The 141150-nt window shown below is 31.9% G+C and overlaps 7 protein-coding genes across 8 annotated transcripts; 5 read left to right on the top strand and 2 right to left on the bottom strand.

The window, feature by feature from the left end:
- The first annotated feature begins 4345 nt into the window (after positions 1-4345).
- LOC106719454 (O-acyltransferase like protein) lies at positions 4346-10149 on the top strand. The gene is made up of 13 exons (XM_014513796.2): positions 4346-4535; positions 4922-5222; positions 5591-5770; positions 5933-6012; positions 6447-6640; positions 7065-7179; positions 7389-7603; positions 7963-8156; positions 8506-8641; positions 8846-9032; positions 9332-9474; positions 9841-9949; positions 10067-10149. Exons 1-13 carry the CDS (start codon positions 4346-4348, stop codon positions 10147-10149), a joined length of 2127 nt encoding a protein of 708 aa, XP_014369282.2.
- Positions 10150-11700: 1551 nt separating this feature from the next.
- On the top strand, positions 11701-14487 carry LOC123721136 (nose resistant to fluoxetine protein 6-like). The gene is made up of 6 exons (XM_045678661.1): positions 11701-11734; positions 12038-12338; positions 12698-12877; positions 13180-13259; positions 13344-13528; positions 14245-14487. The coding sequence occupies exons 1-6, from the start codon at positions 11701-11703 to the stop codon at positions 14485-14487; spliced, it is 1023 nt and encodes a 340-aa protein (XP_045534617.1).
- Positions 14488-15718: 1231 nt separating this feature from the next.
- On the top strand, positions 15719-18243 carry LOC106719395 (nose resistant to fluoxetine protein 6-like). The gene is made up of 6 exons (XM_045678660.1): positions 15719-15847; positions 16390-16610; positions 16817-17010; positions 17253-17388; positions 18006-18192; positions 18236-18243. Exons 1-6 carry the CDS (start codon positions 15796-15798, stop codon positions 18241-18243), a joined length of 798 nt encoding a protein of 265 aa, XP_045534616.1. The 5' UTR covers positions 15719-15795.
- A 5256-nt stretch (positions 18244-23499) lies between these two features.
- On the top strand, positions 23500-29301 carry LOC106719396 (O-acyltransferase like protein-like). Its single transcript, XM_045678659.1, has 13 exons — positions 23500-23680; positions 24099-24405; positions 24791-24979; positions 25159-25238; positions 25500-25693; positions 25985-26099; positions 26585-26799; positions 27190-27383; positions 27844-27979; positions 28265-28451; positions 28551-28693; positions 28971-29085; positions 29183-29301. The coding sequence occupies exons 1-13, from the start codon at positions 23500-23502 to the stop codon at positions 29299-29301; spliced, it is 2175 nt and encodes a 724-aa protein (XP_045534615.1).
- A 9319-nt stretch (positions 29302-38620) lies between these two features.
- Positions 38621-47318, bottom strand: LOC106719455 (O-acyltransferase like protein). Its single transcript, XM_014513798.2, has 13 exons — positions 47090-47318; positions 44964-45288; positions 44490-44681; positions 44279-44358; positions 43963-44156; positions 43481-43595; positions 41754-41968; positions 41314-41507; positions 40512-40647; positions 40048-40234; positions 39648-39790; positions 39071-39179; positions 38621-38831 (listed from the first exon to the last, which is right to left on the bottom strand). The coding sequence occupies exons 1-13, from the start codon at positions 47280-47282 to the stop codon at positions 38698-38700; spliced, it is 2217 nt and encodes a 738-aa protein (XP_014369284.2). The 5' UTR covers positions 47283-47318; the 3' UTR covers positions 38621-38697.
- Positions 47319-52081: 4763 nt separating this feature from the next.
- On the top strand, positions 52082-61586 carry LOC106719397 (nose resistant to fluoxetine protein 6-like; the record flags this gene model as incomplete). The annotated part of the gene is made up of 13 exons (XM_014513734.2): positions 52082-52226; positions 52655-52955; positions 53139-53327; positions 53775-53854; positions 54512-54705; positions 54818-54932; positions 55010-55224; positions 56013-56206; positions 56467-56599; positions 58231-58417; positions 59469-59611; positions 61125-61233; positions 61471-61586. Coding segments are annotated over 13 exons (2121 nt in total), but the record flags the coding sequence as incomplete, so codon positions are not given.
- A 40164-nt stretch (positions 61587-101750) lies between these two features.
- LOC106719456 (hemicentin-1) lies at positions 101751-114913 on the bottom strand. Of its 2 annotated transcripts, none has more exons than XM_045678575.1 (7): positions 114701-114913; positions 107252-107351; positions 105988-106187; positions 104935-105145; positions 104539-104666; positions 102579-102747; positions 101751-102177 (listed from the first exon to the last, which is right to left on the bottom strand). In XM_045678575.1, the coding sequence occupies exons 2-7, from the start codon at positions 107322-107324 to the stop codon at positions 102050-102052; spliced, it is 909 nt and encodes a 302-aa protein (XP_045534531.1). In that variant the 5' UTR covers positions 107325-107351; positions 114701-114913; the 3' UTR covers positions 101751-102049. The 2 variants fall into 2 exon arrangements, with proteins under 2 accessions (XP_045534531.1, XP_045534532.1); XM_045678576.1 differs by having other exon boundaries at positions 102130-102177; positions 102572-102747.
- Positions 114914-141150: the final 26237 nt, after the last annotated feature.

Below are 141150 nucleotides of genomic sequence, written 5' to 3'. Positions count from 1 at the left end.
ATTCAGTCTTGAGCTCCTGCGATTACGCTGCGTTTCGCGTGCGTCCCAGCTCCCATTTAATTCGGCCATTCTTTCCGGGCCTGCGGCGTCTGCGCAGACACATTCTCTCACGCTATATTCGATTTAAATCCACACCCTACAACCGTACATTATATTGAATAGACTGTCTCTTGTTTAGTGCTTACTAACAGACTAGAGGTCGCATGCGACTTTGTCAGCGCGAAAAAAAAGAAAAAAGTAGCTAAATTACGTTTTCTTTACGGTTACTTTACGCGTTACTTTTAGAATAGTCCCTATCGATATTGTGCAGTCACGTTGGTTTGTTTAAAAATATTTCACAACAAAGCAGACAAGATAAAATATAATGCAACCGCAACCATACACGATCACCGGCGAGCGGTCGGGGGCCGTTTAATGAATTTATAATTTGCACCGTCCGACAACAATTAGAGTGCTCCCATATCGCCTCGGGAGCGAATTTTAAATGTTAAATCGTTCGTATTTTACAGGAACAACCCACTGGTTTTTGTTCAACAAAACATATTGAAGAAGAAAAAAACTCAATTTAAATGTTCGAAACATTTTAAAAAGATAGACGTTGAAAGTTTGATAATACATATAACAGTAATGGTGGTAAACTGATTATGTTTAGGTAGTAATTTAGTCACATGAGTATCAAGTCTATTACGCAACTACCAAAAAGGTAGAATGCGACAAAAGATTTTAATTTTTTAACTATAGTTACTTATATTATCTGTCACTAAACAAACCTTTATCTGTTTTATTTATAAAGCTTGTAACGTTTACAATCGTCAATAAAATGGATGGTTCATTTACTTTCTTTTTATTGTACAAAAATGCCTTCATTTATAACATACAAATAATTACTGAGTGTAGGTACTTTTCGTCAAAACAGTAATCACAAGGTAGGTCGAAACAATTATTTAAACCATACTGTACACATCTGCCGTAGGCAAGTCGTTAGCCGAGAACAAAAACTGATGAATAATCAACTTAAAGAATGTAATAATACCTACATTTTCAATAATTAGAACAGTTTAATTAAAAGTTAAAGAATTTATTCTACTGAAAATCTTTTCAATGCGACAAAGACCTAATCTAACATTCAAAGCGACTACATTTTGTATTTTTATATAATTCAACTTCAATTTACCAACGATATGATCAGATCGCTAATGTCGTGGAAATCTAAATCATCACTTTTTAACAGAGCAAAGAGTGTAGAGAACAAGTGATTGTGGGAAAGAATAATTGTACTGTCATATTAATTGGTTATTTATAGTCGTTATACTATTGCACTAAAAAACTAACATGTTATAATTGCTTCAAATTTAGCAACTTTTTTTAAGAATTTAAATTAATGTGCAGTTAGAATACCAAAACAGTGGGATAGGTCTTTCGCGTGATGGCACGATTTGAAAACCTTAATTTTGGCAAGAGGCAATTTGAAAAGTATCGCCTAGGGAAACAGAGAATGGCAACCGGCGTTTAGCAATGCTGAGATGACTACTGTTGGGTGAAATATTCTAAATGCAATAGGGTTGCCAGGAAATTTGAATAAAAGAAAACATTAAGGTTAAAACACCTAGTGTGCCGACGAACTTTACGTAATAGATAGAGATTCACAATATCATCGTCGTCGATATCATCTGCTGTAGATGACTAATGTTAAAAAAAAACAATTATCAAACAATAATCAATTACATGGATGGATGGATAGAGTCATTGTTTTTTTTGTTGCTAAGTGACAATAACCAAAATCTTAATCTTATGAGAAGAATAACATCGTCAGAACAACATCGAATAACATTTAAATAAAGGCAGTTAAAGAAAATGTTGATGATAAAACAAAAGTTCGAAGCGAGCATCCCTGAACTGACAAACAAGATTTGAAAAGGAATCGAGAAATTTCGTATGCAAAGACTTTAAACGTTTCGAATGTTGAATTAGGTATCACAAATTGGTGGCCGAAAACGTTCATACGAGAATAGTGGCCTCTGTCTGCTCTGTAATTGCTTGATGGTTTTATAGCGTTTAATGTAATCAAACGGAGAAATAAAGCAATAAACTTTTTCAAACTAGTCGTTCAGAAATGATATGAAAAAAAGTTATTTAATAATAATATTGTGATTGCTTTGACTATTAGCATAAAAAGTAAGTAGCCTAGATAGTTTAACCGTGAACATTCTAAATTACTTATACTAAAAGCTTACGATGAAAAGTTGTAAAAATGTAAGCTTAGTAAAGCGTAATTATCCACATTGACATGCCACAATAGAATACCTATGTGGTTAAATATTCAGAAGACCTTTTTATCTTTAAGTTGTAATAGCGATATTCTTTAGTTATTTTCTTTCTCCGGTACCTCGTGCTAATTGCGTACAGAATAAATTTCTTAAAGCTTCCTTGCATTGAGCGTTTTAATTGAATTATTATTAGTAACTTTAAACATTTTAAAATTAACTATGATACGGGATTAACGTTTTTTTATTTTTAAAATTTAATACTGATTTTTTTATCTTTTACTAATATAAAGTATAAGTCTGACTTTCGAATTAAACTAGCTTGAACAGTGAGCAAACATATTTTTATAATAATTGTGTTTTTTTATAACAAAAAATTTTTTTCACAGAAAAAGTTTCTAAGCAGTTTTCTAAACCTATGAAGAACAAACCAAATTTTTATTGTAAATTAAAATACTAAGATATTGCGCTAATTGAAAAATTAAAAAGAAACGCACCGTGAACAGATACCTTATTATGTGCCCTCGGTCGGCGCAAGAGTTCTCGAAGATAAGGCGGACATCAGCAAAGAGATCCGCCCGCGATATCCCCGGACTAACAATTAACAATGAGACATTATACTCGCCGGTAATGCCGTCGATAATTACCCAAGAGTTCGCCGATTTGCTTCCACGGCTTAAATTATAGCATCTTGTAGATTCACGTGTTTTAATTGACTATCCATTGAGGTTTTGTAAAGTCGCGGCAGCCTTTACTTCCAAATTAGTCGACGCGACAATTATCTACAGAGAATAATATTTAAAAATTATATTTTTATTTAATGTCGTAATGTTTTCATATTGTAAAACATTTTAAAAAACTATTATGACAAATAAATAAAACATACATAATAAAAACAGTTTAAAGTTTCTTTAAAAAATCGAACTTAATGAATCAAGAGAAAGAGGAGATAGAGAAAGACAGTTCAGAAAGAGTGAAAAATGTTTTAATGTTTAGAGTAAAAAAAAACCGATTGGATATTGTTTTTGTTTTAATGCACTTAGCACATAATACATTTTTTTTTAGAATAGATTTTATAAATAATAGCAATCTGGTTTAATATTGCATATTGCACCTATCAATATTAGTCCAAGGTTCAAGTTTAAATTATTGGACAATTGGCAAAGATTTACCTACAGATACCTAATTTGCAGTGTTTCAAATCTATGTTGACAGTTGACATTGACAATTGAGTGACATTGACGATTTTACGAAACACTTCAAATTCAAACTTTACAAACTTCAAAAAAGTCTTCCTTTGTGTTCGTATTTTGGATTACAATTACTATTGTATGAATTCTAATTTGCTTCATTAGCATTTTTCCACTAACTTACATTAATAACCATGGATAAAATGAGAAATTACAAGCCTATAATTAAAACTATACCTTTTATCGAACCAATTTTATCTGCAGATATTTATAAAACTCGTCTGTAAACATTATCACTGGTAAGTTCTTTATTTGAAAGGCTATTTGTCAATTAAAAACAATTTCGATGAAAAACATAACTCATTTTTGATTACGTGAAAAATGTTCCAATTTATAGCCACTAAAATCAATTTTTATGTTATTAAATCTTTTGCTGTTATAAATATGATATAAAAAATAGCAATAACCAGTTATAAATTGATTCTAACTTTCAGATTATGTAGTTCTACATAATGAACATCTATTTACTTTATGTAAATAGAAGTTGATGATTATGTGTGTTCACTGGGTTTAGTGAATGGTGTTAAAATTTTAACACTTATGGTTGACAACTAGAAGAATACAATCCTGCTTATGAGGTATGATTAAAATTTATACAACTTTAATGATGTCAGCATATTCAAACTGTGTACAATCACTTCCAAAACACTTGTAAACCTATCATTCTCCTAGAAAATAATAAGACAACATTAGGTTTCTATACTTGTGTTTTGAATATAGACACTTAAACTAATAATGTTAATTCATTTGAAGAAATAATTTATTATTTCCAGTGGTATGATTTGAGAAGACCAATTTGTTTGACTCTAAAGAAGTTTTAATATTGGAAAGATGATAATGGCATATCTACAAGTTATTTGTTTGAGTGCTTTTTTCTTTGTGTCTGGAAATGCACAAGTTTCAATGGCTAATAAAAACAGTGCATTTGATTTAAATTTATATGAAAAGGTTTTAGATCCCAAATTATGTAGGAAGCAAATAAGATACATGGCAGCTAATAGTTCTGTTCTGTTAGCACAATGTGAGTTTTTTGCAATCATACAATTCAAAACAAAATAATTTTATAGATTTTAATATTGTGGTGATACAAAATAGTATGATTTATAGTAATCTTTAGAACCTTAGATATATTATTAAAATTGACTAGCTGTGAATATGTAATGTTTAGTTAAACCTACTTTTAAAACAGACATATATAAATATTGTTATCTCAAATTGTTCAACAAGAGTAAGACAGATTACAATATGTTTCCATAGAAACATTTCAAGCCATGTAAAAATGAGTGAATAGTTATGTATAGTTTTTATGTTTCTTTGTATATAACACATTTAACTTTTATGATTGCAATTAGTTTAATTCTATTCTCTTGTCATACTCTTATTTACAGTCTATATATTTCATTGCAGTTTTGGATGCAGGCCTGAGAGTACCTAAAGGATTTTTCGATGGCAATGCAGATGATCTTGGGAATTATTATCAATGTCTGGCTATAGATGCACCCTTTGGAGACTCTCGTATCTCTGGAAAGTATTGTGTAGTACAAGTGCCATTAAGTCAAGATCTAACCCTACCTGGCTTCTCGGGAAAGGCTGATGCACTAAATGTTAATAAATTAAAGCTGGGACCAGCCGCTCAACTTGTTTTAGAGAAGTATTATACAGGTATCAAGGGATACCGAGCATTATCCGGCACACATTTGGATGACAGGTTATTAAATAGACACTTTAAGTTCTTTTTCCACTGATGAGACACCCATACAAAAATGTTGTTAGTTTTTTTTTTCATTAGTTTATTATTATTTTTAGCTCTATATTGTACTTACCTACTTTAATTCCTATTCCACTAGAAGTATACCTTCCTTAAAGGTCGGCAACGCATCTGCGATTCCTCTGGCGTTGCGGATGTCCATGGCCGTCGGATCAAATAACTTTAGGCGGTCCGTCGTTGCCCTTTCTACTATACAAAAAAAAAAAAACAGTTATTTTTGAACACTTTCAGTGCCACTGACATGCGTTGTGACATCTTTTGTACTTGGAAAGGTATTGAATGTGTTAAATCATTCATATTGTTTACAGAGTTGCACATGTCACTGGTACTTTGTTTAAATTGGCGGTATGTATTCCTCGGCCATGTACCACAGAGGTAGCGGTAACTACCTTACTCTTCAACCTCTCTACTATTGGATTTGATTATCAAGAACTGTTTTGTCGACTACCCAATGACAAGCCGTGGGTGTCTGCTGATTCTGCGGCAGTGTTAGTATCTTTCTAAAATTTTAGATATTGTGCATTGCTTATTTGCTAATACTATCCATGTTTGATTCATAGAATTTTAATTTTAATAAAAACAACAAGATAGATTAAATTGGAAACTAGTTGATAATTGTTAAATATAGTAGAAATTATGTTTTATTTCAGATTAATTTTCTTTATGATTGGTCTTCTAACACTAATGAGCAGTGTGTATGAATTGACGCATATATTCCTTTTAAAGAAAGGTGATTTTTTTAGATCTGTTTTTTCATTATTTTTGCATATAGTATAACTAAATTGTCTTAACATTTAAAACAGTAGTAACTTTTATTTATTTGTGGAGTCCTAACTGAAGTAAAATAAGATATATTTTAGCCGACTTCAAAAAGAAGGAGGTTATCAATTCGACTGTATATTTTTTTTTATGTGTGTTACCGCAAAGCTCCGCCCCTGGTGATCCGATTTTGATAAAAATTATAATAATTGAAAGGTAGTGCTTACAGATGGGTCCCATTTTTTGATTATTTTTTAAATGAATAGTAAGTTAGTAGATTTTAAGTTTAGCTTAAAAATGCCTTGCGAAATTAGGGACATTTTTGCTTTCAGCGCTTACTTAGGCTAAACTATAGGACCTACAATAATGATGTATGGAAGAATTCTAGCTCTTTTTTATTTTCAGATCCAAAGTCTGTCAACATTTATTACCGTTCATTTTCTATATACAGCAACACACATAGTTTATTTAATATTCCAAAAGAACCTCATACTTTGATGTGTCTCAATGGTATTAGAACTATAGCTACCGTGTGGATTATCGTCGGCCATTCTTTCTCTTCATTGTCAGGTTTACTTAACCCTTTTAGAGCTTGGGAGGTGAGTATTATACTTTTTTTTTTTTTCATTTGTCAACCATATAACTGTTTTTTTTAAGAATATTTTTATAGTTTCTGGTCTTTTATTCTTTGCTAAAATACTTTTTATTTTCTAACTAATTATTTTTCATATTCTATGACCATTATGATTAACTAGCTGTCGCTCGCGAATCTGTCCGCGCGGAATTGAAAAAAAAAATACTTATTAGCTTATTTCTTCCAGACTATGTTCTATATTAATGCCAAATTCCATCAAGATCCGTTAAACCGTTCTGGAGATATCTTCTAACACACATACATTCATCCATCTATCGAAACATTCGCTTTTATAATATTTGTAAGAAGTATAGAAAAACTCCTTTCTTCTCGATTTTTTTTATTTTACTTTTAAATGTCAATAATTATTTTGGCCATCATGGTTTTAGTGGATGATATCTTTTGATGGATTATGGGTCTCATCAACACCAATTACGGTAGACACATTCATTACCATCACAGGCATACTTTTAGTTTTCACAACAGCTAAGAAAATGGACGCAGGTTAGCTATCAATTATAGTTTCTTATTTGTTCTTGTTTTTTTTTTGACAATCCTTAACATCGTTATAAATTGTCGTCGTTGAATAAATCTTTTCTTCAATTCGATATTGCATCGGAATTATGGTAAATGGCATTTATATTTCCTACAAGCATGTTTTTTTCTTTTAGACTCTGTTAGAAGGAGTTTTTTTTTGTCATGTGTTTTTTTAGGTTCATTGCTTCGTAATCTTCATATATTTTACTTAAATCGCTTGCTACGTATGTTTCCGTTGCTCGCTACGGCGATATTATTCGACGCGTCTGTGTTCCATAGAATAGGGGATGGGCCGTATTGGATGGCGGTTGCAACAAATGCACAGAAATGTAGAGAATATTGGTGGACTACTTTGTTGCATTTGCAAAACTATCTCAACCCGAAAGACATAGTAAGTTTTCTAATAGAATTTTGAAGGATAATTTCATACCTAGTATGATTCTATTTAAACATTCTCTTTACTAAGATTTAAATTTTCATAGGACTCATATATTAACGAAAGAAATATTCGGAGTTATATTAATTTCCACTGAGAATGTGTGCGTCATATACTTCGATCTATCACCTATTACTAGAATAGATTTTCGCAAAGATACCTGCCTAAACATTTTATGACCCCAGGTTCAGATAAAAAAAAAAAAACTGTTTTACTGACCGTACATGTTTCAGTAGTTATGACGTCATCATGTAGCATGAGTTCATGCATTCTTATTTGAACTCTTTTATTCATTTCTAGTTGTCAATTTTCAGTGTGTACCACATTCTTGGTACATCGCGGTAGACGTTCAGCTGCACATTCTATCACCTCTCGTGTTATATTGGATACTGAGAGGCAGAAAACAGACGGCGTGGTTTGCGCTACTCTTGTCACTGACTGTCACTTTGATTGTATCTGCCATTTATAATGGTTTTATGGATCTACCAGCACATACAATATCACCAGCGTAAGTAATATTTTAATATATTTACTAATATTATAAAGAGGAAAGATTTGATTGTATGTTTGTAAGTTTGCATTCAATAGGCTCCGAAACTACATTACAGATTTGAATTTTTTTTTCACTGTTTGGAAAATACAATATCCCAGGGTGACATAGGCTATATTTATTACTATTACAACTTCTTGTATTTAATGTAACTATTAATCAATTTGGTTGCCTTTTAAATCCAGCAAATCATATTTTTTTCCTACATCCTAATTTGCGAACATTTGAATTAGATAAAATTTTGTATCCAGAATATTGTTTCTAATACTTTGGGATCTTTGAATTTATTTTTATAACATTATTACAGACGTAATGATAGGATTATGGAATATATGACAAAGTATTACTTTCATTTAATATCTCGAATCGCTCCGTTCCTCGTGGGCATGATGTATGGATATATACTTCATCTATGGCGGGGGAAGAGAGTTTTGATCAATGCAGTGAGTTATTTTATTAAAATGTGTGTTTGAAACTGTTAACAGAAACTTTAAAACAATCCTAATTTATAGTTAGAAGGTTCTCAATTCGTTAAACTGTTTTTAAGTTCAGTTCTATCGTTTGTTTTTGCTTACGCTTTCGCATTATCCTTTGCTTTGGTTCGCTTTTGCAGCTTTGTGTCACAGGCTTTATTGTTACTTTGACAGTTTACAGTCCAAGGTATGTGGGTGGTATCACTGTGTATCATATCTGGCACACTGTACATGTTGTATCGCGTCAAGCAACTGGACTGGAATTACCGCGCGGCGGACGCGGCACTCAACACACTCATGCGCCCACTTTGGGCCGCCGCAGTCGGTTGGATGGTGCTCGCCTGCGCCCATGGATATGGAGGTAGGTTGGCTGTTAATGTAGGCTACTCCTGAACGAAGGTTCGTACAAAAACATACGTGTAAAACATACTGTCATGTGTAAAAATATGATGTCATGTGTGTATAAACACACTGTCATGTGTGTAAAAACATACTGTCATGTTGCTATTGCTCTGTATGGATGTAGCTGCAGAAAAATCCATAGTTTTTGTTTTTCTTATAGTTTTTATTATGTTTTAAAGATTTTTCAACAGTGCATAATATTTCTTTTGGTGTTTATATCTGATTGTAACGACTTTAGTGAATTTTGTTCGTCTTCAGGTCCTATCAATTGGTTTTTATCTCTACCGTTATGGCGGTTACCAGGCAGACTTACATATGGAATGTATTTATTTCACTATCCAATAATAGTGGTTGTTAATGGTACCATTGTGGGACTCCAGTACTTTTCTGTTGCTAATGTTGTAAGTACTGTCATATTTAATCTAATTTAGTTTTAAATGACAATGTACTACTTACTATTAGTGCCATCCATACTTGTATATGTATTTATTTATGTAATTATTGGCATAAAAAAGTACTGAGACAATTTCGTACAGCGCCATCTAACGCAAACTTAAAATAAGAATAAATTATCGTAGACGATACTGTAACATGATAGATTATTTACCACAAAAGATGGCGCGAATAAATTAAAAAAATATATCATTTTGTTTAAATGAAGCAATTTACCAGTGGTTTTTAAAACCGTCGAGGAAAGATGGTTCGTGGATAAATAGCTTAATTGTTAGCTTGTGATTGATATTTCATAGATTTTTTTATCCTTACAGATGTACCAGGCCTTGTCTTTTTTGGTGTTGTCTTTCATATTATCTTTCATTCTTACGGTAGTTATAGAAGAACCATTTACTATTATCTTCAAAAGTCTTCTTGATAAAGGTACCTTGTTATTAATGAAAAAAAAAAAAAACGTTATTTTTTTTTTCTTCTGAAACTGAGACAATCAGATGTTTTTGTATGTTCAGTAATGGAAATTGATTGTTATATGCGTTCCAGGACTTTCTAAATCAAACAATGAGGAAAAGAAGCTTGGAGAAATTGAGGCATTCGAAATAGAATCTAGAAAGGATGAAGATTAGAGTTTGACGTTTGCGACAGAGATTGAAATTTGCGCCTAGGTTTAGGTATTTAACCTAACCCTAATTAGGTTTTTGATAGTTTTATTTTTCTAGATATATTATGTTTTTGATACTATTCTTTATTTTTGTATAATTTTATTTAACGTATTGAGAAATTCTTAATTTAAATTTTATTTTATTTATGTTGAGAATTTCTACAGTACATGATTTATTTTTAATTATTTTTATGTTTTTGATACTATTTTATACATATATTTTGATACTTATTTTTACTGATTTTTTGAAAATTATATTTTTTTGAATTTTCTTTTTGTTTTTTTTTCATATTATCTTTTTTTATACCGGAACATAGAAAACGAGTAAGATTTAGGGCCTAGCACGAAAAACTAGAAAGTATTCGTAACGTCATCGACAAAATTTGAGATTTGTCGCACTTCACGCCAGATAGGGTTCTGATAGGATAGAGATAGGGATACTCTATAAATCTTATACAATTTTTTCGATGACTACGAAAACTTCCATAGCTAACGTTACCCAAACGTATCATTATAAGTTATATCAGAAGACTCATGGTTAACAGAGGAATGAAAAAAAAAAACAATATACAACTATCTTTGTTTTCCATTCCTACTACTTCTCCCTTTTCCATCCCCTGCAGTGCCTTATCAAAATGGGCTTGTAAATTATACTCTGTGGTTTAATTTGGATGTCAATTAAGAATTAACAAAGAGTAATTTCAACGTCTAATAGACAAATGTCAATAAGCTAGTGATATGTCAGTTTTTATGTTTATTTACATTTAAAGGATTTTTTATTTGTATAACAAAGCAACTCTAGTCTTACAAAATACTACTTTTATAGCGTTTTTTTAATCTTTGATTTGTTATGTTTGTATTTTACTCAACATTTTATAAATATGCCCTAAAATTATGAAATTACTATTTATTAGGTGAGGTACTAAAATATATTAAAATTATATCTATACTAGCTGTCTCCCGCGGCACCGTCCGCGTAGAATAAAAAATAATAAGTAGCCTATGTACACTTCCATACTATGTTCTATACGTGTGCCAAATTACATCAAGATCTGTTGAGGCGTTCCGGAGATACACCTTCAAACAAACATCTATCCATCCATCATCATTCGCATTTATAATATTAGTAAAAAGTAAGATAGAAGTTTTGGTAGACATTTAACACCATGAATACCATTACACTTGACTTGTCGCTATTCCTACAATTGTTTGGCGTTTAGCATTATGGTGTTTTGTTATATAGAGTCGAACCTGGATAAGCGAGAGTCCAAGGACCGCAATATTTCGCTCATGGAGGTCGTCCGTTAGGATCGGACGCTCGCTTATCCAGGTTTCACTGTATTAATTTATACAGATCTTATTTTTCTAACTAATATGCTTTCATTCAAGTGCTTTATTTTATGTGTCCACGAATGCGTGGCCTTTATCTGAAGGGGAAGCGATAAATACTTTATTTGATCTACTTTTATATCAGAAAGTCTTGGATCCAGAATTATGTAAGAGGCAAATAAGATATATGGCTTTAAATAATACTCGCCTTTTAGCTAAATGTAAGTAAAACTTTAAGAAAACATTTGTTTTTTATATTATAATAGTTTTATTTTAAATACTCCGCGCGGAATTAAAAAAAAAAACTTTATTAGTAGCCTATGTGTTCTTCCAGACTATGCTCTACATCTACGCCAAATTTTATCAAAATCCGTTGAGCCGTTCCAGAGATACCTTCAAAAAACATCCATCCATCCAAACATTCACATTTATAATATTAGTAAGATTAAAGACACGACTGCTGGAGAGTTCGGCGCAATTTTTATAATTTCATTTCTATTCGAAGATTAATTTATACTTTACAGTTTTAGATGCAGGGATTAGAATACCCAGAGGTTTATTTGATGATAATTCAGTTGACTTTGGAAATTATCATCAATGTTTGAGAATAAATTCACCATTCGAACAAACGAGAATTTTAGGAAAGTATTGCGTAATACAGGTTCCGTTAATACAGAATTTCACTGTACCTGGTTTCTCTGGAGAGAATTCAACACTTGAAAATGATTTAATTAAACTTGGTCCTAGTGGACGGATACTACTAGATAAATATCATTCGATGGTTAACATGTACCGACTAGTTTTTGGTACTAGTATTCATAATAGGTAATTAATTTTTAGTTTGAATTTGAAATTAAAAACAAACAAGTAAATCAAAACTTTAGTATCTGGACAAATAAAACGCCGTTGCTATATTGTAGTCAAAGGCTACGGTTTTGACTACAGAAGGAATAGATGAATACGCACACGGTCATCTTAACTTTTTTTGTTACCCTGAAGTGAAAATCAGTTTAGCGCCCCTAAAAGTAGTACGTTGATTGGTGGTTGGCAAAGGACCCCATCGTGCCGTGAACCCGGGCGCCCAGCACCACTTACACACTTCTTTGAATGCGCGGGAAAAAATATTAAAGATCAACTGTGGATATTTGAATAAATGAAATCTTAGTCTATATTGTGTATTTCAGAACTAGTTCAATTTACGGCGCAGTATTACAAATGGCGGCATGTGTACCACGAGCGTGTACCACAGACGACGCAATAACAGCTTTACTATTTAATACGAGTGCATATGGGTTTGAATATGGAGAGGAATATTGTCGTCTACCCAATGATAAACCCTGGGTTACAGTTGATTCTGTTGCACTGTGAGTAGAAGTCACTAGCTGACATCTGTAACTACGTCTATGCAAATTATAAAAACTAAGTAGCCTATGCTCTATGCCGGACTATATCTTTATTCCAAATTTAATTCATTTGTATTCAATTGTTCTGGAGTTATGAGGTAACAGACATCTACGAGTATGCATTATTTGGCCACACTTTCAGAATTATAATGTTAGTAAGATTATCTTCACCTTTTACTACTTGTAATTTGTATTTTTATTTTACTTTATAAAAATGTTTGTTATAAAATATTTTATCGTATCAACATATTTCTATATTTTAGGGTAGTTTTCTCCACTATCGGTGTTCTAACAGGAATAAGTACATTTTACGAAATTGTATATATATTTATGTTAAATCGAAGTAAGTAGAAGATTTTATGGTGTATTTTTTAGTGAATTACATTGAAAAAGAGATATTTGCAATATTTGACTGTTATATTTTTAGAAACTAATACTTGTCTCCGAATGTTCTCCATATATTCAAACACTAAAAGCTTGCTCCGCTCTCCGCAAAGTGAAGGCAACATAAAATGCCTTGAAGGTATAAAAACTGTTGCCATGATATTGAATGTCATTGGTCATTCCATAAATTCGGTATCGTATCTACAGAACCCGACATATTATTTTGTTGTAAGTATTATTTATATACAGACCGCCACAGGTGGGCACGGTTAATCGAAAAGTTAACTTTGTTAATTGTTGATTCGTTAATTAAAAAGTTAACTTCGTTAATTGTAAAAGCGTTAAATTCTCGAAAATTTTACGCAAGTTAAAATTAATCGTTAATGTTTACCATACCAAAATTATACTGCTTTTAAGGTTGAGAGAAATAGGTAAAACAAGTGAAAAGGCCATTTTTGATGACTTGATAATATGCACGAATTGCACACACCTTTTTTAATTGAATTTACAATTTCACACTTATTGTGGCGACACTTGTTTCACAATATTAATTTCACTATACATTATCTAACACATTAATTCGATCTTATCACACTTAATTTATTTTATTGCAATTGAACCTGGAGTCAGTTAGTGGTATTTGTATCTCAAATATTAAAGTGTAAAATTATGAATGAAGTAAAGTGTTTTCGAACCTTCTTTTGATTTCGTCCTGTTGGTCACGTCTTTCCCGGACGCGCTGATGCTTATCACTTGTACGCGAACTTTACATGTACGAGGGCCACACTGAAAGTTTTTAGAACTGGCTACTTTTTAAGAATATATTAAAAAAATGAGATTAAATTTTGAAAATAGAACTCTTTGCTAATATTATTGAGTACTAATTTAATTTGTTTGTCATTTGTTTTACGATTTGGCGGCAAATTGAAAGTTGTTGGTGTCAGGCCAGTATGAATTTAACGCGAGAAAACTTTCGTACCATGATTTTGTATGACTTTCGGTGTCATTTAAGTCAACAAGAATGTTATGACAGACTTCGATTGGCCTTTCACGATGAAGACCCTTCTCGGGCCACTGTTTATAACTGGTTTAATGAGTTTAAATGTGGTCGCACCAATCTCAACGATGCTCTGCGTCAAGGACAGCCTTCTGCGGCGACGACTGAAGTTAACATCAGTGTTGTGTGATGTATGAAAGAGACTGATCCAAGAGTAACCTATCAACAGATTCGGACAAGCTTAGGCATCGATATGACTCAAGTGCAAAAAATCCTCTACAAACATTTAGCCATTAGGAAGCTTTGTGCCCGGTGGATACCCCATTATTTGACCGAGGCCCAAAAACTCCGTCGTGTTGATTGGTGCCATGAAATGATATAAATATTTAACGGAGGTGACTCAAAAGCTGTGTTCGACATGCTTACGGGTGACGAAAGCTGGATTTATTGCTATGATCCGGAAACCAAGAGACAATCTGCTCAGTGGGTGTTTCCTTCCAAGGAGTTGCCAACTGAATTGAAGAAAGGTCGAAGTGTAGGAAAAAAGATGGTGGCCTCATTTTTCGGAAGGACCGGTTATTATACGACAATTGTTTTAGAAGATTAAAAGTTACTTACTGCAGAGTGGTATACTAACAAATGTTTGCCACTTGTCTTGGAAAAAGATCGAGAAAAACGACCTTGAAGAAGGATCCTCCTTCATCACGACAACGCCTGTTCGCACACCTGCGGGCGAGCGATCGACTATTTGGCGTTGTCAGACATGGAATTGCTTGGTCACCCGCCATTTAGCCCCGACCTCGCACCCTGCTATATTTATTTATTCCCGAAAATAAAATAAAAACTTCGAGGAAAAAATTTTATGGACGCGAAACAACCAGTGAGTGCGTTCCAGAAGGCCATCGAAGAGACCCCTAAGGACGATTGGGCAAAGTGGTTTTCTCGGTGGTTCTATCAAATGCAGCGATGTATTAATGTTAATAGTAATATTCTGAAAAGATATAATATAAATAACAACTTGCTAGTTTGCTCAGTTTTTGATTTTCTAAGAACTTTCAGTGTGACCCTCGTATCTATTATTATCAACTTGTTCGTTCACCATTCGCCCAACATAGCTGTACTTACGAGCGCGGCGTGCCGAGTAATTTAAACAAAATGACAGCATGTCTTCCAGTTTCTTATGTAACGATTAACGGAAGTTAACAAAAGCCTTAACACTTTTTGAAGTTAACTTAAAAGTTAATCGGCTAAGCAAAATGTTAACTTCGTAATTAACGATTATCGGATTAACGAGTTAATGCCCACCTTTGTAGACCGCATATATTCGACAGCAAGAAGTTGAAATGTCACCGTAAAATTACAAACCATAGTTAGTTTGATATACTGATGATAATCCAAAATAACGTACTCATTTATTGAAAACTAATTATTATAGTGGACTTTGTCAGCGGAATCGGCTTTGTTGTCTTCGGTGCCCATCAATGCTGATACGTTCTTTATGATGAGTGGTCTATTATTGGTGTATAATTGCGCTAATAAAATGGACAGAAGTGAGTTACAAGTATTCCTAATAATAATATATATTCATACTAAAGTAAATCCAACAAAATACTTTATCGGCATCTTTGATTTCCGATTTGATGTGATATGTATTTTTTTATCTAATCTTTAATGCGCAATAAAACAAAGACTCAAAACAAAATCAGTTTTAAATTATTACGCAACATCCTTTATCATAAAGTTTATGGCTAGGTATAATAAATTGTGTAACACTCTGACTAGTTATATTAACAATGTCAATTAATAATTTGAATTTCCTCATACTAAAGTGTCCACAGGTCTGTATCGGATGCATCGCACGTATCGCATCAAATCGATTTTAATATACTTAATATAGAACGTCATACAAGTACCACTGATACGTATCAGTGGATGCACTGTCCGATACCGACTTATGGACGCTTAGCTTTAACCGAAGTTTGCACTCATTCACATTCACGTTAAAAAATCTCTAATAAAACGTTGACCACATGTTTTTATGGATATTTTTCAGTTTGTATCACGGTAACAACTTTTAATGTTGATTTTCCAGTTGCATTGATGAAGAATTTACATCTCTTCTATTTAAGTAGACAGTTGCGTATGTTTCCATTGCTTGCTATTTCAATACTGCTCGATGCGTCGGTATTTCATAAACTGGCAGATAGTCCACTGTATATATCATCGGCGACTGCAGTCAATGCATTAAGATGCAGGGCTTACTGGTGGTCGACACTTATCAATTTGCAGAATTACATTAATCCCAAAGAAATGGTAAGGGTTGCACAGTTTACAGTCAATTCGTAAGTACGTTTTGATAACAGAAATCTGTTACAACTATAGCGTAATACACATGTAAACGTCAATTATATTACTAAAACAAGCTTTAATTTGTTACGCAAATAATAATAAGACTCTTATATAATAAAGAACTAGTGATATTACTTTAACTTTTTAATTTTTCTTTTTTTAATTTCCAGTGTGTCCCTCACTCTTGGTACGTTGCAATTGACATTCAGTTGCACATTCTTTCGCCTATCGTGTTATATTGGGTTCTCAGTGGTAACCGACAGACAGCGTGGTTAGCGCTGATGATAGCCTTAGCTGTTGGGTTAACAATATCTGCCTGCTATAATTTTATTATGCTGTTACCTGCTCACATGATTATACCTGCGTTTGTATTTTATACTAGTTTTTATTAATTGTTTGTTTTGATCCATCTATTTCATAAACTAATAAAGATGACTGCTATTAGTTTATGATACCTATTGAAGGACTGGGTTAATAGTTTAAAGTAGTTACGTAGGATCAAAGTAATAGACCACATTAGAAGACCATACCTCTCGTACATATGTGTATATTTTTTGTAGCTTCTCAATTTAGAAAGACGTATTACTAATATCAAATCTATTACAGACGTAATAACGAGTTGTGGGACTATTTCACTCTGTACTACTTTCACATAATATCACGAATAACTACGTTCCTTGTTGGCATGGTGTTCGGTTATATCTTGCACATTTGGCGTGGTAAAAAAGTTGTAATTTATCAAGTGAGTAAAGTTTAATAACATAAACAATTAAACACTCAATTTTTATGTAAAGTTTGATATTTGACACAAACAAAACGATGTGCAGGTTCTGTCTATACTGGACATAATTAAAGTTTTTTTTTATATCATATGGTGGCAAACAAGCAAGCCGTCACCTGAATTCGCTGAAATAGCGAAACGACCTCTAGCTATAGACATTCTCAATTGCATATGCGTTGCCTACCTTGCATTGACAAAGGAGGGGACACACAGAAAGGGTATATTTACCCTTCTTATACATACCCTCCTGCCCCAAATCCACTTCTTTTTCGCATCCTTTCCTTTCAGCTGAAAAGAGTGGGAATCCTTTCCCACTTTTATAGAAGGCTAAAATTACCCATACCGCACGCCATACTCATCAGATGAAAGGTGCAATTGTTTCATTTCACGTTTGTCTTCTGTATGCTCGTCGTATTTCAACGGTCTACCCGGCCCATACGTCTAACAGATGATTTTTGTTGTTGGCGTATACCACTTTTAAATGGTTTACCCTATATCTTTTATCATAAGAAGTCCTCAGCTTCTAGTAGAAACGAAGCTGATAAAGTCTACACTTTTTTATGTTTTCATTTCAATAGAAGACAGTGCTATCTCTATGGGCGACATGTGTCGGCATAATGCTAGGTACGGTATACATACTGTACTGTGTCAAGCAACCAACTTGGAATCACGTGTTTGTGGATGCGATAATAAACACAATAATGAGGCCTCTTTGGTCCGCTGCTGTAGGATGGCTTGTGTTAGCCTGCGCACACGGATACGGCGGTATACATTATGTTTATTATTATTTCAGCAATAAACATGTTAGAGCGTTAATAATTTGTAACATAAATTCAATACTTTCGAATTACCAAAAGTTTTTAATATAAATAAATTACGATTTACATGAGTCTTTCCTTCTTATAAACAGGTCCGATCGATTGGTTCTTATCTCTACCCATATGGCAACTACCTGGTCGTATGTGCTATGGGCTTTACTTATTCCATTATCCTCTATTATTTGTTGTCAATGACGCCTCCATGTTACCGCAGTATTTTACGTTTGGGAGAATTGTAAGTGTTATTTAAGCTCATTCATTTTAAGATAAAAAAAAATTGCTTGTAGGAATACAAAAAGGTTTTTTTTAATAAGATAAGGGACAAACGACCAGCGTACGTACGGCAAACGACGTCGCTACGTTAACATCGTGGTGTTTATCGATGTCCATGGACATTTATTTACAATACCAGAGGCATCGCAGATGAGTTGCCGGTCTTTATAAGCTAAGAAGCAATCTACGCCTATACATATAAACTATACTCAGATCTTATTTATTTCTGTTCTTATAAGTCTTATTTCCACTAGCTCTGCCAGAACCAGGACTGCTATTTAAAACCGATGCCGCTAAGTCAAAACGGGCACTAAAGAACACGCAATAAATAAATAATATTATGAATAACCTCCTTCTTTTTGAAGTCGGCTAATAACGTCTAACTTGTTTCAGTTATTCCAGTCAATTGCGTCTATGGTATTGACTTTTATATTGTCTTTTGTTTTCACTGTACTCATAGATGAACCGTTTAGGTTTCTGTTTAAGATAATTTTAGAAAAAGGTGAGATACCTACAATCATTTACCAATAAACTATTTATTAATATAGATGTCAAACAATTTTTGGACAAGTTATAACAACGATTTAAGGTTATAATATTTGCATGTGTTCATTTTCAGGTCAGAGAAAACGAAGAAAAAAGCACATAGAAGAATTAGAACTGTTAAAACACACAGAATAAATGATATTATTCATCAAATCTTTCTTATCCTTGTTACCTAATAATTAAGCCTATTACGAGTATTGTGGTAGTGTGACTTCTTTCAGGTGTAATTCAATCATCGTAATGACGTAGCATGCTTTAAAAATATACATGTATAATTTTAACTGTAGAAGTTCCAGTTATGAAAATATGAGTAAATAAAATAGATGTTTTTTTAATTGTTGATTTTTTCCCTAAGACAATATTCATTGATTCATAATTCTTGACTTGGTATTTGTTTATACATTCGCAGAGTGTATGTTTGGTGATATATTTAAAATAAAACTTACACATTAAAAGTTACATTACAACATTTGTTGAAGCCGAACGTGCCGTAGTATAGTTATGTAATTTCTTATAAACACAATTCTCGCAATCTAACACTAGATTCAAATTCAATCATTCAAAAACATAAACTTCGAATCCTTAAGGCCCTTCGTACGTTCGTTGAGTCGGCGATGCGAGTTGTCTATTTGGTGAGTACAAGTATAGCGACTACATGTCAACTAAACATCATGAAAATCGCAGCAACTCTTCTCACGACGATCTTAAAATACAGGTGACTGACGACTGGCTTTGGCGTATAGAAATATCGCCGACAGGCGCTGTGTCCGAAGCTCTTTGAGATGATACTCTATTGCATAAGTCTATAAGCGACAAAAATCGCCGGATTTTGAATATTTACGTTGCTATGTGTACAAAGGGCATAAGTCTACATGTTTCTCTGATGAAATTTCAAATCGAATAAGCGTATTTCGTGAATAAAATTCACTGAACTCACTGATCGTTTGAAAGGCAGTCACTCAATCCTACTGTACATAAGCAAAAAACAAAGAAGCTGGCTTACACAGGATTTAGATTTTATTATCTAAAGACTTATATCTTTAAGCGAGATGAGAAATAAAAAAGCTCCTCGCATACCTTTTCTTGAGAGGTAATAAAAGTTAATTGACAAATGAAGATTTGGAAGAAAATCAGCATATTTTAGTATTGTTACTTCCAACGAATAAATATTATTGTGCTAATAACTTGCATATTATTGTTTACTTTTGATGATGATCATATAAACAGAAAAGAAATAAGATTGAATGTGTATAAAGGTAGAGGAAGACCAAAGAAAGTATGGATGGATTGTGTGACAGAAGATAAGCGTAAGAAGGGGGTGAATTTAGATATTACGACTGATAGAGTTAAATGAAGGAGTAGTACATACTGTGCCGACCCTCTATAGGGATAAAGGCAGGTTGATGATGATATTAGCGTTTACTTTTTGCATTATTTTAATCGCTTGTCTGATTCTTTTGATAGGATGCTAATATAAATATGACTTCTTCTTCAAATAAGTTTAATAACAGGCTATTAATATTAGAGGTGCTATTACTTAGGCCTCGCAAAGACTTCGATGTCCAACCATTTATTACTTTAAGATCCAGTTTTACGAGCCGTCAGAGACGATATAAATTTAATGCTTTTAAATTGGCAGAAAATTTCAGAAATCTCAGTATAATTTATGATTTTAGTCACCATTATCTTTTATTACAAAACCGCCTAATTTTTTTCAAAAAGTAGCGATTAATAACTAAATTGTTCAACGAATTATGATGTATTGCTACTAGATACAGATTTCTACAGGTTCGCATGCTTTGTAATGAGCTTCAAAAGATCTACTTCAATCAAATTTTAAATCGATACGAACATTAATTAAGTTATTTAAGTAGTAGTGCCGTATATTTATGCATATAATATTTCTTATCAGGTGAACATCCTCCTTGGCAACAAGAAACGTAAAAGTATGACAGTTTAAGTTTGTTAAATTGCTGAAAATGTAGTGTTATCTTTTAAAATTAAAATGGCCCTCATATTTTAACGATTATCGAGGTAGCATTGCGCCTCGCTGCCCGATGACTGGCAGTTCGGGAATACAACATTGATGCCAGACCGTATCTCACTGGGAAGTTATGTGTACCAACTTTATAGAGAAAATCGACATGGATTACCAAACTGACGAAGACCGATCTAGGAATAATATTGTTAATAGTCTGGATCGATGAAGTGTAGATTGAAAAATACCATTCCATACTAGATGTAATTTTTATTGCTTCATTATTATAGAACACATAAGTTTTTTTTTAAATTACTTATAGATAACTTCTTAAAGGAGATCTAACGAATACGTACACGAAATCCAAAGCCCTTTTTAGGGATATAAGCTATCTTAACTTTTACTAATCTGTACCTAATAGGTTGCATTCTATTAGGATATTATTGAATTGAATCTTTATGTTATCTATATATATAAAAGAAAGTTGTGTTAGTTACACCATTTATAACTCAAGAACGGCTGAATCGATTTGACTGAAAATTGGTGGGCAGGTAGCTTAGGACCAGGAAAAGGACATAGGATAATTTTTACCCCGTTTTCTATTTTTTATTCCGCGCAGACGGAGTCGCAGGTAAAAGCTAGTTTATAATAAGAGTAGGTACTATTGCAATCTAAAACAGTTTTTACAATAAATTACATAGTGATTTCATGTCCCAAGCGCTTCTTGTCGATCAATGTCACATGTACATAATAGGTGGATAGTTACGATTTTTTTTTTGTAGTACCCTTTTAAGAGTTGAACTCTTGTCGTACTATAGTTGATACACCTAGTATTTTTACATTCATTTTATTAAGATTATAAATGCGTAAGTTTAGATGGATGGATGGATGGATGTTTGTTTCAATTTTTCTCCGAAACTGCTGCATGGATCTCGCTGAAATGTAGCATAGATGTATAGCATAGCCTGGAAAAATACATAGGCTACTAGTTACATTTTTTTCTTAATTCCATGCGGACTGAGTCGTGGGCGACAGATACTATAAAAATAACTTATCTAATATTACGTAAATGAATTTCAAATACCTACGCATTGCTACCACGTAACATTGCCAGATAATAATCAAATTGTGATAAAATTGTGTTATTACACAATTTATTAATTTAACAAAGCATATTAACAAATGCATAACCATACATTACACAGATAACATCTATCTTTGCAACAAAACATTGTAATCAAGTGATCTGGTTGTGTGATATTTTTATTTCAAGAAGTGGACAAACCTGCAAGTCACTTGTTTACGTGTTATTAAGTGACTTGCGATAAAAATCCGCAAAAATATATTGTTTGAGAATAACATATGTGTAAACGTTTATTAAAAAAACATATGACGGACAATAAAATGATTTTTTTCTCGCGAATTACTTCTCGATTACATCTCCTCAGGAATAGAATTGGCCTCCGGGACCACACTAATGACACCCAACATGGAATTACTTTAATTTCATACCCGTGTGATGTGTGGACGTGATATTACACCGACCTACCGTTCATTGCTACGGACTCTAGTACTGTAAATGTATGAAAAATGGTTGCATTACTGATCACCACTGGTACAGGTAAATCTAATGAGGATTTAAGCCATCTATATTTTATTAATTAAATATATTTATAGTATGTGAAAAATACAAGTTAATAAAATGTTAGATTGGTTATTTAAATGTACTACTGATATTAATCTATTCTTGCGTATATAATACTAAAATTAGACATTATGTAAATGTTTAATCGATTTCTTTCGATAATCCCCAAGTTATTGACGTATCCTGTGATAAGTGTTTCCCTTTTCACAATTGGAATTTCATTTGAATTTTGGCGAACATTTTTACTCTTTATTTTCCTCAAAATCTTTTTACAATTCGGATTATTTTAAGGGATTCAGACAATAATTTAACAAAAGACAATCATTTATTTTCACAGGCATAGGCCTTTTGGTAATGGGTATATTTTATTATTAGGGTTTATAAAATATACATAACTAGCTGTCGACCGCGACTCCGTCCGCGCGGGATAAAAAAAATAGTAGCCTATGTGTTCTTCCAGATTATGTTCTACACCTATGCCTAATTTCATCGTGATCCACTGTGCCGTTCTGGAGATACATTCAAACAGACATCCATCCATTTATCCATCTAAACATTTGCATTTATAATATTAGTATTAAAGTATTATTCTAAAACATCGTTGTTGTTTTTTTTTATATAACTAACTAGAAGCAAATGATACGGAACCCCACATTATATGCAATCAAATAACAAATCTTTAATGAAATATTAATATTTCATAGATAAGATTACCTATAATATTTTTACCATTTCTAATTATTACAGCACGGCTCTACAATCTTGTTTGCTTCCGAAGATTTCATTTCCTTTTATATTTCAAAAAAACGACAATGAATCTTACTACCGTTCTACTATTCTTAGCTTTTGTCCAAGTCAATGGATACCTTCATTTAGATTGGGAAGTACCAAATCAAGCGCTCAATCTAAGTTTATACGAAGACGTGCTAGATTCAGAAGAATGTCAGAAACAAATTGGTCTGTTGCAGAATAACACATTTCTTCTAAGTTTATGTGAGTTGACTTTTAAGATTTTTATTTTGTATATTTTAAATTATTTGTGACTCGTATTTAACTTGTGTGTTAAAGTTTGAAGAAGGCGGAAAACGAGCAAGCAGGCAAAATGGTGTGAAGTGACCCATAACTAGACATGTAACAAATGCGTTGCCAACCTTTGGTAAACGAAATAAGAGATTTTTTTTTCTTTGGATTTTTTAAAATTCTAGTAACTTCGAATGCAATTTATCACAATACAGTTTGAGACCGTACATGACGCACTTTATTAGTTTTTGCGTATCCCTCAGTGGAATGGTTCTAACAATCAGTAGCGATTTGACCTCACATTTATTTTAAAAATTACAAACTAAACATAAATAAAGGAAGTCATTTTCGACTTCTTTAAGACGGTGTTTTTATCAAGGCTATTTTTCAGTTCTTGACTCTGGTATAAGGCTTCCAAGAGGCTTGTTGACTGGCAATACAGTTGATTTAGGCAATTACCATCAATGTTTACAAATAAATGCAACACTACATAATACTGATATCGAAGGAAAGTATTGCATGATCAGAGTTCCTCTGAATCAAGAATTGCAACTTCAACCAATTTCAACATCGCAACCTTCACACTTCGATCCATTTTCTATACATTTGGATGAAGATACAATAACGAAGATAAAAGATTACAAATTAAAAAGAGCAGGCTTAAAAGCTTTATTCGGTGCAGAACTCAATGAAATCAGGTAAGTAAACACGTATTTAAATCATAGTTATACGCGCTTCCTTGGTGCTTTCTTACGTCGTAAATGAATAATGTAAGTCTATGGACTACAAGAATTAACGTAGTGATAACGGATATTCAGTTTTTTCCGTAAAAAACGTTACAATATGGCATTTTATTTTCATTACATATAATAGAAAAATAGCAATTAAAATGAATAAAAGTAACTTTGCTGTAATCAATCGTCTAGGCGCTTAAGTATTTAGTTGGGATATTTCGGCGCAAGCTTCTTCTTCGGTTATTTAGTACATCAGTACATCTTATAAACAGTAAAATAGAAATAAACTAAATGTTTATTGTTATCCATTTAAAAAAAAATTAACGTTTATATAAACACCATATTCCAGATCCGGTCCCGGTAAACCTCTTGAGTTTTCGGTTCTTCGTTTGGCTGTCTGTATACCAAAGCCTTGTACAACTAAAGAAGCTATATCTGGTCTTTTGTTTAACGTAACTTCGTTAGGTTTTCAATATGAAGATGATTTCTGTCGATTGCCTAATGACAAGCCCTGGGTTCCTGCGGACTTTACAGCTTTGTAAGTAAAACAACTTCCGTGAGTCTTTTATGTAAAGGGTTATATATTTTATTAGTGTTACTTTTGTAAATCAATTTTAATATTATGAAAATCAAATTCGAACATTTAAATGATTGTAAAACAATAGATAAACTGTCGTATTAGGTCTGCAAATCAATTAATTGTTATTCTTCTTTCAGTGGGATATTTTCTTTGATCGGTCTCCTGAGCTTTTTGAGTACCTACTATGAATTAAACCATATCTTCGGTCGAAACAGAGGTATGTATTAGCGTAAAAAATTATATGAACCACTATCATGCATATAATCGATTCTATTTGACAATAAGTTTTTCTTCAATACATTTATTTCTTTTAAAATTTACTCTTAAATTGCTTAATTTCATTTTAACTAGCCTTCTGGTATTCATTAAGTTTTAAAAAAGTAATTTTGAAGTTTTTTTTGGCTTCAAACAGAGACTAATCTTAAATATTATGTGAACTTATGAAATTGAATACTACATTTTCATATTTTTATTACAGATCCCAAATCTGCAAATCAAATATTCTGTATGTTCTCTGTATACAGTAACACAAAGCGACTTTTAACTTTCAAATCCTTACCCGGATCTTTGGAATGTTTAGACGGTGTGAGAGCTTTGGCTATGTTATGGGTACTTTTGGGACACAGTTTTTCATCACAGCTATTCACTTATAATGCTATTGAGTCATTTCAAGTAAGAAAAGTGTTATTCTAATATCCTTACAATTTGTTAAGATATTTATTTTTGTGCGAATTGTTTAAAGGTCATAATATTATAAATATATTGATTGTTGCTGTGAAAACTTACACTTACTTACATATATATACTTACATGTTAATTTCCAAGAATGAAAAATTGACCAATAGCTTTGAATATCCGGAGTATTTTGAATTTCTTTGACCTTTGCATACAGTTTATACTTTTAGATCTTTACGGCAAAAGAAATTGCAGGGATTTTCAGTGACGTATTGTGTATTTTTGTAGTGGGTACTTTCATACGAGGGTTTGTGGTTAACATCCGGTCACATCACAGTCGACACCTTTTTTATGTTGAGCGGTTTGCTAGTCGTATATACGAGTGCAGGGAAATTAACATCAGGTAACTAGTTTATAGGTATTTGTCAGATATTAAATAAACAATAAAAACCTAAAAAAAATGCTTAAACATACGTCAATCCTTTTATACCGTGACTCTAGCGCCCGGCGCGGATTTTTGACAAATCATGGTTGCGATTGCGAAATGCGATTTTTACCAATAAATAATGAAGTACTTATACCGAAAGCATTGTGGTGATACATATTTATGGTGAAACATATAACAATGTTGACGTCAATAATATCAATCAGCGACGATCAAAAGGTTAAAACATGTGTTGAACTAAACAGTGTATAACAGTATTTTTTGGAGTAATATTGCTAAATTTTGTTATTATTAAGAATCTAGCTGATTTTGTCAATGGTATCATTATTGGTTTGATTCATTATCAAAATAGTGATGGGAATCAGTAATTTTGAGTTAGGTTTTTCCAATTTTCTTCCATTTGTTTATAATTCTTAAATAACAACATCTCTTTAAATTTTCAGTTGGTCTACTGAAAAATATACACATCTTTTATTTAAATCGTCTTCTACGTATGTTTCCTATATTGGCTACGACTGCTTTGCTAGAAGCTTCAGTTTTCAACCGGATCTCGGATGGCCCTGTTTGGGATACTATTGTATCACAAACACACAGATGTAGAACTTTCTGGTGGTCGACCTTATTGCACGTGCAGAATTATCTTAACTCTGAGAATGTTGTAAGTATTTATTGATGTTTATAGTAACAATATGGTTTTAACAGATGAAAACTATACAATTAATAAAATCTAGCGAACTGGTCTATGGATGTAATTAATTGACTTCAATACAAGTATATAATACTCAGACTTAATTGGTGAATTAATTATAGAATTGATAACTATTGTACTGATTAATGTTCTTTTACTTTGAGCAAAAAGGCAGCAATTGGTCTAATGATTTGATGATACAAAGAACTATATGCGTTGATAGGAAATCCCTCTATATTTACTTCGTATTACTCTCGATTCTTTGAGAAATAAAACTTCGCGTACAGATAAAACAAAAGAATTTTTCAATTAATTAAAAAACTTAGAATTAAATAACGACCCAGTAAATTTGTCTTACAGTGTATTGGTGCGACTTGGTACCTTGCTATTGACGTTCAGCTTCACTTACTGTCACCACTCATATTGGTGTGGGTGCTGAGTGGTAACAAGAGGATTGCTTGGTCAGCGCTAACAGCCGGCGTTGTACTGTCACTCACAGCTGCCACTGTTTATAACTTTATAAATGAATTCCCAACAGGAATGATAACAGCTGAGTTAGTAATTATAATTGACTTGTCATCTATATATATAAAAGAAAGTTGTGTTAGTTACACCATTTATAACTCAAGAACGGCTGAATCAATTTGACTGAAAATTGGTGGGCAGGTAGCTTAGAACCAGGAAACGGACATAGGATAATTTTTACCCCGTTTTCTATTTTTTATTCCGCGCGGACGGAGTCGCGGGTAAAAGCTAGTTAAATATAAATAGAGGCTCAATATAAACAGCTACGTCGTCACAAACTTAAAAAACAATTTCTTTACTAGCTTTTCTAAAAATTCATTTCTGAAAAAGGAGAATACGAAAGGAAACAACAGGATTAGAGGCACAGGCCCATTCTTTAGTTAAAATTATGAATTTCTTCGTCATATTTCTTCGTTTTAAAAACATATAATAATTAGTAATTTAGGTATGTTAGAATTTAATTTTATAACTTCGTATTTATTCTCGTAGGAGAGGTGATGAAATGATGTACTACATGGTATATTACTATATGAACACACTGACCAGAGCGCCACCTTTTCTTGTTGGCATGGTGTTTGGTTACTTACTGCATACATATCGAGGAAAACCAGTTAATATTTCTACAGTAAGTTTTATCAATACATCACTTTAATGCTTACGGAAAATATTAACATTGTAGACTATAGATTTTGTTTATTAACATTACTTAGTAGATGAAAACATGTGAACGGCGTAACTGCAAGTTACTAAAACAAATTATACGCTGTGATAATCTAGAAATCATCTTGACTTAAAGTTAGGTGTATAGAGCGAATCAATTGATATCCAAGGCTTGTAAAAAAACTAAACATAATCGATCCTGTATTTCTTTTTTTGTAACTATTCTATATAAGAAAAAAAATTGTTTTAGATTTTGAATCTCACATTATGGGCGTTATCTTTATCGCTCCTCTTAGTAGTTTGCTATTGCACACACCCAACAATGCAGCCGGGCTGGGACAACCAGACTGTGGACAGTTTTATCAACTCTTTCATGAGGCCAGCATGGGCTTTAGGCTTAGGCTGGGTTATATTCGCTTGTGTTCATGGATATGGCGGTAAGAGAAGATGAATTATTAATTTTTGACTCACAGTATTGGTGATCATATAAGGATTTACATAAATGGTTGTGAAACATTATGTTATACTATCAACAGGTCCCATCAATTGGTTCCTAACTTTAAATGTATGGAAGTTGCCAGCTCGACTGTCATACGCTATGTACATATTGCATTTCTCACTGATGATGATCTTCAACTCTAGTAATACAGCGCCGATATACTTTAGTGTTCCGTATATTGTAAGTATTTTTATACATGTCCGTGGTTTCTTAAATTAACTATTAATTATTTTTTTAATACCGTCTTCGAAAATATATAGTATTTTTCAAATATCTTGGCACTGAGTTTAAGCTGCGCGCTTGCAGTGCCCTTCTCCAGCATCCAATCACGCCATAATGCGTCTAAAATTGACTTTTGCGTAGCGACTCGTGCGATGTTCCGAGCCGCCAAGATATTTGTTAAATTTAAATAAATTTCGTAATGAAAAGTTTTTTATAATGCTCTCTTTGATTTCAGATATTCCTCTTCTATGGTTATTTTGTATTAACATTTATAGTGGCTATTGTTCTCACGGTGTTAATTGACATGCCGTTTTCTATATTGTTTAAACTTTTATTGGATAAAATTAAAGGTATGAATAAAAAGATCATACATTCGTAAAAAAAACTTGAACACTTATTTTGATCATATTTATAACTATAAAAGTATATTTGTTATTGTTTTTGCAGGTAAAAAGTCAACTAAATCAGTGGATGACAGGAATTTATTCAAAAATGCTTCCGTAATGCAAAGGCATGTGAATTATCATGCCTCTAATAATAATAACGGTGTTCAGAAGTTTGATTAATAACTTATATTTAAATGAGAAATTATACATTTGTAGCTTGATGTATAGCTCACATATAGCTGGTATTTTCGTCATTTTAAAGAAAAAAGATAGTATAATTGTCTATGTCAGTAAGAGCTATTAAACTACTTAAGCTATTAAAGACAAGATTTTTTCTTTAGCAACATATTTTGCACGTACACAGCTTCAGGAATTTAACTGGATAAAAAAGCTGCAAATCAGACGACATAGAGAAGTCGAAAGTAAATCGAAGTAGAAGCGTTAAGAAGAAACTGTGTTGTCAGCTATTGTAAAGGCCGGATCACATTTTAGTCGGATTATAAAAATGTTATCACTCCTTATCATTCTGTTTGATCAATCAAAACAAAATTTCACTTTTTTAACCTGATTACATGTTTGGTATCATTAATTTTATCTGATATATACTACTTTGATTATACGAAATGCGTAATGATAATACACGATAATTCGATAAGAGTTTATTTGTTTTTCTTTATCTTGAATATCTTGATAATTAATCAAAGTTGATTTTTATCTGTTGTATAAACACACGCGAGGTCAAACAAAGACATCCCCAATTGCAGATGCGTTGTTTGCCTTTAATCGACAGAGGAGGAGACGCACAGAAAGTATCCTCTTGCTATGCGTCGCCTCCTCCATCAAATCCATTTCCAATTCCCATCCTTTCCTTATAAGAAAAGGGTAGGAAGGGAACGTGGAATTAAGCCTTCGGAAGAGAGAGACTAGTCTCTACATAGATAGAGAAACTATAATAGCATACAAGGATTGTGGTAAAGCAATTAAAAATACAGATTATGGAACAAACGTTTTGAAGCAGTAGTTGTATAACTGGAGAACAGTTTGAATTTTCAAGTCGACAAATACAAACTCGTGAGCAAAGCTTACTGCAAACATAAGTTTAGTTTCAAACAACGAATCTAACATTTCATTACACTAAACTGAATGTGTTGCACTTAGAATATTATAATTTATGTTGTACTTATTGGTATTAATGATATTAAAAATATGTTGATAGTTACATTGGTTTTGTTTTAAGAATGAATTCGAATTCGTTGGTAACGGTCTTTAAGTTGTGGACTATGGTAGATTCCAAATAGGAAAAAAGACGTTTTATATGGCAATACGCAAAGACTCAAGAAGAAAAGGGAAAAGGAAGACGTAATATTGGTTAACGTTGATAGACAGAATGACCAGGAAATGATTTGGTTTATTCTTGATAAAATTCATCGCCATTAAACGAGAATATAATGCTAAAAATACGTCCTGAAATTTTTTGTCAATACTCAGTACTTATAGTTAAGAAGGATGTTTGAAAAATCTAAATACTTTACTTAAACATCGAGCTTCAGTCGTTTGCTTCACTGAGCGTTTTTTCGCAGCTTGTTTAGCGCAAATTACTCTAGAGTCTAGAGTGAGATTTATTGTGAAATGTAAAGATTTTTACATTCATTTGCAGACGAATAAATGAATTACAGCATTATTTTCTATATTTGTGATTTTTTAAGCCGTTGTAAAATAAATGTTTACTTTTTCCTTATTTGTTTCTTTTAATTACATCTTTATTCTAGTGATGACACTAGAGAAAGAAAACAAGACATAAGATTAAATCGCAAAAAGTATTTACTATTTGAACTAAATTAGAGGTATTCGTATGTTGAAAGTTATTCAAAGTATAGGTGATTCGATTTTTGTTAAGCGTTAATATTTTTTAAACCACTTCATTGATTGTGTCGTTTTTTGCTGTATCGATTTCCTACATTTATCTAGGTAACCAGATTGATTGGGTCATCCAGACTGCGGACAGTTTAATCAACCAGTTCATGAGATACGTGGCCTCTAGGCTTACGTTCTGTTAGTCACACGTCTCTATGTCCATAATGGTAGTAATTGAAATTTAAATATTAATTTTCACACAGCTAAAAATAACTATTAAATTCAAAAACTAGTACAGGTTAAGATATTTTAATTAAATGATATAATGATGATGTAATTTGGATGATAAGACACATAGATAAGCTGCTAAAGATAGAAAGAAATTTATTTCAAATCAAAGACGAATTTAAAATTTGTATTCATTCCAACATCTGATATTGAATTGGGCAAGTTTTAAAATAAGAAATACATATACCGAGTAACTGTCCTAACACGATCATCACATTATAACATAATATAAAATAATAATAATCATCAGCTCACTATACGTCTCCACTGAGGGGCTCAGAGCCTCCCCAAGTTAGAGGTGACTAGGAAATAGTCAACCACGCTGGCCCAGTGCGGGTTGGTTGCCTTCACACATATATTTGAATTTCTTCTAAGGACATATAGATTATGACATAGATGCACAAAGATATAGACAAAGTAATTATCACATAGATTATGTTAATTGCGGAAAAATTATAATTGTTCCCCAAATTTGTCGTTGTCATTGTTTAAGAGGTCTTTTGTCTTCCTTAAAACTTTCTTAATGTCCTCCATTTTTCCTTTATAACATTAAGACAAATTTTTAGGGACGACAAACCCTCTACCATAAGCTTCGCTCTTGAAATATAAATGTAATATTTCGTGAGATAATACATTAGAAATTTTAATTTTTAACTAGCTTAATACATCAACTGCACGACTTATTAAAGTGATACATTAAAAAAAAAAATTAATGATCCACATAAATTTTACAATTTCTTAGAACTCTGCCTCCTGTGGTAGGTGTGGGGGGACCTGTGTTACAGGAGGTAGTGCCTTCTCTTAATCTAAGTCTTAAATAGGTACTTATTTATACAGTATGCTTGTATGTGTGCGAGCGAATATATTGAAAATATTACTTTATAATATTATAAATGCGAATGTTTAGATGGATGGTGGTTTGTAGGTATCTCCGGAACGGCTCAGCGGATCTTGATGAAATTTGGCACAGATGTAGAATGTTGTCTGGAAGAACACATATGCTGCTTATTAAGTTTCTTTTTAATTCCGCGCGGACGGAGTCGCGGGCGACAACTAGTAACTATATCTCTTGATCGTTAAATTAATTAATCCCATCTTCTTGATGGTTGTCGTATTTAATTACAATAACTATGACCGTGACAGCTTGTTAATTACAATGTCTATCTTAGACATCTGTGTCTGCTGTAACACCTCTAATTTAATACACAATTAATGCAGACACTCATGCGGTACACAGTTAACACGTAACTATATGTCACTAGCTGTACCTACGACTTCGTCCGCGTGAAATACTGTCGGATAGCATTTTTAATAACTAAGGATAATTACTTTACACAATATTAAAATTACGAAACATTCACATAAAACTTTGCAAAACTTCATTCCCTATTCCATATTATTAATTTATATCTTATTTTTTAGGCTGTAATTTATTTATATCAAAATTACAGCCTAAAAAATAAGTTTCAAGCTTCTAACTGTTAAAGTTACAATACTTACACACAAATTTCCAACTCCCACATTCAACCCTTTATAACGATTTTTTCGCGTTAAAAAGTAGCTCATGTCCTTTCTCAGGTTCTAGACTATCTGTGTACCAAATTTAATTTAAATCCATTCAGTAGCTTTAGCGTGAAAGCGAGACAGACAGACACAGAGCCAGTTACTTTCGCATTTGTAATATTATTTCTATATTCTGTATATTGTATTTCATTAAATAATATTGGATTGGTAGTGAGGTTATCAGATTATTGAACTCACTTCATAATTTTGTTTTTAATTACTACGAGCTTTTTTTATTGACCAATGAAGTTCCTTATGGTTGTTTCTTCTTTAATTATAAAAGCATATAGGAGGTGAAGTATTCGTTCGAGTGGTAGAATTTCTTACCAATTTACATGATGTAATTGGAAATAGTATTGAAGAGTGCGGTTGCAAAATTGAATTTTCCAATAGACTTGATTTAATGACCACTACACATGTTCAACTCTTCATCCAATAGTCAAGTAGTTGACATTGTGGCTCGTTACACAATTGCAATATTAAATGAATTTGTATATTTGTTTCTATCTAGCAAATAAAAAACCTATTCAATAACGAATAGAAATAGTAATCTATTAGAGACCTGACTATCATCGAGAATTTAGTATGAAACTTGTATTAAAAAATAAGTACCAATCATATAGTGTTCATAATTTTAGTATACAGATATCGCCTTACCAATAAGATATCGGATTAGAGGGTCATCATCAACCTGCCCTTATCCCTATGGAGGGTCGGCACAGTATGTACTACTCCTCCATACATCTTTATCAGTCGTCATATCTGAGTTCACCCCCTTTTTACGCATATCCTCTTTCACACAAACCATATATATCGGGTTAGTGCGTATTAGTAGTATAATATTGAGTCAATGTGGTTTAAAATCGTACTTAGTTCTATCATTAGATTAAAGTTTGGAGCTGCAATGTTGAAGTTTTATGGTTCGAAAGATAAACAAGTGCTCAACTTTGTTTCACGGGTCGTTTGTTGAAATGTCTTTTAAAGTTGAGTTAAGTCATAAGAGATTTAATATTTTGCTTTTAGTTCTTTTGAAATTTACGTTTTCTGTTAAGAGATTATTTATTGGCATATGTACTCATTTGCGGTTTTGTTATACACTAAGACAGTATTTTGTAAATATTTTCTATGGTACTGGTATATTTTTATTTACTTAGCTGTATTAAAGTTTCCCTGATGAACCTCGAGCCAAAATAATTGTAACAATGGGAGATATATTTTAAAGCTTAGAAAATGTGATAAGGTGGTAACCCGCTTTGAATTCCTAACTTGTCCGTCCGGTGAGGACTTCGAAGCTTTGTTTAATGCGCGAAATTAGTTTCACTCCCGCTTTTGAATCGCTTCCTCTTTGTTTACCGGCTGATGTTTTAAATAGCGTAATGAACAAAAACTTGCAGTTTTCCTTAAAGCTTTTCTACAGAAGGAAATTTTCCTATGATAAATTATTTGTAGTTAAGTTTAAAATCCACAAATTCTTACATTACATTAAACTCACAATGGTACTTAAAATTTAAATGATGTATCCAATTTAGAAATATCGAAGGAACGATTTTGTTTTCAATATTTTTAAAAGTGATTTTAGTACTTGAACAAAAATATATTTTATAAATTGATTTTGTACGTAAAAGTAAAACTCTAGCGAGGTAAAATGAAATATTGTATTTTTAAAATAAACTTTGCCAAATGGTTCCTTAAGAAATTTCTCTTAGCTTCAAAAGTTTATTACTTCTTTTAGTAAACAGTCTGATTTCTTTTCAATAAAGCCATTTGATTTCTTACATTAATTTAAAGAAATATTTCATAATTTTCACTATTTTTTAATTTTCACTATTTTATTTTTTGTGTACTAAATTAAACATCAAATCACAAGACTGGTGATGGAAGAAAAATGTAAGTTTACACTGCCGATACAAGAACAAAAACATAACATCACTGTCATTCTCTTAAAAAAAGAGATGCAAATTTTCTTTCACAGGTTTAGGCAGTAAAAATGCACGGTAATGATAAACGACATGATAATGGAAAAAATATGATGACAGTGGAAATGCCTATTAATTTTACAAGTTTATTATAGTGTACACTCACGACATTATTTTTTTATATGAATATGGACACACGAATTGGGATTCTTTATGAAAATAGGTCACCGACCTCCATGGATATCCGCTTTATGTATATTTAAGATAAGGTAATATCGTGCACATCTTTTTCATACATTATTGCCTTTGTACACGTTTAATGTTAACCGTGTTTTATTCCAACAAAGAGTATATAAAACCCCTTGCGGGCAGAATCCGAATACAAGTCACTTAAATCGACCCGTTTGATATCCATGTACTGGCTCTGGCGCCTTTCATTTTAAAAGCAGTTTGTTTACATGAGTTATATTCCTATGAACGAGGAAAACATCTGACCAAAGATCGTATTTCTTAACAAAATAGGAAATTCTGAAGTGTAAAATAAATGACATATGTGTTTTATGTACACAGGTATCCAATACAGTTAGTTTATTTGTTTTTAATGGATTTAATACAGCAATAAGTTGAACTCAGCTTATATAGCAGTTATAAAATTACTAGCTCCGTCTGCGCGGTGTTTAAAAACTTAGTAAGTAGCATTTGTTTTCTTCTAGACTATGTTCTACATCACTCGTAAGTTTCATCGTCATCCGTTGAACCGTTCTGGAGATACCTTCTAAAATCTATTCATCAATCCATCCATACATACAAAATTTCGCATTGATTCGGTATTTTTTTTTTTTTGGAATCCTCCTTTGTGTCTTTAGAACATCCTACCAAAGATTCATCAAAATATGTCCAATAATTTAGGACGTAAAAAAAGAAATATACAAACAATGAATAAGAAGAATTACATAGAAATAGTTAATTTCTAAAATTTGGCCATCCTTAGTTTCGATCGGAAGCAAAGGTATATACAGAAGATCGACAAATTCCATTCATTATGATATTTTACTTAAAATAAGAGTGATGCTAATGGTAATTAAATAGTTATATGAGAAAATGTGGAAGTCTTTTAGAATTTACGAGTTTTAAAGTAAATTTTACATTGCCTATGGTAAGAATCCGGTATTCACTGAATAATTTAAGATACATTTTTCTTATAAATATACAACTTGCATGATGGTATACTCTGTCTACCAATGTCAAACATTTTCTGTATAAAGTAAGTTTAAGTTAAAATTCATAGAAAAATAACTGAAAAGAAAATCGTGTTTCAGTTTTCCTAAATGTTTTATGAAAGGCTGTTATTCACAAAGTTTAAACATTAAACGGAGAATACTGAATACCGCCGATACAAACGAGAAAAATGGCAAAAAAAAAGTTTCGACCAAACCTTTGTTATTAATAACGCCTCAATTTTTTTTAGAACAAAATGGAAGCTTAGGCAAGAAAGCAAGAAGAGGATTTCTAATATATTTTTTAATTTCTATAAATTTCTCATCAAAAGATTTTTTATAAGCCCTAATCATATAATCATTTCAATTTTTATACTCGTATTATATCGTTAACACCTGTTTCCGTTTGCGTAGATAAAGTGTCAGAGTAGCTCTGATAAGTGGGATTAATAAATTTGCAATTGATTCGATAACTTAGTTATTTTTTAACCGATAAGGAAAATTTACCATAGTACTAAGTAAAAAAAAAAAAACCGGCCAAGTCGGAGTAGACCTCGCGCATCGAGTGTTCCGTACATAATATTATTTACGGTTTTCGCATTTTTTCTTTATCTGTGCTATAAGACGTTGCTTCGTACTAAATTTGAAGATTCTTAGTTCACGGCAAGTACCATGTAGATTTTGATTTCCTTGCAAATGTCGGAAATTTGCGACATAAACAGCTATCATAAAATCTTTTGATTACGTTGGTTTAGAAGTTTGATTTTTTACAGCTCCAAAGGAACAGTGAATATTCGGCGCAGCGGGAAACACCCGAAAAAAATTACCCTCTTGTCAGTCGTATAATAAAAAGAAGTCGATTTTTTTTTTGTGGAGTATCGTACATTTGAGTGGAGTACATGTTTCAAACTAAATAGCAATAAATAATTTTCCATACGATAAAATCACAAGGAACGTACTGTGTCATTGTTCAGAACTCGAGACGAATTATTTAGTGCTTACATTTTACTTGAGATTTTACGTTGAATTTTTTTCCTTTCTTCTTTCTTTCTTTCAAATTTTACTTCCCTGTGGACATATAAATACAAACTTTGTCCCTTTAGATGACATCAGAGATGTTTTGAAGTCTTATGTATCGCTACTTAACAATGTACCCACGTGATTTATGGACTAACTTATTTAAAAAATATATAATATTACGCATGTAACTATAACATAAACTTGTGTCTGTTAATTCTCCGAATAAATAAATAAATAAATTACTACCTAATAACATAAGTAACTAATGATGCCTGGTAAAATGAACTCCTGTGACTTACACCAGTTCATAGGTCCATGTTGTGGGTAAACTTACATGCGTGCATTGGAATTAAAACTAAAAGGCTGCCCGCAATTTTGCATAAGACGCAGCGGAAAACACAATTTTAAATTTCGCTTATACGTTAAGAAATATAGTAGTGCAACTCTCGTGCATTGTCTTCCAACTGCAGTGAGCCTAACAGGATCTAATGATCGCAGGCATGTACTCAAAAATAAACATGACCGTCAAAACAATTAATGGCTGTGATAATTCAGTCTACGAGCATTATTGCCAATTAAAAAATTCTAATCGGCTTATTACCAATTATTGATTAGATTTTCTTCTTTTTTATTATTGAAAAAAAACCACTTTTATTATTTAGCAAAATATAATATCCTACTAAGTTAAATTTTTACCACATTTAAAAGTAAAGTAGCAAGTCTGTTACACGTTAGTTTCGTAACCCTGAATTCATCTATATATATAAAAGGAAGTCGTGTTAGTTACACTATTTATAACTCAAGATCGGTCGAAGTGATTTAGCTGAAAATTTATGGGGAGGTAACTTAGAACTAGGAGACGGACATAGAAACTTTTTTTATGTTGTGTGCATTTTTTTATTCCGCGCGGACGGAGTCGCGGGTAAAAGCTAGTTTTTATATAAATCGTCACTACGTTTAATAAACGAGTGGAATATTTGAACTACATACAAATGAGGGCAAAGTTACAATACATCTATAAATATTTCAACATTATAATCATTTTGATACGAATAAACTGGTTGGATAAAAGATATAAGGATAATTAAGTGATAGCTGAACAATTAGGTACAAATAATTTAACACCTGGTAGATATTACAGCCTAGTTTTAAAATAATGTTATTGCTATCATATCAAAAGCTGTCAATAATGTACCTCTTTTAATCTTTTTTATTATTATTATAAGGTGGCAAAAGAGCATGCGGCTACCTGATGTGAGAATGAAACGCTATTTAAATTAAATTTTTATTCGTATTTATTTAACTGTTATAATAAATTTTACGTTTTTAAAGAAAACACATAAGTATAAAAATAAAAGAAAATAAAAAATACTATTATTATAAATACATAAGATCTTTTGTTTCATTACAATTTTATTTAACTTAACTTTAATATAAGTAAATATGCACAGTTACTTATTGCCTTTACTAATGCAATTAATAATCTCTTCGTTGTAATATTAACATTATTTTTAATTTAAAAAAGAAGCAATATCGACTCTTATTGAAAATATCATCTACTTCTGTTTATTGTTCCTATGTAAAAAAATCTGTATAGAATCTGACAGAGAGGCACACAGAAGGAATTTTTTATGACATTAGATAACATCAGTACCCTAATAAATCTCGTCTTTCTATCAAGATTGGTATTTCAAAAAAACTTCACTGTTACTATAGAATTATCTTGTTGATAAAGATTTTTCTCCATCAGGTACAAACGTATCGTTCGTAGGATCTGTCTTGATATCTGTTGGCGATGAAATGGTTTCTTTTTCTAGATCTTTTTCGTCCATAGTTTTCGCTGGCTTAGATCCTATAATCGTAATAATTTAAATCTATATTTTAATTTATAAAATTACCGGCAAATGAGTCATTTGTAGATTTGTCTATTATGCTTTAAAACAACTTTGTTCCCAAAGGAAAAAAAACCTTTCCTGGTTTAAAAATGACTTGGATTTTTATACTAGAAGGTGGCAAACGACGAAGGGGTTTCAATAACCATAAACATTTGGCTTATGTGTATAAATTATTATTTAAAAACTATTTAGTTACCTGAACCTAATATAGTTTTGACGAGGATTCCAAATGGTGCATCAATGACCACTGTAGCCAAAAACGCCAATATAAATGTTAGGCTAAAGAATCCGAAAAAGTTGAACATCTGAAAATTTGCAAATATTTATTGAAACATTTAAAAAAAAACGACGAAGTAAGTGAAATTTAAAATAATCCTTTGCAGGGGGACTGCAGTAATGCTGCGGAATCTATGTCCGTAGTCAAGTAATAGTTCGCGAACTTTACTGCGTTGCAACTTTTTCAAACGAACAAACTTGACATCGATACTACTGTACTACTACTGACTACTACTACTAATATGACTGCGGTTTATGATCAAAACATGTTAAGTACAACTTTAAAACTAGCCTTTTTAATTCCTATTACATTTTCGTCCAATGTCGGGAATATCTTACCTAGGTTACCAGAGCATGAAAAATGCTATTAAACAATTAATCAAAACAAAACAAAATCAATTGATCACTGCTAAATATTACTTAATTGTGAATACGCAATGGACAAAATATTGAGTGAAATGGAATGAAATAAAAAATATAGAACAAAAAAGGCTTACCACACTTGATACTGTGAAATACGCTGGAGCTAATCTAGAATTATAATACGACACCATGATTGAGAAGTGAATAATATACATGGCGTAAGATAGACGCGCCGGTAGCTTCCATACATGTAGGGATAAGAACCAGTTAATTGGACCTGTAATTAAATAATAAATGAATGAATTGTCATAGAAATTTCTTTACTAAGCATTAAAAACCAATAATAAAGATTAAGCACAGATTATGTGCTCACGAGCATATATATGTGTGAAGTAAACCAACACGCACTATAGCCATAGGCCTAATGAACCGTAATTTGGGTAGGCTCTGAGCCCCGTGATGGGAACATATAATAAGCTGACTACAAATGCTGTTGTGAAATTGGCTTAACTTAAAAAAGTTAGGAATAGTTACCTCCATATCCGTTAACACAAGCAAAAATTATCCAACCCAAGCCAACTCCCCATAAAGGCCTTACAAAGGAGTTGATGAAACTATCAGCGGTCTGATTGTCCCAATCCAACTGTATGTTGATATATAAGAAGTACAGTATCATACCGAAGATGGAGAGGCAGCAAAACCAAAACATCATTGCGATTACCTGTAAAGGATCATTTTATAAACAACATAAATTTTCAAACAAAGGAAACAGAATAATTATAAAATCATATGACGTAAGAAAAAACAAATGAAGTTCGCTCAAAGAACGGTTGACAAGATGAGTGATTGTGTGTTTTAACTGCATTATTTAAAAGGAAGTGGTTGATAATGATTTTGAGACTTTGGAATAGCGGACAAGTATTTACAGGAAAACAGCGAATGATAATGAACACGATAATATCAATGCTGATAACGGTAAAGGATTTTTTTTTAAATACCATTGTTGATGTCAGTTTCTTTCCTTTCCATGAATGTATGATGTAGCCGAAAATCATTCCAACAAAAAATGGTGGAGCTCTTGTTAGAAGATTAACATAGTAGTAAATAAAGTAGGCATCACTGTCTTCAGGACGGCTATAATGAAAAATATTGTTACGATTAGAAAATACAGTTAATAAATTTGGAGTGTCTGTATGTAATATAAAAATTTTCTCGGTTTTACATACACACTTCAATTATATGTATAGATGTACTAGCTGTTGCTCGAAACATCGTCCGCGCGGAATTAAAAAAAATCTTTATAAGTAGCTTATATTTTCTTTCAGATTATGTTCTACATCTGTGCACAATTTCATCAAGATCCTTTGAGTCCTTCCGAAGATACCTTCTAATAAACATCCATCCATCTAAACTTTCGCATTTATGATATTAGGTAAGATAGTAAAATAGATTTCCGACGCTAAGTCACTTATCACTATGCTTTATCGATGGGCAATTAGTTTTTGTTACTATTATATTTTAATTCGTTGTATACGTACGTACGTATTATATTGTGAGTTTGTAACATTTCGATAGTTATATAAATCGATTTAATAGTTGATAGGAAACGTTTATGTAAATTTACTCTACAGCTTTAACATGAAGTTAATTTTTAAAGGAGTTTCTTAGGTATATACAAAAGCAGATTATATTTAAGCACATGTAACTTTGTGAATTCTTTTATCGAAATTGTGATACGTAAATTTTTATTTTACTATTCTCTACAAAGTGTAAATGTGATGAAAAAATTAGATGCCTTACTTAGGAGATATTATTCCAGACTGGAATTCATTGATGAAAATATAAAGGGTCGCGGCAATGAGTGATGCCATCAGAGCAGAAGTCAATGCCGCCCACGCGACTGTCTTTCTTGTACTTAAGACAAAATAAAGAATGATCGGCGATATAATATGTAACTGGATGTCCAGAGATAGATACCAAGATACTCCTACACACTGAAAAAAAAAACAAAGATCTTCTTAAATAAATAAATAAAAGATGTTTTCTCTTTTCACACCTCTTTTCATACAATTATCAGTATGAGAAGGAACATAAGCAATCATCATCAACATTATATCTTTCACAGCTATTTAGAGGCAATTTAATTCTTATCCGAAACTGGTTTAAACTAGTTTCAAATGCAATGACTAAAAATGTAAAATTTATTGACAATAAAGATTAAGAATCTGAAAATATCTTACAAGATTGAGTGGATTCACAAAGTTCTGTATATGCAGTAGAGTCGACCACCAGTACTGTCTACATCTGAGCACATTATGCGCAGGCGCCGTCCACAGTGGACCGTCTGATACGTAGTTGAATAGCGATGCTTCGAACAGTACCATCGCTGCCAGTATAGGGAATAAGCGCAGAATTCTATGTAAGTAGAACATGTGTAGACTTCGGATGAGTTTTTCTAAAAATAATAGAGAGTATAATTATATTTAACTAGCTTTTACCCGCGACTCCATCCGCGCGGAACAAAAAAATAGAAAACGGGGTAAAAATTATCCTATGTCCGTTTCCTGGTTCTAACCTGCCCACCAATTTTCAGTCAAATCGATTCAGCCGATCTTGAGTTATAAATAGTGTAACTAACACGACTTTCTTTTATATATATATATATATATATATATATATATATAGATAAAAAAAACACATCAGATGCATTAGTACTAAGTATATATGATTTATTTAGACAATTAGTTTTTTTTTATTTTTTTTAAGATTGTAAATTCATAGCGTAACTACTGCAGTAAGCGTCTTTCTAGCATCTCAATGTAATTTTGATCACTAATGTAAAATACTAGCAACGCTACAATATTTTTTTTTACTGTCTATTGATTATTTAATAATAACATTTTAATTAGATACATGTAAGAGTTTGACGTATTACATATTAATCTTATCCAATTTGAATGGAATTTTACTATTTGATTAGTTCATATCTGAAGAAACAAGAATTTGGCCTATGACGTAAAATAGTAACAATTCCTTGTTATTTGTTCAGATTAGATTTATTTGATATTAAGGTAAACATTTGATTGATTGAAAAATAACAAGATAAAAAAGCTGATCTTTATATTCCCGGCTAGGAAATTGTTTACATAAAAAAATACAGTCGAATTAATAACCGCCTTCAAAAAGAAGGCCAGATATATAACTGTATCCTACAAAATTATTAAGTGATCTGAATTTAATTGATGATTTCTTTAATCTCAATGAGCTGTATCGCAATTGCTTCGAAAATTGTTTCCATGCGCTTTCAATAACTGGACATTTCGAAACATGGACAAATTCGTCGGTTAATTCAGACTGGGTCTAGGTACACTTCGTATGTAGTTGTACTGATTAACAGCAATAAGTATAATATAATATTACAACGTAGCTGCAATCACGGAACATATATTATTTGATTTTAATTACGATTATAATGATAAAAGTAATTCGTATTATTTTCATTACAGGTTCCGTGAGATAAGAATGCAAACAAATGTACATTTATTTTGCATACATATCAATTTATTAAAAATACCATTTTATGATTACATCAACAGCTCACTATACGTCCCCACTAAGGTGCTCGGAGCCCAAGTTAGGGGTGACTAGGCCATAGTCAACCACGCTGCCCAGTACGGATTGGTTGACTTCACACATATCATTGAATTTCTTTTCAGATATGTGTAGGTTACATCACGATGTTTTTCTTCACGGTAAGAACATCGGATAAATGTACATATGTAAATCGGGAATAGAAAAACACATTGGTACATATCGGTATTCGAACCCAGGATATGCAGTTTGAAAGTCAAGTGCTTAACCCCTGAGCCACCGACGCTACTGATATATCCATACTGTATTATTATGAAATAATTCAGTATTCTGTGAGCTCCTGAATGTAATGTTCATTGTAAAAGTTTCGACCTACCTCCAGTTAATTTTCCTGCTGAAGAATAAACAAGTAAGAGCCCGCTAAGAAGGAAGAATGTATCCACGGTCATGTGACCAGTTGTCATCCAAATAGCGTTTGGTGAAATTGTCCACTGAAATATGTAAAATGGTTCAATTATCATGAAATTTTATTTACAAAAAATTATTAATCAATATGCAAATGTAGACTTTAATAAAAAATGCGTACAAAATAAATAACATCGATCGATTCGATAAAAAATTATTATCCAAAAAAGGTGAAAATTATCATATCATTACTGATATATATAAAAATATTATGTAATATCTATTTTATAATGCGAATAAAAAACAATGCATTGTAGATCTTTGCATATTATAAGAATTTTAATGTTGAACATATTTGTTGTTACCGAGGCGTTACAATAGTGAAAACCCATCATTAATTAATTATTTACTTGATAGATCACGCACTAAATAAAAATAATATATATTTCTTACCTCAAACACTTCAAGAGGATTCTCGTGTATTGGTATTGCGTAAAAAGCGTGACCTAAGATCACCCATATCATTGCCAACGATCGTATTCCGTCAATACAATCCAGCGAGTTAGGAATGGGCTTGAACGTTAAAAGACGTCGGGTATTTGTGTACAATGAACAGCAAAAGTATAGAGAATTGACATTTCTTTTATCTACGAATAAAAATATATATTATTTGACAGTAAATAACTTTGAGGAAGGATATCATAAACGGTTAAGATAAAAATTATCCTTTTTTTCGAACAAAAAATTATCAAATTATTAGTTAGCGTACCTTTTACAAGCACTTTCGAATAATATATATCGTAGCACGTACTGAGAATAGTTAAAAAGCCGATTGCAGAAAATATAGCTCTGAAAACGAAAAAAATAAATAACACAGACTATCAAATAGTTAAACCAAAGATTAATTTTCATTACACTGAATTGCAATACTGCCTAGAACAATTTGGTATTAGCAAAAAATTAATTTGTTGAAAACTTACACAGCTACGTAATCAACCGGAGCCCATAGTTTATCATTCGGTAGTCGACAGAAGTCTTCCTTATAATTAATACCAATTTCAGTTATATTTCCCACAATAGTATTAATAACTTCTGGTGTGGTGCAAGGCGCTGGTATACAAATCGCTAGAGTTAATTCCATATCAGATAATGGATTGTCCGGTCCTTTACGGCTAAAAAGATTGATAAAATCAACAAAAATGATATTAGGTTGAGGTTATTTTTACACAATTACGCTTATTAACGAAGGTTATAACTACAATTTAATTATGATAGGTTTGTAATAATCCAAAATGTAAGGTATCTCCTAGAAGACATGCATGAACCAGAGGCATTACAAACATGCCTGTGCATCTTGACGATCTTGATACATCGGACCTTTAAGTTTTCCACAACGTTGAGGATGGTTACCGAAACAAATGAATTAAACATTTAGAAACTGAGAATTAAGCTACCTTTTAACTTCATAATCTGGACTATAAGGTAATTTAAAACTAGATTTGAGTGTTCGCATTCGTGTGTTATTTACAGTTTTCATTATTCTAGTTACTTCTTCAATAGTATCCAGGTTAATATGATACGATTCGCTGTAAAATTTTTCTCTATTTGCTTTTTGTAATGAATCAACTTCTCCGAGTGATACTTTCAATGTACAATATTTTCCTTGAATATTCATTTCGTTAACGTTTTCTGTTATCTTTAAGCATTGGTAGAAATTGCCCAAATGGATTTGGTTCCCTAGTAATATACCTTGTGGTATTCGTAGACCGGCATCAAGGACTGTAAAGTAAATTTATTGAAATGAAAGAAAGCTTCAATTAATTAATATACGTTGGAAAATTATTAAGAGAAGAATTAACCAGGTTAATTAATGAGGAAGATAAATTAAAAATAAATTTTCGTCGATTTTCGAACTTGTGAGAAAATCAGACATTAGTTATTAAATTATAATAAACATAAAAATAATGTTAAGAAGAATAATAAAATATTCAAGGTTCCACTGAAATTCAGCCTTTGATGCTGAATGTCGACCATTTTCCTGTATTTTTGTTATCTTCGTTTAATCTTGTATAATTTGTGAAAGTGAAATATATTTCTTATATACCAAAATAAACTTTACTTTCTAAATAAATAAATAAAATAAACATATGTTAATAATGGTAACATTTTTATTAATAATATTTTTATATCAAAGATAATATTAGGTCCTTACATATGAAATTGGAGTTTTGTATGGGAGGAACAAAAAGTCGAATATTTTTTAATATAATATATTTAATTAATCAAAGTATGAACCATTATTTTCTATGCACTTTTGCCATCTCATAGGTAGTTCATTGATCCCTTTACTAAAAAAAACCAGTCGGACGGGAATCAATAAAATCTTTGAAGGCGATTTGGACTGCCCCATCTGAGTTGAATTTTTTCCCTTGCAAGAAGTTATCCAAATTTAAAAAAAAATGGTAATCTGTTGGAGCAAGATCCGGGGAGTACGGAGGATGTCTTAGACTTTCCAATTGAAGCTCTTCTAATTTAGTAGCCGTCTGTTGCGCAGTGTGTGGTCTAGCGTTGTCGTGAAGCAGCAGTGGCGTGGAGCGATTGACCAGCCTAGGTTGTTTAGCCGCTAGCTTTTCCATCATGGTTTGCAATTGCTGACAATAGACATCAGCCGTAATAGTCTGGCCAGATTTGAGAAAACTGTAATGAACAATACCGGCACTAGTCCACCAAACGCTTACAAGTAACTTTTTGGGGTTAATTTTCGCTTGGGGCAGGATTTGGCTGGCTGGTCAGGATCCAACCATTGCGCTGAGCGCTTCCGATTATCGTAAAGAACCCATTTTTCATCACAGGTAATGATTCGGTTTAAAATACCTTCATTATTGTGCCGGTTTAGTAATGTAACGCAACAGTCGACGCGCGTTTGCCGGTTTGCTTCAGTCAATTCGTGAGGTACCCACCTTTCAAGCTTTTTAATCTTCCCAATTTGCTTCAAGTGAATTAAAATAGTTTTATCACTAACATCGCAGCCTGCAGCTAACTCGGACGTGGTTAGCGATGGATCCGCTTCCACAATAGCCTTCAACTCTTCATTATCAACTTGAGTCTCAGGCCGTCCACGGGGCTTGTTCTGAAGATCGAAATTTCCAGAACGAAAACGTTGGAACCAAAAACGAACTGTGTTTTCTTTTGCAACACGACCGCCATACACATCATTCACCCTTCGAGTCGTTTCCGCAGCACTAGTGCCACGGTGGAACTCGTACTCGTAAATAATGCGATATTTTAAGTTTTCCATTTTGTAAAATGAGTGACGCAAACAAAAAAAAACAGAAGAAAAAAAACAAACGAATGACGGTCATCGAACCACAAATACATGAGTCTATAGCTGTACAAATTTTAATTTGGAATTCCTTACCAAAGAGGAGAAATTCGTGATTAAAGTGGCCAGTACGAAAAACGCCAATTTCATATGTAAGGACCTAATATAAATAGTACCCTATAATCCATTGAGTTTAATCAATCAATGGGAAAGAGACAAAAAGGTATTAAAATTTACAGAATTAAAATGAGTACTTACACCGGGCTTGTAATAGTGTACTATTTCTTATGTACTGTATTTGTTGTTGACATAATTCTGGATTTAAAACTTCCCTGTACAAATTCTGATCAAAGGGATGGTATTTTACATCTTGATTTAAATGTTTTCTAGATTGTGTTAAAACAAAGGGTGCACTAGTAATTAATACGATTAAAAACAATTTAAATTCCATTATTTAAATAACTTTTAAGTACGCAGCAATGTTGTTAATTAATTAGTACATGATAATATAATACCGAAGGTATTGAGCAATGAGATTTTATTGAAAAGATAGATTTCTAATCTTATCATTACGTCAGTAAATAATTGTAGATTATTTTGTATTTTTAATTTAGTTTGATGCAGTGTTTGTACTACTGTATTACTTACGAAGGATTATGGCAAACTCCAATTAACTTATGTGCAATGATGTTATTTAGAATTCTTAAACAATTATTAAGTTAATTCTGTGATGTAAGATCGACTCGTTAATTACCCAATTTACTTAACAAGAGACAAGAGTCGAGAAAAGAGATATGTTTTCATAACTTTGAGATAAGTTTTTAAACACAGGTGATTAATTTGCCTTTTACTTATTACCATATTATCAAGATTGTAGGCTTCTGATAATTAATATATTACAATAAGTGCACTACTTTTGAAAATAGCAATTAATCAGCAATTGAAAACAACTTTGTTGCCGTACCTTTTTAACATAGAGAACACATTTTTTAATAGATTGATATATGTGAATATATTTTGTTTAACAAATATTTTATATAAGCTGTCGCCCGCGACTCCGTCCGCGTGGAATTAAAAAAAAACTAATTAGTAGCCTATGTGTTCTTCCAGACTATGTTCTATATCTATGCCAAATTTCAGCAAGATCTATGCAGTCGTTCTGGAGATACCTTCAAACAAACATCCAGTCATCCATTTAATCATTCGCATTTATAATATAAGTAAGATTATTTTAATATTGTAATTATATGAATTAATGGTTATTATTTACAGTTGTAATTTCATTTTATTCAGTAAAGATTTTACATTAAGATAAATTGAGATTTTAGATGTCATTTTAGAAAGTATGTAATAGAAATGATTGTTGTCTTAACTAAAAGCAAATTGTAACACAAATAACAAAATGTCTCCAGGTTGCTTACGAACGGAATCCTCGAGGTCGTCTGCACAGAAATGGACAAATATTTAACATTTTCTCTATCAAGAGCTACAATAGTATTTCGTCAACGTCTTTTTAGAATAAGAAATTACTTTGAATTGCTTTTTATGTTACGAGATTTCGATTACAATTTACTAGCATTATAAATGTTAAAGTTTATAATATTAGTATGGTTGAAATCGACTCTAGAAAGACTGCATAGGTCTTGCCGAAATTTTTCATAGATGTAGAACATAGTCTGGAAGAACATATAGGCTGATAATATAGTTTTTTTTTTATTCCACGCGGACTGATTCATGGGCTTGTTTTCTATAACTGCTATTTTAAAATGTTTTTATTTTGCGGTGCCTTACGTTTTACAAAAGCATATTAACGGATATGATTACAAAATAATAACATTTACCGTCAGTAATATTTGTTCTATGCTTAATTTTACTTAAGAGTAAAATATTTGAATATGACTAGCACCATATAACGTAATTTTATTACAAACTCGTGTATTCAAATCTTTCTTACTTAGCTAGTAATCTAACAAGACTAAGTAATTGAATAGATAAGGAATGCTGTACACGTTTCGCCCTGTTGTATTTACGTCAGGCATGAATAAACGAAAATGAGCAAGACCGACTTTCTCAATTGCATTTCAGTTCCCCTTACAAATCAATAAACATATTCACTTCTCACTAAACTATTCAGCGTACCATTATGTTCTTTATACTATATAATAATATACTCGTAAAAAAAATGGGACCCATCTGCAAGCACTTCCTTTCGATTAAAATATTTTTTATCAAAATCGGACCACCAGGGGCGGAGATTCGCAGTAACACATATAAAAAAATACAGTCGAATTGATAACCTCCTTCTTTTTGAAGTCAGCTATAAACATTATTACATTCATTGCCATAACTTCTTTTCTCATTACTGATTTCATTATACTTTCTTTAAATTTATTTTAATTTTAATTATCATACTTATCTAATTTTATTTTATATTAATTTAAATTTAAATTAAATTAATTTTAATTTTAATTATCATACTTACCTAATTTTATTTTATATCAATTTAAATTTAAATTAAATTTTTTTTTTGATCCCACAGACAATTTATGTTATATAATTTTGTGGGACATAGTTCTATTTTAGGTTTTTATTGTATTGTAAATAAATAATAAATAAATAAATAAATAAATAAATAAATAAATAAATAAATAATAAATAAACATAGCAGTAAAGTTTTTGAAGTGGTAAAAATATAGTATGCGAAAAAGAAAGAGAGGAAGAGACAATAAATTAAACGATGTTAGACAAATGGTTACACTCATGATTCTTTAATGTATACTTAAATGATTACAGCATTAGTATCGCCTTGGCTCCTTAACTTGGTTCAACTGTATTTAAGGAGCCAATGACTTCCCTTTCTATTGCATCATACAAAATAGATAATGATGAATTGAATATATCTTAATCAAGTTAAAGAAATTATTTTACTTATCTGTCAAATGTTGATAATTCTAAAATAGATGTAAGGTGATTGATTCACTACTAAGCAATTATCATTTTCTACATAAATACATACTTAATTAATACACTTGAATGCACTTCAGATGTGATTTACTAGTAATTATTAAACATACGTAATGATTCACAACCGATTTGCTAATTTCGTTCTTAAGAAGAACACGATTCGAACTCATTTTTTAAAATTTTTAAGCATTTTTTCAGGTTAATAGTTTACAGCAGTCAACTTTCCTTTATTACTAGCTGTAGTACTAGTAGTTTTTGTTTTTAACAGTTTTTATATTTATATATTTTAAAAACATATTTTCCGTCGTTTCTAATTTTAATATTAGGTCCTTACATATGAAATTGGCGTTTTTCGTACTGGCCACTTTAATCACGAATTTCTCCTCATTGGTAAGGAATTCCAAATTCAAATTTGTACAGCTATAGACTCATGTATTTGTGGTTCGATGACCGTCATTCATTTGTTTTTTTTCTTCTGTTTTTTTCTGTTTGCGTCACTCATTTTACAAAATGGAAAACTTAAAATATCGCATTATTTACGAGTACGAGTTCCGCCGTGGCACTAGTGCTGCGGAAACGACTCGAAGGGTGAATGATGTGTATGGCGGTCGTGTTGCAAAAGAAAACACAGTTCGTTTTTGGTTCCAACGTTTTCGTTCTGGAAATTTCGATCTGCAGAACAAGCTCCGTGGACGGCCTGAGACTCAAGTTGATAATGAAGAGTTGAAAGCTATTGTGGAAGCGGATCCATCGCAAACCACGTCCGAGTTAGCTGCAGGCTGCGATGTTAGTGATAAAACTGTTTTAATTCACTTGAAGCAAATTGGGAAGATTAAAAAGCTTGAAAGGTGGGTACCTCACGAATTGACTGAAGCAAACCGGCAAACGCGCGTCGACTGTTGCGTTACATTACTAAACCGGCACAATAATGAAGGTATTTTAAACCGAATCATTACCTGTGATGAAAAATGGGTTCTTTACGATAATCGGAAGCGCTCAGCGCAATGGTTGGATCCTGGCCAGCCAGCCAAATCCTGCCCCAAGCGAAAATTAACCCCAAAAAAGTTACTTGTAAGCGTTTGGTGGACTAGTGCCGGTATTGTTCATTACAGTTTTCTCAAATCTGGCCAGACTATTACGGCTGATGTCTATTGTCAGCAATTGCAAACCATGATGGAAAAGCTAGCGGCTAAACAACATAAGCTGGTCAATCGCTCCACGCCACTGCTGCTTCACGACAACGCTAGACCACACACTGCGCAACAGACGGCTACTAAATTAGAAGAGCTTCAATTGGAAAGTCTAAGACATCCTCCGTACTCCCCGGATCTTGCTCCAACAGATTACCATTTTTTTCGAAATTTGGATAACTTCTTGCAAGGGAAAAAATTCAACTCCGATGGGGCAGTCCAAATCGCCTTCAAAGATTTTATTGATTCCCGTCCGACTGTTTTTTTTAGTAAAGGGATCAATGAACTACCTATGAGATGGCAAAAGTGCATAGAAAATAATGGTTCATACTTTGATTAATTAAATATATTATATTAAAAAATATTCGACTTTTTGTTCCTCCCATACAAAACGCCAATTTCATATGTAAGGACCTAATATTTTATGAATATCGTGCATTTTGTAATTGATGCTTCTTCTAAGGGCGCGATCCCCCTTTGTCGTGATGGCAGAAGTGTTCATAATATAAGATGACACGATTACTTTTCGCCTACGACTTTTTTTGCGGTGACCACAGATTGTCATAACAGTGGGAAGAACTAGTACTAGTAGTAAAATGATAATAAATCGCCACAAACGAATGGTAACATCAAATCATAGACAAAATGACGTCGCGATCCAATCGAAATAGATACCATAGTAGAATTGATATAACAAACCATCGTTGTAAAAAGAACAGCTAGAGACCATAGTCGACGGTACATCAGATGTTACGACATATGTAAAGCTTAAGATCAAGTTGTATAGTAATTTACAATAAAATAGATATTAAATGTGTCAAAGAAAACATCACGCTCCTGTCATGTAAAACGTAAGAATTGATGATTCACAGTTCAATAATTAAATAACATAATTCTTGAGTAAGATAAGAAGAAACACTTGAGATCTTTACCGTGATATTAACAACTCTTTTATATAAGACATAGTGTTGACAGATATTTAACAAGTTAAACGACTATTGCAAAAATAAATTTATAATTTCACAAATAAAATAAAACTATGTTTAAGTGTAAAATAATTTTAACCATTTTATTAATTAACAAATTAAATGCATGTAATGGAATTGCCTTCAATAATGTGAATACTAACGTCTCTAATTATCCATTTGATAAAAAACTATACGAAGATGTATTGGATCCGGAATTGTGTCGGAGACAATTAGATTATTTAATGGGAAATAACACTGCTTTAATGTTTCGATGTAAGTATTATTAAAGACTAAGATCCCATTGGTGTTAAGAAAATTTATTACATAGCTTAAGCATCATGGAATACATTCGTTAAATGTTTTTTTTTTAATTTCAATATTAAATTATCAATGTTATAATGGAACATTTTTTTTTATTTAATGTAATTTAGATACAAATTAGTATTTTGCATTATAGATGTTAAGCAATTAGTATTCATATTTTGTGTAACAATTATTGTAAGTTCATTAACAAACATTTAAACATTATACGATTTCACTGGAAATAAAAAAAGAACTGATTGGTAAACATTTAGTATAGTATTTAAACTTGATTTGGTACACATGGTTATGCTTTTTTTCGATGTGCCAACTCAATAGTCGCGTACCATAATTGAGGCGACATACAGATAATCTTTGTTATCTTAATTATAATATTTCAGTTCAAGATGCAAGTGCAAGATTACCAAGAGGAATATTACAGGGAAACTTGGTTGACTTAGGCAATTACCATCAATGCTTAGATATAAACGAAGGTGCAGAAAATATGAATATTCAAGGAAAATATTGTATGACAAGAGTATCGGCGGTCAATAATACCCAAATGTTTGAATTTCTTTCGAAAATATCTCCTTTTGATATTAATAACATAGTAGATAAGATGATGAATGACAGAGTTAACGATTATGTAAAACTAGAACGAAGCTTTCAACCAATTTTTGTAATGCCTGAACGTAATATGAGGTAAGCGTTATTTGAAGTTATATTAATAGGCTTGGCTAAGTAAGGCACGGATTACGACGATTCTACCTTGTTTTTAATTCTGCCTAGATAATGGATCCTATACTATGTAAATATAGTAATCACTTATTTTTTGAGTAAGGTAACAGACATATCAAAAATTATTGTATGTATTTATATTTTTAGGGTTGGTGCAGATAATTCTTTGTCTTTTACTCAATCTGGATTTGGCATGTGTATACCTGCGTCTTGCACAGTACAGGAAGCTTTATCCGCCTTTTTCTTTAACTTGACTGAAACTGGAATTAATGTGAATGCAGATTTTTATCGCCTTCCTAATGATAAGCCATGGGTACCAGCGGATTATGTTGCAATGTAATTTTTAAATTGTTTAAGAAAGTTAACTGACCCGGTGGACGTAAGTCAAATTAAATTATGACAGCTCACTAGTGCCTCAAAAAATCAAGAATATCAAAAAGTGCCACGAAATCCTTTTCGTACTACAGTTCTAAGTTTGTTTCAAAACTAGCTGTCGCCCGCAACTCAGTCCGTGCTGGATAAAAAAAAAAATCATTAGTAGCCAATGTGTTTTTCCCGGCTCTGTTCTACATGTGTGCCAAATTTCATCGAGATCCGTTGAGCCGTTTTAAAGATACCTTCAAACAAACATCCATCCATCCATCTAATCTAAACATTCGCATTTATAATATTAGTATGATTCATGACATTTTATAATACTTCTTACACCGGGCCAGATAACTTCGCAACACTATACTTTTTGTTTCAGTAATGCCAATTATACTTCGATTATTTATTTTTCAGAGTGGTGTTTTCATCCATTGGACTACTAGTCATACTTAGCACGATCTACGATGTTTGGCTGAGATTACTTCTCAAAAAAGGTTTTAATTATTTTAGCCCCATGATTCTTTTTTTTCGATTTTATTTTTTTTACTTAAATTATTTTCACTAACGAGTGTTATTTGTTTTACTTGTTTTATTAATAAGAAAAATAAATAGAATTAGGTTGCTGCCAACATAAAAAAAAATTTTACTCAAGTATCAAAATGTATAAAACCGATAAAATGTGTAAATATGTTGTTTATTGAAGTAATCGCGTTTGCGTAAAATCAATATTTTCAAAGCTATCTTCAGATTAATGTTCACCTCACATGACTATTGATGAAGTTAACGAGGATCACAGTGTATCGATCTTCATTTTAACCCGATCGCGTTGGTGAATTCAATATTTATTATTACGAAAACATACGGTCGCTGGCGAAGAATATGGTTCTAAAACAATAACGTTATTATTAATACTGGTTCAGTAATTATCATGGGCCAATGGAAGTCTATTGTTCAACTAAGACCTCTGAAGTAGCCTATTATATGAAAGCTGTAAGGTATCTCTCACGAAATTGATCAGCAATATGGTTACGGTTGACTCCATTTAATAAGGTCGGCCAGAGGTCAATTTTCATATGTCATATCAAATATATTCGTAGAGACTTTAACCAACTCACAATTTTTTATAAAAGCAGGTGATATTTAATTTTCAGATCCAAAAGATATAAGCGTCCTTTACAGTTCGTTCTCCACATATACCAATTGCCGACGCTTACTTACATTCAAATCGAGTCCCAACTCGTTACATTGTATTGATGGTATCAGAGCTTTGGCTATGTTCTGGGTCATCGCTGGTCACACTATTTTTTATGTAGCTTTCTGCATCAATCGACTTGACGGTCTTCAAGTACGTATGTATGTCATTATAGCTGATTCTTTTGCAATTTGATCTTGAGTATCACAATTATTGATGTAAATGCAAAATAGGTTTAATGGGTGATAATTTTTATGCGTTCCAGTGGTTAATTTCCAGGAAGGCATTCTGGATTACATCTGCTCCTATCACTGTTGATACATTTTTCATGATAAGTGGTCTTCTTGTAGTCTATACTACTGCAGGAAAATTAAATAATAGTAAGCTATTTCGCGTTATACAAATCATAAGTTGTGGAGATGAAAATGTATCTAATATTTTACATTTCTATTTATAGTTCAACTAATAAGAAATCTGCCCATTTTCTACCTGAGTCGACTTCTCCGAATGTTTCCGATCCTTGCTGCCATGATATTATACTTAGTATCTTTCCACAACCGCATTGCGGATGGTCCTAACTGGAATATACCAGCTCAGAATGTACTCACTTGCAGGCAGTATTGGTGGTCCGCACTACTGCATATACAAAATTGGTATAATGCCAAGGCTATGGTAAGAACATAACGCATTTTAACAATTCATTAGCTTACAATAAAAATATCTAATATATAAAATTATCGTGTCACAGTTTTCGTTGCCATACTCCTCCGAAACGGCTTGACCGATTCTCATGAAATTTTGTGAGCATATTCAGTAGGTCTGAGAATCGGCCAACATCTATTTTTCATTTTTTTTAACTGCGCGCGGACGGAGTCGCGGGCGACAGCTAGTAAATTATATAATTTAATCTAATCCTTTCTCAACACTTATACTAAACACAATTGTCTGCTTAACTTCTGAGTATTGCTATTTTCACCTTCAATAATTGTTTATGATTAATTTGTTTTAACAACAAATATTAAACGATAAGGACTTTTAGTAATCAATTTATTGATATGTTTATTTGATCTCTATCTAATTAGATACTCATATCTCAAATTATCGATCAAAGTAATCTTGTCATGTTATTAATATCTTGGTCTGATATTACTTGTTAGTTTGTTGTTATAAAAACTGGTTTCTCCTTGATAGTATTATTATCTGTTTAGTAGAAAAATCAGTGGCAGACAGATATTAAAAGAAAAAGTAAATAATAACAAGAATAAGTAGTTCGAGTAAAAGAAGGTACGCCGGTAGATTTGGGGTCTTCATCCCTGGATTAGTTTTGGACCTAACGTTATCGCATCGAAACAAAGAAATTAAGACTGTTCCCTGGACAGCGACGACTCGAATCGTTACCCTATTTTTAACATAATATTAGGTTATTGTTTTAGTATGAGTGTAACAAAATAATATTTCAGTGTCTTGGTGAGAGCTGGTATCTATCTGTTGATGTTCAGTTGCACATATTGTCACCAATAGTATTGTTCTGGGTGCTAACTGGCAGAAAACTCTGGGCGTGGACTGCATTAACTCTTGGTTTATTAACATCTGTAGCTGCTGCCACTGCATATAACTTTGTTAATAACTTTCAATCGGGGATATTTTCACAAAAGTGAGTAAATTAAATTTTCTTTTATGCTTAAATGACAGTTGGTTAATGTTTTTCACTGGGGTATGCCTTTTTCTATGAAAATCTATTTCTTTGTTACCCTAACGGCTGAGTCGATTTTAATGATTACCATTTGATTCGTATTTGAGTTTAACTGACGCAGAGTCAGTCAAGCTAAATAGTTTTTAAACCAACAATTATAATTAATTGTACTTTTAAGATTTGATCATTTTTAATTTATTTCTATTGCATTATTATTTCAGCATCGACAAAATTCAAAAATACCAAATTTACTATTACACGAATACTTTAACTCGCGCTTCTCCTTTCTTTGTGGGTATGGTTTTTGGTTACATATTACATATATGGAAAGGAAGACTCTTAAAAATCAATAAGGTATTTATAAGACTAGTACGTTTGTAAATATTAGGTCCTTACATATGAAATTGGCGTTTTGTATGGGAGGAACATAAAGTCGAATATTTTTTAATATAATATATTTAATTAATCAAAGTATGAACCATTATTTTCTATGCACTTTTGCCATCTCATAGGTAGTTCATTGATCCCTTTACTAAAAAAATCAGTCGGACGGGAATCAATAAAATCTTTGAAGGCAATTTGGACTGCCCCATCGGAGTTGAATTTTTTCCCTTGCAAGAAGTTATCCAGATTTCGAAAAAAATGGTAATCTGTTGGAGCAAGGTCCGGGGAGTAAGGAGGATGTCTTAGACTTTCCAATTGAAGCTCTTCTAATTTAGTAGCCGTCTGTTGCGCAGTGTGTGGTCTAGCGTTGTCGTGAAGCAGCAGTGGCGTGGAGCGATTGACCAGCCTAGGTTGTTTAGCCGCTAGCTTTTCCATCATGGTTTGCAATTGCTGACAATAGACATCAGCTGTAATAGTCTGACCAGATTTGAGAAAACTGTAATGAACAATACCGGCACTAGTCCACCAAACGCTTACAAGTAACTTTTTTGGGGTTAATTTTCGCTTGGGGCAGGATTTGGCTGGCTGGCCAGGATCCAACCATTGCGCTGAGCGCTTCCGATTATCGTAAAGAACCCATTTTTCATCACAGGTAATGATTCGGTTTAAAATACGTTCATTATTGTGCCGGTTTAGTAATGTAACGCAACAGTCGACGCGCGTTTGCCGGTTTGCTTCAGTCAATTCGTGAGGTACCCACCTTTCAAGCTTTTTAATCTTCCCAATTTGCTTCAAGTGAATTAAAACAGTTTTATCACTAACATCGCAGCCTGCAGCTAACTCGGACGTGGTTTGCGATGGATCCGCTTCCACAATAGCCTTCAACTCTTCATTATCAACTTGAGTCTCAGGCCGTCCACGGGGCTTGTTCTGCAGATCGAAATTTCCAGAACGAAAACGTTGGAACCAAAAACAAACTGTGTTTTCTTTTGCAACACGACCGCCATACACATCATTCACCCTTCGAGTCGTTTCCGCAGCACTAGTGCCACGGCGGAACTCGTACTCGTAAATAATGCGATATTTTAAGTTTTCCATTTTGTAAAATGAGTGACGCAAACAGATAAAAACAGAAGAAAAAAAACAAATGAATGACGGTTATCCAACCACAAATACATGAGTCTATAGCTGTACAAATTTGAATTTGGAATTCCTTACCAAAGAGGAGAAATTCGTGATTAAAGTGGCCAGTACGAAAAACGCCAATTTCATATGTAAGGACCTAATATTTTAGACTTAAATTATTTAGATGAGCACATTTTAGCTGCTCCAGAATGCTAGTTATATTGAAATCGTTAATGTTAATAGAATTAACACTCTAACTGTTGTTATTAGATAATCTATGACATTTTAAATGAGAAATCTTAAGTGTATCGATGGCTATTTGTTAGAAGTTATCTCCAGAACGGCTCAACAGACCGCGATGAAATTTGGCATAGGAGCAGGTTATAGTCAGGAAGAACGCATAAGTTACTAAATAAGTTTACGAAGAGATTGCAGGCGACAGCTAGTATAGAATAAAAACTTTATTTATATTACAGGTAATAATTTGGATTATTTGGTTATGTGCTTTGTCACTTCTTGGCCTCGTGGTGTACTGCGTACGTTTGAATTTAGAAAAAGACTGGGACAATCAGTTGGTGGACAATATTTTAAATTCTTTCATGAGACCCGCTTGGGCTATAGGACTTGGATGGGTGATCTTTGCTTGTGAGAAAGGACATGGAGGTACTTGTAGCATTATTTTATTACGAAAGATAGAGTTCCACAATTGTAGAGCCCTCAACAATAACATCTGTTGCACGAATTGGTTTGCTCGACCGGTGAAATACCACAAACCTTGCAGAAGACAGGCGTGAAGTAGAAGTATTCTGCGTTTCGCCTGATTCAGTCCTATTCTCTTTCCTTTCCTTTCCAAGTAAAGAAAGGATGGGAGTTGGCGTATAGGAATGGAAAGTTCCCTCTTTCTGACCGTTCCCTCCTCTGGCCATCAAAGACAACTCATCTATAACTTGTTGGAGATGTATATGAGCAGCAAACGCTTCGATATTTTAGCGAAAACATGTAATAGTTTGCATGTTTTCCACCTTATATTCTAATAGAAAGGTAGCAAAACGCGTGCAACACTGATGTTAAAGGACTACCGCTACCAATAGGCATGTAAATAATGTTCTCTTATCTTTAAAAGAGCTTTGTATACTGCTGCCTTTTGTTTTATTGTATGAATGAACAAGTTTTCTTTGTTATGAGTTATATCATTTCCCAAATCGACGATCTTTTAACAGTTTGAAAGTAATAATGTCCTCTATTGTCTAAGTAACTATGAATTCATTACATTACTTTCATTTTTCTTAAATGTAATTTTAACAGTGGTAGACGCCAGCAACAACATCAGTTGCACGAATTGGCCGGCTCGCCCCGTGAAATACGAGTACCACGACCACACAGAAGACTGGCGTGAAGTGGATGTAATTCCGCGTTTCGTCTGATGAGTGTGATGCCGGAGGCCTAATTTTAGTCCTCTTTCCCTTCCCACCCTTTTCTTATAAGGAAAGGATGGGAAGGGGAGGTGGATTTGATGGAGGAGGAGATGCATTGGAAGGTGTTATATTCTCTTTTTGTGCGTTTCTTCCTTCGTCGATTGGGGGTAGGCAACGCATCCGCAATTGCGAATGTCTATGGGCAGCGGTCGCTTTGCCATTTCGGCGAATTCATGTGGCCGCTTGCTCGTTTGCCATCTTGTAATATATAAAAAAAATATCATTTTCTTGTTCCAAAGGTCCAATAAAATGGTTTCTATGTCTTGATATCTGGAAGTTACCAGCACGTTTGTCATACGCTATGTATTTAATACATTTGACTTTAATCACCACAAAGTATTCGACTGCAAGTTTGCAAAATTACTTCTCCGTAGAAAATCTGGTAAGCGTTGTATTAATATTAGGTCCTTACATATGAAATTGGCGTTTTTCGTACTGGCCACTTTAATCACGAATTTCTCCTCTTTGGTAAGGAATTCCAAATTCAAATTTGTACAGCTATAGACTCATGTATTTGTGGTTCGATGACCGTCATTCATTTGTTTTTTTTCTTCTGTTTTTTTCTGTTTGCGTCACTCATTTTACAAAATGGAAAACTTAAAATATCGCATTATTTACGAGTACGAGTTCCGCCGTGGCACTAGTGCTGCGGAAACGACTCGAAGGGTGAATGATGTGTATGGCGGTCGTGTTGCAAAAGAAAACACAGTTCGTTTTTGGTTCCAACGTTTTCGTTCTGGAAATTTCGATCTGCAGAACAAGCCCCGTGGACGGCCTGAGACTCAAGTTGATAATGAAGAGTTGAAGGCTATTGTGGAAGCGGATCCATCGCAAACCACGTCCGAGTTAGCTGCAGGCTGCGATGTTAGTGATAAAACTGTTTTAATTCACTTGAAGCAAATTGGGAAGATTAAAAAGCTTGAAAGGTGGGTACCTCACGAATTGACTGAAGCAAACCGGCAAACGCGCGTCGACTGTTGCGTTACATTACTAAACCGGCACAATAATGAAGGTATTTTAAACCGAATCATTACCTGTGATGAAAAATGGGTTCTTTACGATAATCGGAAGCGCTCAGCGCAATGGTTGGATCCTGGCCAGCCAGCCAAATCCTGCCCCAAGCGAAAATTAACCCCAAAAAAGTTACTTGTAAGCGTTTGGTGGATTAGTGCCGGTATTGTTCATTACAGTTTTCTCAAATCTGGCCAGACTATTACGGCTGATGTCTATTGTCAGCAATTGCAAACCATGATGGAAAAGCTAGCGGCTAAACAACCTAGGCTGGTCAATCGCTCCACGCCACTGCTGCTTCACGACAACGCTAGACCACACACTGCGCAACAGACGGCTACTAAATTAGAAGAGCTTCAATTGGAAAGTCTAAGACATCCTCCGTACTCCCCGGACCTTGCTCCAACAGATTACCATTTTTTTCGAAATTTGGATAACTTCTTGCAAGGGAAAAAATTCAACTTCGATGGGGCAGTCCAAATCGCCTTCAAAGATTTTATTGATTCCCGTCCGACTGGTTTTTTTAGTAAAGGGATCAATGAACTACCTATGAGATGGCAAAAGTGCATAGAAAATAATGGTTCATACTTTGATTAATTAAATATATTATATTAAAAAATATTCGACTTTTTGTTCCTCCCATACAAAACGCCAATTTCATATGTAAGGACCTAATATTTTTCAGTAGTGAAAAGCTGTATAGCACGTGTGTATTTGCACTTTTAATAGTGCGGCAAATCAATGCAACACTGTTGTGCATTTAGGCAAGATATTTTGATGTCATAGTATACATAGCTTTGTTTAAATAAATATGTAACTCAAAATTTAAATACGTCTGTTAATTATTTAATGTACATAATGTTCTTTATTTTAAATTATTATAGATTTTTGACATAACAACATTTTTGATGATTACTATGTTGATTGCATTCGTGGCAACCCTGACTATTGATGCACCATTCACCACATTATTCAAGCTTTTAATATTTAAAGGTATGTTTTTAGTTTTCCTAAGAAACAGTAGAATTTGAAACATATAGTTTACTAATCCATTATCGTCATATAGTTTTGATAATGCAGCTTTTTTTTAATAAGAGAAGGGGGCAAACGTGCAGCGGGAACACCAAGGAATCGCAGAATATACTCAAGAAGTTACATTCTAACTTAACTTTATGTATTTTGTGAAGTCAACAGTAATTTTACTTATCACATTTTTTTCCTGTTTTTCAGATAAATTAACTACAAAAACACAAAATAGAACAGTTTCAAAAGAGTTATCAGAGACAGTTAATAATGGTCCAAATATATTGGAACATGAAGGTGAAATAACCTCAAAAAAAATATAAAATATCAAAAGAATCTTTATTTTAATTAAAATAATAGTTTTTATTTATTTTTATCGGATAAAATAAGTACTCGTATATAAGCTTGGTAACAATATAATTCACATAATAGTAAATAATTATGGTGATGTGGACATCATTTCGAATAATGCTATTGTAAGAATTTCTGAATGATGGCAGATTTTATACGATATCATATTTCTACTTCTAGGAAAATAAATTCAACAGTATTTACGAACTATATTTAGACCGCAAATATTCACCTGAGAAAATATAAATTTACGCAAGAATGATTATATTCAAGAGTATTTACGTATTTTTTGATAAATTAAAAGTATTTTAATTCTTTGTTTTTTTTTTTTTTTTCTTTTGCAATTCAGGAAAGACACTGTTAATTAATAAATAAAAACCTCCTAAATCAGTAGGTTAAAAACAAGTCAAAATAAACTAATTAAATTATGAAAAATATTTTTATGGAATAAAAGTTAGTTAATTTATGCTGTTTGTAGATTTGAACTGTTAGTGGAGTTAGACCGCGGCGGCAAAGTACTTTCACAATAATGCAATTAAACTAAGCAAGCACGTTACACTGCGTTCATAACAGCTGCTTCTGCTGGAAATCTTGGAAAGTTGCCAGTTTACTTTCAATAACTTTGTATTGCTTTTATTAAACACTTTATTTTTTTAACATCCTAATAGTTATAAAAAATTAAAAAGGAAAACATCATCGCGAGCATATATTTAATTTTTTGAAGACATTTCGAAAAATATCAGTCCACTATTGGGCATAGTCCAGTTAATTCGTAATGTATTAAGATTAGAGACGAAAATAACAAATATCCTTATTCCTTTACACAATTGTATTGTTAACATTTAACAATATTTAACCTTATACTGATTACTACGAACAAAAAATATAATTACACAGGGATTTATAGAAATACAAGCTGTCGTCCGCGACTCTGTCCGTGCGGAATTAAAAGTAGCTATGTGTTCTTCCTGACTATGTTCTAGATCTGTGCCAAATTTTATCGAGATCCATTTAGCCGTTCTGGAGATACCTTCAAACAAACATCCATCAATCCATCCACCCATCTAAATATTCGCATTTATAACATTAGTAAGATTTATCTTAGGTTTAAGCTTTTTACTAAAATACATTTTTAAAATTATTAATACGCTATGAAAATTCGTTTCTAAAAAACGAGCTTACTGGAAAAAGTAAATTCCACGAGGTAACTTTACTTGAACGTTTCCCACCACTAATATTTAGTTAACTTTCAAGCGAAAAGTTGAATGGTTGCGCTGAGAGCCAATATAGCTCAGTAAGAATGAATATTTGAATTCCTTGAAATATTTAAAATGTATTTTCAGTGTTATTAGTATATTTCAGTGACGTTTTTTATCCGACTGACATAAGGTTTTTGGAACGAAGTTCCTTATCGCGCGTTGTGAAAGGGGGCTAGACGGAAAAAATTCTTACGAAAAGTTGTCACGACACGTTTTGCTATAGTAACCATAGCAACGACGTGACAATATATAACGAAAATTCATAGAAATAAAATGTACTTTGAAGACTTAAGTTTTTTATTCATAGAATAAACATTGGTTCCTTCACTAATTAATCGGAAGAAACTTCGTTCCATCCGGGTGTCCCTTGACACCTCTCAAGGTTTTTTTTTTGGGTTAGTTTCTATATATAACTTTCCTCATTTTTGTTCTCTATTATGACATCATGTAGTCTAAGGGTTCGTTCAGACGGGGTTAATGTTTTTTTTGCACGTCTTATCTTATCAAGACCAAGCGTAAAAAAAGATGTGAAAAGTAAAAATTAAACCTTCTTTCAATCGAATAAAGACCAATTTTGTTTGTATAAAAATCTGCTTTGTTCTTCGTCTCGGTGTGTGATCGGACCCTAAACGACGTGACCGCTTTGATTTATAAAAACGTTAAAGTATTAAATGTAGAACTTGAATACATTTACCATTCCTATATCTATTGTCAAAAGTTACAAATTGTGATGAAAATATATCGAATAAAATTATTAGTTAACATGGATATTCTAGGTATAAACGTGGTTAACATTGAATTATAGTCACGGAAATTATTGAAACCGCATCAAAGAATTCTTTGTTTTAAACAATCCATTCGAAGAATTATGTTTAATAATAATTTATATACTTTTTACAAAAATCATTACTAAGATAATATTCATTTTCTAAAATAAAAAAAAAACATTAGCTTTATTTGTTCACAAGCTGTTGCCCGCGGCTCCGACTGTGCGCAATTAAAAAAAATTATAGGTAGCCTATTTATTCTTCCATACTATGATCTACATCTATGCCAATTTTCTTCGAGATCCGTAGAGTCGTTCTGGAGATATCTTCAAACAAACATCAATCCATCCAAACATTCGCTTTTTTAGCCGACTTCAAAAAGAAGGAGGTTATCAATTCGACTGTATTTTTTTATGTGTGTTGTATAATATTGGTAAGATGGGATCGAATTAATTTTACTGAACGAGATTCAAATTTGTTTGCTTTACCTTTCAAATAATTATCTAACAATAGTAAGTAACTCTTTGAAGACAAACAAACCTTGACGAAAACATAACGTTTGCTCTGAAAACATCCCAAAGCTACTATTGTAATAAATTCAATTATCGTATATTCTGTTGTTATCGAAAATGTTCATATTTCTAGTCGTAAATCTTTCTCTAGAGATTGACGTATAAATCATTTTACTTTAGGTCACGTTTCAATCTGATTCAATAGAGATTTTTTTAACTGATAATAAAAAACCTAACTAATTGCAAGTAACCAAAAAAAGCAATACTTAAACTTAGAAAAAATAATTCTCTGATATGATATTTGGAAAAAAAAGATAATTAATAGTTTTGTTTATTGGTACAGTATTATGGAAAAAACACAAAATAAAAAATCGTAACTTTTACGAGTAAGTAAAAATGATAAGCAGTTCGCACGTGAGGAGACTGTTAACCAAGGGGTTGTGGAGGATATACTCCCATGTGTAATTGCTGTATTTCTTATAAAAATGTTTTCGCTTATTTCTACGTGTATAAATTTGCAAGGTACGTGAGAAGTTGCAGGGTATAAGATGAAGTACCAAAGCTTGAATAAATAATGAATAAGATGTCATATTTTAATCCAACATGGACAGACTATTTCGAAATATCATAACACATTTCACGGCTTTACGACGATATTATCTTATGAACATAATTTACTTTGTAGACATTTTTCTTACAACTGAGTGTTACATTGATATATTAGTCCGTAATATGCATATAAAAACTTGATAAAAGTCGTATCTATGTAACCACGTAAGATAAATTAAACAATTAAAAAGTGATAATTTAAGTAAAACATGGTATGAGAGTTTTCATCGACTTTTGTGTTCTCAAAGTGGATTTCTTTGGTCGATTGCGCGGCGACACCTGCCCGTTAATTTATCGGTAAAAGTTAGAACTCTCTGCGGTTTGAAATCGACGTAATCGTCGCCGCTCTGTTTCAATGACTAGAGTCAAAGCCCGTGCTCGAATCGAACGATTTAACAAAGAATCAGAGCGCATTTCATGAAAGAATTTATCTCTATTATTTTTAATCGGTACAAGCTTGTTTTTTAATAGGGGTTTTCTGCGGAGATTTATTTTTTATCTAAAATTGTTTTACTTCTTAAACTACTGATGCAAAGAAGAAGTAAAATAATAAAACGTGATATGAACCTGTTACGTTCGAATGGGGAAAAGTGTGGGTAAGTATATCAAGTCTATCTGAGCTGTTTTTAAGTCTGAAGAAATTTAGTACTTAGGATCACTAACAAACTAGTCTTTTAAAGATGTGTTTCAATTTGGAATAAATTTAAATTTTGGACGTTTACGTAGAAAACAAACTTTCATTGTGAGAGTATATCAAATGACTCCCTAAATTCTAGTCTTACCGGATACGCTGTACGCAAAGTTAGGCAACTAATGGACGTTGAGACATCTCTAGCAGCGCACTTTGCTAACTGTAATAGAGTTAGGTCTTACGTTGTCTAGTTCTCTGACAAAGCTTCTGCCATCTGTTGACATAAAAAAATCTATTTATCGTTTATGTACACGCTTGTATGTATTTATCTAAAGTTTTTATGACCGTAGAATTTATGTCATGTCGTATTCTAATTTTTATATCTTATCTGTCATATAAATGTGTGTGTGTTCGTTTTGTTGCATTCTATTTTCTTGCGTTCTTAATTTAAATTCGTAAATATCATTTAAATTTTAACAACAAATAATTCAGCCACATAAATGTTATTATTTTATTTAAAATATAGCAGTTGAGACTTTAGTAATATCTACGGTGAAAGTCTAAAAGAGATAGGGACAATTTTAGTGAGAAACTACATCGAAGAAAATGAAAGTATGAAACTTTTTCAAATAAATTATTTAGGTATCTCATTTATAACGAAGGCCGAAAGTAAATGATTGTGTCTGTGCGTGCAAAGAATGTAAGAAATTGTTATTGAACGCGATTTATACTCACATGAACTATCTTTTTTTTTTTCTTTTGTAACATAGAATTATTTCAATATTACTAGTGATAGTATGTTACGTGTTACTTTTATACCATAATATACCAAAAAAGTATAAACATAACTCTGGTCTATCCAAGTCAAGAAGCCAGAAAAGATTTAAAAAATAAAATAAATAAAAATGCACCATCATCATTCATCATTTCCCTGGCCTTATCCCACTTACGTGGGTTCGGCGCACTAGATTTATAAACCTTAAAGTTTTGGCTTAATTTTTATGGCCGGCCGACTGCCTATCGACAACTCTACTTAGGAACGTTTTAAAGTTAAATACAATATAAACTGAATAATTTAAGCTAAATAATTCTAAATTACTTCCTAAAATACAGCAAAAATAAATATTAATAATAGAACAAAGACAGAATAATTAGAGATACTTAGGCTTAAATAAATAGTACCAGAACATACTAAATATGCAAATATTAAATTCTGCTTTAATTAAATGGTAAATATACCCATATCGTTAATAAACAGAGCTGTGTTTTCTTACTGATAACTTGATTAATTTAAATTTACGTCGAATCTTCGGCAACCGGTCAACAACAATAATTCAGATTTATCTATTATTATTTTGTCAGCAATTTATTGCTTTTGTTGTGTTACCTTATGATAAATTTAAAATTAGAAAATATAATTTATGTAAATAATACAAATAGCCTTTGTGTCCTTTTTTATGTACTCTTCCTAGTTAAGTTAACAAAAGCAGTTTTTGTTTTGGAACTATCAAATAATTAGCTATCAGAATAGGCCGAATTATAATTATATGAGCGTCGGTGGCTCAGAGGTTCAGCTCTTGACTTGTAATCAGCGGGTCCTGTATTCGAATCCCGCCATGTACCAATGTGTTATTCTACATTCGATTTACAATATACATTTATCCGACGTTCTTACGGTGAAGAAAAAATCGTAATGCAACCTGCACATATCTGCGAAGAAATTTAAAAGATATGTGTGAAGTCAACCAACCCACACTGGGCCAGCGTGGTTGACTATGGTCACCCCTAACTTAGGGTAGGCTCCGAGCCCCTCAGTGGGGACGTATAGTTAGCTGATGATGATGAATATATTTCCCTTCTCATTGACAAATACATCTTTACATAAAATACACATTAAAAAAGCATAAATTTTAAATAATCTATACAACTATTCATGAATATATATTAGAGCTAAAAAATAGAGCAACGGAAACTATAAAAAAAATCCGAGTTTGTTGTTTCCGAAACAATGTTTTCAGTTTGATGTATATTTGTTGAACGGAAATTAAAAAGAAGTAATAGTAAAATGTTTGTTTTCTATTTGAGAAAATAATAAATTTGGCATTAAAATGTGTTATAACAAAAAAAAAATATATATTATAATTTAAAATCTTTTTTAGTTATTTAATAAAACAAATCATATCATGTTTTTTTGTTATTAAAAGTAAAATCAAATATGATATCATATTTCTGTACTAAGTTATATTTGACCTTGAAAAAGGTGACGGTTTCGATTTGTAAAAATAGAAAAGGTTAGAAAAGGAATAAAAGGTTACATTGTTATTACATATCAGATTCGAAAGACATTAATGAACAATTATTACTTTGTTTAACATTAAAAAAGAGGTTTAATTTTTTTCTTTCTTTAAAACATGCTTCAAAATTTTAATAATTCACTTTATTGTACAGTATAACAAATAGAGTACTTCGTAAACTGTAATAAACACTGCTTTCAGAGAGCAAAAATCTCTTGATATACGGCGCAGAATTTATGAATGTTAGGTGCATAAATCAAATATCATATCAGAGTAAAGCCCGTTGAACTGCTGAGGTTAATATGAATTTTAATAGGAATCTACCGCTGTATAATCCACTGCCAAATAGCAGACGAACTGTTGAACTGTATATTTTTAATAAATTTAATTTCAAAATGTACACGAATGAAAACTACGAGTGTTATTTGAAGTAATGTAAATTAAAAAATCTTGACGTGCTTTACATAGAGATGTACAGTCAGCTGCATAAATATGTTAGTAAGTAAGCTTTTAAAAATATGTATGCACGAATCGGTGAGTACATGTGCCTGACGAATACGTGTATAAGTATTATTGAAAACGACGGCTTATGCAAGTTTCTAAAGTTTTCTAAATGTTATATTTATGCAGGTGACTGTACAGTATTAAAAATTCCATGACTCGTGTTAACGTGTGTTTATATTTGTTATATACATATATATATTTAAATACCTAATACATATATACAGTATAATTAAACTTTCTAAAATCTGAGACACTTGAGATTTAACACTTTGCAAACATTTTTCATGCTGTATTTATGTTTAGACCAGAAATTAGTACAAAATTATTTTAATAAATCAGAACAAGATGAAATTAACCTGAGTCATACATAAACAACTATTATTAGTAGTAAATGTTACAATTCTTAAATATAAAAAAAAACTTGATTTTTAGTTTCACGTAGTAAATTTATGTTTTGATTCTAATATGTGCTTTATTTTACATGAGTGTTCATATTTATTGCCGAATCATAAATCCTTCAGCAAAGTTTGCGATATTAATCAAACAGCTTTTCATTCTTCTCAGACGCTGTGGAAAAACTTTCCGACTAAAATGAATAAATTGTAACAGTTCGAAAATCATTGTGCAGAGTAATACTAAATGAAAAGTTTCTAGACGAATATATTATAATTCATTAAGTAAATTTTCAACTTCGTATTGAATAAGCAAAATAAATTGAGAAAGAAAAATCAAATAAAATGTGGAAATATGACTGAATGCTTCAATATTAATTAAATGTTCTTCTAAATGCTTGATCGTTTAAAGGTCGTTCTGTAAATATTGCGAGAATTCGAAATAAAAAAAAACGAATAAATACTTGAGAAACCAAATAGTAAATGTGATAATAAACTAAATAAAACATTGTAATTATAATTAATTCGTGAATCACACAATTTTTTTTAAGTTAAGATAAAAAACCTTTTAAGTATTAATCAAATACTCTTTGTTTAGATAAAAACTTTTTAAATACAAAATTATCTTTAATACTCCAAAAAATACTTAAACACAGTTTAGTTAAACATGTGTTTTAACCGTTTGACCGCTGATGATTTATATTTTGAACGTCAACGTTTTTATAAAAGGTTATGTTTTAATTTCAAATGTGCATTTCCAAAACTGTTATTTACTAGTTAAGATCCCATTTCATCCCATATTTCACAAATCTTGATTTATGGTAACGTCTAATATAAGCAAGCAATAGGATTGACATATATTTAAGCTAAAATTTAATTGAAACACTAAGTTTTTTATGTTAAAGCTTTATTAATGTATATTTAATAATGAAATGAAACTTTTCTTTACACGGTTCGTTAACTTTGTTTCATATACGAGAATATAACTGTATAATGGAAAGTGATTTATGTACCAACTGGTAAAACGCCGACTTACGTTAACGCTTCTTAAACAAAGCTTTGTGAAATTTATAGTGCCTTTCCTCCATGACGGGAGGTCGGATTATAATTATGTTATGATTTACATTCCAAAACAAATTTGCGATCCGTTTACTGCCTAAAGAAGAACATAATTAGAGTATGTGGAAGTTATTTATCGTGATAAAAAACTAGCTATCGCCCGCGAATCCATCCGAGCGGTATTAAAAAAACTTAATCTGCTAAATTAAATAGCCTATGTGTCCTTCCAGACTATGTTCTACATCTGTGCCAAATTTCATCAAGATCCGTTGAGCCGTTCCGGAGATACCTTCAGACAAACATCCATCCATCTAAACATTCGCATTTATAATGTTAGTAAGACTACGTATGTTTTAACAATCATGACATTTATTATCAGCTTTAATTATTAAAACTAATCTAATAACCGAAAATAAATTTAATATTATTTATATTTTAATTGAATTAAAAAAAAAAACATATTTGAGACATGAAAAGTTAGCAATAAATATTAATTATTATCTAACGCAAGAGCAAGCGACCAATTCAATTGAGCGGAAAAATAACAAGAGCATTCTTTCTATTGTCATTAATAATGAACTTAAGTGAACTTTCACACTGTTTCTTGAGCTTATTCATTATGAATATTGAAGTGGGTAATGTTATATTAACGCCAAGACAGATGTCGTACCATCAAATTCCACTGCCGTGACACGTGTTTTGGCGTATTTTGTTGTCTCTGTTTCTCTTTATGAAAATGACAAGGATGATAATGTGTCTCGGATCAAGTATCACTGCAGTCGGAATCCACAGTTAGAAACCTTGTAAAGTAATATTTATACGAATTTTATCAACCACTAGCTTTTACCCGCGACTCTGTCCGCGCGGAATAAATAGTAGAAAACGGGGTAAAAATTATCCTATGTCCGTTTCCTGGTTCTAAGCTACCTGCCCACCAATTTTCAGTCAAATCGATTCAGCCGTTCTTGAGTTATAAATGGTGTAACTAACACGACTTTCTTTTATATATATAGATTTTATATGCGAGAGGTGTGAAATTAAAGAGGAGCTGAGTATCGATTGATTTATTTTTCTATACCTACCTCCACCATATTTACAAGTACCTCACATTTTAAAGGTAATTTAATCGTGAATTTCAACTATCTTATTAACTGTATATCGTGTTTTTATCTTGGCAACATTAAGGTTGTACAACAGTGGAATTTCGCCCTATGCTTATATTAAATTCATAAAAAGGTCTTTAGTAAGTAGAAAAATAGGAATCTAATGCATTACGAATATTAAAAAGTAATTACGCCTTAGTATCTAAAATATTTCTAAATACATTTAAATTGCCATTTGAAAAGATATAAATTTAAAAAGTATTCAATAAATTTCATTCAAAATGTAATAATTAAATTCGCCCTAACTAAGTAACAAACACGTTGAATACTTTATCTAAAACAAGTTGTAAAATCGAGTTATAAAAATTTATGAAGCCTTCAATAGAGATTTAATTTACACATGTACTACATCATTATTTATGCTAGACATTTGTAGGTAAAACAGAAATACAAAGTACACCCTTGTGAGTTCCATGGAACTTGTAACAATCGTAGATAAACTTATGTCTCAATAAGCGAAGTTGGAATTCGGAACAATGTGTCGATACCTTCCATATAAAGTTTATTGATTTGGTGTTACGTTAGTTCCTATTGTCTGGGAAGTTAACATATTGCATGTATATATTTTGCTTTGAATTTTGTGTTCATTGATGACATCATTAGATTTCAATCATGATGTTGTTTGCCTTTAAAATTTAAAAAAACATCTTAATGTGTAGCTTATGTGTTCTTTCAGACTTTGTTCTACATTTGTGCCAAATTTCATCAAGATCCATTGAACCGTTCCGGATATACCTTCAAACAAACATCCATCTATCCATCTAAACATTCACATTTATAATGTTAGTAAAATTTATCAAGCTTCATAATTATATTAAAATTTGTTGCAAAACTGTGTTGAAACTTTAGTATGCTATCTTATAGACAATAGCAACAAATGAATGAAAATATTCTTATTTCATTTTTGGTAGCGAAACTTTTATAGTATTTTCTTTTTGTTATTATAACTACTTCACGTGAAAGTGTATCGCATTGCGAAATTAAATTAAGTTGTTATAATTAATATGTATGACAATTGTATTGACACATAATATCGTTCAAATTATGATGGAAAAAAAATAGAGACAACAATGTGTGTCAATACAGTCGAGAACCACCGGTACATAGTTCGTATATAACATATACGTATATACATTATGCTCACGAAATTCAATACGATTCGACAACGTAACAACATTGAGTAACCAACGCTACATTGTTCTACATTCGTGTAAACTCTTATTGAGATATAAGTTTATCTTTGCTCGTTAGAAATCCTACGGAACCTAAACTACTTCCTAAACTACGGAAGGGCATGCTTTAAAGTTATACAAACTTACAGATTCTATTGATTTGAATATTCAAACGATATACAACACTTTTATTATTATATATTTGTTTAAGTCAAAGAGAATATTTCCCTTTATCACCTCCTCCATCATATCCACTTCTCCTTCCCATCCTTTCCTCGTTAGTACTAAAAACAAGCTTTCTTTTATGGAAAGAAACACGTTAAAAGAACCTTTAAGTTCTTTACCTCAAAGACGAAGACAAAAAGGTATTTTCACTTTACGTCTTGCCAATTTTCTATTTTGTTTACCTCTGTAAGGACTCATACGCTAGTTTTTAAGGTGAGTATAGACTAGAAAATTTATTTGTAGCATAACAACAAGCGTCTCTATGATATGTTCTTGTGTATCACCCGTTCACGAATCAGACGTGCTTCGGAAACTGTGCTTTTACCTGTATTGTATCATTCGTAAGAATTTTAAACAGCAGAAATTCTCGACAAAATGCTTTACTGTATATCCACTTTTACAGTCCACTGTTAAAACAAATGTTATCTCTGTTTTCCCGAAGAGAAAAAAGAAGCATGTCAATATGTTTTTGAATATCGACAGTGAAGATTTGATATCAATGAGCCTCGCTTGTAATAAAGATATGTACATATTTTGAAGCAATTTAATTTCAAGTTGTTTAGTAGCTGGTATTTGAAACATTTGCATAATTACAATGACTTAACGAATTCAGCCTTAACTCGCGGTAAACTGCATGTTAATTCCATTTGGCGTATGCAGAATGCTACAAAAGGCTTAACTCAAAATTCATACGGTACAATGCACAACTATTATTACGGAAAATGTTAAAATTAATTTAAAAATACGTGGAATAGGAAATAATCTATGAAACCTTCCTTGAATGTGGAGTAAAATAATAATAGTAAGTCTTATTTACCTTTTTTAATATAATATTGTTAGGACTGTTGAGGGTAGCCACACAAAAGGTTTTATAAGGACGCATGCGCCGCTGCTCAAAGCAGTCTCTTTCCATCCGTCATTGCGGAACGTCTGACATTTTTGTTTATTTACGTTTGGTTTGAGTTTATACTACAGCGAGGATTAATATGAAGTAGAGTTAAATTCATTATTTCGCTGTTAGTTTAATTCTTTTAAAATACTTTTGCATCAAATATCTTATAATATATTATTGTTATATCATTATTTAGAAAATATGTTTATCAATTTTTTTTTGATGAAAAATTACAAGAATCCGAATGAAATGAAATTTTATGTTTACATTAAATTTTAATTTAGGTTTTGTGTAGATTTAACGAAATGTAAACTGAGTATGGAAAATTAAGTTAAGGCTGTTATACTTAATTACTTTACTTACCCAAATATGTATTTTTGAATATATTTGTAAACTAAATACATAATTTTAATTTATTCCTTCCAAGTAAGGTTGGCACAAGCAAGCAGCCGGTCGTAAAAATTAAGTCAAAACATTAAGGTTTATAGAACCTTGTGTTCCGACCCTACGTGATAAGGCCAGGCAGATGTTTAACAGCCAGTAGTTTGAACTTCTGTACTATCTGTGTGAGGGTTACGTGAAACAAAAAGTTTCTTTATCGCAAACCATTGCTTTGTTTTGTAAATCATTCAAATGTAACCGTTACGACCATTTGGTAAATATTTTGTCTCGCCGCAGCTGTGAAACTTGGAAATTTATTATCGTGTTACTTACTAGTATTAGCCCATTTTTATGTTTCGTTGGAACTTTTAAAATTATAAGAGTATGGAAGTTATAACATCACTAGAATATAAAGTACAATATATACGTAATACTATTTTTATTTTAATATGAATTTTTATACCTTTTAAATAGCGAAATTGAAAAATAAATTTCAAGTGAAAACTACGTAATTTTTATTTTTAACAAATACAACAATTACATAAGCAGTTTTATAAATAAGAGGTAGTTTATAATTAGCTAAATTAAAACATATTTTTTTCATACTAAAGTCACACAATAATCAGTCGACGTAGACAGAGCGTCGGTGGCTCAGAGGTTAAGCACTTGACTTGCAATCTGCAAGAGCTAGGTTCAAATCCCGCCATTTACCAATGTGTTTTTCGAGTTTCGATTTACATATGTACATTCGATTGACAAATTTGACGTGTAGTGAGCTGATGATGTAGGTTGCTTGTATTTTAATAATAAAGTGATATATTTACCGTATAATGAAACTAAGCTTGTGCATATTTGCCCTTCATTATCGCTGCCGCGCCGAACGGTGTTACACTCAAAATCCAATGGGATTAATTTGTTATTGCCCGCCGACATTGATCAAAGCGCTTACTAATAGCCGTAAATAATTCACATTATTATCACCTTGTTAAGATTCCATTGTATTCCACGACCAGATTTCAAATGAGGAGTTGGAAATAGTATTGTTTTTATATTTTTATTATTTTTCTAATTTATTTCTCATTATCTCTATGGTTTAAGATCGTAATTGTGCCAAACAATGTACGCGAAAATATAAATTCAAATTAAAATTAATCGACGATTCTGCAGAACGACGAAATTGCAAGGGGAAACTTTTGGCGTGAATAATTTGCTTGATCGAAGCCAACTGCAATAAATTAATTGTTGATCAGTGAATTATATTTCCAGAAGTTAAGTTCACTAATGAGTTGCTTGTTTGGTAGATATTTAAAATTAAATTAACAATGGTTGACGCCAGCAATAATAACATCTGTTGCACGAATTGGCCGGCTCGATTGGTGAAATACCACGACCATTCAGAAGACACGTGTGAAATGGATTCATTTCGCGATTCGTCTGATGAGCGTGCTGGAGAAATAATTTACTCTTATTTCCCTTCCCATTCTTCCCTTTGAGTTGAGGATGGCAAGGGAAAGTGGACACATAGGACGCTTTTTCTATGCGTCTCCCTCTCTATCAATTAAAGGTAGGCAACGCATCTGCAATTGCAAATGTCTGTGGGTAGCGGTTGCACCGTTAATTTTCCGAAATTCATAGTGGCTTCTTGCTCGTTTGCCACCTTACAATATATGAATAATAGCAAGAATCTAACAGTACTTAACAGTGGACGATTAAAACATTAAAGTTATGTGTCTTGAAATTCGTTAGGATACGTGAATATAAAATTTAAAACACACATTCTTAGTAAGTCCTCTTTTAAATTTAGAACGCGCTTCGAAAATAGCAGCTACTAAAGTTATATGCAAATTTGAGGCGGACTTTATTTCTCTAGCGGTAATTTAATTTCACAACGACACCGACGAATGAGGATTTTGGGCGAATTAATTTTCACCAACAGGACGAAGTGAAATCTGCTCTCATTTAATGAAGCACTTCCTCATTCAAAAGACGATATCATTGCACTCAAGTACGTAATAAAATAAATTGTATAAAACAGTAAAAACAAATGAAAAATAAAACAAAATGGCGTCATAATTAACTTGAATCTTATTTTTATCAACATCTCAACATCCTAAATCATAACTCTTCTGATGACAATTTTTTGTACGACATACGATCGTAAGTGGACAGCGAATTTAATTCCTTGACGTTGCATAAAAGATTTAGTATTAATTACATTCGTATTTGTATAATATTTAGCTTACAAAAATTGTAGATTTATATTTTTACATTGTTGGACACTAAATCTCGATTTCATTTCGGTTTAAAATTCGTATCAACATTTTTATATTATACGTAAGGTACTAGCAATATATTTAAATATACACTAAAAAGGGTCAGAATAATGAAACAATTAATTTTATTAAATGCTCACAAAAATTATTTTAACACATAAAAAACTTTTTTCAGCGTGGATAAAAAACGTTCTACAAACTAATACAAGTTTAATTCGATTATTAAAATGGGTTAAATCGTTTTTACGTATTCGTGTGATTCGGTTATTTCCAAATACTAAAAATCATTCACGTTATTTTTTATTCCACAAGCGTTAACCAATTAGTAACACGTGTGGCATAGTTACAAAAATATTCAAAGAATATTTTTTTGTTTTGTATAATAACTTTGTACCGCAAAAACATACCGGACTGTGCACGTGACATGGACATACAAATAAACCCAAGAAAGACGATTAAGATGGCAGTGTAAGTCGAGCAAACATTTGAAAACAGTCCCTCAGTTCTTATTGTTAACCCCTATCACTCACGGACTCTCTTAGTTTGACTTTATTAATAAGTGAAGTGGAAACTTCGTACCCCTTTTTAAGGAAATTGCGCGAACTAATGAACGTGAAATTTGACACGGTTTCTGTAGAGAAGAAGTACATAAAGCTATTTTTAATCAAAAAAAAATCTTCGCAGGTAAACTGGTAACATGTATTATTTTCAAACTTTGATAAATTAATGTTTCTTCTATATGTATGCGTATTATTAGTGAGGATATGGACAGTCTCGAAATTTACGACGTTATTTAGTGTGTCCGTTATATATTGAGGTCAACAAGTAAAGGTCGACGACATAAATTGATAGGTTGTAAAGGGAATTTCATAAATGGTTGTAATACAAACAATTTACGATACAAAATTGACTGGCAGTGTCATCAAGGGACGTACAATGCGAACATACTCATACATTTGTTAGATTACTGTAACAAAACGCTTTTGTACATGAATGTGCGTGTATCCATAAATTGCGTGACAATCCAATACATTTTATATTAATGGAAAAAATTGATTGTTCAGAACTGTACCTACATACATAGGATACAGGCGTGATTTACTATATATGTACTATTATATTGTATGTATTAGTATCCTATTGTAACGTATTTAAAACGTCACATAGTCTGTGCACTGCGGCGCACGCGCCGCGGGGACTGCGCGGGTTAGAGGGGCGACCCGGGCTCGGCGGGGTCGCTGCATACGTGCCGGGCCACTTGCCTGCAATCTCCTGAGAAGAGCGGTCACCGGCGTCTTAGTCTTGGTGTGATCGTTTCCGGCTAACGTTGGCGTTCTAAAGTTATTTTTTCTACATTAATACTAATATAATTTAAGTACTTGTTCCCGTTTTAGGGTAAGTTTTATGGCACATAAAATAAAATATGTAATGTTGCTAAATTTAATTGTCCTTTATAACCGTATTTTTTAAACGTTCTTTGTTCTTGTTGCTAACGGTCATTTTTAAAACTTTAACTTATTTCTTTTGTACATTTAAATTTGTGTTTTCTTTATTTTACATAAGATCTTATTGCTGATTTTTCATTATTTATCCTTTATCTTTATAATACGTTATTTCGCATTTTATTTAAATTTATTGTAATTTTCGTTTGCTTCGCTTTTGCTTTGTAAACTCCGTTCTGATAGTTCCACCATCGTCAAGCCGCTACGTATTGCTTTTCTTGAGTTGCTGATGGTGGATACCAGACGGAGGAACAACGCCTTACCGAACTAACGGTCTGGTGTTTTGAATTTCCAGGAGCACTGTACGAATTTTACTGCAAGCTACAATCAAGCTAGCAATCTCCGAGCAAGCTATCGCTTGCCAGCTTCATACATCGGTAGCTGACCTGCCGTTGCGACCTCAGCACCGACGTCTACCGAATTCCTGCGGCCGCCGCTTAGCTGCCTAGGGAGCACCCAGCTACGGTCGACGTGCACCTCCTGTCCTGCCGTTCCTTGGCCTGCCGCCGCTCATCCGTCGCTGGGCGACGCCACCGTAGTTCAGCCAAAGCAGGGGAGTAATAAACGCCGCGGAAGCAGAGACTGATAGCACGTTACCCCACGACCTTATAAATTTTATGTGCCTACCGCTGAGTGCTTGGTAATATTATACATATCTTTTGTTACCACCTGAGTTTCTTTTCTCACCTCATTAGGGAGTTAGGGACCCAGGGCGCAAGGACACCCTTTTAAGCCTTGCGGGACGGCACACTATGATGAAAGAAATGGGATTATACTTACTTAATAACTCATCGTATCCGCTATATTTATTGATCCAAAGTTGTAGTGACGTAGAAAGAAACATCCGGGAAGTGATGAGTGTAAGCACAATCCTCGTAAAATGTATCTGATAAACGTAACAGTTGATAAGTAACATTTTGTAGATAATAAATTAGTAAGAACTGACTCTAGCAATTATGTTAATATAAGAAATCATTGATCAGACGTCAGGCAATAAATTGAAGAACTTATACCCAGATTAATTGTTCCTTTTGTAAACTTACAAGTATATTTGTATAAGGGTTCGTTCTACCAAATAATCGGTCTAACTTGAACAAACACGTTGTCATATTTGACCCAAATCTAATATTCATTGTTACCAAGTCAAATACGATTTAACATTCCAATAAAACAATTCAAAATAAATATAAATCATCATGAAAAACAAATAAATACTATTTCAATATCCAAGATTAAAGCAATCGAACAAAATCTATATTGAGCCGTGACGTGACTGATCTTTACTACGGAAAAAAATAAGTAACAGAAAAGTAGCAAATTATGCTCTTATAAATTGTATAGGACATAACTACTTACTACTATATAGTATTGCTAATGAAAACATTCAACTACGTGATGACCTCTTTAAGTGTGCTTCATTGGTCAAGGTCGTGTAACTATTACAGTTTGAGATCATTATTAAAATCTGCATCAGAATTTTCATATGTAAAAAAAGACTATATAGTGTAAAACAATATTTTTAATTAAGAAAGAAAATCTGTAAAAAAAAACTTGCAAGTGTTCCAAATACATTTTAGTTTAAACATACGTCAACCCTTTTATACCGTGATTCTAGCCCCGGCGGGGATTTTTGACAATTCATGGTTATTGAAGCATTATAGAGTGCATATTAGAGTAATGCAATCTTTACCAATAAATAATGAAGTACTGGTACCGAAAGCATTGTGGTGATACATGTTAATGATGAAACATATAACCAACCGTTGACGTCAATAACATTATCAAATCAAACGGCGGGCAAAGGGTTAAAACACGTGTTTAAATAAACAATGTCTAACAGTATTTTTGGAGTAAAGCAGTAAAGGTTTCCATTTATAGAAATATCACTTTAACAGATACAAATATAATTATAACGAGTATTACAATGAAGGAGTGTTGACAAAACTTCTTCAAACATGATAGAAATTATAACTTAACCCATGTCTTAACATCGAATAACTTTACACGTTTGTTTCGCTGTCGTGTTAACTCCACTTTAACATGGCATAACTTAAACTTTGCCTGTTACGAAATGTACGGAACTCACGAGGGTGCACTTTGAACTTGTATAAACTAAAATCAGTTTAAATGTTAAAACTATTATTATATGTGTAAGCAATACTTTATTATTTTAATAGAGTACTTTTATTTGATTTTTTTTTGCTTAGATTTTCTTGCTTAAAATATTTTCTTCGATGCAAGAAAATGAAAAGGGGTTTCGCACTCTTTTATGATTCTTTATTGTTCTTGATAAAATAAACGCAAGGAAGACATTTTTAATATAAAATTCTATTCTTTAACGTAAAAACTATTCATTAACTGCACAAGTTCGACGTAATTTTAAAGTTATAGTAACAATTTCGAAAACTAGTTAAGTTCATTCAACGAAAAACATCTTGATTAAATTGAACTTTCTAATTACACTTAAAGTTAAACCGGAGTAAACAAGTTAAAGCTTAGCTGAATCGACTTAATTTCTTTTTAGTGCAGGTCCTCTTGTCTTTTAAGTTAATTTTTATCCACACTTTAATTATTTATTTCAATATTTATTATTTTACAAGCTGTCGGCCGCGACTCCGTCCGCGACAAAATAAAAAAAACGTAATAAGTAGCCTATGTGTTCTTCTAGTTATGTTCTACATTTATGCCAAATTTCGTTGAGCCGTTTAGGAGATACCTTCAAACAAATATCTATCCATCCATCCATCTAAACACTCACATTTATAATATTAGTAAGAATATCTAAACTAACAGTTACCCGCGACCTCTTCCGCTCGGAATTAAAAAATCTAGTAATAAATATAGCCAATGTCACTCGGGAATATTGTAGGTTCACAACAGTGAAAGAATTTTTCAACCCGATTCAGTAGTTTCGGAGCTTAACAATGCAAACAATCACATCTTTCCTCTTTATAATATTATGTACAGATTATTCTCTACAGCGTTTTTTTTTTTAATTTAATGTTAGTAGAAGGTTGTACTTCAACATTGTAGCTTTTGGCAGACTCTTGTGATATCTCAATAATAATCTGAAATATGACAAAGGTCTTACCATTATACGTAGAGAAGGTATAATTCTGAGACCCTTATAATAAAGGTATCTTAGTGAACCCGTAATCGGTAAATGTTATCTTACATAAGTTATTATTGGACTGAACATTATAGAATTTTGAAATAAAGACCGATGTCACAAGCATTTAGCTACATGTCTTTGTATTTTAACAATAGTATGAAATCGTAACAGTTAACAAACGTGATAAAGATAAGAATTACTACACAAATTTATCTCTATAGGTTTACATAGCTTTAGAAAGTGATTGGGAAATTCAAAGTATATAAATCTGTATATATAAAAGAAAGTCGTGAATCGATTTGACTGAAAATTGGTGGGCAGGTAGCTTAGAATCAGGAAACGGACATAGGATAATTTTTACCCCGTATTCTATTTTTTATTCCGCGCCGACGGAGTCGCGGATAAAAGCTAGTTTAAAATATAACATTGAATTAATAAAATAGAGGTACGGAGAGAAGATGACAGTCTTACTACTTATATAATTAACAAAATTTAGGCAAACATTTTCTTCCAGGAACGTTATGTTGGCATTTAGTCAAATATATGCAACCGTCAATCCTACTAGACTTCTTCTTCTTCTTCTTCTCAGCCACGTAACGCCCACTGCTGAGCAAAGGCCTCCCGCAAAGATCGCCACGATGATCGGTCCTGTACAATCCGCATCCAGGATACTCCCACGACCTTAACCAGCTCATCTATCCATCTTGCAGGAGGCCTGCCCACGCTGAGTCGACCTAGACTTATTAAAGTAAAATAAATTACATGATTTTATAATTTAATTTTGGCATATTCAAATTTGGTCGCGCAAACAATTTACTGATAAGTTTATTACAACACCAACCGCCTCGATTTGTGAGGATAATTTTGTGAATCGCTTGGGAAAATTGTTTTCATATAATTGAATTCGTCTGCGAAATGTTTAAAATATTTTATCAAGTATAATTAGCTGAATATTGATTTTGAAAATGTACTGTTTATATCCAATATAATTTAAAATATTATACGTTCAGTTGATACACCCAGTAAGATTATAAACTGACTGGTTAGTAACATAACTATAAAATATGTAGACAGAATATAGGTCAGTATGTCTATTGAAATACGACATTTTTGGACCATTCAGTTTGTGGTATCTTTCATGTATATCGATGGGCAGGGCTCAGCGACAAATTACATAATTTATCATTCCGACGGTCATTGGGTCTTACTGTCTTACCGTAATATTTACTTGTGTAAGTTACGGTTTCGTTTCCAAATGTAATGTTTTCATTAAAAATAAAATTTTACAATAAATGTAACACTGAGTTTTAAGCGGGCGAGAGATTTGGAGAGGGATTAATGATTCATACTAAAAAAAGCAACGACAAATATTTGTTTTTATTGGAAATCTTTGAATAAGTCAACATTTAAATTTCAATTAAGATAAAATATATCTATTTAGCAGTCTACAGTTACCTCCATATTCTTAATACACGTAGTAATACATTAAAAAACAATCAATTACGTTATTAAAATAGAAGCTATATTTTTAAATTACTTTGTAGATAAGCATGTTTAAAATTTGCGAACACGCATGGTATTTGATTTACAATCTAAATTTAAGTAATTTTGAAAAATTCTGTAACATAACTATTTTACACTGAAATTGGAAAATGTTCAAGATGTCGTGTGGCTGTTAGCTATTTCGATGATTTACGATCGCATTGCATTCTTCAATGGCAGGCATTTTTATTTTAATACCGAACGCCGACGTACCCGCTGCACTTCAGTACGTGATCGACCTTTTGGTATTCAGATATCGCTCTTAAAATTCAATGACATTTCAAATTTCATAGATGAACTAATTGTTTTTTTTTTTATTATTAATTAAACAACCATTTCGATTTGACTTTTGCAGCATGTTATTTTCTGAAGTAATATTGCAATATTTCGATATAAATTTGAAATAATAGATTCAGTGATATAAGTAAATTAAAAATTTATGACGTCTATTATTTTATGAAGTAATGTCGTATGTATCAAAGGTCTTTTATTTATTTCAGAAAGTCGCATCAAAATAGCATCCACGAAAATTAAATGCAAATTTAAGTCCGACTTTATTTCTCTAGAGGTAATTTAATTTCAAACGACACCGAGAAATTTTGCGTGAATTAATTTTCGCCGACAGGCCCAAAATAAAACCAGAGATGATTAAATTTATGTTTTCATTAACGCACTTTTTTTAATATGAAATATTAAATCTTTACAATGAAAAATGTTTTAAAAGTTTTTATAATTTATGATTTCGTATGGGTTTCATTGCTTTTATCTAAAAGTATTAATTAAAAACAAAATTACAAAGAACGTAAGATTAAAAACCAGACGCTTTGTTCGTCATGACAAAAAGTCATTGACATTCTTTTTTTAATTAAGGACCCTTTAAAAATAAACAGCAATAATGAGAGCAATGATTCACGAAATATTATTGTGCTGCTCTTTGCGATTTTGTTTTTGTAAAGTAATAAATAAATGAATAAGTAACAAATAATAACGAGTCATATAGTCTTTGAACAGAATAAAAATTAGCTTTGATTTTTTAACAAATTGTATAACTATTTTTATCTAAAATAATAAACTAAGAATACGTTACATAGTGAATACATCGTGCTAAAATGAACACGTCTGTTAAATCGAGCAATGTTTCGCGATACGATGCGCTTTGACCGAAACCACTGGAATAGAGCGGCCGCGATTACGTCGCTCTCACCTGCACAGTTTTCTCTCGATAAATTAATGATGAGCTGTCAGTGCATTCAAGTAAAATAAATCGATTTATACACTCTGATACCCAATATTCATGTATTTATTGATTATAGCAACTGCACGACTTCATCCGTGCGAAGAAAAAAATCTAGTAATAAAAATAGTTAATGTCACCCAACAGTGAAATGATTTTTCAAATCAATTGAGTAGTTTTGGAGCCTATTCACTGACTGCATACATACAATCAAATCTTTCCTCATTATAATTTAATATAGAAAAACTTGTTCAATATTTGTTTGAGTCTTTGAGAATTTCTGCCAACCACTATTGTAATGTTCTTTTGTTTTTGCGATGAAATAAAGCTTTCGAATATAATAACATCGCGATTAATGCTTAATAACAACACTATTTGATGATATTTCAATAGGAATTCTATTCAGATCGCTGCCTGTGCGTATTAGTTTGTGATTACCCGGATCTGTGCAACCATTACGAATAGGATTAACACGCCATTATAGTTGATACACCGTATCGAATAATGATTGGATAATAATAATTATAGATTGAAGTTACCTTATAAATTACAAATATCATTACAATGTGACAATTCTGTGAATGACTAGATAATTGAAATTGATCGTAGAAGCACTTAAGTATACGACATCTATTTTTCGATCTTATTGGAACTACTGCAACGGATTATCGGTTTTCGTATCGACAGAATTCAGGGTTAAAGATTTGCAGCCCTTTAATATTGAAGAAATTAAGAAAAAATTCGATCGTTACGAATATATCAACAGCTTAGAGCTAAAACACAACAGCTCTATCGAGAACGAAACTAAAATGAAATTTTATTATTTATAATTGTTACCAGTGCAATAAAAACATCGCTTTAATTAAATAATGGTGTTCCATGAAGCGTTGTTTTGTGATGTAGCAACTTCAGCTTTGATGCGGTCTTGGAAATTTCCTCGTCTTTAATTAAATTTTAAAACTAAGTTTTTGTTGAAGGCGTAATTACATTTTTTTGAAAAGTTAGTATTAAATTAAACAATACTTTTGATTTTTGCTGAGAACAATAACACTACTAAAAGTACTACTAGTAAATTTAGACTTATTCTAAAATATTAACAACACTTAAAAATTATTTTTAAGTGGCCACCATATAATGGCAGCTCTCCAATATTTCGAACAAGAAGCAGCTGCTGTGAACTAAATATTACATCATATTTGCTTCACTTTTGCATTATTGCGAAGATACTTTAACACAGAGTTTAAATATACACTATCTATATATGGTTAATAAAACCTTGAAGACCTTGGAAAGGTTACATTTTACCTTCATGGTCAACGGTTGTCTTTGTAAGATTAAGGCTATCCTTAACCTCAATCCAATGTGGGATCAATCTCTATAATCTTTTTGTCTACGCCTACCTCTACGACAAGACCCGCCAAGGCTACGTCTCCGTCAACCTCTACGACGATATTGATGTCTACGACGACGACGACTATGTCTTCGTTTCCATCTACGTCTACGTTACTTCATGTTTTGACATCAGTTATAAGTTATGAGCTACAGCTTGCGAACTACGACTTATGATTTAAATTAATGAAGACAATTTCCACTATCGATTAATGTTTTTTTTAATTTTTATTTTTATAGCACTGTAATACTAAACTAATTAAACTGGAAAAGTCAGTGCAAAACAGTTACATTATTTAGTAAAGTATTTTAATTTTATTTTTAATCTCTAAAACTACTTAAACTTCTCTATAAGAGGGTCTTTTCAGTAAACACAAGTGCGTTGGGAAAAACAAGACATTAAAACTTTGAAACTGCTAATGCTCTTAAAAGGTTTCCTCGTTTTTTTTTCAGTGAAGTGTATACTTTGCAATTAATACATAATATAAAAATGTAGGAAGCATAGAAAAATCTTACATTCTTCATTGAAGTTTAAAATCACCTATTTAAAATTCAAGGAGGTAAATGAGTAGCGGGAAAAACAAAGTAATCTTCACCTCCCTTGACATTCCAAATCGATTTTCAGTAATAACTGAAAAACTATGATATGTTTATGGAATATGTTATGCAAATAATTTTTGTTATGTAAGGATAAGAATATACGTGCTGTTTTTAATCTGTTTGACATGTGAACTGTATTTACGAATTAAATAACTTAATTACTTACTAGTTAACTTAGTTAAGTGAAACAAAATTCGGTAAATTAGAAAAACGTGTCCAATCAACAAAAAACATCTACACTCAACGGATCTTGATGAAATTTGGCATAGATGTAGAGCATATTCTGAAAGAACACAAAGGCTACAAATAAAGCTTTTTTTTAAGTCTCGGGCGATAGCTAGTCTTATAATACAAACTTCAAATAAATTAAAGCGTAATAATTTTAACATTAAATAACTGAAAATGAAGATGATTTCCTAACAACCAGAAATCAAGATGCCACCAATAGTACGTTTCGATGAAAAGTTACTTTCAAATTAATGAAGAATAATAAATTCAAACCAAAAAGTTTTAATAAGTTTCTACCTTTGAGAAGCTTTGACAACAGTTTACAAAACACGGTTTATTAACATTTTAAATATAACATTTTCATTCAAATAAAACCAACAGATCTAAGTAAATTATATTTAGATTTTTTTTAATTCAATATAAATAAATATCGGATTATGACTACTTCTAGGATGTCGGATAATAGATGAGCCTCCATAAAGGTGAACCTACGATTTGACCAAGGATGCGATGGTTCACTGTTTGAACATGAGAATAGAGAGTATTATACATATAGCATTAATATATGCAATTAAGTATCTATAATTGTAAACCGATGTGTAGGCAAGCAAATTATCAATTTAATACGATGCAATAAAATTGACATTATAGGGATTTATTATCTTTTTTCGTATTTGTAAATGAAATTAAAAGTTGTTAAAACTGTTCGAATAGCAACATTAAACATGTTTGATAACACTTTAGTAATGTATTAATTATTATAATAAATGTATTCCTTTGATGTCGTAAATTAAATTAAAAGAGTTTAATTAATTAAATTTAAATATAGCATTAAAGTAGAAATAACACTTTTCAAGCTGCAAATAAGAAATAATTAATAAAGTTTAGTATACAAGAATTTATATCAGTCTTCACTGTTTAGAAGTAAGAGTGGGATTTAATTAAAATTAGAAGAAAATTCCGAAAGGAATTTTTCTCGTTCCATGAAAATTGAGGATAATGGAAGAGTGCTTCGAGTAAAGAATCATTTAAAACAAACACTTATCATGGTCTTTTTTATAATTTTTCTCACTTTATAAGTCTCATTTAATTTACGTGATCAGTGTTGAATTTCTAAAATAACAAAGTCTTGAACTTCTAAATAGAAATAATCTCGAGAATTCCAGGCTTTAGCTGAGAAAATAACTTACGAGTAAAACGATTTTGAGCGGCAACAAAACCCTTCATTCAACAATTAAAAGAAAAATATTTTGTTTATAAATTTGATACCCGAAAACTTATCATGAGGGTACACGTCAATATATTCTTAAAGATTATCTCGTCAACACAAAGTTGTTTTTTCTTATTTAATACTAGCTTTTACCCGCGACTCCGTCCGCGCGGAATAAAAAAAAATAGAAAACGGGGTAAAACTTATCCTATGTCCTTTTCCTGGTTCTAAGCTACCTGCCTACCAATTTTCAGACAAATCGATTCAGCCATTCTTGAGTTATAAATGGTGTAACTAACACAACTTTCTTTTATATATATAGATGCCACAAATTTAATATTCTTTTATCTTGTGGCATATTTCTGTCTGGCATGTCACAAATTTTTACAATAATGATAATAGAAATAAACTTTCTTTTTAAATACTTCAGAAATTATTTGACGTAAGTCATTATGACAAAGGCGTTTGAAGAAAGATTTTAATATGAATAATAGATATCGTCTTTAATTATCTTATTAAAATTCATACGATATTTCTTCATCTTCGTATTGCTTATAAGTAAGATATCTGTCGTAATAAATATTATTAGAAGCGGATTTATGCCGCCATTATGAAAACAATGAGAAAGGTTTTACGACGAGTTTTTATTGCTCTATATTTTTCAGGTACCACTTCCGAAAGTACATAATGGCCCATTATTTGCATTAATATTTAAATTATCTGATATATATTCAAGACGTAAATACCTTTTACCTCCTCTTTAATTTAGCCTCGTTAGCCGTAATTTTCCAAAGTAAAAATACATTTAAAAAATAATACTCACTTCTTTTTGTATTTTTTAATACAAACAAAACACGATTAAAACAAAAAAAAATATATCTTATTTTTGATTTCTGAGTTTAATTATTTACTACTTTTTTATCTAATTCAGGAAATACAAATTCTTCAACGTTTGATAGCTCCCGGCTTGAGTATTATTTTAAGAAAAGCAGAAATTTAGTAAAGTAATTTATTTTCTCAAGAATTTAATTAAAGCTATCTTTAGCCAATTTGTGTGGATTGTCTGTAAATTACGGAACAGAATTGGTTATATTAAATAGCAGAAATTTATGTTAATCAGTAAATTAAACTGCTTAAATTCCGTTAAATATAAATTAAATTTTCTTGCCTTCTGACACAATTAATAAAGGAAAAAAAATGTTAATGATAAGCTTAACTAAGAAACTTAATAATTCGATTAAAAATAAAATGCGAAAAGTGGATGAGACCAACTATTGGTGACTTTAAAAAACAATATGTAACGTAGTTAAGTCTTTTAAGATAAGTAAAGATTTAAGAAAAATGAAGTTAAACAAAAACAGAAATTAACTGCTAAATATTCCTAAAAGATAAACATTTCTTTAACCTCTATAGAATATGGCGCTAGAAGCTGTAGACAATAAATTAATCTCAATAAAGTAACACTAATTCTTCAAATCAAATTACTTTACTATGGACAATAGTAATAGCGGACATTTTTTTATCTCCCATTCTTTTATCACATGTTCCCGAATTGTCCGGTGATATTTTATAGTCGAACTTTTCGTATCACTAACAAATTTTATTCAGCTCTTTGTATTCTAACAGTATTCGAAACTTTTTCAACACTTTATTATGAAAAAAATGTGAGTTCGTGTTAGAAATGTTAACACAGAATTGCCTCTGGTACGATGGGTTATTTTTAATCATATTATACAAGGTATGTGTTACTAAGGACCCTCGTAGTTTTTTATTTTTTATTTCGAAAGCACTTGACTTGTAGTCTGCAGGTCTTTTGTTCGAATCCCGCCATGTACCATTGTGTATTTAGATTTACATATGTCCATTCTTCCATGTGTTAATTCAACCAATCCGCAGTGTGCCAGCGTGGTTGACTTTGGCCCCTAACTTAGAGCCTGTCAGTGGGAAAGTATAGTGAGCTGATGATAATAATGACTTCCAAGTAATTCCTCTGAACCTATGAGATGAGCTTTAATAGTAATAATAGTAGTAATTTTACTAAGGATAATACGTTAATACGAAATTCGTTTTCGATAAAGGAAGTATAAAACAGTTAGAGTTTAAGCGATGTGGTTTATATAAACCTCTGAAATTTAATAAAATTTGTAACAAAAATGTTCACGACAGCTGCCAGTCATGGTATATAGCGGTCGCGTCGCCATTCGATTTGTTTTTTGAGTTTGACATGTTCACATTATTGCCTACCACGCTTCACTTCCACCAAATTTATTTTAATAGGATGTCTTTAGTATTTAACAGTATGCAATAGTGCTTACTTATTCATCTTCACAAGAAAAATGATAAATAAATTAATGAAAACCTAAACGAAATTAAAAAGTATGTATTAAACACGTCCGTTACAAAAGGCAGTAATTTTAGAAACTGCGCGCATTGTGAGGACCTTCTATATCTGTAGCCTGACCACTGGTTTCCTTCATCATAAGATTCTACAGTTGGTGGTGCACTAAATTTTATATAATATGTTTTATTTTAAACGAGGTATCGCACGCGAATCCATTGATGTGCCGTGCGATTAAAAAACTTAATTAGTAACCTATGTGTTCTTCCAGACTATGTTCTACGTCTGTACCAAATTTCATCAAGATCCGTTGAGCCGTTCCGGAGATACCTTCAAACAAACATACTTACATTCATCCATCCATGCATCAATCTATCCATCCATTCATCCATCTAAATAGTAGTTATAATATTAGTAGTTTTACAATATTAGTAAGATATTTTTACTAAATGTATTATTTAGGGAATTAGATGAATAAATCAAAAAAAAAATTAGTGGCTAAATATTTACCACTAAATAGTTACAAAATACGATGGAATTGTTTTAATTGCAATATACAATATTGCATTTTACGTTTAACAAAGTTGGATTCGTTCTTTACTGGAAAACGCAAACCGAGCTCATTAAAATTAAATAGTGTACCAACGGTGGTGAAAACAGTCGCCGAACTTTTCCTTCAAATTAATGAACAGATGTTGCCTTGTAAATTGGTAGGTAAATCTGGACATCCTGAAATACGCTTTAATCTCTTGCCATTTGTCTTAATTATCTACAAATAGTTTAAATGAGCTTCAGAATCACTATTAGCTTTGCCTCCCCCCCCCCCTTGTAAGCTGATTACGTAAGTTAAGCAATGAGAAAGTTAATATTGTAAAGATTTAATAAGATTTTCTATTCAAAAATGTATAACACGTTCCTATTTTAAAATTTAAAAGCCTCGATAAATATTTTGTAACATTAAATATTAATTGTTAAAATAAAAAAGAAATACATTCCAGCAATACCATCGCCCGTATTTGAAAGTGGGCCGCTATTTATTTATGAGCTGTTCAATCAGTACGCTCTAACACGCATAAACTATTCCGCTGCAGTAAACAACAACGTAGCAAATAACGCAGAAATTTAAACATTTATTTTTTTGTAAGAGTACACTTGCTTTCCGTGTTCATTCGTAGTTTTACACGTTAATTATAAAGGACATTGCCCATAGTGCTAAAGTCGACAGGGGCTAGACAAATTGCTTTAGCACGAAAGACTAATGGCGCCATAAATGCGAAAAACTTCATAAATAATCCTTAATATGTAAAGTAATTATAAAAAAATAATTCTTTGATATAAAAAGAAAAGTGGATGGATATACGATAATTTTTAACTTTTTAAATGTAACATTTACCGTCAGTTTGTCATCGGTTATTATAACATAACTTATTAAGTTTTGTTTATTAATTCCGCGCGGACGGAGTCGCGGGATTCACCTAGTATTATAAACCATAAGTAGCCTATGTGTTCTTCCAGACTATGATCTATATCTGTTGCAAATTTCATCAAGATCCGTTTAGCCGTTCCGGGGATACCTTCAAACAAACATACATCCATCTAAACATTCGAATTTATAATAGTAGTAAGATTAAAATTGTGCTCAAGTTAAAAAAATAATGTTTCAAATTGTATTATAAAATGACAATGTTACAATTAAGGTTTATCTAGCTTTTCTATAGGTTTACTAAGAACTTTACGTAACTAGAATTTCAAGATAACACCAACACTGTGGAGCAGTCTTTTGTTTTAAGATTTAGAGTAAACTAGTTTCTAAATTTCTAAAAGAGGTACAGTATTTCTAGGATTTATAGGTCGGTTTACTTTAAAACCTCTTGAAAATAGTGAAAAATATTTATTTTACGTAGTCGTAGTGTTAGGTATAAGATAATATTTAAACGAAATTTGTTTCTACGTTGTTCGAATAATTTTTATAAGTCGCTCTCACGGAGGTTAGACTATGAGTGAATGTAATTTATAGAGCTGAATAGAAAAATGTCTGGGATTTGAGACCTACTCTATTTGTGAAATAAACCTTTATCTGAATTAAAAGAACGTTTATGTAAACCCATAACTGATGGTAACATTATCAGGGTTTCGTTCGTTTGCAATCTGTCAAATCAACACCAGAAATCGTTAATCAATATTCCACGAGTTTCAAATTTTCAAACAAACTTTCTAAACACAATTAATTTCTCTACAAATCAAATTTACTTCTTACTTTAATCAACTGCCGTGGTTCTTGTTTTTAATCAAGTAAATAAGAAAGTAATTAAAACCGCAAGATATTTGCTCACATTTTCCAAAATAATGAACTAAATAAACATATTGAAATAAAAAAATAGGTTCCTGTTGTTTTCCACACTTATTTACCGTTTTATTGAAAAGAATAGCTAAAATTTAAAAAGGTTTTGTAACTTAATACCAATATAAAGTATCTTGAAATAAGAAACCGGAGTACAGATTATGTTTAGTTTGTTGTAATTTTTATACATCATCAGGCGGCAAACGAGCAAGCGGCAACTTGAATTTGGTGAAATAATGAAGCGACCATTACCCACAGACATCAGCAATTACAGATGATGTTTCATACCTTTAATTGACGGAGGTGAGGAGTCACATAAAGTGGATATTTTCCTTACCTATAGCTCCGGTCTTCCGTCGAATTCAATTCCTATTTCTATCCTTTCCTTTAGGGTACTAAAATTAGGTTTCCGGCACGCACATTCATCAGACGAAGCGCTGAATTGTATCCACTTCACACCAGTTTTAAAAAGAAAGGTATCTTTTAGAAAAGTACCTTTTTTGAGATATTTTCCTTATGTTTTTGCCTTGTTTGATCTGTACTTAGGTTTACTTTACACCAAACAGAATCCTTATTATTATTAAGTTACTCTTGAGTTAAAAGATAAATTTCATCGTCTTTTCAAATAGATACAACGTACTTTACATCTCGGACAAAAGAATATTTAACATTGTTAGCACTATCTCGTAATTTCATTTAGGTTAAGATTTCATTAAGCCTTTTGCAAAGTACACAAATTTTATGCCGTCATAAACAAAGCAAATAGTTAACTAAAATTTCCTAAATTTTAGCTTTTATAAGATTTTTTCTTTGCAATATGATTCAATAGAAGACAAGTGTGTTTAGTACATGAATATATTTAGAATCATCATCATCATCAGCTCACTACACGTCTCTGTTGAGAGGCTTGGAGCCTACCCTAAGTTAGGGGGACACCATAGTCAACAGCGCTGGTCCAGTACGGGTTGGACTTCACACATATCATTGAATTTCTTCTTATATATGTGCAGGTTGCATCACGATGTTTTCCTTCACCAGACAATAATCTCATAAGGGACCATTTTATTTATTATTTTGGAGTTTAATTATAACTAGTTATTCTTTTTTTTTCACAAAAAATTTGAAAAAATTGTCTCGTCTTCTCTCAATCTCGTTTGTTTTAGGCGACGGCAATTTAAGTCAATCTTTGTAAAGCATTTTCCGGTTCTATTTCTAAGCTCAAAGGAAGGCCTAGATCTTTTGAATTTTTTCATGTTTAGCTGCAACGAAACATGTTAAGTCGAAAGAAATGTAAACAAAAGAATAGCGTTTGTTTGGACTCACGTTTAAGGAAGTTTGCTATTTTAATTGCATTTTACAAATATTAAACGTATTTTTATCAATAATCGAAAATTGTCATTATTTCCTCTTTCAGTTATAGGTATGTGAAGCATAAGCCGCTTGCTCATTCACCACTTTCATTGTGTATTTTATGAGTCATTATATTTTTAACATTGTATTTTTAAGGATAAACATTTGACCCACATCACAAAAATAGACTCAGTGATTGTTTACGTATAACGCTACAATTTGGTTTGTTGTTCAGCCTTTGTTTTCACTAGTAATATATTGAATTGTTTGCACAAACAACATACGAGCGGACGGTGGACGGGTATTGCTAAGTCGTGTTTTTTCACTAGTTCATATTTAAAAGAAAGATTTCACTTGTTTAACATTAGGTTAACTTTTCTTAAACTTACTCTTACAGATTATAAACTTTATGGCAAAGTACACTCAATCATCGAATTCAGTTATTGCAACATCCGAAATATTAAAAGTTTTTTTTGTGCACGAATGCTTTGACAGTGTTATGTTTAGGGAAAATATTACAATGAAATATTGGTTCAAGACTAGCCATTAGTGTAGTCTAACGAGACAATTTTAATTCTCTTAAACCTCATTTTAACAAAACTCCTTTATGTTTGCTTTGTTCTAAAATTCAAGTAGACAATCAAAGTTACTTCGTTAAGCCAAATGTGAAATCGTTTTAGTAATCTATATAAGTCTATTGTGAAATTCGTGTTTTAAATACAAAAAATTCAAATGAAATGTACTTTTTATTTCAGTAATCGGTGTATTACCAATTTTTACTGGTACAAGTTCCCCATCCACCGACTTCCGCATGACCAAACACTGATTGTTTGCAATTACCAATATTCATTGAATCCGAATGAAGTTTGCGTGTGAAGGGAATTTTTAAACATGAATAAAATATCAATGTAAATAATTCACCTTTACTCAATGGTCATAAAATTATACAAATAGAGTTTATTTTAAAAATGAAATAATAAAACGTACAATTTATTAACAAAATTACTGCGGCACTTAGAGAGACTCCTTAGTTTAGATTTAGTAACTGAAGAGCTTAAGTTATCAATAAAACTTTGTTAACTCTGTCTACCTCTTTAAAAATAAAGACAGCGTTAATAAACAATCAGAGTCGATTATGAACCGATTCCAAAACAAACGCTTACATAAATTTATCTGTGTGCTATCGTTAAGATATCTACTCTGTAGTTAAGCAAGTTTTAATGAGGTTTTTGAAGTGGCTAGGCGACAAGCTGAAATTCGTCTACTTAATTGACTTAGCTAAAGTTGCTGCCATCTTCTCATGTCTTAAATTAATCTACTTGAAAGTAAACAAATTTTCTATTGAAGTAAAAGCATTCTACTTTGTAACGTAAGACTCCGTTCCAAGTATATCTTTGATAGAAGTGTACTTCAAAATTAAATGAATATTCCTGTTTTATAAAGGTGATAATGTGCTAATATAATGTTTGTTAGTTAAAACAGGATTTTGTTCAATTCAGTTCAGTTTTTCATCGCTTTCCTCGATACTATAACAAAGTTGATGAATTGTTCTTAATTTTTTTTTTCCTTTTCAACGCAATGAATTTGTAAAGTTTGTTTTAGGAAGTATGATTTAGATTACGGCCGAGAAGTATAATAATATTTATTTTATTAAAGAAAATCCGATATTATTTTTAGTAAAGTGATATTAGTTAGTAAAATTTATATAATTGATCATGTATAAATTATAAGTTCAAACAGTTACCGTGGGTTTCTGAGACCGAAATATTCGTTTTAATATATTGTTATCTCTGTTGTAAAAGATGACGAATGAAAGGGATGACGACATGTTTTATATAGAGATTTTGGTCTCAGAATAGTTTCTGTTGTAATAAATATCTGAAATGCTCAAATATCAAATGTAGTAAACTCAAAGTATTCTAAGTTCACATTAAAATTTGCTCGACTTCGATTTTGTTTCGCATTCGCGGCATATAAATTTTAAATTAATAATTTAAAATACAACTCATAAAATATCCAACAACCTTCCATGACACCTGATATGAATTCATAAACATATAACTGTTGATGTATACATTAAGCTAAAAGGTACTTTAAAGTAATAGGACTTTGACGTGAGTTGTTCAGACACACTTTATTAAAGGCCTTAAGAGCGTCGTCCTATTTTGGAAAACTGTCCGTAATGAGAAATGGAACTCATAGAGATAGAAACCGATGTGCATTTCGAATAATTACTATGTAAAAATGTACAATTTTAAAGATAATATTATAAACATTCAGTAAATTTTTTAATACAAAAGTCGCAATTCCATATTCATAATTATTAAAAGACACCTATATAAAAATAATTAACAAAGGAATTTATAACAAATTGTTACTATTAAATGATTAATATGAATAGGTATATAAAAATAATTAATAAAGGAATTTATAACAAATTGCTACCATTAAATCATTAATATGAAAAAAGCGCACATTAAAATAAATTTATAATTAATATTATATATAAAAATAAATAAAATTAATGTTAAAAAGAACAACACTATATTTCTCTTTTTTTATCAAATTAGATTTTGACATAGCGTAGTGTTAAACTATACGACTTTATTGTGTTCTATTAAAAGTTTAAAGTCATATTTCATAAGCTAAGAGCTGTTTCGTCCTCGCCCAAGGGTTGGGTTCTAAGAAGTTACGTGTTAATGGATTTCACAGCTCTAGGGTCTGCGCTATGGCTGTAATGAAAACACTTAAATAATTGTTAAACTATTCATGCTGTAGCACTTTATTTATGATGAACAAATTCCCTACAATTTAAATTTTGAATTATTTAACAATGTACTAGTTTCTATCACTCATTTTCTCACATTAATGTTAATTTGAAATATCAAGACAACATAATCTCCCTGCCCTTTTCCTATATCTATCAGATGTCATATCTGACTTCACTCTCTTCTTACAGATAACGCCACTTGCCACAATTCTATTTGTCTATATCTTTATCGATTAATAATTTTACCTCTACTCATGTTAACATCGACGTAAAATAGTAGCCTACATTGTGTTGATGTAATATTTAATGATTCAATAAAATCGGTCATAATTTATAGAAAATGACACAAAATTGATAATTTGTAAAAATACTTAATTAAAATGAATAATTAGTATTAAATAAAATATTGGTTCAATAAATTACAGTTGATTTAATAAAAATGGAAACGTTTAGAGGAGGCCTATGCCAAGAGGCACACTGAAATTAGGGACATTTTATAATTTTTTTTTTATCACGTGTATATTTCAAATAATTACAGAATAAAGGGCTATTATTATTATTATTATTATTAATAAAAATAATCTTTTAATGAGTGCTTGAAATTTTGATGGAAAATAATGTTCCCTCTTTATCGAAAACTGTTTTTTTTTCCAAACACTTATTTTTTCACAGTTTGAATATATAATATATATTATATAATATATAATTATAATATATATTAATATATATTATAAATATGAAATAATGGAAATCCTTTTTTATGTTGAAATATGTAATTTAATTCATAAAAATACCTAAGAAATAAATTTACTACTAAAAGCGGGATCTTACAACAATTAGAATAAATAATGTCTAACTTTTCTTTTTGGTTAAATTAAAATAAAATTTATCATATTCAGTTAATTACTTTTTCTCGGTACTTTGTATATTATTATTGAAGCTCAATTGTCGTTTATATCCGTTCGTTTCTGAATATTTGAACACTGATTCCTCATAATTATTTGTGGTTTATGTTGTGTTCGTAGTAATTTAAAATCGCGCTGCCGGAAATTTTGATTAAAAAACAAATATATAATTTAAGATCTTTAAATTTAATAACGGCATTTAAACATTTCTATGATAGTTCACTAACAACATGTTTTAAACAAGTTTTACGACAGTGGAACCCCTAGTTTTTATTTTACTGGTTGTAATATTGAGTTTTTCAAGGCGCATATTTCAGCAACAGCAACAAAAACGTCTAAACGTTTTTGGTTTGCAAACAAAAAAGTAATAAACGTAAACTAGTATTTTGAATTGTTCTTTTTGAAGAACAAAATATTGCGAGTAATAAAAATAAAACTTCAGAACTCAACGCCTTGTGCAAAGTTGACATCTTCCGCTCTCGAGACAAATCATTTAAGATTTGATAAGAGGTTTTTTTATAGTATCTCATAATTGTAATATTTTTATTATTACTATTTTAATAGAAGTTTAAATTATTGTTTAAAATCTATAAAACTATTATTAGGCGAGGTGTTGCTAGGTAACAAGGATCCTGTATAGAAAGGAAAATTATATCTTACTAACATTATAAATGCGGAAGTTTAGATGGATGGATGGATAGATGGATGAATGGATGAATGGATGGATGGATGTCTGTAAGAAAGTATGTCCGGAACGGTTCAACGGATCTTGATGAAATTTGGCACAGATATAAAATATAGTCTGTAAAACACATTACCTATTTACAATTTTTTTTTTAATTTCGTGCTAACGAAGTCGCGGACGACATCAAGTTTTTTTACAATATCGATCTCAAAATAAGAACAAAAAAATTATTTGATATATCAGAATTGTACTTGTTTAGCAAATTTTAAGTCGCTTATTTATAATTCACACATGATTAATTACAACAAAAGTTATCTTCCACATCTGAGTTAACTTCGATCAACTTATTAATTTGTAATTTAATTTTACTTTGGAATGAATAAATGAAGTCTTCGATACTGATTGACTTATATTTATATATTTCAATTATAAATGAACCAGTTTGGTGTCATATTTTAAATTAAACTTTGTTCTTAACTAGCAGAATTAAAAAGTGAACATTTCGATCACACAATTGTGCTAAGATCGCCTTAGAAAAAAGTTTAAAATTAATTATTACAACAAATATTATATTGTTGTATAATACTTTCCGTACAATGGATACTCTTATTTCATAATAAATCGTCCTCTACTTAATCTACTATACAATATTCTACACACACAAGCACATGAAAGCGTGGCTTAATTACTCACGTCGGAAAATTTTAAAATGTATTTAATCTTAAACGTCTACTTTGCATGTATTAAAGTTAATCAGCTTTGCATAAAGTTCATATGAATTTGTGATGTGAAACTTACCCAACACGCAAATGAAATTAACATATGGCACTCTGCAAGTCAAAGCTCAGTTTGGTTAATATTGTTGTACTGGTGATAAAAAATCAATCGAATTAATAACAATCACATTAACAATTAATAAATAAAAAAATATAATTAACTTAGGGCACTCTGCAAGTTAAAGCTCAATATAATTATAATCAATATTGATGTACTGAGTACAAAAATTCAAGCGAATTAATTATAATAATAGCTAATTAATTGTTATAGCCCAAAGCATCATAAATTATGTATCAAATATGTTTCATATAATTTTCAGTTAATTTAGGAAATAATTACGAGTATACATAATAAAGTAATAAAATGTAATAGTAATTATTTTATTGTATCCCACTACAACAGAAAAAAATGGCATTTGGAAATAATACACAGAAGAATTATTCAAAATAGCATGTAAGGGATGTACGTGAACATATGTACTCCACTCTTATGAAATACAGAAGCTTTATATCCATTAAAACAATAAATTGCTCAAGAAATATGCAGAACTTCACTCCAAAGGCACCGTAGCATTTTATTGTTGCTCTCAGTAGCAAAAGCATTATTTAGAATTATACTCTGGAAAATTAGAAAATAAAACAACTCGAGCGTGAAATAAAGCACTTGAATAGATACTTTGCTTTGGGACGTTGGTCAATTGTTGAAAATGTTGATATAATGATAAAATATTTCTTTTATAAAATACCCACCTCGAATCTAATCGATATTTCTAAAGTATTATGTGCTTTAGCTGGAATATTTTGATAAAACTAATTGTGACATATTTATTTAAATTATTAAAGTATGCTCTATATACTATTTAATATTAACATTACTTTACAAAGGTTATAGTCAAGAAGACCTCTTTAGTCTCAAATAATAAAAAAAAACTATGGTAAAGTTGTACATTCTTGTACAAAAATATCTACATAGATTTTTTTCAATGCTTTAATATTATTATGCTCTTATACTGAAAACGGCTTACATCAGAACCTTTTTTGTGATATGCAAATTTATAAATGCAATATTCACAAAGCACAAGATAAGTCAAACAATGAAAACGCAAGGGACTTGTTGAAACATGCTTTATTGAAAGCTAGCGGGTTGTCCTATTTTTCAAACGTGTCTGTTGGGAGAAGTGAAATTTTCCGAGGCAAGGCTTCGCGCCGTGCATCGCGAAAAATAAAGCAGCCGCCTTTCAGGAAGCGTCTATTGCATGTTTATCTTTGAAATGATCTCATGAATTCTTAATCTTTGCGAGAGTTGTAAGTTTGCTTTCGTGATTTTAACTCCGTATAAATAATTACATTGCTTGTATCACTTCTACCGATGTATGATGATGGTTTGTATTTACAATTTATTAAGATAGAACCACGCAAACTAGGAACATATCTTGTTAAATAATGATTTGAGAATTGGGTAGTAGACTTCATAGAAAATAACTTTCTTTCTCTCATAAGGTGGCAAACGAACAAGTGGTCAACTAAATACGCCTAAATAGCAAAGCGACCTCTGCCACTGTTAACTAATTAAGCATAATTTATTTTAGTTCATTAGACTTATCTGTTTAATTACCTCATATCTCTTCCAAATTATTACAAGTAAATTTTGTCAGTATTTTGACTTTATTATAACGGGGACATATTATAATATTACTTTTGAAAAGATTTGTATAGGATTAAATTTGTTAATTAGAAAAGATTCCAAGAACCCCTTTGAACCGTATCTCGTACATTTTGGAACTTTAATGGATTCTGATGAAAATGGGACTATACAAGCTAACGAGATAAATAGAAAACTTTCTGAGAAATACACACAAATCATGAAATAAGGTTTTATATAATTGAATCGGTCATTTCAAAAACCTCATAAGTCACAAAATTATAATTTTTCAGAAATCAATAAAAACTGTTTCATACACAAACAAATGAGTTTTGAAGAGCTTCTTTATGGTTAATTTAGTATTCGAGGGGTAAAAAATTAAAATAGCGTATAATCTTTTCGCTTTATTAATAGAAATAATGAAAAAAACCTGATAAACAGTTCTTGACTTATGTTGTTTTAGTGAGAAATAGGTTTAGTGGTATATAATTTAACCAAAAAAATTGTAGTAATCATATTTTTTATTGCTTGTAATTAAGAATTACACTTAAAAATAATCTTATTAATATTTCACATGTATTAATTTGTCATGTTTTAATATCTTTATGGTACATAGTCATATTCTCCATCATTCTCATCTGGACTAAAAATGTTGTTATAAAATGGCATATGCTCTTCCGGAATGCTATCTTGAACTAGTTTTAAATCGTCTATTTTATTTTTATTGATGGGCACTTTCAAATTATAGGCTTTCGTTGATGGAAGTGAAACAGAAGTTGTTATTTTCTTCAATAATGAGAATGAATGTTCAATCAATCGGTATTATTAAAAGAGGAAGGAATGTTTTGACTTAAGTTGTTTTCACCCAGAATACACATCTACCTTTGAAAAACCATTTTCTGTAAAAAAAGCATGTTGGAAAAAATGTTGACTTAAGTGGTTTTTGAAATGACCGATTCAATTATAAAATTACTGGATTATTATTTGGCTGATAAATAAACTTGAAGGTTTATTTTATTAATTTTTTATGTACTTGATAATAGCTTCTTCTACGTGGTAACGTAAGTATTCTGCTGTTGACATTATTAACTAAATATATTTTCATTAAAATTCACTTTAGCGAGAATATGGTAATTAACTGCATTCACTGCTGCAGTGTGTAAGCTTGTAACTAACTTTCGTTGAATTTATGAGCATGCAAATGAGACCTAAACTCCTCAGCCTTTCCTTTCAACACACCATTGAAACTGCGCTGTCTGAGATTTATGTGTATATGTTAATTTTATTTTAGATTCGCATTAATGAATAGACACTAGATTAGACATCTGTTAACTGAATTAATGGATTAATATTATTCTATATTTCTGATTTGAAACATAAATAACACTATAACTTTGTATTATCTGAACATAGTCTTAATTAAATATTTGCACATGTATTCATGTAATAATTGTTTCAGGCAAAATAATTTCAAAGGACCACAGCCTCTCGTTCGATTTAATATAACTATTAATATTAATAATTACTGGTAAGTAAACGCGCCATAAAGTATAATAACTATTCTTTTATTAAAGTGACTTATTCTAGCTTAACCATTTTCTTATCGGGGTTCATACGGTAACGTTAAACGGTACGTTTGTATTCATAAAGTGTTCGCAAGTTGAGAAATATTTTATGGACACGAACATTTTTCCTCCCGTAAATCTTACGACGAACATTTTCACTTGACCATTGCCCAAACACTGCGCAGCCGCGCTATGAAATATTCATAGCTGTTTAAGGAAGTAAGATGCATAGCTTTGTAAAGTTTACTTTGGAAGTTTTTTATCAACACTGAACAGAATATTACAGATAATTAAGTGGTAATTTGATTAATAGGAATGATGATTTTGTAAGCTGGTTATTATATGTCTGTCTTTTGACAATGTTCAAACTAAAGCTAATCCTAATGGTGGTGTTGTATCAAGAAGTATGCTTAATAAATGAAAAAGTCATTAAAAATAACAATTACCAAGCCTGGGTGGGTTTCTGAGACTAAATTCTTCGTTTTAACACATTCTTACGTCTATTTTGTCAAAAATGTCATGTTCATGTTTATGATTTTTGTCTTAGAAACCCACGGTCATTAAATTACTTTAAAATATTATACATTGGGTTGAAGATAAAATGAAACAAACAAGATAATAATTTAAATTTATTTTAATATAAACTTTACAATTTCTGGCAAATAACATTTTTATAATTTTTTTGTTATTAAATATTATAAATAATTTTATTCATCAATTAACCATCGGCTTTTGTACATTGTCTCCATTTTATTTATTTTACAAAATAATTTATTTTTAAAGTGTTAATAATATAAATTGGTTCTTATATATGGTTATTATTATGTATTAAATCAACTGTTTGCTTTCTCTTTCGTACAGTGTAGTGAAAATTTATCTACTTATATCAAACATCTCAATTTTTTAATAGTTATTGTACAATAATTTTTTTGCTATAAGAGAGTGAAACTACACAAAGAGTCGTACATTTTACACACACATCAAATTGCGGTCATAACTTTTCTTAACTATATCGTAAATGGCAACATTACTTATAGAGAAATGATCGATCGACATTCCAACAAAACACTCAACGTGGACAAATGCCAAGTCTATAGAGATTTAGATAGTAACTCAAGTGCCAAATCGCAAAACGTTGAATGGCCCTATAATATAAAGCATCGATGATAGATAGAATATTAGAATAGTTTTATCCACTGAACATTTCGCTGAGCTCTGCTGCATAGCTGCCGGGTGTTCACCTAAAACGAAACATTTATTTATGTTTACAATAGTTGTAAAGTTTGTATTTTTAGAATGAAAATTAAATTATTTAAGTACGAATTAATTTATGATTGTAAACAAGATCATATTACAGGTTAAATAAAGTCAGTTCAACAAATTAGATCCGCAAATGAAATTTCTGATGAAAATCGAATATTTAGGCACTCAAAAAAAAAATAGCGCAAAAATCTCAACCATCATAATTATTTTTTTTCAGTTTCACTAGAAGACTACTAAACCGATTTGAATTTATTAACTATTGTAAATCTCTACTTTCAGCATCTAACCAAAGCCATATTCAGTGGATTGATTCGAACAAAATTGAGGCGTTTGCTAGTAAAAAAATAAAACAATAAAAATATTAATATTGACCTCTTACCGGAGAGAACATGGACTCTAGTAGAGGCCGGCGGTGCGTTGTTAGGACCGCAAGTGTAGACGCCAGCATCCGCGCCCCTGGCTTGTTGTACGAGTAGGCGACTAGTGCTGCGTAAGCCTTTCTCAGTTACCAACGAGATACCACCTCGTGCTGAGTCGAAGTTTATCACCTAAAATTGTTATCAGATTTAAATAAAATATTTAAAAATGTTAAGATTATTTTATCCTTTTTTTCCTTTTTTCGTTTTTCTCATTTATCAATTTATGAGAACAATGTAAATTGGTGATGATGTTTACATTTCCATTCATAAACAAAATTTCCTTCTAGAACTTTCAAAATATCGAAAGAATCATTTGCCATTAAAATCTTTCCATATTGTACTTCATTTTGTATAGTATTTAGATTTAATAAACTAAATATATTTCAAAGACTAGGCATTAAGAATTTCTTTTAAGCATATTTCTAGTCAAAAATAAGTGGGCCATATCAACATCTGACATGATTTCCAGATACTGTAACTTATATTTTAGATATTGCTTTTCACCACATTAGATATGCATAAAGTTTTATTCGTGCAACAGCATTTTGCGGCATTGCAGCCAGATACGTAAAGTTCTGACCTCACTTCATCGTTTCCCTAATGATCTCAGGGTACTTTCCACTTTTTCCGGACATTTACAATGTTTTTCACTCCTTCTTACATGTAGCTAATGTTCTTCTGGTTTAGTATTTAATTTCAAGTATTGTTCTTAACAAGAAGTATGAATACTTTATTTTATTAATATACTAGATTTCGCTCACAAATCGTTCGCGTTTAATAAAAAAAAAAAAATTAGTAGCCCATGTGTTTTTCCGGACTATGTTCTACATTTATGCCAAATTTCAGCGACATCCCTTTATCCGTTCTGGAAATACCTTCTAACAAACATCCATCCATCCATCTAAACTTTCGCATATTTAATATTAGTAAGATTTATTTTATTTCTAACGTCTCATCTCTAAGCTTCTGTTTTGATTCTCTATTGAACATAATCGCTCGTTATTAGAAAGTCTAGTTGTTACATCTGACTATACTGAAATTTCCTAAAGGTCATTTACATTATACCTATATACTTTTAATATTTATTACATTATTTACTTATAATTCTAGAGGTTATTATTATATACAAAAAAAAAAGGTTTTCTATGAGAAAATAATTGTATTTCTTTGGAATTATTGTTTGTACAGTTGTTAGGTAACTGTCTCTAACAGACGCCCACCTCGTGTTTCAGATCGCCAACGCAAAATTATCTTAGCAGAAGAGACCGTGGGAGGTCGAACCTTCGCCTATTGGATAGTTACATAAGATATAAAATTTATCAAATATTATTGAATAACAAACATAACAAATATGCCTTTGGTAACCAAATCAAAAAGTGTTTTTTTAATTGAATTATTTTCAATCAGTTTTCTTTCATCATCTTCACTCTTTTGATAGCTGAATGGTAATTTCAACAGATTTATCTTTTTTTAATAAATAAATGAATAAATAATTAATATCTACATGATTTATGGTTATAAAACTAACCAATAAACATTGTTACATTTTAGTACAAGTTTAAGAATCGAATTATTTAAAATTGAATAAAGTAGAAAAATTAAGTTCTTAAGAAGACAAGAATTTAACAGATGATTCTTAATTAAAGTGACAGTTTTCTTCATAGTTTTTTATTAATTTTTTTCGTCAGAATGCTTTTTATACGCGTACTAGCTGTCGCCCGCGACTACGTCCGCGGAATAAAAAAGAAATAAGTAGCCTATATGTTCTTCCAGACTATGATCTACATCCATTTCGAAACATTCATCCATCCATCCAAACATTCCAATTTATAATATTAGTAAGATAAAAATTTACTTTGGTTGCACATGAATCTATGTATAAATGTTGGCCTAGTTAAAATTGATTGCCGTTTCATTTACCTGTTCCCCGTGTGTCCACGTAATAGATGAGGGCGGCTCGGGAGTATGTTTCACTATACAAGTGAGGTTGATCGTTGAACCGGCTTGGATGAAGAGTTCTGCGCCACTCGATAGCACCGTTTCTGGTTCTAAGCCGAACAAATGAAAATATTTTAAATTTTTAATTAAATAAAAAACTACTAGAGGAAATAAGTGATACTTAAATATAAAAATAGCAGAGATTTAACATAAGTGAATTAAGAAAGTTATTTCTGAATGATTTTGTATGCTACTGTGATAACAACACATCGTCAAATATTACTTCATAGTAAGAATGAGCTATAGGCTATAGATAATTCTCGATTCACTTCTTTGAAAGGTTTAGGAAAGCCTTACAAATTCAATTTAATTTCTTACCTACAATATTGAGGAACACAGCATGCCCTATAGGAGGAGTGGTTGAAATCTGACATTCATATTGTCCCGAGTCACGTCGCTGTGGACTTCGAATACGCAGCGCCCATTCCTCGGAGCGTGGTTTATGTTGTGCCTCGAACCTCTGGTCTGATGTATATGTATACCGGCCTACTGTTAGTAAATGGATGTCACGGTGACGTACCCATGATACCTGGTAATAGATGATAAAATACCAAGCGTTAGAAAAAAGAAAAATCCTGAATCGTCAAAAATACTAAGTCACAATATTAATTAAAAACTGCTTTAAGATTTTATTACAACAAAGTAAAGTGATAGTAGTACCGATATTCATCCTTTAGAGGTTTTAATTTAAATTATTTAGTTAATGTTTTACAAATAAAACAAATTTTTAAGCAACAAAACGTATTCAATTAAACCTTACTCATTAATTTAATTAACGATAATTAAGCGCAACATCTTTTAACGTAAACACAAAAATAAACGGCAATTCCTTAATTATGTCAAGAGTAAAATAAGGGGCCATTTATCTATTTAAGTGCGAACGAAACTAAAGAGACACGCTCATCGCTCGGCAAAAACAAAATTAAGAGATACAATATTACTCAGCCTGCTTTGCTCGAAGTGTAATTGCTGTCTGTACCAAGGAGCACTTAACTAACGAACTGGACCATTTAGCAGCTCTGAAGACGCTTTAATTTCAATGGCCTGTGAAATACTGCGCACCGAAATGAATTCTTGCAAATTTCGATTTTAATAAATGATGACATGCCAAATGCAAAACTACTAAATTACTAAATTATAATCAAATTATTTGCTACATTAGAACAATAATTAACAATTAGTAATTTAAGCATCTGTTCTCGTTGTGAAGTTTCCTCTCTACAATAGTTACTAGCGTTAAACAATTCCGCAGGCGGTTATTGATACGTTTTTAAAATTTATCACATCAATCATAACATATTAAAATGTTGTAGTTTACACCTAAAATGCTAATCGATTGTTTTAACTAATTTTAAAGTATAAAATACTCACAGTCCTGTTTTGTAAATTCTTAACTCTGCACAACAAGCGTACAGGGTGGCCAACCAACCCAGTAATATTACGAGGTGTATTTGGATCGAAGTATGGGGCGTCCGCTGCTTCGTGCCATTCTTGCAGGAACTCTGCACGAAATCGTCTCGAAGAAATGTCCATAGTAGATGTATCTAAAGGCGATTCAGTACCGGAATCAGCTGTCAATAGAAATAAATTAACAATTAACCAGTTTTTGATTTAATTTAACTAACGATGACTCTCTTAATAACTGATGTTTTAAAAAAATGGTTTATATAAAGTCTATTTGGTAATAACATATAAGATTAGATAGTATATAAACATTTAATTTTAAAATAGTTTTATAATAGACTTGTGATGTTAACTTCGTACGAGTATACTATTGTTTACCTAAGACGCCGTAAGAGGCTTACTTCCATAGCCTTATGTCGTCTTCTTTTATAACTGTATTGCAAAGAAATACTTATATGTGACTTAAAACTACTTAATATAACCAGGTAAAAAATATATTTAAAAAAACGATTGCTTTCTAACAATAAAACTATTTAAATAAAGCAGCATATTACTGACAAAGTTTTCAATTTAAACTTGTTTTCATAAATAATTTGCTGCTTGAAAACTAAACAAAAATTTTTCACGAGAGTTTTTTGAACATATTGTTTGGATAACTTCATTTTTAAAATTCATATTCAGGAGATTACCCACTTAAGCGGACAAAAGGTTGAGTTATTCAGACTTTTTACCAGCAAAAGTCGAGCGCTACAAAATGTATCCCTAAGTAATAATAAGTACTCAATATATTTGGTTTATGTTTAGAACAACTTTAGTTTAATAATTTTTATTTACATCAGTAACGTTACTTTAATATCCAAATAAATATATTATTTATTTAATTTCATGTAAAAGTTTAAGTGAAATAGAACTCGAAAATATTTGTCAACAGTAATAAGTATTTTAAAAGGATATTTTATGATGTTTCTTTACACTAGTACACTCTATTCTGATAATTCAGAATCTTATATATAAAATTTCCATGTCACAAAGTTATCGTATTCCTCCGAAACGGCTTTACCGATTTTTACCAAATTTTATATGCGTATTCAGTAGGTCTGAGAATCGGCTACTATCTATTTTTCATGCCCCTATTAAGTTTTTTTAACTGCGCGCGGACGGAGTCGCAGGCGACAGCTGGTAACGTTATAAGTTTTTGGAATAAATAAAGGATAATTATTAAAATTCTTACCAGTAAAAAACACAAATCCATGGAGGAGATAAAACCATATTGTAGTCTTCACACCGCTGACTCCTTGACCCATAATTAAAAAATATTTTTCAAGTCGATGCTGCAAACGAATAAAAACGTATAATAATGTGTGAAAAACTTTTTCAATATAAAACATTTGAAAATGTAATAAAGTCTGAAACACAAGATTAAGCCAGAACTTTAATAATATTATATTCAAATATACGCTTAATGAAAACCCATGTATACTCAAAAACTTAATGTAAACAAACTGTATAAAGTTCATTTATCTTAAAAATTGACAATTGACGATTTAGCTGTTTAATTTTTCACAACTAAAAGTGTTGTGGTGCTTGACCCAAGCATCGCAGAGGCACAAAAAGCGTTACGACATAATTTAAAAACTAAACTTTTAGCCATTATTAGATTGACATCGATGCTCTGACAGGTTTTTTATAAATTGTTCTTGGAAACAGCTGTAACGAAAAGCTCTTCGGGTAAGCCCGGAGTTTTAAAGGCTTAAAGTTAACCTGCTACTTTATACTCGTAATTAGATTCAAATCTTTGCTTACATAATTAATTTATACTCAAAAATGGAACGAAGAAAGGAGTATTTTCATTATTTACTTTTATTTGTTTTATCAATAGATTCGTGAATGAAATGGGTTTATTTTAAGGTAACACGAAATGTTTATCGTAATGTTGAGGGTGAATATTATGATGATAATTATAACACCCGGGCTTTGTAACTTAATGACGTCACCGTAAAATGATAAGGTTATTCAATTAGTTGTTATTGTCGGTAACCACGCGATGAGTTGACATCTTAGCAAATAAAGTTACAGCGTTGCGTGTTAGGGTATATTTTTCATACATTTTGATAGCGAATTATAAGTCTATTTACGTAGAAACAAATATACAGGCACAAGACGTAGAACAAAAACAATCTCTCTTTCAACAATGTAAATATTAAACAAATGCTAAAACTACTAAACTACTAAATAAACTATTTTTTGTAGTATAAGGTGGCAAACAAGCAAGCGGCCACTTGACAGGCATCTGCATTTGCAGATGCTTTTTTTAATCGACCTTTTTTAATCGACAGAATAGGGGACGCTTAGAAAGAAGACACTTATCCTTCCTATGCGTCTCCTCCTCTTCCAAATCCAACCCCCCTTCGTCGTGGTAATACACCGGTGGAGTGTGCCCTTTCGTACAAAAGATGCTGTTGCGGGCTTTACAACTTTTAACTAATGTTGTTAATTTCAAAAGTCTATAAGTCGTGTTGGGCAAAAATGGCAATACTCTAAAGTGTAGTTATGTCCGATCTATTCGACCTTCGATAGCTGAAGCTGCTCGACCTATTTCATTAACACTGTCATCAGAATATATGTATCACTATAATGATGTGATGAATGGTGTGTTTGTGTGTTTTTTATATTGTTTTTCTATTATTTACGGTTTCAGATACTTTTAATTTTCTATCAGTTATAAAGAACTAAGTGAAAGATAGAAAAATGTGTTTTTTTTTTCGATCCGGTCGTCGTAAATCAAGATATATCAAATACATTATGTGAAATATTTTATTAAACATGGCTTAATGTTAAGTATGTACATAGGCAAAAAACATGCCACGGATTTTTGTAATATCGGATTTCCAGATCATTTCTCCGACAAAAATTAATATGAAATGTTTCCCCTAGAAAATATTTTTGTACAAACGATAAGTAGACAAACTTAAGGAATCAAATAGCTGTAAAAATATTTTTAACATAATTTACTTATTAATTATAAGCAATGACAGTTATGCAATCGCTATATGTATTTTTTGTCTATTAGATTTAGGATTATAATTTTCAAAACTTGAAACAGATGTGGGTCAGTCAAAACAAATTATTTACACTCGAAAGTTAGACAGAATGTTATGTTGATAAAAAGTGATGTTGTTCGTTAAAACTAAATTCTAACAATCATCGCAAAAAGTTATAACTAGTGAAATTAATTATCAAAGTTTGCGAGCCTCTAATCATAATATAGTACCCTTCATTTTATTAAAAGCGAAATATATGTGAAAATAACATGATCGGCATAAAGATGAAAACTTCGTTAAAACGGCCTTGTTTCACTTTTTTGTCCATGCTTGGAATATTTGATGAATATTGCCAAACAAATTTGTGAAAAAATTGATTGTTTCACTTATCTATTTCATATTTAATGGCTGGATGGCGAAATTACTTACTTATGGTACATAAAGGACACACGTAATATGCGAAATCAACAGTGGACTGATGTGGAGTTGGGTTTGACAGCATAAGGATGCGAGTAAAATGCGATCTTTGGAAAAATACGATAGAAGTGAATGTGAATGATAGGATTAGAAATATAGCTATAACGAAGAATGTGGTTAATAGAGGATGTTGCGGAGTTGAAAAACTATGCTTCTATTATTAGGGCACGTTGAACAAAGGTTCGTTCGTTTAACAAAGGAAATTTATTACCTGAAATTAAGTGGCAACATTGATTGGAGCCACCCCAGACTGACTTATACCGTCCAGATTGATGAAATACTCGAGATGGGCGGAATTAAGAGCACCCTAAACCAAGCATGTAATGTAGATATATGAATGTATAAGAGAAGCGAGAGATGTGTATGGCCCGAGCCAAATGTAGGTCTGTGGTCTTTGCCTACTCCTCTGGGTTACGGGCTGAGTTATGTTGTACACGCTGATTAAGATGTTATTAATTAATTGACATCTTAGCAATCTTGTTCTTTGTTCTTTTTTATTTTTTTGTAAAAAGAATCCCTGATGATCATCCGCTTAAAAGACGATACTAAGGATAATATTGACCTTACGGGAGCTAAAAGTGGCTTTTGAAATTTATATTTCATTACAATTTCAACGTGAAACGTTAATTCTCTATCCACAAAGTTGACAAATTAATAAAAGAATTTTTAGTACAATGTTCAATCTGCCGCCGCATACGAATAATTTATCGCTTTATAACAATCGAGGCCATTGTCGGTCGTTTGACAGAATGAGTTCGGGGTTACCAGAGCTCGCCGTGTCTGGCTTTTATTCAATTTGCTATACAGAACATAATGGTACAATAAGAGATCTCTAGTTGACATGATCACCTCATTGCGTTTAGGGAAGATTTAAAAAATAGATGTCGATTTCCGAATTCTTTGAGTTTTTAAAGGCCGACAACGTATGTGCAGATGTCCATGGTCATCGGTGATCACTCATCAATCTCACAAATTTTGAAATCTCTCGTATCCCAACAAACTCCTCAGTCAACTCGCCATAGCTTATTTTAAAGAAAAATCAAATATTCTTTCGTTTTATTATTAATTTTTTTAAAAGGTCAGCTGTTTCTTTACTCGACAAATGGAAACAACAAAGGAATATTCCAATTTATTTGAGGAAGCCCGTCGACAAAATGATCAGCAGAATGAAACGGTTACTTATATCCGAGCCAATTGTTCTCATGGCAATTTCCAAATTATTATTTATTCTTATAAAATATTTGAGCTAAGGCCAAGACTTCTTTTGTTATGAAAACATGGTTGAATAAGATGTACGACTTGATGTTTTTGCACATTAATACTGAAGATATATTAAGTGATATTTGTGCTATGTATACATTAAGTTGAATTGTTGGAAGTTGAAAATAATACTTCGTTTTCTATCGTACTGATAATAAAAGGATTTTTATGTATGAATTAACTTATATAGGAACGGCTAAAACACTCACGTACATATATCCGGTGTCGGCACCGTGAGTGAGCGACGTAATACCAGTCCCACTCACCCTAGCCTGGCCCCCGATGGGCTCGAAACTAGTCGGTGCCGACACCGGACATATGTGAGTTTTTTAGCCGTTCCTATATAAGTTAATGATAATGTCTCACGAAAGTTTGAATAATTATGTATAAATGTTTGTAACTCTTCTATAAGAAAACTACTGACAAAATAGTAAAAATGCTACACTTAATATACACTTCAGAATAACAAAATCCAGGAGCGTACAAATACTGTACACTGCCGCACAATCGGCTTTGGAGCTTTAGAATTATAAGCCGTTGTGTGAAATATCAGATAACATATCACACAGCAAAACTATTGGATTAATCTTAAAACATTCTCGTAGTTCGATTGTTTCGAAGATACGCTTGGAGAAATTTTTCGGAGCTCAATTATTTGCAATAAATAATACTGGTTTGAATATTGATAGCAAAATGCGAACTGGGCTTCAAGTTTAAAAAATATCGTTGAGACTGTAATTTGTAAATAATCACGATTGGGTATTTACGAATAGGTAACTATCACTGTAGGATGTGCAATCAACCTAAAAAAAAAACACATTTTTTCTACCCTTTGACTGTGACAGTTACCAAAGCGTTAGATTTCACTGTAGATACCCCTGTCCAAATCAAATAGTTATTATATTTTTTAGAGATTTAAAGGTCGATACATTATGACAGTAGAAACCTCCGTCAACAAAGAAATAATTTGAAAGTTATTTATGAATCACTAAAGTACAAAAACATTTTCACACATCGACATCACGTACCGTGTGTCTGAACGGGTATGAGTAAATTAGGCTAATGGAACAAAACACCACAATTTACCTGATATGTTATTTAATGCGACGCTCGACTACGATACATAACAAGTTTGGATATTATGTTACAATAATTTAATTACAATATGTGCTCCGTAACTAAATGTTTTGTAATGAAATATTCCATGTACAACTAATCGTTGGTTTCTGTGATCCCCGTTTAAAACATATTAGTATCTCTGTTATGTCAAAGATAATGATACCGATGACGATATTAAAGGATATTTTGGTCTCAGAAACCAACAGTAAATCACCATATCAATCAATATAATAACATGTTGATTGTTTTTAACAATTTACTAAAAACAACGATGGTAAAGTAATATATTATGGGTTGATACTAGTTAATTTAAGACCTATGAATCATTATGTTTTCCAAATTAGTTTTTTCTTCAAGTCTAGACACTTTAAAATATCATTATTTGGACTGATTTTAAAATTAAGAAAATTGAATAATTAACTTAAAATTTAAACCGCTTTTTTCGAATCATTAAATACTTTAAATCAATAAAAAATTGAAAAATAAAAGTGAAACAAAAGAACATAAAAGTTCTCTACGTAATTAGAACTATGAATTAATTATGTACTGGTCGGTGTCATTTTGAAAAACAAATATGTGTGTATGTAACCAAAACTCTATTTGCTTAAATTCATACGTAAGCAACCTGAACAAACATCCTTTGTGCTTCATGTTATAAACGGATCTTCTAACTACACAAAAGGGACAAGACGGGTCAACATGAAATATTTATTCTATTCTAATAAAATGATATACTAAAAGCGGATTATAAGTGTTTGATACTTTTTAAATGTATTCATACTACATTACAGTTCTATGCGTAGATAATAGTCGAACATAATGTTGAATGTAAAGGGTTAAAGTTAAAAAAAATTATCTAGTATCGTTGTAAAGGTACGTGTGAAGTCAATCAATTTGCAATGAGGCAGTATGGTTGACTAAGGCCTTGTCATCGCTCACTTGTGTTGGTTCCGAGACCTCGTTGGGGACGTGTATATGCTAACGGCAATTTCTAATATATACATGAATGTCATTATTTTTTTTTATTATATAGTAGCATACGAGCAAGCAGACACCTAAATTAGCCGAAATGATGAAACTACAGCTGCCGATAGACATCCGCAATTACAGATTTGCCTACCTTTAATCGACAGAGGATGAGACGCACAGAAATGAGAGATTTTTTAAATTTATTCGTTTGACTACTGTTTTCGTGTCTAAATTGAGAAGCCATCGTACAATGTACACATAGAGTATTTGATTAACCGTTGGGAGTCAAACGTTCATCTTTGTATTGTGTCAAGTTGAAGTACTCTAGGTGTCAGTCGTCCAATTAACCAAATGCCACAATGTTTTCTTATCGGATAGACAGACCACTGATTCGGATAGTTCAATCAAGAAGTTATTGTTAGATTTAGACTACACTTTATTATGAAAAAAAAAAACATAATTGACGTGACGAGAAGATCGAATTCTATATGTTACAAAAAACAAACCAAAAACGTATTTAGTAGTCTTTTTTAAGAAGAACGTGCAAAACAAAAGAAAGGTGAAAAGAGACGTCCTGTAGCCGAAATGACATTCGATAAACGATATAGCTAGAAGAATCGACAAAATGTGTCAAATTAAATTGTTTAAGCTTTCGAGAGATATTATAATAAATTAATTATAGGACTTAAACTCACGTATTATATGACATGTGTCAAATTGTTTAGGAATAAAAACGTGACTAGCTTCGTGACATATCAAAAGCTATTTTCAGTTCCGTGCATTATTAACTTTTCAATTACCGATATTGCTAGTAGATTGTTACTTTGTCTTTGGGGCTGAACAAATTAATATTGTATTTGTAATCAAATTTCTCTATTTACTTTTACTCATATAAATTAACGATACGAAACGAATCCAAATGCGTAATATGTATACTAACAAATGGTTCATTTTCTCGAGCAGTGACCTCCAATACTGATGTAAATTTGGTGGCATATTTTACATAAAGCAGAATCCATTAGGCACATTTGCCCTACGGTGACATTGCACATTATACTTCTTTGCAAACATCAGCAATGAATTAATGGGGATGACCTTTCAAATATTCTGTGTATGTGAAACATTATTATTATGTTTTCAATTTGTTAATTGTCATGTTGTTTTATAAGTCGTTAATCATATAATCAAAAATGGCTCTAATGGATGAGACAGCGCCCTCTATCGGTTGATTCTTAAAACAAAGATTTTTTTAATTTAATTCAAATAAACTCTGATGTTATACGTAAAACTTTCTTGGAAGATTTAAAAAAATATTCAACAATGAATGAATTATGATGAGATAGATTCGAACTTGATTTTCACTAATTTAGATTTTTACTTCGTCCATCCACTACATATTCTATGTACTCAAGTAATATAGTCTATGACCCTTAGGGGAAGAAAACAAATCGAATTACACCTCACTTGCCAAAATCGGTTCAGTTATTTATTCTCTAGGGCGTAACAATGGAATTTACATACATACAAATCAACATACATAAAAATAAAAACAAACTTACGTACGCGCAAAAAACATTTTCCTCTTGATCTTCATTACAAAAGCTCAACTTAAAATAGTTTTAAAAATTAAAACGACAAACTCATTAAAAATTCATCAAGAAATGCAATAAAAAATATATAGAAAAAAAAATCAAGCATTTTTAAAAGTTTTAAAAGTTTATAAATTTCTAGCACCTTAAGATATTCCTTTTGAAGTAATTACAGAAACGATATGGATACAACTTTATTTATTTTATTACTACTTCTCCACTTACCTAAATACTAAAGACAACAAACTTCATCCTTGTCACGGTAGAAGAAGCGCGAAATAAAAACATTGAAGTAAAAGTTTGTGCCGCAAAAATTTGAATAAGCAATTTCCTCTCACTTTAAACTTGAGTTATGTTTGTTGTGTATAAATCAATTAATTATTATTTGACAGAAGGGGAGAGTGGGGTGTGTTTGATCGCGAGGTGACGCGGGCCGGCCGTGGCGCGAAGGCAAGTACTGCGGGGTCTGTGTACCTCCCACGCCGCGCTTCCCCGCGCGCAAGCGCTACGCCTCACACGACGTTCGTTCCTCAAACCGCACATTTTTCTCACTCCCAACTCCAAACTAAATTGCAAAACCGCGAACCCGCCGAAAGTATGAAACGGCCGCTAGGGATTTCCTTGCCCCGAAAATATTTACAAAGAAAACAGAATTGAAATGGAGTTCTCTTGTTTTCAGGCTAATTCGCTAGCTGACTAATCTTTTCACATTTTACTTATCTTTTTAACACAGTGAGAATTTTCAGTTGTTTTTTATTTACTTTTTCCTACAGTAACGCTAAAAATTTTAAGCTAATTTATAAAAATTCTTTGTCTTCCGGTGTTATTTTTTTTTCTTATAAATAGAACAATAAAAAAGCAACCAAATACATTTTATTAATAATGGATCAATATTGACAACAAATCAAGAAAAACAAACAAAGTTTTATTAATGATAAAATACTAACATTTTATTTATTTTAATAAAAACTAATGATTTTACTAATTTTATTCCCGCACTCTGAAATATCTGCTAAGTAAAAATTATGTCGCTAATTAAACGTGATTAAAAAAAGTAATTCATATCGTTGGAATTTTAATTTTGCTTACGTGAATTAATAGTGCGAATATTTCAAGAGTAAAAGCGTGTCACGTAGCATTGCTCCTCTCCCTAGAGATTGTACAAGGCCAGGGCGTGCCGTTATACTTTAGAAACATACTACCGATGTGATAAAACTAAATTATTAAAAAAACTGTGAAACCTTGTCCCACTTACGTAGGGTCGGTGCACCAGGTTTCCGTCCTCCAATTCAATATGTCTGCCGTCATCTTCATTGTCACCCCCGTCTTGATCATGTCACCCTTCACGCAATCCATCTTCACTCTTCATAGGCCTACCTCTAACGGTGAACCCCTCCACACTCATACTTAACGTTCTCTTTGCCACATGCGATTCTTCCCTCCTCATAACATGCCCCATGAAAATCATATCATACCATCACATAATCATCATCAACCTACCCTTTTCCCTCCAGAGAAACATCGCTATATGTTTGATGCTATATGCTCTTGATTACATCTCTATCAGCCCCTTTAACACAATCTATCCGTACGTTTGCGGTCTTCCTCTAATCATCACCGCATGGATCATAAAATAAAAAACAAAGGGAAAGTTTGAAATTAGAATGTAAACATTACTAAATGTATATGGTTGAAAATTGGAAATGTGTGGAAGAAGCAAGGTATGTGATAAAAAGTTGGTATATTGACCTAATTTGGGACGTAATAAATATCAGTAGGGGTCCGAAAATATACAAAGTTTTGCCAAAATTATGAACGAGGATATTCGTTATCTCTACAATGCGAAATAATAAGGTCGGTAGGGATAGATTCGACCATAATTAGTAAACAAGAAGGTTTTTCACAGTGTTATAATATTAAAGCGAATTATTAAAAGTCCTAGATGAAATATAAAATAATTCAACACAAAGTCAAATTACAATAATTATCAACGGCTAGAGTTTAAATTGATTTGTAATCCCCTAACATCACGAATACAAAATGACAAAAAGGCAGAAATGACTCAGTAATTAGTACTTATCTAACAAGCAGGCACCCGGCAGCGTGGTTGGTTCTGAGTTCATAAGTTTAGTAAATTGAAGTAGAAGTTATGTTGACCTTCCGACGACAGAATAAAAACTGAACTTGCGGTGTCAGTGCAACGGCTTATATAGGGTAGATTCACGGGATGTGACGACATCGTTGGCGTTAAAGATTGATCAGCGACGACTTCCGGTTTGCTGGCGAGGAGGCGGATGTAGATGGCGTTGTAGCTCCGCTCTGCTACGTGCAGGCTCAGCAGGCGGATGTAGATGGCGTAACAGCTCGGCCATCCTGTAATTGAGTGACCACACGAAACATATTAGTACACAGTTAACTTTCTAGAAGATCCATAAGGTCTTCTGTATCAAGCACACTATCATTATCAGCCTCAGTATCTGACCCTATAGCACCAACATAAGGTCTCAGCGAGTCTACAGCAACTACGGTATTAAAGTGTTTATAACCTCTGAAACCTTTCGCACTTTTTATTATATACCGAGTTTAATATATGTCCGAGAACCTTAAACACCTTACAGGGTCCAGCATAAGAAGGATCTAACTTTTTATTGATACCTGCTTGAGCACAAATCTTTGGATTCCTCCACAACACCAAATCCCCTTTTTTATACGAATGACTGCGTTTCCTCAATTTATCAAACCGTGATTTCATCTTATTTTGCTTATTTACAATATTTCTGGAAGCTGTTAGTCTTGACTCATCTAAATTTAAATTATTTTCACTAATTTCTAAATCTGACAACACCCTACTTTTATGTTTAAACATAAGATTAAAGGGGGCGTGGCGTGTGGTATCATGCAAAGAATTGTTAATACCAAAAACAACGTCTGGCAGCTTCAAGTCCCACGTGTTCTCCTCACTCGCTACATTCAACTCGTTCAAAATTGTGCGATTCAACCTCTCCGATTCAACGTCTCGCGTTGCTACAGAGTTCAATACCTGCTTGATTTGTCGTTCTACGAGAAAATCTTTTAAAGTGCCTACTAACCGGGTTTGAAAGTGAACGGTCGACATCTCTACTTAAATCTACAGCGTTAACATCGACAGAAGAACTACTTCCATATCTCGGTACGGAGGCAACACAAATATTCGAACAGCACGGTACGAAGCCAACAGAACTATTTAAACAGCACGGTACGGAGCCAACAAAACTATTCGAACAGTACGGTACGGAGCCAACATAAATATTCGAACAGCACGGTACGGAGCCAACACAAATATTCGAACAGCACGGTACGGAGCCAACAGAACTATTCGAACAGTACGGTACGGAGCCAACATAAATATTCGAACAGCACGGTACGGAGCCAGTCACATCTTTACATACATCAAAATTACACCAAAACAAAAAAGAATTTGACTTACAATTTTGTTTTCTTTTCTGCCCAATACCTCCACACAGCTCTGTCCGCGAACAAGCACCTGCCCCGCCTTGAATTCCACGTCCTTCACGCCCAAGTTGTAAACTTTTACCACGCCACCAGGCCCCTTCAGTATCGTAGCGGGTAAAATGTATTCACATCCTGCAAGATTAAAATACCTTGGTCGAGTACTAATAGTTCCCCCAGACGAGCCTATGTTTTCTACTGACACTAGGACCGCCTGATTCGGTAATAGTTTTATATCCTCTCTACAAACGATATAAATCCTGCACTCAATGTCTTCTACATGATATTAATGGCAACCCGCAGTTTGTCAGTCCTGAAGATACCCTAGAGGCATCTCCTGACACAGAACGTCTCACAGTCAGCATCTCGACAATACATGGAGCAAAGCAAACTGAACTCATAAAGGGCATCAATGACTATTATGACATAATGACATGCGTCTGACTTAGGTAATGGCTAAAATCTTGTCACGACTCGGCCTTACCTGACCCTCACTAATAAACTGATCGAGGTATTCAATTTCAGTTTTTTGTAAAGAACAGATCTTCAAATTAATTGAAAAGTTTGATGTTGACTTATTTGGCATCAAAACTTGAAATATAAAAATATTGGTCCGATCTTACCGCAGTACAAATTGAAGAGATCGCGTCCACAATCCTGTCTGCTGTGAAGTAAATTGAAGAGATCGCGTCCACAATCCTGTCTGCTGTGAAATACACAGGCGGCGCGTGTACCTCACTACCCACATATTCCCATGCAGAATACACGGCTTGGTCCACGCTACCCATGCTTCGCGAACACTGGTACGATTCTGATCTCGATTCAACTTGTTGCGACTACAACGATCATCACGGTAACGATCAGACATTTTTCACTTTGCAATTATTTTCACGAAAATATAAACAACTACAGAGTGAGCAAACTGGATAGAATCACGCGGATCCTATCCCACTTCTGAAATTATTAAAGCGAATTATTAAAAGTCCTAGATGAAATATAAAATAATTCAACACAAAGTCAAATTACAATAATTATCAACGGCTAGAGTTTAAATTGATTTGTAATCCCCTAACATCACGAATACAAAATGACAAAAAGGCAGAAATGACTCAGTAATTAGTACTTATCTAACAAGCAGGCACCCGGCAGCGTGGTTGGTTCTGAGTTCATAAGTTCAGTAAATTGAAGTAGAAGTTATGTTGACCTTCCGACGACAGAATAAAAACTGAACTTGCGGTGTCAGTGCAACGGCTTATATAGGGTAGATTCACGGGATGTGACGACATCGTTGGCGTTAAAGATTGATCAGCGACGACTTCCGGTTTGCTGGCGAGGAGGCGGATGTAGATGGCGTTGTAGCTCCGCTCTGCTACGTGCAGGCTCAGCAGGCGGATGTAGATGGCGTAACAATAATATTTATTATTCAAAAAGTAGCGTTATAAATAGCTACTTATGTTTTGAATTAAACCAAAATAAGAACTCAAGCCAAATAGAATCTAATTTAATTGTTATTTTAATTTAATTTAAATTATGTGTCGTAAATCTTCACATTTTAAGTTCGAACATCGATATCGGAGTATCGAAGACTATCTTATTGGAACAATTTTTTGTTCAAATTTCAATTTCAATTCAAATTTGTTACCTATTTTCAGGCCAACATCGAATTTAGTCGAAAATTATTAAAAAAAAAAACATTTCGATTGCATGGTGTTATAAAAAAATATTAAATATAAAAAAAAACATTTTCATTTTTGCCTTTCCAATATCTTATTGTGGGAATTGTTATGTTCTTTCGTAGAGTACTTACTTACAGCAACTTTACTTTGAATTGAAAATATAAGAAAATGGCGGCAACCGTACTGCGGGCGATTTTAATATTCTTGAATAACAAAAGAATCTATCAAACAGTAGTACTTTCTTTTCTTTTATTAAGCGTGGCAATTAATATCGTGATTACTATTCCGCTGCTCGATTAAAATGAAAACTTTTAATATTTTTAAGAATATGTTTTTCGATTCAATATTATTTCAAAGTTCGTTGTTCAATGTATAAAGTAAAATATATGTTAATAGTTACTAGGAATTCTTAAATATGTCTTCATTTAACACATTCAATGTCGATACGATTTTCACGTAAGTAGGTAATCTCGAAGAAAATGTCTGTGGCAATGAACGTGTTAAACAAGTTTTATCCTTTAAAAGGGGACTATGGTTAAACAAGCTTAAAATAAAATATTATAATTTTTAATGCACTATTTTATATTAGTAAATACTTTTGCCATCGCTAATGAATTAGAATAGAATGGCTTTCATACCAGTTCGTAACGGTTAGTTACATACCCTAATGGTCCCATAGTTTAATGGATCCTAAAGTTGACCCTGACTGTAGATTAAATACCAAAAATGAACACTCATATTTTCTAAATTAACCCTTAAAGGCATCTTTGTTTATTAGTAGACGTTTTTAAAATATAACTTGACGTAATTTTAAAAACTGTTAAGAAATCTTAATAGTCTTGACAAATGATGTTAAAATTAGGGCGGTAACCCAGTGATAATGTCGCTTGTAACAAATGGGGCCCTGTTCTGCACCGAATGGCGGTCTTGTTCCGAACTATGATTACCATATATTATTGCCAAGTGACACTATCGTGCGAGCGATGCGTACAACATGCACTGACACCCCTCATAAAATATGGCTTAAGTGTTGACCCACTCTAAATATCATTTTTATACTGTCAAATATCTTGCTATAATGACTTTTTGATGACGTCATCATATTTGCGTAATTTTGTTATTTGTTTTTTAAAATACATATTATGCTAACGCTAATGCGTCCTCTAGAAAAGGCTGTGTCTGATTGTAAGATTTGAAGAGAAAAAATAGAAAAAGAATTTTGTGTGTTGCAATTTAATAAAGTACTTCTCTTTATAGTAAGTTATTGAATAAATCAAATAGTAAAAGGTAATTTCGAATTTTGAATCATAAGTCATTTTTAGGTAAACATTAAAAAATACTAGCAACTTATTAGTGTTAGAAATGACCCACTTTTCGTATGTTACAAACTCAATTAGTTCGTTGAAATATATCACGGATATACCTAGAAAAGGTTTCCCACTGTACATGGCTCGTTAGTTCTGTAACGACAGAGCTAGGTGTAGCTTGTTTATTTTCACGTGTCACAAGTCACAAAGAAGCGATTATTTAATCAGGCAAAAGTGTACCTTAAAGAGAAAGCGGTGGCTTAAATCGTTAAAGGTTTGCTTCGGTGATTCGACAAAAGATTGATTGAAGAATAGTGAGGTAAATTTTTGTTGTAATTTGTGACAGATATAAGAGTGGAGATTTGACTTGTAATGTTTTTGTATCTATGAATGTAAAAGAGACGAGATGAAATGAAAATCTTTGCCTAAACTTTCTATCTTTGTATATGTATATTTTTATGTGTTACAAAATATGTTGTTTTTTCCAGGTTAAATACAGTTAAATAAAAACATTGAGGATATAATTGCAAATTTAAATTTTGAGAAGGACGTATCGATGAAATCAATTGAAAAAGAACCACGTTATAAAATTCCAAGAAGAATTAATGGAAAAAATTAAATCGAATCTTAACTGGCGAAAAGATTACGAAGTCTGCCAAATCCTCTTGTATTAACTAATTAAACTTTTAAATTGATTAATTAAGTAGCTCCAATCTGAGATTAAGTCTGTTCTTGATTTAATATTCTACCTAAATTAAGAATAAACTAGTTGTCAACAATTTAGATAAAACTAAATTTTATTCTTTATTATTATTTCACTTTATTTAATTTATATTAGTTATCCAAATGTTTGGCTTCATTTTCCGTATTGTATTCTCTTTGAGTATAGTTATTTGGTATTCAATTAATATGTTGAATATGATATCTGATTATTTTAATAGTGAATTTAGCAAACTAATTGTCAATAACACTGATGATGAAAATGAATGATGAAATAATATACCTATATTTATATAACTGAAAAAATTATACTTAAGAATTTTATTAAACAATCAATACTATCAACTAATAGCGGTCGCAAGCGAATTCTTCAGTAGCCTGTAAAATGCCTGCGTACATCAGCTGTATCAAATCAGTCCGGCTGTTCCGGAGAATACAGGCAGACAGACATAATTTTCAAAAACTGGTTTATAGCTGGGCATAGGCCTCCAAAAGATCGCCACGATGATCGGTCCTGTGCAACCCGCATCCTCCCGCAACCTTGACCAGATCGTCGGTCCATCTTGCGGTAGGCCTGCCCACGCTGCGTCGACCTGTACGTGGCCGCCATTCCAGTACTTTCATATTACATATTCACAATTTATTAATATATGAGCTGTTCTGGCGATACCTACTAACTATTTCATTCGTTCATTCGATTTGATTCTAACAAACATCCATTCATTCATCTAAACATTCGTATTTATAACATTAGTAAGATATAGAGTATAGATGTAGTTAACCATGTAGTAATTGATAATAGTCTACGTAATCCCAATATCTATTAAATGGATCAGTTTAACTAACGTAATCCTTCTTGAGTCTCAATTATAACCGTTATGTTCACGTCTATCATAAATTAATTGAAAGACACAATAATTCGACTAGTTATTAATATCATGCGATATAATTTATGTAGAACAAATTTTTCCACCTTATTAATAATAATATTGAGACATGTATTGTACTAGCTTTTTCCCGCGACTCTGTTTGCGCAGAATTAAAAAAAAACATTATAAGTAGCCTATGTGTTCCTCCAAATTATGTTCTACATCTGTGTCAAATTTCATCAAAATCCGTTCGGCCGTTCCGGAGATACATATCCATCCATCCATTTAAACTTTCGCATTTATAATATTAGTAAAATATAGGATATTCTATAAAATAAGTGGAAGTAAGAAAGTAAAATCTAATCTGAACGTGAAGAAGAATTATAATGAAAATATAAATTACTTTTTTTTTTACTTTTTAAATGTACTATCTTTAAGTTATTTAAAAAACGTAATCGCATAGTTTTTTTTTTTTAATGCTAAATAATACTATTTTATGACTGATATTGTTAGTTAACAACTCGTTAACACAAAAAGCAAAAGCTTTCTGGAAAGTAAACCATTCGCACTGAATGTGTACTCACTTTTTACGAATTTCTAAGAGAATATTAAAAAGGATTTCTTTAAAAAGTCTTACCCTACGTAAAGGACTTGAGTATTTCAATGGAGGGCTTTGAATTTTTTTTTGTTACCCTACTCTTTGTCCCTTGTCACGAATGAAGAGATAAATCTTCAATTTTACACACTGAATCTCGTTACGTGTTTATTGAAAGCTCTGACTCCCATTGTTGTTAAGGATTTCGTGATGTTCATATTAAACATACTTGAAATTGCCTGATTTTTGTCAAATCTCAACCCTTTCGTGTACAACTATTGGAAGGTTGGCATGATTATTATATATGCAAAATACTACGAACATAAAACACTCAGTAGGATTTGATAACGAATAACTACTGCTTCAGCGCAATCCCAACCGATTTAAGAATTACATGGTTAAATAATTTGTATAATATATAGTTTCCATTTCTATAGAGTTTAGAAAACAAGGTTACATATATACTAATACTAGATATCGTCTGCGACTCCGTCCGCGTAGAATAAAAAAAACATAATAAGTAGCCTTCGTGTATACCGAATTTCATCGAGATCCGTTGAGCCGTTCTAGAGATACCTTCAAACAAACATCCAAACATTCGCATTTATAATATAAGTAAGATTATAAAGAGGAAAGATTTGATTGTTTGTTTGCATTGAATAGGCCCCGTAACTGCCAAACCGATTAGAAAAGTTTTCATTGTTGGGAAGCTTCCTATATAGCTATACTATCCCCGGGTGACATAGGGGATAGACGAAGTCGCAGGCACCTGCTGTGTTCAATATTATAGCCGGGATAGCTAACAGCCATTATCCTGATTAATATGTGTAAAATATTTCTCAATAGTCAACAGTCTACGTTATATTACTAAGATTGTTTTTTATCTCTTAGAAACGTACAGTTCTATTACGTCCAAAGCATTCACGTTTCCGTCCCTAATATCATTTGTCAAGCTTTTCTGGCCACGTATATCTTACTCGTGTGGGTAATAAGTCTACTCGAAAATATCTACCTCTTTTCTGTAGTGGATTTTGCAGAAAGTTTCCTATGTTCCAGAAATCTTTGTCTTCAGAAAGTACTTCAAGCAATGAAGAAATGTCGGACAAAATCATGCACAAAACAGTTTTAAAATGACATTCTTTATGTATACTCAAACTTTATGTATTTTCTTTATGTTTCATAGTATTGACCTTTGAAAAATATTTTTACTGATTTTATCTCAGTTGTGTTCCTAAACTTTTTTTACAGTATTTTAAAATATTCCATAAATTTCTCTTCTTAGAGGAACACTTCCGTAACAAGAAGGTAAAATTATCTAAAGTTCCGTATATGAATTAATTTAAGAACCAACTTTCTTTACAGATGTAAGCATAGTTGTATAAAACTTTTGTCTGTCTAGAAATTTCCTTTTATAAAGTTTCTACCGCTACGGAAGTTATTAATTGTCATATATGAAGATCAAGCCTTAATTTGATATTAAATTCTGAATAACTAAAAAATATTGTGAAATTGACAAACATAATACTTCATACAATTTGTAATGAAATTGTATATAACAGTACTACATTATATACTCTTGATAATTGCATACAACTATACATACAATACAGTCAATTATTAATGAGCATTTGAAGCACGATCCAGTTGAATTATTGACTCTGATTGTACCAATATACCCTTAACTAAACAACAGTCTCGCAAATTAGCAGATTATCCACGCATGGCTGGGTCATTAGCGAGGTTATTGATTTATCCCAACTAAATCAGACATGGTCCAGTACATCAGATCTGTGATTGAGGAGAAGAAGATTGTTGTGCTGGTATCATTAGACATAGAGGGAGCCTTCGATAACGCTTGCCCGCGATCCGGTGTAGAGTAGCGGAAACACAGTGCCCCGTAAATCTGAAGCGCCTGATCGATAGCTATTTTAGCGAACGATCGGTGCGCGTCAGATTTGCGGGAGTGGAGTACGTGAAGAGTACCACCAAGGGCTGCGTGCAAGGGCCAAAATTTTGGAATTTGCTGCTGAATCCTCTTCTGGTGGAGTTAGATAGAGTGGCTACACACTGCCAGGCTTTTGCCGACGATGTGGTTCTGATGTTCTCTGGGGACAGATCCTCGGAAATACAGGATAGAGCCAATGCGGCGGATCATCAGGACCATATAAGTGGCAGTTGTGGAACCCACGATCCTTTATGCGGCTAGTGTTTGGGCACCTGCGGCAAAGCGGAAGGGGACTTTGACGTTGTTGAACCGGGTGCAGAGGGGGTTTGCGCAGAAGATTGTAAGGGCGTACAGGACCGCGTCTCTGAACTCGGTCCTAGCACTTGCTGGGTTGCTTCCTCTAGACCTTCGGGTCCAAGAAGCTGCCCTCCTTTATAAAGTAAAGAAGGGTTACCCCCAGCAGGTGCTAGCAGACCTTCAAATGGAGGAATCGGTCCGGTACGCCCAGACGCTACACCCTGTGCACCTGGAGGGGCTGCAGTTCGACTGCTTGGCCGACGGTGACGAAGTGGCCCGGAGAGTTGCCGCCGATGTAAATGTGGTAAGCATTTACACCGACGGTAGCAAAATTGAAGGTAAGGTCGGCGCGGTGCTATCCGTTCGGGATGGCGGATGGCGGATTAAAAAACTGTATATAGTGGAGTTTTAAACAGTTTTTAACCTAGAATAATTAGCTATAAGATTGATTGTATATAAAGTTTTTACATTTTTTATTAAAATAAATAAATAAAGATAAACCCGCACCCCAGGTCCCTGACCCACACATGTTATGTGAACAAGAGGGCGGCATAGCGCCGCCCATAAAAAAAAAACTAAATCAGAATGGAAGCGTTAACCTTTCCGCATCTGAAAATCACTATGAGAAAGAAATCTACATTAAGGCTGCATAATCTATGCAATCGTTAATCTGTGTATGCGTTATTCATGTGATTTATATACCAATGTTTTGAAAAACTTGAAGCATTTCATAGAGATGTGTTGATGTGTTAACAAATTTGTTAGTCAAAGTCGTAAAGGAAAACATGTTTGTAGAGGAACAGAGAGCAGTCACGGAGCCACTTGTTAAACAGGAACATCTGCTCTGTATTCTGACACCCTTATCAAATATTACTTTCGGCTTACTCTTGAATGACGACGTGCGAGAGCAAAAACAACACCCGCCGTTTCATCTTATGAGCGCTAACGAACCGTATTCAGTGGCTTACGTTCTCAATGTTTATCGACTTTTTGTTTCAATATTTGCTTTTACTTGTGTAAAATATTGCAAAATTTTATACAGGTAAAAAAATGTTATATCGTAAAATGATATAAAATAACTTTCATGATATGTTTATTTCACGATTTCGCTTTATCTTTTATATGACAGTACTAGTATATTTAACTCGCAACGACTTAGGGTTACTCAAAAATATTATCAACTACACTCCTATCTTTACAGCTGACTGAACAAAAGATTTTACATTTTACGATTTAAAAATGAAGAGTTCACTTACGTCATTGTAAAAGGTGTTTTATTACATTTTAGTAAAATTCTTCAAAGCGAATTTTCAATAGCATCGCAACGAAATCCATGCAACATTCCGAGCATCTTGCATCTTTTAGCAAAGTGCTTTGATTTTTACGTGCTCTTGCCTTTTAACAGAAATAGCTGGCATTTTTTCTACATACAGGAGCGTTTGATGCTTGCTTTCTGTAAATTTGTAAATAATTTGGATGAACCATGAATCTACCAGTAAAAAATAAAATCGCTTATCAATTTTACATCTCTTTCCTTATATCGAATCTTAAGTAAACATATTGTGATACGAAGAACAAGCTTTCTGTAACAATGTGGCATAAAATGTTTTCAATAAATTAAATAAAAAATGGTTCCTATTTCTGTATATTTTTGGCTAACTGCTACTTGAGGAGCAGTAATTAGATAATATGAAAACTCTTAGGATTGATTTCTCACACTTATTCTTCACAAACGTAGGCCACATATCAGACAGTAATAAACAATAAGAACGATCAGAAATAATCAAAAATTCGTTGCTTGTTTATGGAAATCACAACAACGTTATTCAGCAGATCATTATTTTCACAAACATGCGAGATTTTTTTATGATTCATAAATCCTGCTTTTCAAACGTGAACAGTTTTTATGAGTACGACAAGGTTATATTTTATATTTGTTCTAAAAATTCAAAGATATGTATTTCTCTTACTACACAATATTATGAGCCTCATACATACATATTTTAAAATGAAAAAAGGCTTTTAGTAAAGCTTAACAATATTTATTTCTAGCTTTTGCCCGCGACTCCGTCCGCTCGAAATTAAAAACTACTTAATAAATAGCCTATTTGTTCTTTTAGATTTAGACTATGTTCTATATATGTGCCTTCAAATAAAAACCCCCTGAAATATGATACAATAGTGTTTACTCGAGAAGTATGTAATATCAGGTTTCATAACGCGGCAATGCAAATGACGTCATCACACCACAAAATAGAATCGTAAATTTTGCTTGCATGTGCTGATAATCATTTTGCGTATAAGATTTTCTGAATTAATATGAACATCATGTACATTGCTAAATGAGTAGTAAGTTATTATTGACCCATCTGTACTTAAAATTAAAACGAAAAGCTAGATACGCTAAAATAATCGATATGCTATTAAAGTTTTATAATGAATATACCAACTCCAGTAGTTAATAATTAAAATCTTCCACACACTTCAAATGTAAAGTAGTCTACTAAAAAAGTTATACGAAAAAAATCTGTATAAATTTTTCAAAGGATTTTCTCCCACATTTCAGTTTTTTGTAGACGGCACCCGTTTTGTTTTGTTTATTTGCAACCGCTTAAACTTTTTCCACAGCAAACAATTTTTCATTACAAAAAAGGAAACGATTATTTACCGTAGAAATTCAATAAAAATTAGAAAAGAAATAAACTTGAACTTGAAACTTGAAAGAAATAAACGAATGACAAATCATTACGATTATTACTATTACTATTCGAGGCTCAGAGAATTTATTAAAGTTACAAGCTATAACAGCAACTTTTCTTACTGTACGTTCACTTTCGTCGATTAAAGGTTGGCAACACATCTTTATTTGCGGATATCTATGATCAGCGATAGCTTAGCTACTACTGCGAATTTAGATGGCCGCTTTCTCGTCGTCACACTGTAATATAAAAAAAAAATAAGAAAACAAATACAATAGGAAATTCGACACTGACCGTGTATCACTAGAAATGTGTACGAATCAAAAAACTCACACTCTTCAAAAACAATCATGAAATTATGAATATTATGGGTTCAACGTAATAAAAGTTCATAGAAAGCCAATGTTTGCAGTCTAAAATTTGCGGCTATTCTGAAACAATACAATACAATATTTCGTAGGCTTACGATGTGTCAATTATATCTTAGTTTTATACTTGATATAGGTACAATATTAGCTTATCGTATAAATTTGAAAACAGTACGTATGTGTGAGAAAAAAATGTGTCAAGGAAGGCACGCTATTCAATACACAATACTAGGTAAGTATCTAAGGAAGTGAATGTTGAGTATAATAGAATAAAACGGGACGAAGGACGCCGGAACTAAAGTGAAATATATTCTTGGGCAGTTTTGATCTTTGAAGCGAAGCGATTAGAAACGCTTTATTCTAAAAATATGTTTTCTGTAGAAGAAATAAATCTATTAAAAAAAATATAACACAATAGTCTCCACAAGTTAAATATGTATAAGTTTAGATAGGTTAAACCGTAGTAAAGTTGTTAAAAAATAAACGAACGAAAAATATAGCTGATTTTATTCACTCATTTCTTTGTCAGTCGACAATTTTTTTGTGAGTTTGGTAACGCCCTTCTTCATTTTTGAATCTCATACTACGGTCTCATAAATGTAATTCATGAGAGCAATTCGGGGCCAAATATCTGAAAAGATGATTTATAATTCAGTAACAGTGATCGCGTACTATAAATTTTCTTGACAAGGCTTACTCTTGCGGTTTGTCATTTTTGATGCGTAAAAGACATACTTTTTTGTAAAAATAATGTATTGATACAATTTATTTAAATCGATAGTTTGGCACCGGTTATTCACAAAAAATGATTTATTAAATGTTACATTGATATAAAAATAAAACTTTGCTTAGTTTTTAGAGTAAGTTTATTGAGTAAAGTTTTTTTTTATTTTATTTCTCGGCAAGCTCTGAAATGTTCAAACTATTTTAGACCGCGCGGAGAAAATTTTCCACAGAAACAAAGTGAAATTGTTATTTCTATTATCTATTATCTTCTACGTAGAAAATTGAATTCCATTTGTGTACGTGGTATGTAATAAATACTGTAAGAGAACTCTATGAAAGTCGATGCCTTATAAAGATTGAAAAACATTAGAAAAAATTCGTCGATATAATTTGATGTTATCGTTTATTTTTTTTTACTTAACACGTAGTTCTGCGTTTTCATACTTTTAAATCTTTAAATTATGTTCAGAATATAGCGGTTACAATATCAAAACAGGACTTAAACAAACTGTACTGTACAAATATACGTTATTTAAACACCAAATCAGACACTCATATCACCGCTATAAATCAAAGAACAGAATACTAAAATGGTTTTATCGCATACAAGCAGCATATTATCTCGACTTTATTTGCGTCAACTCGTCGTCTCGTTTTCATTAATCAATAATCAGAGAATACACTATTCGTGTCTAGATAAGAGATCAACATCGCATGTAAAAGTAATCCTTCATAACTGTCGCGCTGTGAAACAATGACGCATGAATTATGATCGTAGTTTCGCAAGAGTATAATAATTCACATCAACTATTCACCAGTCAAATACATAATGTTATAATTCACTGTCACTCGTACATATAGGATTTTACATAATAACAATACGGTCATATCTTAACTAGTCATTTTTAAATTTAACAATTAGGCTGCGTGCACAAAATTAGCGACCAGCGGGTGGCGCGGCAATATGAACAAAAATACTACTTCGCTCCCGCTCATTACGTGTGCGCTGCTGTATTGTGCTATACTTTTGATTACATCGTACCGTCGGACCAGCTCGTCGCAAATTTCGTGCCCGCGGCCTTAATCATCATATACGTCAAATTTAAAAAAAATTACGTAAACGATAATGAGCGAATGAAAGCACCCAAAAAATATTATTTAAAATTCCTTTTTTAAAAATACCTTAAGTAACTTTGGCTCCAAAACTCTTTAACAAGATTGTAGGTATATACATTCAAAGCTTTGTGAAACAAAATCCTCTCAGTAAAGACGATCCTGGAAGTAAGACGTGCAATTCTCTTAAACGACTGAAATAAATTTGCTGAATGTAAACGATCCTCTACATGTCGCAAATCTGCACGCGGGCAGGAAGCGTGCACGTCAGATAACGTCCACGGAACGAATGAATAACGTCCACGGAACGAATGACCCGCTTCCGTGTCACACTTGAACGATAATCGTGTCGATTCACTCAACATCATACGTGCTCTTTGGATTGCCAAACTTATTTCCGTCAAAGAAGCATTTTGTGAAAATTTGCTAATGTTTTTTTTTTAATTTACTCCTCTTTTTGTGCACTTAAGAGACAACGCGTCTATTAGAAATTAGCTTATTTCAGAAGTCTAGTAGCGGTCAATAAAACAGTGGTCAAAGAAAGGGATCCCAACTCAGAAATAAACACCGTTATTCACAACCAATTAAGCTTCAAGTTTGCATCTCTAGTACGGAAATTACAAATTCTTACCAAAGGCATAAGCTGGATGCAGTTAAATCTGCCCACTTTGACTTTGATGCTTCGACTTTTAAAGTTCTTTTAAAATGTTGTACGAAGTAATAGCATAGACTGAAGGAGAAAAGTTATTTAACTTTAGAAATGTTTAAATTTTCACATAGGACAAACTATTTCCAATTCCACAACATTTAAACTAAGAATCATACACTACATAACTAAACACCGGATACAATATTACTTCTTACTAATATCATAAATGCGAATGTTTGGATGGATGCATGGATGGATGGATGTTTGTTTGAAGATAAATCCAGAACGGCTACATGGATCTCGCTGAAATTTGGAATAGAGATAAAATATAGTCTGGAAGAATATACAGGCTACAAATTAAGTTTTTTTTTTTAAATCCCGCGCAGACAGAGCCGCGGCCGACAGCTAGTATTGTAATAAACTCGATATAATCACGTAGATTAACTTATATATTTTTTTAATTTGATAAGTAATGGCCGTGGAAAAATGTAGACGTCTAGTTATTGATCTGCATTTTAGAGGTTTCTTGTTATGAACGGCTAGTAAAACCATTAAGCGTTCAAGAAAGGACAGACGTGTTTCATAGAATAGATTTTTCTAGTGTTCTCTTTTTATAACGGTATTTTTAGTTGATTTAATATTTTATCAAGTGAGTGTACAGTTTAGTTATCTCAAATAAACAGAATTATATTTAAAAATCCGTGTGCTAATTCAATATTGTGAAGTTATTATTAAATTATTTTATATAATGTACCAGTACAGTATCATTTAATTTTTCTTGGGGTTTTGTAATGTTTTTCATCGTGTCTCAGTAAATGGTAAATGGTCAGTAAATGCTCAGTAAAATGTAGGCAACGCATCTGCAATTGCGGATGTCTAAGGGCGGCGGTTGCTTCGCTATTTCGGCGAATTACGATGGCCGGTCGCTCGTATGCCAACTTATGATATAAAAAATGGCTAGGTCATTATCTGTATAAAAACATTTTAAGCATATTTTTTAAAGTCAAATATTGTTTTTGTACAGATCATGACTAGAAACAAGGTGGAAAACAGACAAAGAAGTAAAAAACCTCAAAATGATGACAGTCCAAAAGTCAAAGGAACTGAGAAGGAGGTGTCAAGATTAGACTCTCTAGATGAAGAAGATCAAGGATTTGGAGCTTGGCTGAGGTAATTATTATCAAATATATATATATTTGGAGCTTCGGTGACGAAGTTGTTAAGCGCGAGATCGGACCGGACCATATTCTATACGTCCAAGGTCCAGGGGTCGATAACCGCCATGTAACAATGTGTTTTTCGATATTCAAATTTTATGTGCACATTTATCCAGAGTTCTTAATTGAAAGGACAATATCATGATGCAACCTGTACATAATTTCTTCTTAAACAAATAAATTCTATGTGTCTTCAAGTGGCTTTGTTATTTTTAAAACGTAAAGCTATACCTTACATAAACAGCGTTTGTTAAGCGGACAATGCCGTAACGTTGCAGCCTTGACAAGCGAGCAATCGCATTAGCATGCCCGGCTTCATATTTCCTTAAAGCAAAGACCTATTTAAAAAACGGCTTTTGTTTTTAAAAAAAATATATTAGCAATTATTTTTACTAGAGTTATTAAAATAATAGACAAACCACTTTAAATATGAAATATAAATATACTCGTCATTAGAAATTGAAGTAAACTTAAAAGCATTAATTTGTTCCAGGTCAGCTGATGGACAAGAAAACATGAAGCTCTTTGTCATCGCCAACAGTATCGTTTTACTTATGACGCTTATGTATCCACAAGTTCAACTAATCGTTGACTTTATTTATGAATCTATCTACGGGCCGGATAGTGATTTGATTATGTGAACTTTATAGCTAACTTATATGTATTACATTTAGTTTAATTATGTTTAATAATTCCAATGTAATTATAAGAGTGAATATATTAATAAATAAAAAATGTGTTTAGTATAGTTTCATCTCTGTATCATATGTATGACAGACAGCTCATATAATATATAATGAGGACATATGTACCTACCGACGGACTGAAGTCTACCCAAATTATAAAAGCCTAGTCATTATATTTACCAGGTCATTTATACAGAGCTTTTTTTAATGCTGAAAAAGTGGCCAGATATAATTCATGTATAATACCCTATAAAGTACCAGTAAGTAAAAATAAAACATCTGAATTTCGTCGTAATAATGTACATTAATTACATCTTAAATTGTAATAGATAATATTTATTTTAACAAATATAATTATAACTATATAACTGTCGCCCGCGAATCCGTCCACGCGGAAATAAAAAAAATATAGTAAATAGCCAATGTTTTCTTCTAGACCATGTTCTACATCTGTACCAAATTTGTTATTACTTTTATTTTAATTTTCAAAAAATTTCATAAACATTCGCATTTATAACATTAGGAAGAAGTAAGATTGCTAAAATATCAAATTTACAATATCGCTGAATCTTATTTTTACGAATTCCTAGACCACATTTAAAGTCAGGCGTAATCTTGTATTGACAACGCCAGATATTATGATATTGATTTTTTCGCAATAAATCACAAGCCGAATATATTTCTTTAGGAATGGTTTAAAGACAAATAAAGTTAAAACAAAGTGTATCAGAAAATTTACTCTTTAAATAAACACTTTATGTAACTCTTAATCGACATCGCATCGGCTTTGAATTCTGACCCTTACAACTTGAATAAACAACTTTAAGTAAACTACAGAGGAAATATGTCTATATCCAACTTGAACATACTTAGAATTTGTGTTCCGATTGTTTGAAACTTATGTAGATTTGGAATAATTGGATGTTCCGACACCAAACTGGAGTTTTGAAATATATCAAGACGATAATAAATAGTTGAAAGCATTTTTTTTTTTTAAAATAAGCCTTGTTTTTGACGTTTAGAAGATGAAGAAATTGAAATATTTTTTAACAGTTCATTTGTTATACAGTAGATTGAAATTAAATATGGAATGGTCTAACATGTTGCTATTTCTCTTAAATTTTAATTTAGATTTTTTTCATAGTAACTAAACTAGCCCATGACCACGAAGCACGTTCAAAGAATATTTCATTATTTGAAATAATGGAATTAATTGAATTAATATCAAGGTTTCGTTTTAAGAGACATATTAATGTTATAAGATTGCGATTCTAGCGGTGCACTATTTTTTGTATAATACATTTATTTAATTTATTACATAAGAAATGAAGTTAATAAATGAATATCAAAATAATCAAGTATACAATTTATTGTCAGCACTTTATTCGTGTTTAGTAAAATGTTACACAAAGTTTGTACAAAAGTAAGAAAAGATAAATCATTCATTGGAAAGTTAAACTCTCATTAATGCAAACATAACAACAAAAGACGGACGCGTGTGCCTGAGCGATGAACGCTGAGTACTGAGCGCTGAGCGCTGAAACCAACAATGTTTGCATGTCAAACGCAGCCGGAAATCCGGAACTTTAATCACACTTGAACTAGACGGGAGCCATAAACGTTCTGCTCTGTTTATACAAAGCTTTGTGACGCGACTCTTAAAGGTTTAACTTCATCCTTTTGTCGTTAGGTTTATTTTTAGAGGGTTCAAGAAATTTATAGCCACAATTGCACATATTATCGTATTAACTAAAAGTACTTTGTAAGTAACAAAGTAAGTAACCTTATTATGTTAGCATCAGGTGGGATCGAGTAAAGCGCTGACTTACTCATTTAAAAAAAAACTTTGAACTTGACTCCTCCATTTTATTTTGAGTCTACGTAATCCCTTTAATTGATTGTTAGATTAAATGTAAATCCATATATTTATTATAAACGAGATATTTGTGCAAATGAGTAGAAAATCATATCTGTTTTATAGTTTAGGTACATAATTAGATTTTTGGTTATCTGATGTAAAAAATTATTACATTCTAACATTATATTAATTTGAGTTTAAATTTTTAAATTAATTCATAAGATCATAAAGTATTACATTCTGTTTTAAATACCCCCGTTTTGGAGTTATCTGAGATCAAAAATATATTAAGAAGATTAATTATATTTTTTTACTAACATTTTATTGTGGAATAAATTTTATCATAGTTTATAGAATTTTTACTGAAGTCACGGCTTGTAATTTACGAAGACTTCCTTATTTTTTGTTAAAGTGAGAAAATTCCGTAACTACTTTATATCTTTCGTTGGAATTTCCTTTGTATGGAAACTTTTATTGAGTGCGCTTAAACCTCGGGGGTTGTGTCACAAGGTGAAGTCGGACAAATAGAAAGAGTCCTGCAGTACTCCCAATCAAATATAATTCGATTCAATGGAACCACAGGTGTGTGAACGTGGAAAACGAATTACAGATACAAGTAGACTTGGTTAAAATATGGTGTTAATATTAATAAAACTGGGTTTTAATTTAAAGAATCAATAAGACCGATCTGTATGCATATCTAGCATGCAACAGGGAACAATACAGACCTCACTGTTCAAAATCGATCGATCCAAGTTTACAGTCACAATTGACTGAACTTACAAATATTAAGAAAGAAACAATTAAGAAAGGTACAAAATTTTTACAAGATAAAAGGACAAACGTGCGTCGTGAACACCGAGGTAATCATCGACGCCCTTTGACATCCGCAACATTAGAAGTACTGTAGATTTAAATTGCCTTTATACCTATATATTGTATAGGTTAGAATTATGCTATTAAATTATTCAAACTTTCGTGAGACATTATCACTAACTTATATAGAAACGGCTAAATTATTATTTCGGTATTATTTCACGGTCGCGGACCGTAGTGACCGCGAAATAATACCAATCCCACTCACCCTGATGAAGGGCCCCCGAAGGGCTCGAAACTAGTCGGTGACGACACCGGATATATATACGTGAGTGTTTTAGCCGTTTCTATATAAGTTAGAATTATGCTGTAATTATTTGTGTATCCGACTCTTCGCCCCCTAGAGTTGGATAGCCGTAGGCGTTTCCCAACGTTAGTAAAAAAGGTTGAAATAAGCACCCAAACATAACCTTTTTGCTAAATTGCTCTTTTGAGTTACTTATGTACTTATTGTAACATAAGATTGTTATATAGATTGTTTTATACAATAAATTTTATTGTAATCGTATTTTTTCCTATAATATTAGTATAAATCTTGTTCATTGTTATGCATGGAATAGATATTACCTCTGAGGATACTGGAGCTAGTTCATCATAATATTCGGTTAAGTAGATCGTTACCTCCGACATAGAGCACGTAAAACTGCTATTTGTAAAATCGGTTGCCCAATCGACCGGGAGGCGTAGAACTTTACCCATTTTTGTAATTTATAATTATTATCTACCTAACTTTACTGTGAGATGATTATTATTTACTTGGCTTCAGGAACATGGTGAAAAATGTTTCGATGTGATTGTAAATCGTAGGTTCGACATGGAGGATTTAAATTATAGCTTTAATCTTTAATCTCAGTTATATCTTACTTCTTACTAATATAATATTTTAAATGCGAATGTTTAGATGGATGGATGGATGGATGTTTGTTCGAAGGTATCTCCGGAACGGTTCAACGGATCTTGATGAAATTTGACACAGATGTAGAATATAGTCTAGAACAAATATGCTACTTTTTAAGTTTTTTTTTTCCGCGCAGAAAGTCGTGTCGACAGCTAGATGGAACATAAAACATAAAGGCTAATTGTTGTAGTTCAAAACTTTTTTTATTTCTATCTTTGAAACAAAGTTTTTTTTTAATTCAGTGACCTCACGTAAAAGTAGAATAGGTTCCCGGAAGGAGGCACCATTTACCGAGCGAACAAAGTCACGACGACTACGGTCTTAACAAATCGCAAACGGATATTTCTAGAGCGTGACTTTGTTGCAAGAAAATGATTGTAGATTCAAAGTTTTTTATCTTGAAAATGCAATACCTTGAATACCTTTTGATATAGAGATAAAGATACCGAGTGTACCCCAAGTAGTGACAAATAGAAAAAAAAGTCTACACCTTATCACGTCTTTTTAGTTTGGATAATAAATTATGCAACTTTAAACATGAAGTGTGTATTTACTAACGTTTTACTTTTAAAGTTTTGAAATGACATTATATTTGTCGCCGACTAAATTACGATGAGCCATTCATACTCCAAATGTCGGACAGAATTGTCTTCGAAAGGGTTTGTCGCCTGAATGAACGACAATATTGTACCGAATGAGAAATCCAGATATCCCGAAATCAACGTACAAATTTCACACCCAATCCGAGGGACAATTGACGACAACTATAGAAAATTTATCACCGATTCCGTATGTCTCTACTGTCCAATTTCACGAATACTTAAGCTCTATAACATTCTCCGTTTCCTCTATAACATTTTATGTAATGCCATAATATTTCCAGTCAACGTTTTATTATTCGAAATACGTTGTATTGTTTAATATTTTTCGTCGAAAAATGTAATTACCTTCGACCAATATGTTCAAACAATCGTGATAGTTTTCCGCGTGAATTTTCACAAAGTTGTTTACCAATTTATTTTTTGCGTGGGATTTTCCTCGGCTGAAAAACTTTTATGAACTGTGTCTGATCCCCAGGGATAATCTGTGTTTGCGTTGTTACAAAATGTGTTCTAGACATTTTTAAATTGCGCTAGAGCTTACAACGGAAGACTGGTATTCTTTCTTGAAGTTGGGAAAATTAGCGAGCACCTTGTTTTTAAAACTCTATTCGAAATTTGAACGGAATTAAAATAGTAACGCTATTATCTTACTAATATTATAAATGCGAAAATTTAGATGGATGGATGGATGGATGGATATTTGTAAAATCTTAAATCTAAGCCCTATGTCAAACCTTTGATTACAAATGGCTTATCTTCAAGCTCTTTCGTCAACAATCAAGATCGACAAACTTTGTAATTGAACTTATTTCGTTTTAATAGACCAGTCAAATAATAAAGCATGGAAAACTTTCTAACTCATATTAAAAGTATAAAAAAAGAAGTACAACACAATACATTTATAAACTCATAACATTTATTCGATAAGAATACTACGATGCCATATGAAATACTGGAGTTTCTCATTAAAAAATATAGGCAGAGATAAGCAATGATGAATAACACAAAGATGCGTTAACTCAAAGTACAAAGGTAGGTAAGAGTTGACAAGGAGTAGCAAACATATTCAATACAACAATACATTTTTAAGTAAGCGGATCTCGACTTAAATTGTTTAAACTTTCGTGAGACATCATAATTAATTAACTTCTCTTCGGATAGTTCTCTTAGGATCTCGACTTCCTAAATGTGTTTACAAACTAAATGACAAACAGTCCTAGTTAGTATATTTGTGATTTTTGTAGATTTGTTTTTTTTTTTCAGTTATTGTTTTTTCTACAAACTAGTGGATATTTTTATAAAATTCGCCAGTATTTATTTGGAACGTTTGGGTTCTACAAAGCTAACAATGTTTTACATAACAAATTGTGTTATGATACATATTTGTAATTTGAGTATTATAAATAAATAAATAACATGTTACCTATAGGTAATTATGTACCTAAAGATAATTTTTTTATCGATTATCAGTTCCAAATAGACGCATTACTCTCTTATAAAAGTAACACATTATATAAAAATAATATATTAGTTAAAAAGTTATTACTTTTTCTTATTTTTTTTCAATTTAGTAGCCTAGGTTTTAATATAAAGTTCAGATTTTTAATATGAAATTAAACTCTTAGAATTTTCATAGCACTAAGAACATAGTCAATATTTATAATATAATATTTATATTATAATGAATATCTTGTTATTAAATGAGAATATCTTATTCCCAAAAGAAGACGCAATAAGTTAATTTACAAAAAAAGGTTGAGGCGAATAAGATAAAAATTGATTGAGGCTTTCGTACCAAATCATAAACCTTTTGATGGAAGATACGTAAAAGTTAAAAGAATTGACCCTTTTATTGCGAAGTATTTCCCTTTATTCCTTTCAAATTTATATCAAGTCAGGTATTATTTCAGATCTTTCATCACACATAACATGATTACATGCGGAGAGCACGGACTGCTTAAGTGTTAACTTGGTCTAATATTATGAAAAAGAAACAGAATCAACACGGAATAGCACACTTATTACTAATTAACTAATTAATCTGGCTTTACGACATCCTACTTTTAGGAAGATTAGGGTAAGTTTGACCAACCTTATGTAATATTAAGTGGCCATATTTATTTACCAAATTAACCGTGTAAAAAACGTGTATAATTTTACGTTATAATGAGTGAAATGTTGATAAACAAACTTAGGTTATTTCTAATTAGTAGTAAAAAAAGACAAATTGTTTTAGAAACATGTAAAAATATTTTTTTTTTTTTTTTTTATAAGAGAAGGGGGCAAACGAGCAGCGGGAACACCAAGGTGTTCATCGACGCCCATGGACATCTGCAATACCAGAGGAATCGCAAATGCGTTGCCGGCCTTTGAGATGGTGATACGCTCGCTTCTTGAAGGACCCTAAGTCGTACTGGTTTGGAAATACCGCCGAGGACAGACCATTCCACAACGCGGCCGTGCGCGGCAAGAAATTTCGCGAGAACCGCACTGTTGTGGAATGCCAGCCATCCAGATGGTATGGATGGTACCTGGCGGTCTGTCGGGCTATTTTTAATACGGAAGCTATTTAAAAACGTTTCTTAAACTTCATCGATGTAAGAGTATAAATTATTTAAAACATAAAAAGAACTCTCGATGTATAATGATTGACCGTTACTGAAAAGAAATGGATCAGTAAAGGTTACAGTAACGTTTATTACCACTGACCAGACCCTCCGAGCGACCATAAGTTCAATTCGATGAGCCCCAGTTCTATAACAGAATAGCAAAAAAAGAGATTCCGACATAACGAGAAAGAACAAACGGTCCGTAAATCCCCGTTAGCGATCCGATCGTTCAACCATGATTTTAGGGTTCTCTAGATCTTATTAATCTTTAGTATTCTTTATTCCTTAAAAGAAATCTTGAATATTACTAACCGTCTAACAGAGAAATACCTAGTTTCATTCGTCGCGTTTCTTTTAACATTAAGTAGAAGACATTTTAATTTTCCGCTACTTTGAGGCGAAGGGAAAATTTGTATTTAAAAATGTAAAGTTACAAAAATCTTACGATAATACTGTTTTAATACAAAAAATTCCTTAGATAAGACTTTGCTTATGAGAACGTATTTCCGTATTTAAGAAAATGTTCAGTAATGTCACTATATTAACTTTTGTGTATTTACCATTTACACTCAGTGTTGTTCAAAAAATTAACACTACTTTACTATCGGGTTAAGTCATGATTAACAGGTAATTGTGAAATTTATAAATGCTGTAAATGTATATAAAAAATCTAAAAATGTATATAAAAACTTGAGAGGTGTCAAGGGACACCCGAATGGAACGAAGTTCCTATGAATTTTCGTTATATATTGTCACGTCGTTGCCATGGTTACTATAGCAAAAAGTGTCGTGACAACTTTTCGTAAGAATTTTTTCCGTCTAGTCCCCTTTCACAACGCGCGATAAGGAACTTCGTTCCAAAAGTAAATGTACAAATTTTCCTATGCACATTTGAAGAACATGAGTACTATTCTAATTGGTGAAATAATTAATTCGCAAAAAAACATTAGGACGTACTGAGAACCTTCTCCTTTTATTGAAGTTGGGTAAAAACAATTAACTCGTCCGAATTGACACTCCATGAAATGAATTAAAAGACAACTAACTTAAACTTTCAGCACAGATAAGTATACAAAACAAGTCGATTATTACATACTAGCGTTTACCCGCGACTCCGTCCGCGTGGAATAAAAAATTGCACACTAGATAAAAAAAAGTTCCTATGTCCGTCCGCGGAATAAAAAATAGAAAACGGGGTAAAAATTATCCTATGTCCGTTTCCTGGTTCTAAGCTACCTGCCCACCAATTTTCAGTCAAATCGATTCAGCGGTTCTTGAGTTATAAATAGTGTAACTAACACGACTTTCTTTTATATATATAGATATATAGATTTGCAAAAAACAATATCGTAATGTTGGTCGGAAAAAGTTTTCTTAACTTTTCGATACAGTGTTCAACAGGCATTCATACCAGGTTAATCATCTCATTCAATTGAATCCGTGTATGGATTACTACAAGTACCTAGGGAGCAACAC

Source organism: Papilio machaon, chromosome 7 (genome assembly GCF_912999745.1).
Source record: "Papilio machaon chromosome 7, ilPapMach1.1, whole genome shotgun sequence".
Classification (NCBI taxonomy): Eukaryota; Metazoa; Arthropoda; class Insecta; order Lepidoptera; family Papilionidae; genus Papilio; species Papilio machaon.
This window is presented reverse-complemented; position numbering and strand designations above follow the sequence as displayed.

Bases quoted from the DNA above. Each gene is read 5' to 3' on its own strand.
- LOC106719455 (XM_014513798.2), bottom strand. From the start codon at position 47,282: ATGGAATTTAAATTGTTTTTAATCGTATTAATTACTAGTGCACCCTTT. The intron at 40,648-41,313 runs GTAAGGCATCTA...TTTTCATTATAG, and splicing joins TCTGGAATAATATCTCCTAA to CCGTCCTGAAGACAGTGATG. The intron at 40,235-40,511 runs GTATTTAAAAAA...GATCCTTTACAG, and splicing joins AGAAACTGACATCAACAATG to GTAATCGCAATGATGTTTTG.
- LOC106719395 (XM_045678660.1), top strand. From the start codon at position 15,796: ATGATGAGTGGTCTATTATTGGTGTATAATTGCGCTAATAAAATGGAC. The intron at 16,611-16,816 runs GTAAGGGTTGCA...TTTAATTTCCAG, and splicing joins ACATTAATCCCAAAGAAATG to TGTGTCCCTCACTCTTGGTA. The intron at 17,389-18,005 runs GTGAGTAAAGTT...TCATTTCAATAG, and splicing joins AAAAAGTTGTAATTTATCAA to AAGACAGTGCTATCTCTATG.
- LOC106719454 (XM_014513796.2), top strand. From the start codon at position 4,346: ATGATAATGGCATATCTACAAGTTATTTGTTTGAGTGCTTTTTTCTTT. The intron at 8,642-8,845 runs GTGAGTTATTTT...TTACTTTGACAG, and splicing joins AGAGAGTTTTGATCAATGCA to TTTACAGTCCAAGGTATGTG. The intron at 9,033-9,331 runs GTAGGTTGGCTG...GTTCGTCTTCAG, and splicing joins CTGCGCCCATGGATATGGAG to GTCCTATCAATTGGTTTTTA.
- LOC106719396 (XM_045678659.1), top strand. From the start codon at position 23,500: ATGAATCTTACTACCGTTCTACTATTCTTAGCTTTTGTCCAAGTCAAT. The intron at 23,681-24,098 runs GTGAGTTGACTT...GCTATTTTTCAG, and splicing joins CACATTTCTTCTAAGTTTAT to TTCTTGACTCTGGTATAAGG. The intron at 26,100-26,584 runs GTAACTAGTTTA...TTAAATTTTCAG, and splicing joins TGCAGGGAAATTAACATCAG to TTGGTCTACTGAAAAATATA.
- LOC123721136 (XM_045678661.1), top strand. From the start codon at position 11,701: ATGGCTTTAAATAATACTCGCCTTTTAGCTAAAT. The intron at 13,260-13,343 runs GTAAGTAGAAGA...TTATATTTTTAG, and splicing joins TATATTTATGTTAAATCGAA to AAACTAATACTTGTCTCCGA. The intron at 13,529-14,244 runs GTAAGTATTATT...TGTTGGTGTCAG, and splicing joins ACCCGACATATTATTTTGTT to GCCAGTATGAATTTAACGCG.
- LOC106719456 (XM_045678575.1), bottom strand. From the start codon at position 107,324: ATGGGTCAAGGAGTCAGCGGTGTGAAGACTACAATATGGTTTTATCTC. The intron at 105,146-105,987 runs GTGAGTATTTTA...ATCTATTACCAG, and splicing joins AGAATTTACAAAACAGGACT to GTATCATGGGTACGTCACCG. The intron at 104,667-104,934 runs GTAAGAAATTAA...TGTTCGGCTTAG, and splicing joins TGTGTTCCTCAATATTGTAG to AACCAGAAACGGTGCTATCG.